Here is a 144,179-nt window from a genome sequence, read left to right as displayed (position 1 = left end):
AGGGCTCACATTAGAGCTGGAGATCATTTAATATTCTCCTCCTCTGGTAGCTCAGTTGGTAAAGAATCTGCCTGCAGTGCAGGAGACCCAGGTTCGACCCCTGGGTAGGGAAGATTCCCTGGAGAAGGAAATGGCAACCCTTTCCAGTATTTTTGCCTGGAAAATTGCATGGACAGAGGAGCCTGGCGGGCTACAGTCCATGGGCTGGCAAGAGTCAGACATGGCTTAGTGACTAAACCACCACCACCATTTAATGTTACTACCATAAAACTTTGCCAGTCAACTGAACTCTTGTATGTATGTATATCATTAAAAAAATCTCTTTGATCAGATCTTTTTCTTGATAGTTGTACTTCAAGAGTGGAGGGCAAGAAAGATAAAGCTAGTACTACATTTCACTTGTTTAGATGATAGATAAAAGTTCTCTATACTGGACACAGATCTAATACTTTTTAACTTTTTAAGACTCTTCAACTAAAATATGCCAAAGGGATTGTCCTTCCGATAGTACTTTTCTTTGTAATCTTTAATTTTAATATAATTTCAAAATTATAGAAAAGTTTTAAGGATGGTGCTAAGAATTGTTGTATACCTATAGCCAGATTTATAAATTGTTTAAATTTTGCCTCATTTTCTCCATAACCATTTGAAATTGAGAGGTAAAGCATCTCTTCGTCCCTAAATATTTCAGTGTGGATTTCCTAAAAACAAGAACACATGAGTCTTATGGGAAAGTGAAAGTGTTAGTCGCTCAGTTGTGTGTGACTCTTTGTGACTGTAGCCCACCAGGCTCCTCTGTCCACGGGATTTCCCGGACAAGAGTACTGGAGTGGGTTGCCATTCCCTTCTTCAGGGGATCTTCCCTACCCAGAAATTGAACCCGGGTCTCCCACATTGCAGACAGATTATTTACCAGCTGAGTCACCAGAAAAATCCCTCTGATGTGTAGTCCATATTAAAATTTTTCAATTTCCCCAGTAGTCTTCTTTATAAGTAATTTTTTCTTCATTGGAAAGTCCTTTTCCCCTCTCCCTTCTATACACAGATGTACATGGGAACATAATTTGCAATAGTCAAAACTGGAAACAAAGTGTCCTGCAATAGGCAAATAGTTAATAAACTTTGGTACATTTATACTGTAAAATGCTACTTAGCAATAAAAAGAAATGGATTATTGATCCATGTAACAACTTTATTCTCAAGTGTATTATGCCGAGTGAAAAAAATCCAATCAAATAGTATATAATTTGATTTACACAACATTCTCAAAATGACAAAATTATAAATAGGGATAATAGATTAGTGGTTTCCAGGGGTTAGGGAAGGCTTTTTGTGTTTTTTCTTTCTTTTTTTTTGTGGGAGTCACTATAAAGGGTAGCCTGAAGGAGATCTTTTGTAACTATGGAATGTTTTGATGTGGTTGCACAAATTTATAGGTGACAAACGGGACTAGTATTAAACACACACATTTTACCAATGTCAGTTTTCAGGTTTTGATATGGTTGTACAGTTACATCAGATGTAATCATTGGAGGAAATTGGGTAAAGGATGCATGTGATGATTCTGCATTGTTTTTGCAACTTCCTGTGAATCTGTAATTATTTCAAAATGGAAATTTTAAAGAAGTTAGAAGCATTTTGTGACAGGTATATGACTTATGTAAAAAAGGTGTTTAATACAAATTAATTCTTCAGAGGACTAAAGATTATGTATACCATAGGGTTACGCCCCCAGTTTGAACACACTTCTCACCTCACTGAGGCTTTGACACCAAGTTCTGGGACCCTCTATGTAAACGTCCTCCTCACGCAGCTTGAGCTCTGACACCTGGGCTCAGGTGCCCTCCCCAGCACACCTGCCTCTTCCCTCTGGGCTCTGGCATCTGTGCCAGGCCACTGCTGCCTCCCCTCCATGCATGGAGGCCTTGTCAAGCCTCCTAGGCTCCACCTCAGTACCCTCATCACAGACACCTCTGGCTCCAGCACCCTGTGCCAGGCCACCCTTCTTCCTCCTGGGTGCTGTTCTCACCCATCTTGGGCTCTAATATACAACTCTGGACCACCATGGCTCAGACTGTAAAGAATCTGCCTGCAATGCAGGAGACTGGTGTTCGATCCCTGGGTTGGGAAGATCCCCTGGAGAAGGGCATGGCAACCCACTCCAGTATTCTTGCCTGGAGAATCCCACGGACGGGAGTCTGGCGGGCTACAGTCCATGGGGTCACAAAGAGTCAGACATGACTGAGTGATTATCCCTTTCCCTGGACCACCGTGACCTGCCCTCTTCTTCTCCCTAGTGACCTATGTTGTTTGGCTCTGGCTAATGGCTTTTGAACTAAATTGCTCTGGAAAGGAAAGAAGGGAGGGAGGGGAGGCAGAGGAGAGACTGGAGAGGGGTTTTGACAGAGTTTATTCAGATCAAGCTATAAACCCAGGGACATCATTCCTATTTTCCTTTTGTTTTTAGGGATATTATTCTTTGAACAATTTTAACATTTAGCCAACATTTCAACATTCCATGCCTTCCTCAGGGTACTGGAGAGGCTTATTCTCTGCAAACAGCTGTTCAGCATGATACCACCAGGGTCCTCCAGTATATTTATAGCTTTGGAATTCACAACTACCTATAATTTATACATGCATAGTTCTTCAAAAAAATGTAAAAATTAAATCCTTCTAACTTATAGGGAGTATGGAATCCAATCAGTTTTAGCAAGCTTGCCTTATATTAATTATCATTTATCTGAATGCTGTTTAAAAAACTCATAAATCTGTAAAAACTTACATTTTGTAACCTTGATTGAACATGATTCCTAAGCTCCTCTTGCAATTTGGGAATTTTGCAAGTCCTGGAACAAAGAACAAAATGTCATCATGAAACTCATTTTTATGATGAAATGGTGGTTATAACATAATTATTATAATGAATGCTAAAATCTAGCTATAATTCAACATATTTGACCATAACACTTCTACAGTGACTCTAGTTGTGACAGATTTACTCCCAAATAATGTGATCAGCTGCGGCTGGATGTTCTCCTTCATGTAGGTGGTGTCACGGTTTATTATAACAATTACAGGGCTATGGGGGTGAGGCTTTCAGACCATTGTGTTTCCTCCTAGGAAAGAATCTGAAAAGAAGACACTGCTTTGTATATCAACTTTGTAGTGAAAAGTGAGGACCAACTGCAAATAAGACCTATTCTTCTATAGAACAAACTGCCAAAAGCTAGAAAGTGATGACTGATGCTCTGCTTATCGTGATAGGTTGAAGAACAATTTTGCATGTTCACCAGGCAGGAAATGTAGCTGTGATCCCCATTACTGACAAAAGACAGCGCAGGCAGGATTCCATGGCTGTCTTGCTTCAGTCTGTGACATTAAGGTTCAACCTCTGCACAAGACACATAAATATTCTTTGGATTTTCTTCAGTAAGCACACGCTAGAGGTTAATAATGTGGGGATGTTGGATTCCCTGCTGTTTTAAATAATTTCATGGAAAATCTAATGCAGTAGGACACTAGTTTAGAAAGGTTATTACCCTCATCAAACGATAGCACTTCTTTCCTATTACTCTGTAGCAATTTCTTGCCCTTACAGCTCCTCTCTCTTCATTTACCACAAATGATTCTTCAAAACGATGCTCTGTGGTTGGGTGAAGATGGGATTGGAGAAAACTTAATCCCTAATCAGGGCCCTGTCAGTGCTCATAGGACTCTGCATCTTTCTTCTGCTTGTTGGAGCTTAGATACAAAATGGAGATGCACACTCATTGGAAGGGTGTCATTGGAACCCAGTCCCTATCACCTTGCTGGGGCCATGTGACACAGGACCCTGAGATCCAGAGCCCACGGGGAGCCTCCAGGCAGTTATAGTTTTAGTAACTCACCTGAACTTTTCTCAACTAATTGGCTCTCTGATTTGATAAGTTCCTGAGTCTCTATCACCTATGTTGTTGCAGGTACTTATAACTGACCCTACTGATGCTCTTAGGCTCAGAGGAGAGTATTGGGGGTAAGGAAGACTATGGGGTTGCATGGACTGTGCCATTCCAGGCTTTCTAAGTGTGAGAGAGATTGCCTTTTCTTCTTTTCTTGCCAAGATACAAAGTTTTGGTAGGAGGCCATGTGCATTTCCCGGCCTTCCTTGCAAATGGGTACCATGTGACTAAATTCTAGCCAATGAGGTTTGAGCAGAAGTTGTTTGGGTAGGACCTCACTTAAAACAGTGAGAGAGAGCCAGCCAATCATAGGCTTCTATTTGGGGCAAACAACTGTTCTGGTTTGCCTACAATTGTGGAAGTTTCAGAGAGATGAGACTTGTAGTCTTAAAACCCAAACAGTCCCAGGTAAACTGGATAAATTTATCACTCTGCCTTCCTTTCTTTCAGCAGATTATAGGTGTGATGGTTGGAGTTGTAGCAGCTATCTCATGGTCATAAGATGACAAGCAATATCTAAGAGTGACTGGGTTAGAGGATAAGAGGAACTTGGTTCCATTGCAACTGCTCTTGACTTCTTGGTACATGAGGAAAAACAACTCCCCAATTAGTGAAACAATCTTTTAATTTTTTTGAGTGTAGTGGTCCTCTTTTCTAACAGTCACAAATTCCATTAGTGTTAACTTGATTAAAGAGCTCTATTTTGCCCATGTCAGGGGAAGACATTCCCTTTTGACTGAAGCAAGTTCAATTCCCTAGAGAAAGATGGCTTCAACATTGTGGGAATGGTTCAAATCCTTTCAGATGCTAACCACTTCCTCCCTGAACCTCATTCTGAATTTCATTATCCCCAGGCCTCATCCCTTGAAAACTTACTCTCAAAAGAACCCTGAGACAGATTTGACACGCTCATGGAGAAGTTTGGTGTTTGGAGGGAAGGACCCTCGTAGGTGATGTGGCCTCTCAGTGTCTTAATTTACTGATGAGGAAACAGAAGAGGCGGGGTGTGGGGGCCTGGACCCCAGTGGATTCACTGTCTTTGGTATGGGTCCTGCCTCTCCTTGGGATACCCTGAGCCCACCGTTTCTCAGCCCCTCCTTTGATTGTGAACTTGAATTTCAGTCCAAATTGTATGGACTGAACAAAGTTGAATGCTCTCCTGTTGTCGCCAAAGATGGTAATCTATGAGATGATCCAGAGTGCATATCAACGTGTGTTTGTAGATAGCCTTCTGCCGGTAAATTAGATGGAAGGAGACTTTACACTTTGTAGATGTGAAAAGAGAAAGGCTGAAGGGCTCAGGGCCCATTTGTGGTGGGGTTGTGGCCCTGTACTCGGATGGCATAGGAGCTGCTGTTCTTCATGAGGGCTACTAGGAAAGAACCCCTCCAGAAAGTGAAATGATCTGAATTTTACATGAAGTTCTGGTTGACAAGGTAGAAGAGAATTGCATGCGTGTCAAGTTGCTTCAGTTGTGTCTGACTTTTTGCCACCCTATGGACTGTAGCCCACCAGGCTCCTCTGTCCATGGGTTTCTCCAGGCAAGAATACTGGAGTTGGTTGCCATGCCCTCCTCCAGGGGATCTTCCTGACTCAGGGATCAAACCTGCATGTCTTATGTCTTCTGCATTGGCAGGCGGGCTTTTTACCACTAGTGCCACCTGGGAAGCCCAAGAAGAGAGTTGGGCCAAACTAAACAGTCATTCCCAGGAGATGTTAAAACTGGGAAGAGAGTGAGCATCTTTTCCCACCTTTTCCCACGGGCAGCTTACATTGGATCACAGAGTGGGGAGTGTTTGGTAAGTGGACTTTGCCCCTGGGAGCCCCCTACACAAAAGTGAAATTCCCTCAGCCCGCCAGTGAAGGTTTTTATTTGCGTGGAGAGACAGTGCCCTACCTATGAACCACATTTTAAAATGCATTTTGAGATTTGAGCTAATAATGTGAATGACATTCAGTGAGATTGCCAAATGCTGGTAATTTACTCTCATTTTCACATTAATGTGGGCCCACCTGTGATGAATTGGAAACTAAATAAGCACATCAGTTTTAATTAGATATTTCAGAGACTGGATCTAGTTAAACAGCAGTATTCATTCTTATCTATTAAATTGTGAAAGTTTAGCACAGTTTTCAGAAGTTTACACCTCTCCCCTCCCCCCACCATTTGCCCTTCTCTTTTGTTTTGCAAATAAATACTCTTTTCTTTTGGAAACTTTTGAGTTAAAAAGTGCCTGGTTTGCTGCAAGGAGAAAGAAAATGATTGCATTTAAGTCTTAAAAAGCTAAACAGACCATCAAGTTCATTCCTTATTTGTTTTATATTAAGAAACATAATTTTGGGAACCTTTAAAAAGACAAATGTAAGATTATGATTACCTGGAAGATACTGACTCTGACACTAAGAATTCTGTGTTCCTCAAACACTGATGTACATATCAGGATCTAAGAACACCACTAGTGTAGGGCTAATAGAGTATGGCTGAGTGACCTTCTATAGGAGAAAGGAGCCAATTTTCAAAATCCAAGATGAGATATTACAGTCCTAACAAAGGCAAAATGTTCTCTGATGCAAAGGGTCTAAGATCTAATGAAACAGTGGGGGTAGATGTGGGGGTAACTTTGATTAATATTTGTGAAGGATGAGGAACTAGTATAGAAAATGAGCCTTAAAAATCAGCAGCCCTTAAAAAAAAAAAAACTCAGTAATCCTGAAAGAATTATTTATAGGTGTAATTTTTGTGTTGGTTCTAATATTCTCCAGTGTTATTCTCTGTGTTTCTACCTGGTTAGATTGTGAACTCAGGGAGGGTAAGCTGTGTCTTGCTGTGGTTACCTTCTCAGCACTCAGCATAGTGGTTGTTCCATGGTAGGTGTTTAATAAACGTTTGTATATCTTTATGTGCTTCCCTGGTGGCTCAGACAGTAAAGAATCCACCTGCAGTGCAGGACAGTAAGATTCAATCCCTGGGTCGGGAAGATCCCCTGGAGAAGGAAATGGCAACCCACTCCAGTATTCTTGCCTGGAGAATTCCATGGACAAAGAAACCTGGCGGGCTACAGTCCATGGGGTCACAAAGAGTCTATGTATTGCTAATCCCTGGCTCTAAAATATTCTCTCCCTGCAGATTTGAGTCATTGGCTGTGTCCTGTCTGTTCTTTCACCAAAAAGAATCATGGCTAACTTTAAAAAAAAATTCTGGATACACAAGAAAAAAATTACAAAAGGAGTCCATTTATTCTCAGAAAATAAAAAAAATGCTTAAAATATTTTTATTATAGTATTAATTATAGTATCAAAAAACAAAAATAAAAAATCAATACTACAAGATTAATAAATTATGGTTAAGAAAATCATAGTACTTTCATACAGTAGACTTCTATGCAGTCATTGAAACAATGTTTTAGAATAATATTTAAGGACAAAATAATTCTCCTAATATATTGTTTCAAAGAAAGGTAACAAAAAAACTTTAGAGTATAATCACATTCTTAGAAGGCTTCTTACTAGAAAGAAGACAATTAAAGAATAGAAAAAAATTAAAGATTTGTAATACATTAAAACTTCTTTATACTTTTGCAAAGTTTTTGAGTATGAAATGTATTACTTTTAGATTCAGAAAACATGTTAAGGAAGTATAGGATTTCTTTAAATAAAACTGTCTTTTGCCGGATTTAAAGTGTGACATGATTTCCCAGGAGTCTAGCAATGGAGGAAGTTGAGTGGGCTTATGGGAGGGAAGGCTGTGGTTCGAATAAAGCAAAGATGTTTGTGTGGGAGATCTTGTGCTCTGGGATAATGGACTAGTTTGAGACCTGCTGCTCCAGTTTCCAGATCTTCCTGGACCATTGCCACAGCACATTATGAAGAAAAAGAAGTGTCTTAATACTGTCCCTATACAATTTCCAGGAAGAATTCACAAATTGAGACGGAAGGAGGAAGTAACGTTTAACAGTTCTTCCTACCAGTGTCTACGGCTTAATTTTATACACAGAGCTTTCTTTCACCCTGGAGTGAATAGCTTGGAAATTATTTTCAAGTTTGCTATTTTAGTTCTTCCCTATCTGCTTCTTGAATGATCTTTTAAAAAACAAAATCTGATTACATCTCTGCTTAAAATCCTTTAATGGATTTTCCCATTGCCTTTGAGGTCTCATTCAGACTCTTTATTATGATGCACACACGTACCATTGGTGATCATCTCCTGCTTTCCTCTTCTGCTCATCTCCCATTACTTTCCCAAGTGTGTCCTAGACTTCATCACACCTGACGACTCACAGCCTCTGAGTGTATCATCCCTGTTATTCACACTTCACTTTCTTCTAGAAGCCTCTTTAGAATGCCCTTCTCCACTTGACTTCTTCTTCCCTGCCTTCATACTTACCTTCACTACACACTTAGCACATGGCATTGAGGTTGGCTAACGTTCTTTCCATCACCTTCCTGTCATCTTCTGCAGTTCAGGGATCAGCACTTGCCCATCTTCTATTTTAGTGTTTGCCATAAGACTTTTGGTCCACAACAGGTTTTCAGTAAACCTTTGTGCAGTTATGTGAGTGAATGCCTGAGACATTTTGATGGTGTGTACACACAGACACTTTTTACATTCACTCCTAGCCTTGTCGGAAGCTTTGTTTCCTAGTATCTCTCCAGTAGGCAGAGAACAGGGTCCCTTTGGATGTACACTGTGGCCTGTGTCTAGTGAAGGTAGGTGTGATTTGCAGAATAATGGTCCCCAAAGGTATGCATCCCCTAATGCCTGTGTATATGTTATCATATGTGCCAAAGGAACTTTGAGATGGAATCAAGTTTACAGACCTTAAAATAAAAAGATTATTCTGGTATAGCTGGGTGGACCCAGTATAACTATACGGGTTCTTAATTGTGGATGTAGGAGGCAGAGGTTGACAGATGTGATGGGAAGAACCGGGGGAGAGATTTGAAGTGTGAGAGGGGTTTGACCCACCACTGCTGGCTGTGAAAATAGGGCAAGGGGACCATGAATCAAGAAATGTAAGCAGCTTCTAGAACCTGAGAGCAGACCTCCCTTGATATCCAGCAGGAAAATAGTGACCTTAGTACTCCACCTTCAAGGAACTGAATTCTTCCAACAACATGAGTTAGCAGAACATAGATTCTCCCTGGAGCCTCCAGAAAGGGACACATTGCCTGACACCTTGATTTTAGCCCATGGAGACCCCTGTTGGCTTTTTGATGTAGAGAACTGCAAGATAATATGTTGTCCTAAGCAATTACGTTTGTGGTAATTTGTTACAGAAGTAATAGAAAACAAATACAGAACTTAGAACTATATAGTCTGTGATCCTCTTACTCCTTGGCTTTCCACTGGCTTCACCTGTTCTCTGCAGAGCAACCCAAGTAAAAGGAAACAAGAATAGACTGTCAACACCAACAAGAATAGAGGACCCTTCATAGTTGATCTAAAAAATGGGAGAATTAGGTGCCCTATGTGAATATGCATATGTTGAATAAGTTCTGCTATTAATTTCATTTTAAAAGCTTAATTTGGCTGTACATCTAACCTCCTTACCTCTGTCCTTCCACCTTCTCCCCACCATCTATACACATTCCCTCTATCTCTGTGTGTTTTTCTCTCTCCATTATCCCAGTCATGCTCATTCTCAACTACAGGTGGGCCATTTACCCAGAAAACCCTTAAGAAGTACAATCGGTGTAAGCCACATTAAGAATTCTGAACAGCAGATGAAATTTGTACTTGCCTCATGATGGTGACTACCTAGAACTGTGTGCCATCTTTTCACAAAGCCTAACAGGCATACGTTGGTATTTCTAAATATGAAATTTTTGCTTTTGTTCTTTTCCTGATCACATTTTTGGATTTACATCGCTTGATTTCACCAGGTGTACAAATGATACACAATCTCTAAAGGAGCCTCTGATAAACCGCATGAATTTTTAAGTGGCACTAGTCTGTTTCTCTTGCAATCTGTGTTGCTTTAGAAGGTGGTATTCTCTTTCTCATGGCTGTTGCTCCAGATGTCCCAAGATTGCTCTCTGCTGAAGCCTGCTGCAGGATGTAGAAGAAAGAGCGTTGACCCGGATGGGAGTCGAAAAGTCAATTTCAGCTCTGACAAAGCCATTGGACTCCAGAAAGACATCCATTCATTTTATTTCATTGTATATTCACTGAACTCCAGCTATTCACCAATACTATACTGGGCGTGGGGGTTACAAAGACAAATTAGATGTAGTTTCCCTTTCTTCAAGGTGCTCATAGTTTAGCGATGGGGAGGAACAAGTAAAGAAACATTTACAACACTGTGTGGGGCTTTTGAGGTGGTGATTGTTTTACTTTGCTCAGGGCTGGAAGATGAGTTGAAGTCACACACACACACGCACACACACGGTGTCGCAGACCCGTAGCCCTGCGTACCCAATTACTAGCCACCTGGGAAAAGCAAGCTGATGGTCTATATTTTCTCTGTATATGGCCTGTATGCTGTTTTTTGTGCTGCTGCTGCTGCTGCTAAGTCACTTCAGTCATGTCCGACTCTGTGCGACCCCATAGACAGCATCCCACCAGGCTCCCCCGTCCCTGGGATTCTCCAGGCAAGAACACTGGAGTGGGTTGCCATTTCCTTCTCCAATGCATGAAAGTGAAAAGTGAAAGTGAAGTCGCTCAGTCGTGTCCAACCCTCAGCGACCCTATGGACTGCAGCCTTCCAGGTTCCTCCATCCATGGGATTTTCTAGGCAAGAGTACTGGAGTGGGGTGCCATTGCTAGACAGAGATTTGAAGAAACAGAGAGCTTGAGACTGGAAAAATATCCAGAAGGATGAAACCAGGGACAATGACTTTTAAAGGACTGGCTTTTCTTTAGTTATGAAATGTTATTTGCATGGGTCTTTCTACAGGTGACATTATTTTCTATTGTGAATTATACTTTATAATTGCATGATACTGAAAAAATTCTCATGAATAATCATGTGATATAGATTCCATAAGTTGCTATTGAACTGAGATCTGTAGGTTTCCTCTGTGGCTCAGCCGCAAAGAATTCACGTGCAATGCAGGAGATGCAGAGATGTGATGCCAGTTTGATCCCTGAGTCTGGAAAATTTCCTTGAGGAGGAAATGGCAATCCACTTCAGTAATCTTGCCCAGAAAATCCCATGGACAGAGGAGCCTGGCGGGCTACAGTCCATAGGGTTGCAAAGTGTTGGACACGACTGAGCAACTAAACAATAACAACAACAATGTGAGATATACAGAAACGAAGACACAAAGACATCACATGTTTAAGGTGCCCTTTAAAAGTCATCATGAGAGGAATGTGGCGGAAAGTCTTGCTTTTAGTTCCATTGTAAAGAAACTTGTGGAGCAAAGGCCCTGTATTTTTTGACTACAAACTTCTTGCTTTCATCTTTCACATCATGCTGCTTTGAAGCACATATCCTGTGAATGGGGAAAGAATGGAATAATAATGTCAAATTAAAAGGATAGTACATTTTCTTTCAGTGATAATTATCCAAATATATAGTCGCAGAGCTGGAAGAAAAATTGCCTTAAGAGATTACCTTATCTGTGTCTTCATAATATCCTACTGTCTTATGACAATAAGACAAATATTATGACAATAAGAAGTCGAATATTACCTCCTTAATTAGTGACCCTGTATCTGGACTTTACAAGATAGGGGAAAAGCCTTCATCATCTTCATTTATCTGTTTATCTAAAACCATGGGGTAGGTTACTAAATGGATTTTAGTTAGTATTTTCTGTTGATTAATATTAGAAATGGCCAGTTACTATTTGATAGTGACACAATATTTAAAATTTGGAGACACAGTTTGTACTGAGTTCTTAAGAAAACTAAGCCAAAGTTATTTGAAACCTAGAATTCCAAAGAGGTGGTGATATAGTTGTGTCAGTCAGTCAGTCAGTTCAGTCGCTCAGTCGTGTCCAACTCTTTGCGACCCCATGAATCACAGCACGCCAGGCCTCCCTGTCCATCACCAACTGCCGGAGTTCACTCAGACTCAGGTCCATCGAGTCAGTGATGCCATCCAGCCATCTCAGCCTCTGTCGTCCCCTTCTCCTCCTGCCCCCAATCCCTCCCAGCATCAGAGTCTTTTCCAATGAGTCAACTCTTGGCATGAGGTGGCCAAAGGACTGGAGTTTCAGCCTCAGTATCAGTCCTTCCAGTTGTGTAATTAATTGTTTTTCAAAATGCATGCTGAGCAGTTCATTCTACCTTTAATTTTCATTAAGTTTTTATAACTTGAATGGACAAAACTTTGTACCTATGCTTTGTTTTCTAACTTCTATCCTGGTTTTTGGTCTAAAGCAACAAAATTAGGACTTAGCTACTTCTCGGGGAATAGTTCCTTAGTTCTCTTTATAATTCCATTTAATTATCTGCATGTAATTGAATTCGTCTTTACAATCATTCTTATTTTGATAATAATTTACTAAAAATAATATTTTACCTTAATCAACTTAATGTATATACAGGAGATAATGTACATAATGTGAAAGTGAAAGTGCTAGTTGTTCAGTTGTGTCTGACCCTTTGTGACCCCTATGGACCAATAGCTTGCCAGGCTTCTCTGTCTATGGAATTCTCCAGGCTCTGTCTATGGAATTCTCCAGGCAAGAATACTAGAGTGGTATCCATTCCTTTCTGCAGGGGATCTTTCCAACTCAAGGATTGAATCCTGATCTTTTCCATTGCAGGCAGATTCTTTACCATCTGAGCCGTTAGGTACATAATGTATTTTCTTGCTTTATAGTGTAGCACACAACAGTTAAAAAAAACCACAAACCTTCATTTTATAGGCTATGCGGATTTTGTTAGTAGTAAAAAATTAACCTTGACAGTAATAATGATCCACAAACTTTAACCTATTTTGCTATAATGGCCTCGATCCTGGCTAACTATTTGACAAATGGGGATTTTGGTCCCCAGCAACAAGAAATGAGAGCATTTCAGTGGCCATGTGTGACCTCATTACCACGGCTGGAGAGATCATCCGAGGAGAAAACTCTGTCACCGGATGTAACAACAGCATCATCTGTGGACATAAGATACACATTTGCTGCACCGTAATAACTTCCACTGGGCATATATGTAATTGGTGAATGGATTATCTTTATAATTCATTTGAGGCTCAGAAAATTAAGGCTGTTATTTCAGCAGGATTATTTACTGTGAGCTGCTTAACTCATTGTGGCGTGTGGCTGTGGCTAGCTACATGTGTACAGAAGAGAATACCGCTGTTTACTTGGTCTGAGAATGTTCTGTCTGTTTTGTGATCTTAAAGACATCCCTGTAAGAACTTTTAAAAACCCAGTGATTTGAACCCCATATTTAGATCTCTTCTGAAAACAAAATATTTGTTGTTGTTCAGTTGCTAAGTCTGACTCTTTGCGACCCCATGGACTGCAGCACGCCAGGCTCCTCTGTCCTCCACTGTTTCTCGAAGTGTGTTCAAATTCATGTTCACTGAGTGGGTGATAGCTGTGAAAAAAAGATTACAAATAGCTGTGAAAAGAAGAGAAGCGAAAAGCAAAGGAGAAAAGGAAATATATACCCATTTGAATGCAGAGTTCCAAAGAATAGCAAGGAGAGATAAGAAAGCCTTCTTCAGTGATCAATGCAAAGAAATAGAGGAAAACAATAGAATGGGAAAGACTAGAGATCTCTTCAAGAAAATTAGAGATACCAAGGGACCATTTCATGCAAAGATGGGCTCAATAAAGGACAGAAGTGGTATGGACATAACAGAAGCAGAAGATATCAAGAAGAGATGGCAAGTATACACAGAAGAACTGTACAAAAAAGATCTTCACGACCCAGATGATCATGATGGTGTGATCACTCACCTACAGCCAGACATCCTGGAATGTGAAGTCAAGTGGGCCTTAGAAAGCATCACTATGAACAAAGCTCGTGGAGGTGATGGAATTGCAGTTGAGCTATTTCAAATCCTAAAAGATGATCCTGTGAAAGTGCTGCACTCAATATGCCAGCAAATTTGGAAAACTCAGCAGTGGCCACAGGACTGGAAAAGGTCAGTTTTCATTCCAATTCCAAAGAAAGGCAATGCCAAAGAATGCTCAAACTACCACACAATTACACTCATCTCACACGCTAGTAAAGTAATGTTCAAAATTCTCCAAGCCAGGCTTCAGCAATACATGAACTGTGAATTTCCAGATGTTCAAGCTGGTTTTAGAAAAAGCTGACTCTTTGCATGGGGTCTCAAAGAGTCAGACTTAGCAACTGAACAAATTGCCAACATCCGCTGGATCATGGAAAAAGCAAGAGAGTTCCAGTGAAACATCTATTTCTGCTTTATTGACTATGCCAAAGCCTTTGACTATGTGGATCACAATAAACTGTGGAAAATTCTTCAAGAGATGGGAATTCCAGACCACCTGACCTGCTTCTTAAGAAATCTGTATGCAGGCCAGGAAGCAACAGTTAGAAGCAGACACAGAACAACAGACTGGTTCCAAATAGGAAAAGGAGTACATCAAGGCTGTATATTGTCACCCTGCTTATTTAACTTATATGCAGAGTACATCGTGAGAAGCACTGGGCTGGATGAAGCACAAGCTGGAATCAAGATTGCTGGGAGAAATATCAATAACCTCAGATATGCAGATGACACTACCCTTATGGCAGAAAGTGAAGAAGAACTAAAGAACCTCTTGATGAAAGTGAAAGAGTAAAGTGAGAAAGTTGGCTTAAAACTCAACATTCAGAAAACTAAGATTATGGCATCCAGTCCCATCACTTCATGGGAAATAGATGGGGAAACAGTGGATACATTGGCTGACTTTATTTTTCTGGGCTCCAAAATCACTGCAGATGGTGACTGCAGCCATGAAATTAAAAGACGCTTACTCCTTGGAAGGAAAGTTATGACCAACCTAGACAGCATATTAAAAAGCAGAGACATTGCCAACAAAGGTCCATCTGGTCAAGGCTATGGTTTTTCAAGTAGTCATATATGGATGTGAGAATTGGACTATAAAGAAAACTGAGTGCTGAAGAATTGATGCTTTTGAACTGTGGTGCTGGAGAAGACTCTTGAGAGTCCCTTGGACTGCAAGGAGATCCAACCAGTCCACCCTAAAGGAGATCAGTCCTAGTGTTCATTGGAAGGACTGATGTTGAAGCTGAAACTCCAATACTTTGGCCACCTGATGCAAAAATCTGATTCATTGGAAAAGACCCTGATGCTGGGAAAGATTGAGGGCAGGAGGATAAGGGGATGACAGAGGATGAGATGATTGGATGGCATCACCAACTCAATGGACATGAGTTTGGGTAAACTCTGGGGGTTGGTGATGGACAGGGAGGCGTGGCGTGCTACAGTCCATTGCTCTTTGCATCAAGTGACTAAAGTGTTGGAGTGGCAAAACATGAGAAACCCTGGTGATGGGGCAGAAAAGGAGACGTTAGACTCTTACATTTCACACTTGGACAGAGCACCCAGTGTTCATTTTCTATTTTCTAAGCTGGATCAGTTTCTATCCAGCCCATGAAAGCAACTCTCTGTGGAGTATTTCTGAATATTCAATGCCAGGTTCTTGTTTTGGCAAATCCTAGGGGAAGGAGGAAAGATTATTCACTCATTTCTCCCTCCCTTTCCTTCAGCTTTCTTGGGGCCCTGCCAGGAGCAGGGTTAGATTGCCAGTCCAGGAGGCCCACTTCACACTCCGAGAGGTGCTACTAGACCACTTATTATCCTCCTCTATGACTCCAGACTAAATCCACAGCTGAACAGTATGATGCTCCTTGCTAGTGTTGATCATTCTGGCAAAGCAGATTGTCAGTTCTGCAAGTTAATATAAGGAGTAAGCTTTGCTTGCAGTGGAAATACCTAAATTAAACTGATAGTTTCATGGTACACAGTGGTTTCTACTGCTGTCCTTTTCTACTTTTCCCTTTGGTTTTTGTGCTGCTTCTTTTTACCAACCCAAAGACTCATTTCTTTCTTTTTTTTTTTAACTATTTATTTTGCTTTTTTTTGAATGGACTCTAGGAACGGAACTTGTTCATATGTAGGGGACTTGCTTTATATAATAACAATCCCATGGACAAAGGAGCCTAGGGGGCTACAGTCCATAGGGTTGCAAAGAGTTGGGCACAACTGAAGCAATTAGCACACACAAAGCATGCACGCACATAGAGAGAGAGTGAGAGAGAGAATCAGTTTGCTGTACACCAGAAACGAACACAACATTGTAAATCAACTGTACTTCAATTTAAAAAATACACTATCCAGAAAATAAATTTATTTTGAAGGAAGAAATTAATTGATCTGTAAATCAGATAGTTGTGAAATAATAAATCAAAACAGATCGAATAAATAAATAAATATATATGTAATTTGCCAGAGGAAATAAACTTTTAATTTTGTACTGGAGTATAGCCGATTAACAATGTTGTGATAGTTTTAGGTGAACAACTCAGGGACTCAGCCATACATACACATGTTTCCATTCTCCCCCAAACTCCCCTCCCATCCAGGCTGCCACATAACATTGAGCAGAGTTCCATGTGCTACACAGTAGGTCCTTGTTGGTTATCCATTTTAAATCAGCAGTGTGTACATATCCAGCCCAAACTTCCTGACTATCTGTTCCCCCATCCTTCTTCCCCACGGCAACCATAAGTTCTTTCTCTAAGTCTGTGAATCTGTTTGTTTTGTAAGTAAGTTCATTTGTATCATTTCTTTTCAGATTCCACATATAAGGGATGTCATATGATATTTCTCCTCTGCCAACCACTCATTTCTTTATACTGAAATGAGAACATAGCTGAATGTATTCTTATCAGAAAAACAAGCTGCAGTGGTTAACTTAGATGCAATTTTGATGTGTCTAGATGATTAGTCTGTTATTTGTTTTCAAATTTCCTGCAAAAGAAAATTAACTGACTATCCATTGTCTAACATTGGCTAACTCTAAATGAAATCATGATCATTTCTACAGCAGATTTACCTTCCTAATTATGCTTGGCTAATGTTTACACTGACTGATGGAAAAGGATGGTGCCTGGGAGAATGCCAAATGGCAGAAGGAAGTCTGACCTGAGACTAAAAATGTCCAAGGGTAAATTATCAAGTGGACAGTCTGCAGAGAGACAAAAAAAAAAAAAAAAAAAGCTGATGATCTGAATATCATTATTCTTTCAACTCTGTGTCCACTTCCCTCTTGATCTTGAAACAAATTTCTTGGCTGAGATACAGACAGCGCATTTTAACCTTGGTGATATCTGAGAGGAATAAAGATATTTCTGCTGTCTCCAGAGCTTCAGCACGAGATTTTGAAAAGGAGAAATGTTTGCAAATGCTACTGATGTCAAAACCTGTTGGGGAATTGCCTTGATTCTCACGTTCTATAGCTTTCATCTCTCTACATCTAAGTCGCATGACCCCTAAATGCAGTCTCCATGATCTCTGAAGCCCAGGCCCAGGGTGTAATCCTGACTATGGACAGAAAGAATTATAGGGACTTAAAGTCTAGTCTCTTGGGCCTCAGTGTGCTGGTATGTATCATACCTGGGCCACAGCAGGGAGGGGAAAATGGGGAGGAGTCTGGTAATCTGAAACTACACCCTTACGAGTATGAGCCAGGCAGTGGGAGACAGATTCAGCTGAAGGTAATTCGGCACTGAAGTTTACTACAAGAAAGGAAGGGATACCAGCCACTCTTTCTGAACACACTTTGCAAAGTGCTTTTAAAGACTATGATTATCTTAAAAAAAAAAAAGGTGGGGGGGACTTTCCTGGTGGTACAGTGCTTAAGAGTTCAGGCTCATGCAGGGGTGCGTGTTCAGTCCCTGGTTGGGGAGCTAAGATCTCACATGTCTCGAGGCCAAAACCCCCAGAGCATGAGAAACAGAAGTGATCGTGTAACAGATTCAATCAAGACTTTAAAAATGGTCCACATGAAAAAGATCTTAAAAAAAATAAAGACTATGATTAAAATGTCGGCGGAGGCAGTGTGAATCAAGTGATTGAAAAATCAGTGATTAGACCATGAGATGTAGAAAAAATAGTGTGATGTTGCTCCCATGCCAACCAAAGGCACAGGCTTGACTCCCAGACTTGCTTCCCCCGGTAGAACCTCCTATGTCTTCAGATGACATCTAGTCTGAAAGACAGGCAGGTGATCTGGAGACCATGGCTGCGGACAACACTCCAGATTAGGTGCGACTGTTGGATGGGATAGGCAGAAAGAAGTGGATACAACATGAGATAACCAGAGTGTCTTCCGTACCTTGATTTTAACAGGTTCCAAATAGCTCAGTCCTTTCGCTCAAGCTTGAACTTTCTTTGTAGTCATCATGCTTTTAATTGTTAATTACATACATACGTGGTGGTGTTGGTAGTTTAGTCTTTAAGTTTTGCCTGACTCTTGTGACCCAATTGACTGTAATTTGCCAGGATGCTCTCTGTCCATGGGGTTTCCCAGGCAAGATTACTGGGGTGGGTTGCCATTTCCTTCTCCAGGGGATCTTCCCGACCCAGGAATCTAACCAGGGTCTTATGTATTGCAGGGAGATTCTTTACCGAATGAGCTACAGGGGAAGCCCACTTACATACATACATTCAGTAAATTTCTGACCAAATCCAGGTATTCTTATTCCAGAGTGGCCCCTGTCGTTGCCTTGATATCACTTCTCATTGTTTGTCATCTGGACTGTGGGGACAGCATGCTTCCTGACTTTTCTCCTCACCCCTAGAAATCTTCTAGCAGGTGCACTAGAATGAACTTGCTTAAGATACATTTGTGGGCTTCCCTGGTGGCTCAGAGGATAAAGCGTCTGCCTGCAATGCAGGAGACCTGGGTTTGATCCCTGGGTCAGGAAGATCCCCTGTAGAAGGCAATGGCACCCCACTCCAGTACTCTTGCCTGGAAAATCCCATGGACAGAGGAGCCTGTTAGACTACAGTCCATGGGATTGCAAAGAGTCGGACATGACTGAGTGACTTCACTTTAAGATACATTTGATTATGTCATCCCCTCCTGAGTGATCTCCAGCATTTCCTCTTTGTCCTGAGGACCCTTTAAATAGTGTGACAAACAAGAGGCTCCATTTAGCTCCTGTCTACCCCTCCAGCCTCATTTCTTGCCACACTCCTATCTTCATACTCTGTACCATGGCTGCATTGACCTTCTGCCCTTTTCCAAACTGGCCATGCCCGATTCTCACTCTACTATTCCTATGGTCCCTCCCTCAGCTCTCCTTATCTACAAATTAAAGTGGTGCAACATGACTTTTATTTATAGTAAAAGGATTATTTAGGATGAAAATGACTACATTGCTGTATTTACTAATGCAGAATGAATTATGGTAAATCTCAAGATAAATCCCAGGTTGTGTTGAGATGTTGATTTGCCTCAATTAGAATCATTAGACTAAAGAGTGAAAAGAAGTTTAATTCACTGGTCTTAGGAGTTCTATCTTTAGTTTGTTAGGTTTTTAAGGGTTTGACAATCCAGTGTCCACATACTAAATATAAAACTACTGGGAAACTAATTCTTAGGCAATATGCTATTAAAAATTCACATTGTCTGGTGCTCGCTTTGGCAGCACATATACTAAAATTGGAACAATACAGAGAAGATTAGCATGGTCCCTGTGCAAAGATGACATGCAAATTCATGAAGTGTTTCATGTATTTATGAGTTTGAGAGATTGGGACGCTACTGATACTACATATAACATAGATAACTAATGAGAACTATACATTAGCTGTACTAATGTATAGCTCAAGGAACCCTACTCAGTGCTCTGGGGTGACCCAAATGAGAGGAAAATCCAGAAAAGAGGGGATATATGTATACATATAGTTGATTCACTTTGCTATCCAGTAGAAACTACCACAATATTGTAAAGCAATTGTACTCTAATAAAAATTAAATATTAAAAATTCAGATTGCCTGAATAAACCAATTGGGTGGCTTCTTGTATTTAGAATCTTTATCTGAAAAAGAATGCTTAGTCTCGAGAGCTTAACAAGAATAAAATTTAGATGAATAATATAATATGTAAAAATAATATATGTATTTCTTGAAATGTATTCACTTTTCACATTTTGTTTCCCCATTTCTGATAAAGGATCCTAATCACAGCACTGAAAAATCAACACCCTAGCAGTCTGTCTTAGGAATAAATGAAAGAGAAAGGACTGGAATGCTCCCGGATGCAATGTTCAAGGCAAAAGTCGTGCTTCTGATCCCAGTAGGGTTATGATATGCTCTCTGCAAAGCCCATTGCTCCTGGTTTTTCAATTACAACTTTGACTCATATTCCTTGATTAGTAACAAGCAATCAATCATAATTAATTAGTTAAAATGTTCAACCGTTAAAATCATTACCATTAATTAAAATAATTATCTCTATTTTGGCTGCACTTCATTACCATTCTGGGAAATGCGTTGCTTTACTGCCATTCCTAGTACACATTCTTGGTGAAAGCAAAGCATATAATAGATCATCGATGAACTGCTTTAAAAGTGACAACCACAATAAGGTTTGGGCTTCTGTTGTTGTTGTGGTTGCATTTGGATAAAACATTTTTCTATAGTATCCTGAGCTTTATGAATAAAGCTCTTTGAAATGAGCGTTAGCTTTTCACAGGATGCTAGGAAATGAGAATTTTGGAAAGAACTTGTGCTTTAGAAGGAAATGTTTGTTTTATAGGTTAAACAATAGACTAGATACACAAAAGGAGAGAGAACCAGTGAAGTAGAGTAGATAACAGTGTTGGAAACATGACCTGAGACATAGGAATTGGAGAAAAAGAAGATAAGGGGCATGGAAGGTAAGATACAATGCGAAGTGACAGTTTTTTCTATTAGAGATCTAGAATGATAAAATAAAAAGAATAGAAGGGAGAAGCCTTTGAAGAGGTAATGGTAAAGAGTTTTCTAGAATGGGAAAAATGTATGTGCCCTAAGCACGGTGTTTGTGCTTACATGCTCAGTCACTCTCTTTCCGACTTCATGAACTGTAGCCCACCAGACTCCTCTGTCCACGCAAGACATACTGGCAAGAATACTGGAGTGGGTTGCCATTTCCTCCTCCAGGGGATCTTCCCATCCAGGGATCGTATGCACATTTCCTGCATTGGCAGGTGGATTCTTTATCACTGAGCCACCTGGGAAGCCCCTAAGCAGAGTAAATAGGAACAAACCCATATCTAGACACATAAGAGTTAAACTGCAAAAGTTTAAGAAAGAAGAGGGAAAACAGTTAAAGACAAATGTTAGAAAAAACAAACTTAGAAACAAATGACAGAAGCATAGGAATTAAATGCCAGGAACAGTAGATGCTGGAAAACACTGGAATCCTGTTACCTAAGCACTGAGGGGAAAGAACTTGAACCTAAAAGTATCCGAAGAGTGATGAACATTTCTGGCTATACATAGATGAAGCACATGCCTATTTTCAGACTCTCATTGAAAGAAAGGCTCATACAGACACTTTAGCAATAAGCAAAATGAGCTCAAATGCAAGAAGAAATTGCGACCAAAGAAATCAGCCAAATATGTTGGTCTGCCCAAATACCTTGTGACTAATCAGTGGCACTACTCACTAATTTGGGGAGAAAAGTGGTTAAAATGATGGTTAAGATATTAGATGTTGCTTACATGAAATGGGAGCATGGGATGCTACTTGGAGAGAAGTTAACACATTTTAAGATTCTTGCCTTGTTTGGGAGAAGGATGAAGATATTGTTAATACTTGTTAGAAAAACATAAGGTTATGGATGCATGTTATTAATATAAAGGATAACTTCTGAAAGAAACATACATTTCATGACGGTGTGCCTCTGGGGCTGGGGTGGGGAGTCTGGGTTTGAGAAAGTATGCGGTGGGATTTCATTGTTATCAGAGGCAACTGCATTGTGGACAACAAGGTCATGGCTTTCTGGGAATGAATACCAGCTCAGCTTCTGTTCTTTGCTGGATTGGGTCCCATACTTCATCTGACTGTATTTGGAGATAAGACCTTTAAAATGGTAATTAAATTAAAAATGAGGTCGTTAGTGTGGGCCCTAATCCAGTATGCTGGTGTCCTTTTATAAGAAAAGGAAATTAGGGCATAGACACACAGAGAGAAGACAGCTGTCTACAAGCCAAGGAGAGAGGCCTCAGTGGAAACCAATTGTTTAGACACTTTATACATATATTTGGCTGCATTGTGTCTAAGTCGGGTCACGCGGGATCTTGCGTTGCGGTACACAGACTCTCTAGTTGTGGCACAGCCTCAGCTGCTCCCTGGAACACGTGGGGTCCTGTCTCAGTTCTCTGTCCAGTGATTGAACTCGTGTCCGCAGCATTGCAAGGCGAACTCGTAACCACTGGACCACCAGGGAAGTCCCTCTGTATATACTTTTGTTTCAGATTTCTAGCCTCCAGAATTATGAGATAATAAATTTCTGTGGTTTAAGCCACCTAGTGTTTGGAACTGTGTTATCGTAGCCCTAGCAAAGTAACACAGCCTTTTAAGTATCTTGACTTGGCATGGCTTAAAATTCTGTACCTCAGTTTCTTCTCTGTAAAACTAAGATAATAACAACCCTATCTCATAGGGTTTTTGTAAGATTTAATCAAATTAATGCATGTAAAGTACTTGGAATACTACATATATATATGTATATATATATATATATATATGGTTAACCCTCAATAGATGTTAGCTATTATTTTATTAAAAAATTTAAATGTGACAAACTATTAACATTGATTCATTGGGAGTGATGGGGAAATGGATATTTGTTGTATTCTGTATTTTTAGGAAAATTTAAAAATTATTCTGACTAAAAAGGTAAATCTGTTTTCTATTATCTGGCTTCCCTTGTGGCTCAGTGTAAAGAAACCCCTGCCAATGCAGGAAACTCGGGTTCAATCCCTGGGTCAGGAAGATCCCCTGGAGAAGGGAATGGCAACACATTCCAGTATTCTTGCCTGGGGAATCCCATGGACAGAGGAGCCTGGTGGGCTATAGTCCATGGGGTCAATAAAGAGTCAGACATGACTTTAATGACTAAACAACAACATTTTCTGTTATCAGCATTATGTAGGAACTTGATAGATTGAAGAATATTGCAACTGATGTCTTGGTAGAGGGTTTATTAACATATAATTTACTTATTTGGGAAATATTTTTAGTGCCAAGCTGACTCTTTGAGTATTATGTCTTAGCCAATTGTCTTTCTTTTCTTTTTTTCTTTATTTTTGGCTGCACTGAGTCTTTGTTGCACAAGCAGGGGCTACTCTTGTTGTGGTGTCTTCTTTTGTCTGGGCTCAAGGGCTTTAGAGTGGGCGCTCAGTAAATGTGGTGCACAGGCTCAGTTGCCTTGTGGCATGAGGACTCTGCCCCAAACAGCATTGAACCCATGTCCTCTGTGTTGGGGACCAATGGCAGGCAGATTCTTAACCACTGCACGACCAGGGAAGTCCCTGTCTTTCTTTTCTGAGAGTGTTTACTACCAATACAGTGGTTTTCAGAAGTTGTGATCTGTTCCCTGTCTGCCCAAAGCGCATGGGCATTTGACTAGAGAAGTTTATTACAGACAGACGGCCCACATGCTCTATCGCTTTGCCTAGAGAATTTGATGCACCGTCATAATAATGATTTTAAAAAGCTACCTGAGAAGAATGAACGATTCTGCTAATCAGCCTGTTGGAGGTCTCAGGTCTCCAGAAACAAAGGCAAGCAGAGTAGGTGACAATGAGACCAGAAATGTCTTGGGATGTTAGGATTAATGATGTACACACCCGGGTCCTTTGTAGTTGAGCCTTGTCCAGATGCACCCAGCTATAAAAGAAGACTACGAGAACTCATTAATCAGTAATTCTGTACAACTTCAAAAACAGATCTCCACCACAAAGAGTGAGTTTTCTGACAACCTCCTAATGCCTCAGAGTTGTGAGGGAAGGCTTTTGTCAAACCTGTGACTCACCATGATAGCTCAAAGAAACACCCAGTAGGGCCTGGGCAAAGCTCATCTCATTGAAAAATGTGTCTATCATTAAAACCCTTTGCTGAGTTTTGCTAAAGTCACCCTCCAGTCCTGACTTCATTCAGCTGCTGCCTCACAGTTGACTCCAGCAACATGTATTCTACTTTTAATCAGAGTCACATGAAGACCCAGTCACCACTGTAAGGTACTGACTGCCTGTGAAGGTGGCGGGTATTGACACCAGGCTTTCCAGTCTCCACCTCACCCTGTCGGCTACTCACTAGGACAGAAAGTTTAGTGACTAATGTGAGTTGATGCTATTAAATTATGATCATGTGAGAGTGTTAGTCACTCAGTCGTGTCCAACTCTTTGCAACCCCATGGACTGTAGCCCGCCAGGCTCCTCTGTTGGTGGAATTTCCCAGGCAAGAATACTGGAGTGGGTTGCTATTTCCTTCTCCAGGGGATCTTCCCTGATCAGGGGTCAAACCTGTGTCTCCTGCGTTGGCAGGCAGATTATTTACCGTTGAGCCATCAGGGAAGCCCTTATTTCTTTCCTGCTGCTGCTAAGTCATGTCAGTCGTGTCTGACTCTGTGTGACCCCATAGACGGCAGCCCACCAGGCTCCCCCGTCCCTGGGATTCTCCAGGCAAGAGTACTGGAGTGAGTTGCCATTGCCTTCTCCGTATTTCTTTCCTACCTCCTGGTAAATTATTTTCTGGGATTTCAGAGATACCTTCTATAAAAAAAAGAAAGAAAGAAACCTTTATTCTTTGTTTTGGATTTGAAAATCTCAATTGTGTGACATGACTATGAGTTTCCCCAATTTCTTGTTACCATGTCTGTGGGGCATGGTACCCACACAGGTAGGATTCCTGGTCATCTGACTTGGTTTCCTGGAGTTCCTAATTTGGTTTGCCCAGGCCTGACCAACTAGGGTTGTAGTCACCTGAATTAGGCTTGAAAATATTTGTTGGTTTTAAAAAATAAGACCTCCCTTTTAGCTGGAATATACCAGGATTTGGAATGTATTTTTATGAGTGAACATATAGCCTCCAGAAAGATTCAAGAATAAGCAAATAAGGTGCATGAGGAGAGAAACAAGTGTCTGTGTTGTTGAGATACAATATCCTAAACAGTGCTGTGTCTGTCATGGAGACAGTATTAATTAAACATTAGCATGCATGCATCGCTTCAGTCATGTCTGACTTTTTGCAACCCCATGGACGGTAGCCCACCAGGCTCCTCTCTCCATGGGATTCTCCAGGGAAGAATACTGGAGCGGGTTGCCATTTCCTACTCCAGGGGATCTTCCTGACCCAGGGACTGAACCCACGTCTCTTGCATCTTTTGCACTGGGAGGCGGGCTCTTTACTGCTAGTGCCACTTTGGAAGCCTGAACATTAATATGGGTAGTGTGAAATCGTCACAGTTCATTCCAAGAAAATATATTGCATCCTTAATAAGAGGTATTATTCTGTTGGTCCCTCTGTCATTGGTCAGAGAAGTTAACGGTTGCCCATGGATGTCCCTTCTTGTTTCCTGGTCTTTTTATAAGCCAAGTGCAATGTTGGTGATGAAGGGGAAAGTATTAAAATAATCTTCAGGCACTCATCTGGAGGGAGAGAAGAAAGTTCCTAAGAAGTCATCATTATCTACAAAACCATGGTGCCGAATGGCATGAGGTCCAGAGGCAGCATTTCCATGGACGGGTAGAAAAGTGCACTACGTACTGTTGCTAGGCAACAGCCCATGCCAGCTTCTCTTGAGTGAAGGCCAAGACAGTCAACAGAAACCAATGGGCTTATGAGGGAAAGAGTTTTCACACCAAATTTCAACTTCTGTGTTCGTTTTGCCATTACAGATCATGTTTTGACCAGTATTTGGTGGGGAGGGACTTCTGTATGTGGCAACAATTTAGCAAACTGTCCCTAAAATAATTTCAGGAAGTTTTCCTTATGGCCTAGTATTAATTATGTGTTTTGTGTATAAAATGTAAATTCAGAGAGAAAGAACACATTTCTCTACATGATGTTCCATTTATACCAATATGTAGCCACCCAACTATTTTTCCCTATTTGAATATTCCATTCCATTCCTTTCTCACTTTGGCTACATGTTTCATGCAGAGTAGATCTGCTCTAGACAGCATGTTCAAATCACATTTGTAACTAGAATATTCTTTCTTTCAGCAGGTGTTCAGGGTGCTGTGGTTTGCCATGGGTAACTTAACAAATCCATTACTTTTGTTGCCTGGAAACACTCCAGTGGAAGAAACTGTGGCTATTACTATGTCGTAGATTGCACCTAAAACTTAGAATCACAGAACAATGTCTCTTGCTTAAACTCTATTTTATCGAAGATTCAAAATGAATGAGGCACCAATTCACTTAAGGTGTATTTGCATACCTACTATGTGCCAGGTATGGAACTTTCACACATACAAATTGTGTGTATAATCAAATCGTACTAGTAAACACTTTTTACAAATTATGTTTAAAATATACCCAAGGTTTGTTTCCCAGCTTCCTTTGTCTTATGGTCAAGCCTACACAATGAGTTATTTTTATTTTGAATTCTATTCAATTATATTCTGTATGGTCAAAGCTATGGTTTTTCCAGTAGTCATGTACAGATGTGTGAGTTGGACCATAAAGAAGGCTGAACACCGAAGAATTGATGCTTTTTAACTGGTACTAAAGAAGACTCTTGAGAGTCCCCTGGACAGCAAGGAGATCAAACCAGTCAATCCTAAAGGAAATCAACCCTGAATATTCACTGGAAGGACTGATGCTGAAGCTGAAGGTCCAGTACTTTGACCACCTGATGTGAAGAGCTGACTCTTTGGAAAAGATCCTGATGCTGGGAAAAACTGAAGGCCGGAGGAGAAGTGGGTGACAGAGGACGAGATGATTGGATGCCTTCACTGACTCAGTGCACGAGTTTGAACAAATTCTGGGAGATAGGACATGGAAGCCTGGCGTGGCGTGCTGCAGTCCATGGGGTCATAAAGAATCAAACGCGACTTAGCGACTGGACAGCAGTATTCAATGGGATTGGCACTGGGTGTTTCTTTGTCACTGGTCATAGAGTTAGGGACTTCGTGAGCTGCTTCCAGGGCTGCAGTCGTAGGAGAGAGAGGAAGAACCAGAAACACAAATCTTGGAACCTCCTCCCCAGTGCTAACCAAAACTCCCTTGTTTTGATCCTTTTTACAAACTGTTTCTTTTTTATAACTTTTATTTGAGAAAGAAAGTTCATTAACCTTTGATATTTGTTGTTGTTTAGTCGCTAAGTCATGCCTGACTCTTTGTGACCCCATGGACTGTAGCCCGCCAGGCTCCTCTGTCCATGGAATTCTCCAGGCAAGAATACTGGAGTGGGTTGCCATTTCCTCTTCCAGGAGATCTTCCCCACCCAGGGATCTTCCAGACCCAGGGATCTAACCTGGGTCTCCTGCATTGGCTGGAGGTTTCTCTACCACTGAGCCACGAAGGAAGCCCTAAACCTTTGGTATAAACCTTGATAACTCAGAAAGAATAGTCCAGTATTTCTCATAGGGTGGTCCACCATCTTGCATGCACATAAAGTCAATGTAAAGAAGCAATGATCTTAGGTGAAGGAAAGGAGAAAGATGCAATTTCAGAGAAATACACGAAGTCTTCAGATTGTTTTGAGATGATTTATTTCTTAACAATAACTTTCTTGCAATTCTTCTATAATGCATATACATGTATGCATTATATACATACACATATACATACATGCATTATATACACACACATATACATGTATGCTATATATATATATATATTCAAAAAGCATGCTATCTTGGAATTGGGTTTATGCAGAAATAAATTGGAGGAATTAGATTGCCACTAAATGTGTGTGTGTTTTCAGCTTAATATCAGTGAATTTGCTTGAATGAGGTGCATGGTGCTTGAGTGAGCGAGAGTTTTCAGATCTGGAAGAACGGGCTGATATGATCTTACATTGTATATGAAGGCTAGCCATACATACTAAATCACAGACGGGATGAAAAATCCCTCTTTATACCAAGCAGGGGAAAAGCTACAATTTATGAAGCTCTAAATGAGTCATCAAGGTTTCTCTTTATGGAGGAAGATAATATTAACAGCTGTCCTGTTGGATTCCATTTGCTCAATTTAAGAGGACTAGTCTAAATGGTTTATTTATTTAATGTTTTACATCATGTAAGTATCTTGGTCTGATTGTAACATGCATTTGTTTTTCACATTTCAGGTTTATACTTTTGCAACGAGGTATTTTTCATGTGCTTCTTTATCCAAGGAAATTGTTGAAACACAGTGAAGCTGTATTTAAGAATAAAGGGTTGATGGGATGATCATCATATGAAGATCAAAATCCTCGTGACTTTTTTATTTAAAGTAGTGACAGATCCCTCATTGCTTCTTTAACTTCTGTGATCAGGCGACCCCCTTTTCTTTGCCGTCTTCTCATTTCTCTCACTGCTCCTTCTTTGTTTCTATCACTGGCTTCTCTAGCTGGTCAAGGTAGACTGGATTAGGATAGACTGGACAAAAGATAAAAGATTCTTTCAGCAAAAATACACATTATGAGATTTAAGAAAAGTGTGTGTGTGTGTGTGCACGCACGCATGTGCGCTCAGTTCCTCAGTCAGCTCCAACTCTTTCCGACCACATGAACTGTAGTCCTCCGGGCTCCTCTGTCCATGGAATTCTCCAGGCAAGAGTACTGGAGTGGGTTGCCATTTCCTCCTCCAGGGGACCTTCCTGACCCAGGGATTGAACTCACGTGTCCTAGATTGCATCTCCTACATTGTTGGTTAGATTCTTTACCACTAGCTCCTCCTGGGAAGCCCTTTAGGAAAACTATGAAGGGTTAAGTACAGGATCTGATTTTCAGCCCAGGTCCTCTTGTAAACCCCACTTTTCCTGTCTGCAAAGTTTTTGTTTATCAGGCTTCCTGATATGCATACTACTCTACTCACTGGCAAATTTATGGTGTTTTTTTTTCCCCCACTCTTGAGGTAAAGATATGTAATAGTTTAATTACATCTCCCTCTATTTACTCTATCCTGGCACTCCGTCACCATACATTTTCCTTTTTTCTGCTGTCTGTCGGATGATAGAAGTGACAGAAAGGAGAGATACTGCTTGGGCTGTGCAAATGCCTGGATATAAATTAATCTTGAATTAATCTGGAAAACATTAAATTAAACCAATATTTAATGAAGTTTAACTTTGGGGAAGTAAATTGTGATTTCAGTGTGAGGGCTGTGGTGGTGTAGGGCCTGGGCAATCAGATGTCACATTGCAGCTTAACTGGGCTCGAATGGCAGAGGTTGGGGTTTCTTTGCTTTCTTTGTTTTTTTTTTTGATGTGGACCATTTTTAAAGTTTTCATTGAGTTTGTTACAATATTACTTCTGTTGTTTATGTTCTGGTTTTTTGGCCACAGGCATGTGAGACCTTAGTTTCCCCACCAGGACTCAAACCCACACCCCCTGCATTGGAAGGTGACAGTCCAAATCACTGGATCACCGGGGAAATCCCAGAGGTTGGGGTTTTTACTGAGTATTTCTTGTTTTCTAAGCTACATAAGAAACCTCTTTTTTTCTTTTTCCTGCCATACATTAATCTCTGCCCTGCTTTTATGCAAATCGCTTCTCTACCTGAATTTCATTTTTTCAGTTATTCATTCATCAAACTTTTGCTCAGTGCCCAGCCTGCACTATGCTCTGGGAATGCCAGGCTACCCGAGTTTACAGTCTATCGGACTGGTAAACACTCCTGGGACAAGGGATTCCTGGGTGTATTAGGTGTGCACGAAGAAGGGCCTCCAGTTAGGTCTGGGAGTTCATGTTTATAACCACAAGGTGTCCATTTGCCTGACTTCAAGGGGTCCCCACATAGACAGCCCACACTGGTTGCCATAGTTACTGGGTGTTTGTGGTGTGCTGAGTAGCTTCAGTCATGTCTGACTCTTTGTGACCCCATGGACTGCAGCCCGCCAGGCTCCTCTGTCCATAGGATTTCCCAGGCAAGAATACTGGAGTCAGTTGCCATTTCCTTCTCCAGGGGGTCTTCCTGACCCAGGAATCGAACCCACATCTCCAACTTTGGCAGGCGGATTCTTTACCACTGAGCCACCAGGGAAGGGGACGGGAGGGGTGTAAACACTTTCAGTATTCAGAGGTCAAACGTGGAGTAAAATTTCTCCTCCAGTCACCAGTCCACCTCCCCAAATGAAACAGAACTCTTCTGTCCCTTGAATTCCAAACCAAGTCACTTACAGAGGGCCCACATATGACAGTGAATCATGGCCTTCACCTCGACCCAATTTTAATAACATGCGGGGGTAAATTTCCCTCAGGGAGAACACGTTTGTGAGGGACTTAAGTAACATGGTTCCATGAGGTCAGAGCATAGAACTGAAGGAGGTCTGGTGTGTACCGTTCTGAGAATTGTTTTCTTTGCTTGTTTCTATGGCTTTTTAACAGCAGGAGTTTTGATAGGAGCTGGGGAGCAGATAACTTGAAAGTGACTCACTGACAATGCTTGGAGTATTTTTTTGTTGTTGATTGAAAATAAGTTCTTCCATTATTAATTACAAAACAGTCAGTGACGTTTATAACATGCTGTCAAGATTGGGGGACTCAACTAGAGCTACTTGGTCTTATTTAAAACAAATTATTGCAAGTTTCCCTTGCTTCCTTCCTCCCTCCCCCTCTTCCTCCCTTTTTTCTTTCCTTCCTGTAGGTCGTAGCGGGCAAAGAGGTGAAGGCATGGGAATATACATTGAAAAATAAATTTGTACACATACAGTAGTATCTGCATTTGACATTATGCTTTAAAAAAATTTCTGCCACCTTATGTATAATGATGACAACCTAGATTTAGATCGTTTTACTTCATCTATTCCTAGAAAACCTTCCTCTGGGCAGTTTTCTCTTGTCTTTTGTCAATGCTCTGGACATGTACCTACTTTGGAGACAAGCCTTCTGCAGTCTGGGCCCAGCTGGTACACAGCATGTTGTCTGCTCAGGAGAAAATGATGTGCAGATCAGGGAAGAATAAAGAATGGAAATATTTGGGGAAAACACTGGACATCTTTGAAAAGGTAGACACATTCTCTTCCAAACTGCCTAGTGAACCCTGAAAAATTAGGGGGGTATTTGTATTGTGAAAAATGGAAACAAAAATCACAGACTTGAAAGCAGTGGATCCTATTGCCAAAGATTTCATTATTGTTCACCTTTGCTTAGTGACATGGCATTTAGAGGGGCTTGTGTGGAGGCCTCATTGCTCTCCTTAGGCCTCCTTAGTCCCCTCAGATCAGATCAGATCAGATCAGTCGCTCAGTCGTGTCCGACTCTTTGCGACCCCATGAATTGCAGCACGCCAGGCCTCCCTGTCCATCACCAACTCCCGGAGTTCACCCAAACCCACGTCCATCGAGTCAGTGATGCCATCCAGCCATCTCATCCTCTGTCGTCCCCTTCTCCTCCTGCCCCCAATCCCTCCCAGCATCAGAGTCTTTTCCAATGGGTCAACTCTTCGCATGAGGTGGCCAAAGTATTGGAGTTTCAGCTTTAGCATCATTCCTTCCAAAGAAATCCCAGGGCTGATCTCCTTCAGAATGGACTGGTTGGATCTCCTTGCAGTCCAAGGGACTCTCAAGAGTCTTCTCCAACACCACAGTTCAAAAGCATCAATTCTTCGGCACTCAGCTTTCTTCACAGTCCAACTCTCACATCCACACATGACCACTGGAAAAACCATAGCCTTGACTAGATGAACCTTTGTTGACAAAGTAATGTCTCTGCTTTTGAATATGCTATCTAGGTTGGTCATAACTTTCCTTGCAAGGAGTAAGCGTCTTTTAATTTCATGGCTGCAGTCACCATCTGCAGTGATATTGGAGCCCAGAAAAATAAAGCCTGACACTGTTTCCACTGTTTCCCCATCTATTTCCCATGAAGTGATGGGACCGGATGCCATGATCTTCATTTTCTGAATGTTGAGCTTTAAGCCAACTTCTTCACTCTCCACTTTCACTTTCATCAAGAGGCTTTTGAGTTCCTCTTCACTTTCTGCCATAAGGGTGGTGTCATCTGCATATCTGAGGTTATTGATATTTCTCCCGGCAATCTTGATTCCAGCTTGTGTTTCTTCCAGTCCAGCGTTTCTCATGATGTACTCTGCATATAAGTTAAATAAACAGGGTGACAATATACAGCCTTGATGTACTCCTTTTCCTATTTGGAACCACTCTGTTGTTCCATATCCAGTTCTAACTGTTGCTTCCTGACCTGCATACAGATTTCTCAAGAGGCAGATCAGATGGTCTGGTATTCCCATCTCTTTCAGAATTTTCCACAGTTAGTCCCCTAAGGTTGCCCTAACAAATTGCCACAGGCTGGGTGACTTACAAACAGTATAGATGTGTTGCTCACCAGTCCTGGGGTTGGGGAGTCCGAGATCAAGGCCAGATTGACCATATTCTGGTTCATAGACAGCAGCTTCTGGCTGTGTTTCTACAGAGTGAAAAGGACAAGGGATGTCTCTGGAAACCGTTTTTTTTTTTTTTTTTTTTAATTTTAATTGGAGGCTAATTACTTTACAATATTGTGGTGGTTTTTGCCATACATTGACATGAATCACTGGACTTGGAACAACAGACGGGTTCCAAATAGGAAAAGGAGTATGTCAAGGCTGTATATTGTCACCGTGCTTATTTGACTTATATGCAGAGTACATCATGAGAAACGCTGGGCTGGAAGAAGCACAAGCTGGAATCAAGATTGCCGGGAGAAATATCAATAACCTCAGATATGCAAATGACATCACCCTTATGTCAGAAAGTGAAGAAGAACTAAAGAGCCTCTGATGAAAGTGAAAGAGGAGAGTGAAAAAGTTGGCTTAAAGCTCAACATTCAGAAAATGAAGATCATGGCATCCGGTCCCATCACTTCATGGGAAATAGATGGGGAAACAGTGGAAACAGTGTCAGACTTTATTTTTTGGGGCTCCAAAATCACTGCAGATGGCGATTGAAATTAAAAAATGCTTACTCCTTGGAAGGAAAGTTATGACTAAACTAGACAGCACATTAAAAAGCAGAGACATTCCTTTGCCAACAAAGGTCCGTCTAGTCAAGGCTATGGTTTTTCCAGTGGTCATGTATGGATGTGAGAGTTGGACTGTGAAGAAAGCTGAGAGCTGAAGAATTGATGCTTTTGAACTGTGGTGTTGGAGAAGACTCTTGAGAGTCCCTTGGACTGCAAGGAGATCCAACCAGTCCATCCTAAAGGAGGTCAGTCCTGGTTGTTCATTGGGAGGACTGATGTTGAGGCTGAAACTCCAATACTTTGGCCACCTGATGCGAAGAGCTGACTCGTTGGAAAAGACCCTGATGCTGGGAAAGATTGAGGGCAGGAGGAGAAGGGGACAACAGAGGATGAGATGGTTGGATGGCATCACGGACTCAATGGACATGGGTTTGGGTGGACTCTGGGGGTTGGTGATGGACAGGGAGGCATGGCGTGCTGCATTCATGGGGTCACAAAGAGTCAGACACAACTGAGCAACTGAACTGAACCGACATGAATCAGCCATGGATGTACATGTGTCCCCCATCCTGAACCCCCTACCCACCTCCCTCCCCATCCCGTCCCTCTGGGTTGTCCCAGTACACCAGCTTTGAGTGCCCTGTTTCATGCTTCAGACTTGGACGGGTCATCTATTTCACATATGGTAATATACACATTTCTATGCTATTCTCTCAAATCATCCCAGCCTTGCCTTCTCCCACATAGTCCAAAAGTTTGTTCTTTACATCTTTGTCTCTTGCTGTCTTGTGTGTAGGCTTGTCGTTACTGTCTTCCTAAATTCCATATATATGCATTAATATACTGTATTGGTGTTTCTCTTTCTGACTTACTTTACTCTGTATAATAGGCTCCAGTTTCATTCACCTCATTAGAACTGGCTCAAATGCATTCTTTTTTATAGCTGGGTAATATTCCATTGGTCGTATATGGATGTGAAAGTTGGACTGTGAAGAAAGCTGAGGGCCAAAGAATTGATGCTTTTGAACTGTGGTGTTGGAGAAGACTCTTGAGAGCCCATTGGACTGCAAGGAGATCCAACCAGTCCATTCGAAAGGAGATTAGTCCTGGGATTTCTTTGGAAGGACTGATGCTAAAGCTGAAACTCCAATACTTTGGCCACCTCATGCGAAGAGTTGACTCACTGGAAAAGACTCTGATGCTGGGAGAGATTGGGGGCAGGAGGAGAAGCAGACGACAGAGGACGAGATGGCTGGATGGCATCACTGACTCGATGGACGTGAGTTTGGGTGAACTCCGGGAGTTGGTGATGGACAGGGAGGCCTGGCGTGCTGCAATTCATGGGGTCGCAAAGAGTCGGACACGACTGAGCAACTGAACTGAACTGAATATTCCATTGTATATATGTACCACAACTTCTTTATCCATTCATCTGCTGATGGACGTCTTAGTTTCTTCCATGTCCTAGATATTGTAAACAGCGCTGCAATGAACATTGGGGTACATGTGTCTCTTTGGGATACATGTGTCTCTTTCGATTCTGGTTTCCTTGGTGTGTATGCCCAGCAGTAGGATTGCTAGGTCATATGGCGGTTCTATATCCAGTTCTTTAGCGAATCTCCACACTGTTCTCCATAGTGGCTGTACTAGTTTGCATTCCAACCAACAGTGTAAGAGGGTTCCCTTTTCTCCACACTTTCTCCAGCATTTATTGTTTGTAGACTTTTTGATGGCAGCCATTCTGACCAACGTGAGATGGTACCTCATTGTGGTTTTGATTTGGATTTCTCTGATGAGTGATGTTGAGCATCTTTTCATGTGTTTGTTAGCCATCTTTATGTCTTCTTTGGAGAAATGTCTGTTTTGTTCTTTGGCCCACTTTTTGATTGGGTCGTTTGTTTTTCTGTTATTGAGCTGCATGAGCTGCTTGTATATTTTGGAGATTAATTCTTTGTCAGTTGCTTCGTTTGCTGTTATTTTCTCCCATTCTGAAGGTTGCCGTTTCACCTTGCTTATAGTTCCTTTTGTTGTGCAAAAGCTTTTAAGTTTAACTAGGTCCCACTTGTTTATTTTTATTACCATTACTCTGGGAGGTGGGTCATAGAGGATCTTACTGTGATTTATGTCAGAGAGTGTCCTGCCTGTGTTTACCTCTTAAGAGTTTTTGGTCTTACATTTAGATCTTTAATCCATTTTGAGTTTATTTTTGTGTATGGTGTTAGAAAGTGTTCTAGTTTCTTTCTTTTATAGGTGGTTGACCAGTTTTCCCAGCACCACTTGTTAAAGAGATTGTCTTTTCTCTATTGTATATTTTTGCCTCCTTTGTCAAAGATAAGGTGTCCATAGGTGCATGGATTTATCTCTGGGCTTTTTATTTTGTTCCATTGATCTAGATTTCTGTCTTTGTGCCAGTACCATACTGTCTTGGAGCCTGTTTCATAAGGCACTAATTCTGTTCATGAGGGCTCTACCCTCACAGACTGAGCATGTCCCCAAGGCCCTACCTCCTAGTACCATTGCATCAAGCATTAGGATTCAACATATGAATCTTGGGGACACAAATGTTCAGTCTGTGGCACCTGGGTTTAACGTTTGCTTGTTCATGAACTTGTGGTTGTCAGGAGGGGAAGTGGGGGAAGGGTTAGTTAGGGAGTTTGGGATGGACATGTACACACTGCTGTATTTAAAATGGATAACCAACAAGGTCCTACTATAGAGCATGGGGAAATCTGCTCAATGTTTGTGGCAGCCTGGATGGGAGGGGAGTTTGGGGGAGAATAGATACATGTATAAATATGGCTGGATCCCTTTGCTGTCCACCTGAAACTGTCACAACATTGTTAATCAGCCACACTCCAATATAAAATAAAAAGTAAAAAAAAAAGAAACCCAAAATCCACAAAACAAAAGTTTGCTAGTTCAGAGCCTATTACAATGCACGTAGAAGCCAGCCAGAGAGCCTCGAAAGGGTGGGGTAAGCATAGTAGTCCTATTTCGAGTATGACAAGGAAGTTCAGCCTGGTAGGAATTTTCCAATTTCTTTGCAGTAGCAACAGCTTTGCATCTCACTTTGCGTGGGGCCAGATCTCTGCTGCGGCATTTGAAGATGGGCATTGAGGTGTGTTTCCTCCCTTGAGCCTGATATCCTCATGGCAGAGACAAAGCTGTGTTGTTTCTCTCTTCCACCAGATCTTTAGCACAATCTGGGCCCATTCCTGGAAGAATTACACTCTCTCCATAAACATAATCTCTTCGTTAGAATGAGTAGGATGTTATCCTTGTGTGTGTGAATAAGCCAGACATGAATTGCCTGTCTCTTTGTGAGCTTCACTGCCTTGAAAATGTTGTGATTCAGGGGAGTCTGGGCCCTAAAAAGATGGAAATAAGCTTCCCAAGTTTAATTTCACGATATTCATAATTTTAAAACCAACTTACCATATGTTAGAGACTCTGCTCAGTGTTATAAAACATGCAAGGAAGAACGAGGCATGGATCCTGCCCTAAAGGGGTTGACAGCACAGTTGAAATAATATGAATGTGTGTGTGAGAGAGAGAGAGAGAGAGAGAGAGAGAGAGAGAGAGAGAGAGGGGTAACAGCACAGGCAAGTTATGAGAGTTCTATGGAGATGCTCAGTGAGGGGGTATTGAGAACCTTCCAGTCTGGTTCCAATAGGTGGGGGCAAGAGTGGTAGATAGGCAAAGAATATTAGTAACAGAGAGGAAAGGAGATGTCAAAAAACAGACAAGCTGTCTGAGCCCTTAAAACTCATCAGACTCTCTCTAGGCCATGAGAGGCAAATTGGAAGGGTTTTTTAGGTCAAGGAGAAAAGCATGTGACCTAAAGCCACCAGACAGTATAATAAATCTGGAGTCCTATGAAATGCCTTGATTAGGATCTGTAATAATTAGAACTGAGAGGTAGAAGTGTGCTCAACCTTGGCGTGCATTCAGAATCGTGTAATAACGAGGTGGATGATTTTGTTGCATAACATTAAAGTACTGACTTGGGATCAACACACCTAAACCACATGAGGGTAGGAAAGAAAAAGAGTGAGGGGTGAAATAGAGCCAGAGAGCCTTCCTATATGCTGGATTCCCAGAGAGTTACCTGAGGAGTTCTGAGGCTTGGCCGGGCACTGTGTTCTTTGACTGCCTGTTAGCAGATGACTCTACCCTGAACACTATCACCTGGACCTCATGCTTCTCTGAACTACTGTTGAACTGGGGAAGCTGTAAGGATCCATCAGCTCTGTCCTTCCACTCTCCTTGACCCCACACTCTGGGTCAGCCAAGAGGAGTCTAAGGCTTTGTATGAAAACATCACAAGAAAATGGATTGTCCTTGCTTCTGTGAGCCTGTCAGTTAATAACTCAATTATTACATAACTACTTTCAGCTCCTCAGAGTAAAGTATTTCAGGGATATTTCAGGGCCTATTGTGAATTGAATCATGTCCTTCAAAAAGACACCCTGAAGTCCTAACCCCGAGACTGTGACCTTGTTTGGAAATAGGATCTTTGCAGGTGTACTCAACTTAAGATGCAGTCATACTGAGTAGAATGGACCCTACATCCAAAGACTGGTGTCCCTGTAAAGATAAAGAAACGTGGAGAGACCCAGAGACTCACAGGGAGAAAGGCCATGTGATGACAGAGGCAGTGTTCAGAAGGATGCAGGTATAAGCCAAGGGATGCTAAAGATTGCTGGAATCTTCCAGAAGCTGGAAGAGTTCTTCCTTAGAGCCTCCAGAGGAACCAGTTTCTGCTGACACCTTGGTTTTGGATTCCTGGCCCCCAGAACTGTGAGAGAACACATTTCTGTTGTCTTTAGCTTCGCGTTTTGTGGTCACTCATTATGGCAGCCCCAGGTCATGAGAATAGAGCCCTCACACTGTACAGTGTAGCACACACGCCCGTTGACTCCCACATCCTTGATGCTACACCCATTTTTGCCCATGACCACCTGGGATGCAGAACTCCACTTGTTTCCATAAGAAATCTCATCATTCTAAGCATGTGTGACCTAGGGTGTGATTTCATGAGTATCTGAGAGGTCATTAGAAGCATGTCACATTATATTTGGTACCGTATTCTATCATTTATTTTGCCCTTCTCACCCTCTTTTTTCCCCTCTTCATATTCTCTTAGAGTTAGTCGCTCAGTCGTGTGCAACTCTTTGAGACTCCACGGACTGTAGCCCACCAGGATCCTCTTAGTCATGGAATTCTTCCGGCAAGAATACTGGAGTGGGTAGCCATGCCCTTCTCCAGGGGATCTCCTCAAACAAGGGATCAAACCCAGGTCTCCTGCATTGTAGGCAGATTCTTTACCACCTGAGCCACCAGGGAAGCCCACCATCCTACTCCATCTCAAAAACAAAAAACACCTTTCATTCTTTATGTTTTACATCATTACTGGAGTACCTTTAGTACTCAAGTCTGCTTTGGTTTATCAGGGTCTTTCAGAAAAATACCAGTTCATTTCATGAAAGATTCCAGTGAATAAATTTTTTTGTTACTACAACTGCACCTCTTCCTCATTTAGGAGAAAATAAAATAAGCTCAGAGAGGTGAGTTGAGCTGTCTGCTACAGTTCCCTCATGCACTGAGGCTTCTCTGTCCTCTCTCTTCGACCACAGGAGGATCATTCCTCCTCCATTTTCTTTCATCCTGAAGTGCCTCAAAGACCATCCTCAAGCTTCATCTCACCTACCAGCCCTTTCTTCACATCTCCAGTAAGCTTTCACCTCCCTAAATTTCCAGGGATCTTATCGTAGCTCTTGACCCTACCCTGTCATGTCTCTGAGTAGCTTCGTGTATTTCAGTTCTGGTGGATGGGGTTAGTTTCTCTGTGGCATGTGGGATCTTAGTTCCCTGACCAGGGATTGAACCCTTATCCTCTGCATTGCAAGGTAGACTCTTAACCACTGACAACCATGGCAATCCCTTGATTATCTTATTTGTAATAATCAAAGGTGTAGAAGGGATGAATTCCAAGCTGCTGTCTAGCTCAGAAAGTTTGTGATTTGGACTGGTTGTTGTGCTTGTAATGCACACAGGTACTTACAGTGCTTGGGGGCTTTCCAACTCAGCATTCATTATAAGAGATTTCTGTCGTTGCTTTTCAGACCCACCTACTGTTTAGATGGCTGTGAACGTGAGCCATATCCATTCTTGTTTCTTGGTCTTAGCTTCATTCCATTCTAAACTTGATGTCATTTTTTGCATAAAAGTTATCTGCAAATGTTGTTTACTCTGGCTTTTGGGGGAGTCTTTACATGTATCAATTATTCTCCATCCTGCCTGCCACAAAGAGTATCCAAGCTACACTTCCATTTCTGATAACTCTTATCAATGTAATTGCTTCCAAATCTTACCGGCCCACCTTGTAGGCCAGGAGACCAGCTCTAGGAAGGCTTTGCAAGGCTGGGGGAACAGCAGCTGGTTTGTCTCTTGCCTTGGTTGTGCTGTTCTGAACAGTGCCAGTGCTCTGTGTGGGGCAGCTAAGGAAAGGGCTAGACACTCACATGTGGGAGGTGTAAGGAGTTAATTCCTGTGAGGCCATCTCTGACCAGCTGGGAGCAGCAGCAGGTGGATAAGAGCCTCCTTCTTCCTGCCCCCTGAAGACAGTTCTGAGCCACCTTTCAGAGACTCCAAAGTGTGCATCTCCAGCAGCATTGCTGGAGACAGAGGCATCTGGTATTGCTTTCTGTCCTTCCCTGCCTTCCTCTTCCTGACCCACACAGAAGCCCTTGTCCTCATCTCTGCTTGCGATAGGAATCAAGGCCAGTGTTCCCTCAGGGGCAGTTTTGAGAGAGGGACCTAAAGAAGGGAGCAAGTTAAGGATGTAGTGTATTTGTGCTCAATCATATGTGACTCTTTGCCACCCCATGGACTGTAGCCCACCAGATTCCTCTGTTCATGGGATTCTCCAGGCAAGAATACTGAGTGGGTTGCCATGCCCTCCTCCAGGGGGTCTTCCCCACCCAGGGATCAAGCCCTCATCTCCTGGATCTCCTGCATTGGCAGGCGGATTCTTTACCACTAGCGCCCCCTGGGATGGATGTAGTCAGGTCAGATCAGATCAGTCGCTCAGTCATGTCCGACTCTTTGCGACCCCATGAATCGCAGCACGCCAGGCCTCCCTGTCCACCACCAACTCCCGGAGTTCACTCAGACTCACGTCCGTTGAGTCAGTGATGCCATCCAGCCATCTCATCTTCTGTTGTCCTCTTCTCCTCCTGCCCCCAATCCCTCCCAGCATCAGAGTCTTTTCCAATGAGTCAACTCTTCACATGAGGTGGCCAAAGTACTGGAGTTTCAGCCTGTCCTCCAAAGGATATACAAAAGCCATTTTTTATTCCTGTTTTCTAAAGATTGCTTTGTTGTTGTTGTTCAGTCACCCATTCGTGTCCGACTCTTTGGGACCCCATGAATCGCAGCACGCCAGGCCTCCCTGTCCATCACCAACTCCTGGAGTTCACTCAGACTCACATCCATTGAGTCAGTGATGCCATCCAGCCATCTCATCCTCTGTCATCCCCTTCTCCTCCTGCCCCCAATCCCTCCCAGCATCAGAATCTTTTCCAATGGGTCAACTCTTCGCATGAGGTGGCCAAAGTACTGGAGTTTCAGCTTTAGCATCATTCCTTCCAAAGAAATCCGAGGGCTGATCTCCTTCAGAATGGACTGGTTGGATCTCCTTGCAGTCCAAGGGACTCTCAAGAGTCTTCTCCAACACCACAGTTCAAAATATCAATTCTTCGGCGCTCAGCCTTCTTCACAGTCCAACTCTCACACCCAGACATGGATGTAGTACGTTTCCCTAAAGTTTTTGTGCTGTCTGGACCCCAGGGCTTGATCCACATTCCAGTGGACCAGCCCGTCCATTGGAGCCCCCTTAAACACCTCCTCACCTTTGACAAACCCAGTGAAAAGAGGAACTCGCCCCTTGCATTCCTTTTGCAAAAACCAAATGAAAGATGACAAGACTGTCCTCCATATGTGAAGACTCCCATTAGGGATGTCTGTAGGTCAAGTGTGAAAGAGTTTATCATGATTCCACTTACAGCCCACTCTCCCAGGTGACCAGAGACTGGTGCTCACAAAGTAAAGTCTTTTTACCTTCATAGTGTGGATGCCTGGGAGGCTTTACAGCATCCAGCCTGGGAGAACTTGCTTAGATGCCCCTGACTTGCTCATGTAGCTAAGTCAAGCCCTGTCTTTCTCTGAAATTCTCTATGTGGCATGTTGGAGCAAATGGCTTTCTGAGGCCCAGCCTAAAAGTTTTCCAAGCTGCTTTGTTGTCTTCCTGACAGACTAAAGAACTTATCGGGGCTCTAATGAAAGGCAGGCTGTGATCGCTGTCATGTCAAGAGCACTGCAGTCGGGAAAGTCGACATGATTTCATGGCTAATGATTCACTCGCTAATATCGGTGTGGGTTGCAGCGAGGATAACCAAGTTGAGCTGTCTTAGATCAAATGATTCAATTAGGCCAGCTGTCCCTATTTGTCATGGCTCAACTCGCTTTCAAATTACCTTTCCAAAGTGCATACGTGCCTTAGCACAGAAGTTAACAGCTCAACTGTTTTACAAAAAAGGGATACTTAGGCATGATCAGAAAAAAGTCACCTTTTTTTACCCCGTCCACACAGGCTTCTCCCCTTCCCCCAGCCATTTCCCGTAGGAGACACAGTGTGTATTTACTCATCAGCAACCTCCTCATCAGCTATTGTCAGTGTGGTTTTACCTCTGAAACCTTTCGGAATATCTGTCGGCAAGAAATTGTTCGTTCTAAATGGGAAGGTTTGGTCCAGAGATCTCTTACATTACTGTGGGAAGTTGTACCAAGGTTAAGATGTTTTTCTGACTCACTTCCCATCCCTCCCTTGGCAGCTGAGCAAATTTAGGGTCAGAGAAAAGTTTATGTTATATATCTGAAATTTTTCCAGAGCTGATAGAAAGGCTCAGGGGTGAAGTAAACCAGTAGCCTCCATGTGGCTTCAGATGAACAAGAGTCGATAGTACAGACAGTGATGTAACTATTTAATTACATCAGTTAGAAGGTCAGAGAGGCCCAGCATCTTGGTGAGGCATGTGAAGAATCTCATTTGCCCTGGGGGAGCAGAGGTCTTCTGGCCACAAATAATCTGAATAATGGTTATTTGATTTTTTCCTTCTGTGTGAGGGGCACTGCACAGACATAGTGGGGAAGTGGAACAAAAACCAGGGACCTGTTTTCTACCCCAGAGGGGCTTTCACTTAGTGACTTGAAGTCTTACAGTGTACCTGAGGATCGTGGCTGTCAGAAAGACGAAGGCAAAATTGAAGTGAGTCTCGGGACTTCCCTGATGGTCCAGTGATTAAGAATCAGCCTCCTAATGCAGGGGATGCAGGCTCAATTCCTGGTTGGGGAACTAAGATCCCACATACCAAGGGGCCACTAAGCCTGTACACCACAACTACTGAGCCAGCACACAACCAAATAAATATTTTAAAAATTGAAGTGAGTCTAGAGAATAACAGATGTGGGCAAAGGAACAGAGGGCTTAATCTAAAAAGGAAAAAGTTAAAGAAGTATAAAAATATCATTCCTTCACATGTAATGGCAAAGGATGGAATCTAACTGCTTATACTCCTAGAGGTACTACCCTGAGAAAGGCAGATCGGTAACTAATTATCATATAATGGGGTAAATTACAAGCAAGGAGATAAATTATGTGGGGCTCTTGACATTTCTCCATTTTGAAATGTTCTCAAAAGGACAGTGAGGAGTACCATTGAGGGGGGAGGACATTCATGGACATTCATGAATAAATCTCTGTTCTTTCTTCCTTCTGTGTATTTGAAATTGGTTTTGTCCTAGATGCAACTCAGGTTGGATATAGAAAGAGTGCAGTCCAGTGCTATGTGATGATGGCAGACTGCTTCTCCAGGCTCTTGTTTCCAAAACTTATTCTCCTGTTTTTTCAGGGAGCAGGGTGGTTTCAACTCTGTTTCAACTTCTCATGACTTTCATGGTCTCAGAGAAAGTAGAGTGCATATGCTTGTGTTTTTTCTTGGTCACGGGTCATGTGCATTTTGTATATGAGAAAAGAGAGTGATCTATAACAGGGTTCTTTGGATGTTATGGGTATTTCAGGTGTTGGTTACACTGATTTGTTGATTGGATTTTTAAAATTAATTTATTTAATTGGAGGCTAATTACTTTACAATATTGTGGTGGTTTTTGCCATACATTGACATGAATCAGCCACTGGTGTACATGTGTCCACCATCTTGAACCCCCCTCCCATCTCCCTCCCCATCCCATCCCTCTGGGTTGTCCCAGTGCACTGGCTTTGAGTGCCCTGTTTTTCATGCATCAAACTTGGACTGATCATCTATGTCATGTATGGTAATACACACGTTTCAATGGTATTCTCTCAAATCATCCCACCCTTGCCTTCTCCCACAGAGTCCAAAAGTCTGTTCTTTATATCTGTGTCTCTTTTGCTGTCTGGCACATACAGTCATCATTACAATCTTTTTAAATTCCATATATATGCATTAATATATTGTATTGGTGTTTCTCTTTCTGACTTACTTCACTCTGTATAATAGGCTCCAGTTTCATCCACCTCATTAGAACTGATTCAGATGCATCTTTTAATAGCTGAGTAATTGGAGAAGACTCTTGAGAGTCCCTTGGACTGCAAGGAGATTAAGCTAGTCCATCCTAAAGGAGATCAGTCCTGAGTGTTCATTGGAAGGACTGATGTTGAAGCTGAAACTCGAATACTTTGGCCACCTGATGCAAAGAGCTGACTCATTGGAAAAGACCCTGATGCTGGGAAAGATTGAAGGCAGGAGGAGAAGGGGACGACAGAGGATGAGATGGTTGGATGGCATCACCGACTCAATGGAGATGAGTTTGGGTAAACTCCGGGGGTGGTGATGGACAGGGAGGCCTGGCATGCTGCAGTCCATGGGATTGCAAAGAGTCGGACATGACTGAGCAACTGAACTGAACTGAATAGATATGTACCACAACTTTCTTATCCATTTGTCTGCCTATGGACATCTAAGTTGCTTCCATGTCCTAGATATGTAAACAGTGCAGCGATGAACATTGGGGTACATGTCTCTTTCAGTTCTGGTTTCCTTGGTGTGTATGCCCAGCAGTAGGATTGCTGGGTCATATGGCAGTTCTATTTCCAGTTTTTTAAGGAATCTCCACACTGTTCTCCATAGTGGCTGTACTAGTTTGCATTCCAACCAACAGTGTAAGAAGGATCCCTTTTCTCCACACCCTCTCCAGCATTTATTGTTTGTAGACTTTTTGATGGCAGCCATTCTGACCAGCGTGAGATGGTACCTCATTGTGGTTTTGATTTGGATTTCTCTGATGAGTGATGTTGAGCATCTTTTCATGTGTCTGTTAGCCATCTGTATGTCTTCTTTGGAGAAATGTCTGTTTTGTTCTTTGGCCCACTTTTTGATTGGGTCGTTTGTTTTTCTGTTATTGAGCTGCATGAGCTGCTTGTATATTTTGGAGATTAATTCTTTGTCAGTTGCTTCGTTTGCTATTATTTTCTCCCATTCTGAAGGCTTTTCATCTTGCTTATAGTTTCCTTCGTTGTTAAAAAGCTTTTAAGTCTAATTAAGTCCCATTTGTTTATTTTTGTATTTATTTCCATTACTCTGGGAGGTGGGTTATAGAGTATCTTGCTGTGATTTATGTCAGAGAGTGTTTTGCCTATGTTTTCCTCTAGGAGTTTTATAGTTTCTGGTCTTACATTTAGATCTTTAATCCATTTTGAGTTTATTTTTGTGTATGGTGTGAGAAAGTGTTCTAGTTTCATTCTTTTACAGGTGGTTGACCAGTTTTTCCATCACCACTTGTTAAAGAGATTGTCTTTTCTCTATTGTATATTTTTGCCTCCTTTGTCAAAGATAAGGTGTCCATAGGTGCATGGGTTTGTCTCTGGGCTTTCTATTTTTGTTCTGTTGATCTATATTTCTGTCTTTGTGCCAGTATCATACTCTCTTGATGACTGTAGCTTTGTAGTATAGTCTGAAGTCAGGCAACTTGCTTCCACCAGTTACATTCTTCTTTCTCAAGATTGCTTTGGCTATTCAAGGGTTTTTGTATTTCCATACAAATTGTGAAATTATTTGATCTAGTTCTGTGAGAAATACCATTGGTAGCTTGATGGGGATTGCATTGAGTCTGTAGATTGCTTTGGATAGTATACTCATTTTCACTATATTGATTCTTCTGATCCATGAACATGGGATATTTCTCCATCTATTTGTGTCTTCTTTGATTTCTTTCATTAGTGTTTTACAGTTTTCTATATATAGGTCTTTTGTTTCTTTAGGTAGATTTGTTCCTAAGTATTTTATTCTTTACATCACAATGGTGAATGGGATTGTTTCCTTAATTTCTCTTTCTGTTTTCTCATTGTTAGTGTGTAGGAATGCAAGACCCACTCCAGTGTTCTTGCCTGGAGAATCCCAGGGATGGCAAAGCCTGGTGGGCTGCCATCTATGGGGTCGTTCAGAGTCATATGTGACTGATGCGACTTAGCAGCAGCAGCAGCAGGAATGCAAGGGATTTTTGTGTATTAATTTTATATCCTGCAACTTCACTATATTCATTGATTAGCTCTAGTAATTTTCTGGTGGTGTCTTTATGGTTTTCTATGTGGAGGATCATGTCATCTGCAAACAGTGAGAGTTTTACTTCTTCTTTTCCAATGTGGATTCCTTTTATTTCTTTTTCTTCTCTGACTCCTGTGGCTAAAACTTCCAAAACTATGTTGAATAGTAGTGGTGAGAGTGGGCACCCTTGTCTTGTTCCTGACTTTAGGGGAAATGCTTTCAGTTTTCACCATTGAGAATAATGTTTGCTGGGGGTTTATCATATATGGCTTTTATTATGTTGAGGTATGTTCCTTCTATGCCTGCTTTCTGGAGTGTTTTTATCATAAATGGGTGTTTAATTTTCTCAAAGGCTTTCTCTGCATCTATTGAGAGAATCATATGGTTTTCGTCTTTCAATTGGTTAATGTGGTGTATCACATTGATTGATTTGCAAATATTGAAGAATCCTTGCATCCCTGGGATAAAGCCCACTTGGTCATGATGTATGATCTTTTTAATATGTTATTGGATTCTGTTTGCTAGAATTTTGTTGAGGATTTTTGGATCAAGGTTCATTCATGATACTGGCTATAGTTCCTTGTTTTTATTTTGTGACGTCTGTCTGGTTTTGGTATTAGGGTGATGGTAGCTTCATAGAATGAGTTTGGGAGTTTATCTTCCTCTGCAATTTTCTCGAAGAGTTTGAGTAGGATAGGTGTTAAGTCTTCTCAAAATTTTTGGTAGAATTCATCTGTGAAGCCATCTGGTCCTGGGCTTTTGTTTGTTGGAAGATTTTTGATTACAGTTTTGATTTCCATGCTTGTGATGGGTCTGTTAGGATTTTCTATTTCTTCCTGGTTCAGTTTTGGAAGGTTATAGTTTCCTAAGAATTTGTGCACTTCTTCCAAGTTGTCCATTTTTGGGGCATATAGTAGTCTCTTATGATCCTTGTATTTCTATGATGTCTGTTGTGATTTCTCCATTTTCATTTCTAATTTCGTTGATTTGACTCTTCTCCCTTTTTTTACTTGATGAGTCTGGCTAATGGTTTGTCTATTTTATTTATCTTCTCAAATAACCAGCTTTTATTTTTGTTGATTTTTGCTATAGTCTCCTTTGTTTCTTTTTCATTTATTTCTGCTCTAATTTTTATGATTTCTTTCCTTCTACTAACCTGGGGGTTCTTCATTTCTTCTGTTTGTAGTTGCTTTAGGTGTAAAGTTAGGTTATTTATTTGATTTTTCTCTTATTTCTTGAGGTAAGCTTATATTGCTATGAACCTTCCCCTAAGCACTGCTTTTACTGAATCCCATAGGTTTTGGATTGTCGTGTTTTCATTTGTTTCTATGCATATTTTCATTTCCTTTTTGATTTCTTCTATGATTTGTTGGTTATTCAGAAGCATGTTGTTAGCCTCCACATGTTTGTATTTTTAATAGTTTTTTCCCCCCTGTAGTTGACATCTAATCTTACTGCATTGTGATCAGAAAAGAGGCTTGAAATTATTTGGGTTTTTTTTGAATTTACCAAGGCTAGATTTATGACTCAGGATGTGATCTGTCCTGGAGAATGTTCTATGTGCACTTGAGACAAAGGTAAAATTCATTGTTTTGGGGTGAAATGTCCTATACATGACTAGGTATAACTGGTCCATTGTATCATTTAAATTTTGTGCTTCCTTGCTAATTTTCTGTTTGGTTGATCTATCCATAGGTGTGAGTTGGGGTATTACAGTCTCTCACTATTATTGTTACTGTTAATTTCCCCTTTCATACTTGTTAGCATTTGCCTTATGTATTGATATGCTCCTATGTTGGGTGCATATGTATTTTATAATTGTTATATCTTCTTGGATTGATCCTTTGATCATTATGTAGTGTGCTTCTTTGTCTCTTTTCACAGCCTTTGTTTTAAAGTCTATTTTATCTGATATGAGTATTGCTACTCCTGCTTTCTTTTGGTCTCTACTTGCATATCTTTTTCCAGCCCTTCACTTTCAGTCTGTATGTGTCCCTTGGTTTGAGGTGGGTGTCTTGTAGACAGCATATATAGGGGTCTTGTTTTTGCATCCATTCAGCCAGTCTTTGTCTTTTGGTTGGGGCATTCAACCCATTTACATTTAAGATAATTACTGATAAGTATGATCCTGTTGCCATTTACTTTGTTGTTTTGGGTTTGAGTTTATAAACCTTTTCTGTGTTTCCTGTCTAGAGAAGATCCTTTAGCATTTGTTGAAGAGCTGGTTTGGTGGTATTGAATTCTTTCAACTTTTGCTTGTCTGTAAAGCTTTTGATTTCTCTTTCATATTTGAATGAGATCCTTGCTGGGTATAATAGTCTGGGTTGTAGGTTTTTCTCTTTCATTACTTTAAGTATGTCCTGCCATTCCCTTCTGGCCTGAAGAATTTCTATTGAAAAATCAGCTGTTATCCTTATGGGGATGCCCTTGTGTGTTATTTGTTGCTTTTCCCTTGCTGCTTTTAATATTTGCTCTTTGTGTTTGATCTTCATTAGTTTGATGAATATGTGTCTTGGGATGTTTTGCCTTGGGTTTATCCTGTTTGGGACTCTCTGGGTTTCTTGGACTTGGGTGGCTATCTCCTTCCCCATTTTAGGGAAGTTTTCAACTATTATCTCCTCAAGTATTTTCTCATGCCCTTTCTTTTTGTCTTCTTCTTCTGGGACTCCTATGATTTGAATGTTGGGGCATTTGACATTGTCCCAGAGGTCTCTGAGGTTGTCCTCATTTCTTTTACTTCTTTTTTCTTTTTTCCTCTCAGCTTCATTTATTTCCACCTTTCTATCTTTCACCTCACTTATCCTATCTTCTGCCTCAGTTATTGTACTGTTGGTTCCTTCCAGAGTGCTGTTGATCTCATTTATTGTATTATTCATTATTGATTGATTCTTTTTTATTTCTTCTAGGTACTTGTTAAACATTTCTTGCATCTTCTCAATCCTTGTCTCTAGTCTATTTATCTGTAACTCCATTTTGTTTTCAAGATTTTGTATCATCTGTACTATCATTGTTCTGGATTCTTTTTCAGGTAGACTCCCTGTCTCCTCTTTTGTTTGGTTTGGTGGGCATTTATCATGTTACTTTACCTGCTGAATATTTCTCTGCCTTTCCATTTTGTTTAGATTGTTGTGTTTGGAGTGCTCTTTCTGTAGGTTGGAAGTTCATGGTTCCTCTTTATTGTGGAGCCTGCTCCCTGTGAGTGGGATTGGACTAGTGGCTTGTCAAGGTTTCCTGGTTAGAGGAGCTTGTGTCTGTGTTCGGGTGGGTGGAGCTGGATCTCTTCTCTCTCCTTTTGAAGAGAATGGGCTGCCTTTCTGTGTGCCTGCTGTCCTCCACCAGTGTTCAGAAGTTGTTTTGTGGAAGTTGCTCAGCATTCAAATGATCTTTTGATGAATTTGTAGGGGAGTAGGTGGTGTCCCCGTTCTATTCCTCCACCATCTTTGGACCGCACCCCGCTCCCTGCCCCCGCCAACTAGATTTTTTAAGAAAATAGTTTATTAATTTATTTTGTCTGTACTGGGTGTTCATTGCTACTCGGGCTTTTCTCTAGTTGTGGCAAGCAGGGGCTACTCTCTAGCTGTGGTTCTAGGGCTTCTCATTGTGGTGGCTTCTCTTGTTGCAGAGCACTGGCTGTAGCATGTGGGCTTCAGTAGTTGCAGCTCCCAGGCTCTAGGGCATAGGCTAAATAGTTGTGGCACACTAGCTTAGTTGCTATGATGCATGTGGGAACTCTGCAGATCTGGGATCAAACCCGTGTCTCTGGCATTGGCGGGTGGATCCTCTACTACTGAGCCACCAGGAAAGCCCTGGTGATTGGGTTTTAATATCAAGCTATTCCTAGAAATAAGGAAAACCATGCACCACCATCTTCAAAACCCAGGCACAGTGTGGGGGCCTTCAAAGCCTAAGTAGTGTGGTGGTTGAACGTTCATCTAGAGTCCAACCCGGCCCTGGAGTCCAGGTGTTTCCTTCTCCTCCTCCTCAGCATGGCTGTGGTCCTCTCTGGAGCAGACCCTGCTCTCCTAGCCTGATCCTTTGTTGTTGTTCAACTAAAGTCCTGCTCAGTGTTTCCTCCAGATCTTGAGTTCAGACCACCCCTGAAGAACCTAAGGCAGTCCACCCATTGTCCCTCCAGAGCAGAACTATCACAACAAACACTTTCTGGCTGCTGAACTGCAGGGTGACAAAGCCAGGAGCTCACTGGCTTCTTCCCATCAGCTTTCATCAGAGGGCAGGGTCATGTGGCTCCAGCAAAGCAGGTCATGGAGCAGAAACTTCTGAGAAAAATCTCTTGGGGGGGCATTATGGGCAGAATTCTATGTCCTCAAATTCATATGTTGAAACCCAAACTCCCGACACCTCAGAATGGGACTGTCTTTGGAGACAGAGCCTTAAAAAAGATAAAGTTAAAATGAGGTGATTAGGGTGGGTCCTAACTCAGTATGATGGGTGTCCTTATAAGAAGAGGAAATGTGGACACAAATGTTCCCCCAGAAGAAAGACCATGTGAAGACACAGGGAGAAGGTAGCTGTTGACACACCAAGAAGAGAGGCCTCAGAAAATGTCCACCCTGCTGACACCTTAATCTCAGACTTCCTCCCTCCTGAATTTTGAGAAAATAAATATCTAAGTGGCACTTGTTAAGGCAGCCTTAGTAAGCTAATGTGGGGCTTCCAAGGTGGCTCAGTGGTAAAGAATCTGCCTACATGCAGGAGACTTGGATTCAGTCTCTGGGTCGGGAAGATCCCCTGGAAAAGGAAATGGCAACCTACTCCAGTGTTCTTGCCTGGAGAATCCCATGGACAGAGGAGCCTGGTGGATTATAGTCTGCAGCTGCTGCTGCTAAGTCGCTTCAGTCGTGTCCGACTCTGTGCGACCCCATAGACGGCAGCCCACCAGGCTCCCCTGTCCCTGGAATTCTCCAGGCAAGAACACTGGAGTGGGTTGCCATTTCCTTCTCCAATGCATGAAAGTGAAAAGTGAAAGTGAAATCGCTCAGTTGTGTCCGACTCCTAGTGACCCCATGGACTGCAGTCCACCAGGCCCCTCCATCCATGGTATTTTCCAGGAAAGAGTACTGGAGTGGGGTGCCATTGGGCCCCAAAAGAGTCAGACTCGACTGAGCGACTAGACAACAACAGTGAGTTAATGCAGGGTGGCAAGCGATTTGGGGCAGAATGATGCTGTGAAAAGAGCTTTGCGTGGAAAGCTTGGGAATGAAGTGTTTATGGTGATTCTTCCACTAGGCGGGACCTTAGGCAAGTCTCCTCATGTCTTGAAGCCTCAGTTTCCTCAACCATAACATAATTAGATGAGTTGAGCCTGTGACTTGCAAGCCTCCTAAATGACCCCATTGGAGGTCTCCTCTGTCCTGCTTCTTGAATTTAATCTTGAGCTGTGAAGGCAAGGGGTCTGGGGAAGACAGGCCCCAGGGGACTTCATTCACTGCTCACTCATCATCCTGTCACAGTGTACAGTTTCCTTTTCACAGCTACTTTCCTGTTTGTGCCTACATTCCCCTGAAACTAGGGGAATACCTGCCTGGAGACATAATTAGCCTAATTCCCCCAATGGCAGGAGGGTGACTGCAGGCGGGTGATGCTATGCAGGTGTAACTGACCGAATTTGAAAATGACATTCGGTCGTGAGTTCCAGCCTCTCAAACATGGCAGGACCAGGTGCCTCCTGCTCTTCTTCCTCCTTCTCTGTCCTCCTTCTCTGTCCTCATGAAGCCCAGAGGCTCTGCTTCCAGTATCTGGCCTTGTGCCTTCTGACCTGATGATAGGAAAAGGCCAGCTTTGCTTGGTTCAGGAGGGCCACCTGACCTCATTGCTGAATTCAGGGGCACCCTGAAAAACTGCTCACCTCCTGGGGTGGGGTGCCTCACTCCATCTTTTGTGAGCCAGTGACTAACTAGGATGGTGAAATAGCAGCATGGAGGAAAGCACTGCCTAGGGATTTGGGTCTGAAAGGGAGAGTTTTATTGTTGTTTTAAAAATTATTTTTTTTAACCATAGGTCCTTGTTGTTTATTTTATTTTATATTTACTGGGATATAGTTACTTTGTAGTGTTGTGTTAGTTTCTGCTATACAATGAAGTAAACCAGCCGTGTGTATACATATATCCCCTCCCTCTTGAGCCTCCTCTCCCCAACCATATCCCACCCATCTAGGTCATCACAGAGCACTAAGCTGAGTTCCCTGTGCTGTGTAGCAGCTTCCACCAGCTACCTACTTTACACACGATAGTGTATTTATGTCAGATCTAATCTCCAGATTCATCCCACCCTCCCCTTGCCTTCACTGTGTCCACACATCCATTCTCTATGTCTGCATTTTTATTCCTGCCTTGCAAATAAGTTCGTCAGTACCATTTTTCTAGATTCCATATCTGTGCATTAATGTATGATATTTGCTTTTCTCTTTCTTTCTTCACTCTGTATGGTAGACTTTAGGTTTGTCCACATCTCTACAAATGACTCAGTTTTGTTTCTTTTTATGACTGAATGATATTCCATTGTGTATATGTACCAGGTCTTCTTTATCTATTCCCCTGTTGATGAACATGTAGGTTGCTTCCATGTCTTGGCTATTGTGAATAATGCTGCAATGAACATTGCTGTACATGTGGTTTTTTGAATTATGGTTTTATCAGGGTATATGCCCAGTAGTGGGATTGTTGGAGAAGGAAATGGCATCCTACTCCAGTACTCTTGCCTGGAAAATCCCATGGATGGAGGAGCATGGAAGGCTGCAGTCCATGGGGTTGCTAAGAGTCTGACACGACTGAGTGACTTCACTTCACTTATGCCCAGTAGTGGGATTGTTGGGTCATATGGTAGTTTTATTTTTAGTTTTTTAAGGACAGTTTTTTTTTACTGTTCTCCATAGTACTGTATCAATTTACATTCTCACCTACAGTGCAAGAGGGTTCCCTTTTCTCTCCAAATCCTCTCTAGCATTTATTGTCTGTTGATTTTTTGTTGTTGTTGATGGCCATTCTGACCATGGTTATCTGTTTTGTATTTAGAATGTACATGTCAACTCCAAACCCCCAATCAAAGAGAGTTTTATTCTTATGCTGGGCTTTTCCTATTGTTGCTTGTCCCTGCCACCCTGGTGCCCTGAGGTCCTGGCTCCAGTGGCTGGACCCTTGTCCCTTCCACTGATGGGGGTCACTAGATGGTCATTGCTGCCACTGCTGCTTTGTGGGGAGAAGCAGGAAGAATGTTCCCCTACTCTACCTTATTTGAGAATGTCATGGGTTGAACTGTGACCCCATCCCACTCACATGTTGAAGTTTTCACCCTTCAGGATCTCAGATTATGACCTTATCTGGAAATAGGTCATTGAAGGTGTGATTAGTTAAGATGAGGTCATACTGGAGTAAGATGGGCCTGTAATCTAATATAACTAATGTCCTTATAAAAAGAATACGTATGAAGAGAAAAAGACACATATGGAAAGAAAATGATGGGGAGAAATAAGAAGAACGCCATCTGCAAGAATGTCAGGGATGGCTAATGACTTCCCTGGTGGTCAGTGGCTAAAACTCTGCTTTCCCAGTGCCCCAGGTTTGATCCCTGAGGTTGGGGCACTAGATCCCACATGCTGCAACTAAGACCTGGCACAGCCAAGAAAATAAATAAATAAATAAATAAAAGATGGCTAGCAAACCACCAGTCTGGGGGAGAGGCGTGGAACACGGTCTACCTCACAGCCTTCAGGAGGACCAAACCTGCCGCCATCTCGATTTTACAATTCCAGCCTCCAGAACCGAGAGACAATACATCTGTTGTTACAGCCTCCAAGCATGTGGTACTTGGTATGGCAGTCCCAGCAAATGAATACAGAGGGAGTCCTTGGGACATGCATTCTCCTCAGGACTCGTGATACTTTTCATTATATACTTTTATGGTATGGTCTGTATGCACAAGTACCGAAGGTCGACTGGCTGAAAGTGACTGGCTGTGACCCAGTCCCAGCTGCTCCACAGCAGTCTCCAGTCCCACCCTGAGTCATCTGTGTGTTTCCAGCTCTCCTCCAAGTCTCCACCACCCTCTGGAGGTGCAGGGTGTCCTACTCACATACATACCCTGAGCACACAGATGCTGTTGCAAGTTACATCTTATTGTTCAATTTCTCATCTTTGAGAGTTTAGCAGGGGCTTCAACTTCTCTGGAAAGCCTTCTCTGACTCCCCGTCCCCATAGATCTGGGCTCTCCAAGAACCTCAACTATTCCTCTCACAGCACTTACCACACTACCCCTTAATTGCCGGTAAGGTAATTCTTATCTACCTCTCCCTCTAGGTTCTGAGTCCGAAAACTGTGTCTTCATCCCTTTTGTGTCTCCAGAGCTGAGTAGACTAACCGACAGTGTGTCCACCCTCTGTGAGTATTTGTGGCATGAAGGAACCCATGAATGACTAAATTAACGTTCAGCCCTGGGCCTGAAAGCTGCACCACTGCTGGGAGAGGATGTAGCTCATCAAGTAACGCTGCTTTCTGGTGCCTGAAGAACTCAAAACAGCTTTGATTCAAAATGTTGGCAAAATAGACTGCCTCCACTATTTTGACTTTTTTGGAAATGAATTGATGAGGTAATACATTTTGAAGCCATGCCACAGAAATATACCATGCTGTGCTTTTGAAAGTGAGCACGGCAGCGAGGTGGTGTTTCTGGCTTATGTCCTTGTCAGAGTTAAAAGGAATTTTATTTACTCTTCTCAGCCTGTAACTGCAGACCCAGAACTGGCCTTCCTCTTGGGAGACTGGTGTCTCTTCTCTCATAGGTGGCACAGGAAAAGAAAGTTGGCACATTAAAATATGTAACCTGCTAAAAGGCAGCAGTCAGCCAGGCTATCCCGGGCTATACCAATGTGTGTGTGTGTGTGCTCAGTCACTCAGTCATGTTTGACTTTTTGCAACCCTGTGGACTGTAGACTGCCAGGCACCTCTGTCCATGGGATTCTCCAGGCAAGAACACGAGTGGGTTGCCATGCCCTCCTCCAGGGGACCTTCCTGACCCAGGGATCAAACCTACATCACTGTGTCTCCTGCATTGGCAGGCAGATTCTTTACCACTAGCACCACCTGGGAAGCCTGGCTATTGTAATACTCCTCCAGTATTTATGAATACTTCCTAAAATGATCTGCATGCTTGATTGTGGAGTGTAGAGTCTTCCAGGTTCTGGAGCACTAAGCTACAACTGTACTTGTGAAGAGGCCCGGCTGAAAACAATGACCTGAATTCTCTGGGTGCGGGTATTAATGTATGCAGCTCCTCAAAGCTAGCTTCAATCACCCAGTGAACATGTGACGTGATATATTCCAGGCCAGGCTGGCTTTTTGCTCTGTAGTCTTGCATTGTTAATGTGTTTTTTACTCTTGCATATTTAATTGCATTTATAAATATACTTTAAAAAATCTCTCCCTAGGAGATAAGGCAGTGAGGACAGTGTGTGAAGCTTATACCCCATGTCACTCTCCTCCATCTGTGGAGGCTTCACTGATTGATAAGAGCATCCTTTGTGCCATGTCTAAGTGCCATCTCAGAGTTTCCCAAATAGAACTTTCAGCAATCACTGTCCTTTGTCAGAGATCAAAGCTTCCAGCCCTGAGCTCAGGTATTGTTCAACCTCAGTAAGTAAAATAAATAAAGTTAAGGAAAATAGTTTTGTTTGCAACTCAACATTTAAAATAGGTTACTATGGGACTTACCTGGTGGTCCAGTGGTTAAGACTCTGCCTTCTAATGCAGGGGGTGCAGGTTTGATCCCTGGCTGGGGAGCTGAGATCCCACATGCCTCGAGGCGAAAAAACCAAAACATAAAACAGGAACAATACTGCAACAAATTCAATAAAGACTTTAAAATTGGTCCATATTAAAAAAAAAAATTAGGACACTAAATTTTCTCTAGAAGACCGGTTTGTAGTGTTTTAAGCTTTAGAGGCCATGTATAGTCTCTCTTGCAGAGTCTTATTTGTTTCTGTTTATTTTTTTCATTTGTTTTTTGAATTTTTGAAAACTACAATTAACTCTTGCACAACGTGGGTTTGAATGTGCGAGTCCACTCATAACACAGATGTTTTTCAGTAGCAAATACTACAATCCTGCACAATCTGTGGTTGGTTGAATCCATAGTTGGTTGAATCCTTAGATGTGAGACCAGGGATCAGGAGGGCCAACTATTAAGTTAAAAGGGACTTTCCAACTGTATGGGGGTTCAGTGCGCCTAACCCTTGTGTTGTTCAAGGGTCAACTGTATTTTCTTGTTGTTTGTTGTTGTTGTTCAGTCGCTAAGTCACGTCTGACTCTTCTCGACCTCATGGGCTGCAGCACACCAGGCTTCCCTGTCCTCCACTATCTCCTGGAGTTTGCTCTAATTCATGTCCACTGAGTCGATGATACTATCTAACCATCTCATCCTCTGCTGCCCGCTTCTCCTTTTGCCTTCAATCTTTCCCAGTATCAGGGTCTTTTTCAATGAGTCGACTCTTGTATTTAAACTATAAAAACCAGTCTGAGCTCCTGAGCCATATAGAAATGGACTTAGGGCTATATTGGGCCCACTCTTCATCGTTGGCTGACTGCTGATATAAAACATTGTATTTTTAAAGTGTGTAAGGATGATTGTAGCATTTACCATTGAAACCTTTGGTAGATATAATTCTTTTTTTAAAAATTAATTTGTTTTAATTAATTTTTATTGTAGTAGAGTTGCTTTACAATGTTGTGTTAGTTTCTGCTGTACAGCAAACTGAATCAGCCATGTGTATACATATATCCCCTCTTTTTTGGGTTTCCTTCCTATTTAGGTCATCACAGAGTGTTGATCAGAGTTCCATGAGCTATACAGTGAGTTCTCATTAGTTATTGGTAGATATAATTCTAAGGAGGCCTGGGATACCTGTTTCATGTGCAGGCTTATATAAAATTATAAAATTCTATCCTGTGAAATTCATGTTACTGAAATACTAAAAATCTGATGCTTGTGTAAACAGGGCATGAATCATATGTTCTTACTGAGTTTTTCAAGTTTGCAGTTGAGGAAGTGCATAATTATCCCCAGATCTGACTGCTTGGATATAACTTTTCAATCTCGTTTTGTCTAAACTTGTTGAGTAGATGGAATGTGGAAGTCCAGGCTTGGGTGTAGACATCCATGAATATTTGTTACATCAAAAATTATCTTATAGTGGGCGCAAGTTGAAGTTGTTGTGAAGTGACTGATGTTCTAGAAAAATCTGTCTGCCCTGAATAGGAGATTTGACTTTGAGCTGAGAGGCTTCAGAAATTTGCCTTTGATTCAGGAATAATGTCCTCGGTGTTCCCTTCATACAGCTACTCTTTTATCTCCTGGTTGCCGTGAAACTTGAGAAAGTCACTGTACATGACTGTGTGTCTCTCTCATCTGATATCACTTTCCTTTGTTTTCTGAAGGGAACTTTGGCTCTGCTTTTTAAACTGTAGAACCCGGTGATTTCCAAACTCAGTGCTGTGTTTCCATGCATGTGTGCCTTTTTTCCCCCTCAGGTCACTCTTGTAGATAGCCTGCAGCCAATGTGAAGATAAGAGATGAATAAAAACATTGGTGAAAAAGAGTGCAAACACAGTTGCACTGATCTGAATGGCTCTAGAAACAAGAATAAACCTACAACTCTCTTTGTAGAGCATAACACCATTCAACTAGGGCCGTTACTCAGAATAACTTTCAGGAACGTAAAATTGGCAACTTGCCCCACGTTGTCAACTTGTGAATCTTACAAACATATTGGATTATTATTGTCAGTCTTCACTGAAGCATATGCCTTGTTAGGTGTGGATAGTCCAAGAAGGTGTGTGAAACCTGTCTGGGCTCATGTATGCGGTATTATGGCCTCGTGGAACAAAATGCACTGAGCTTCTGATAGATCCAATTTATCCCTTACTTGTATTGCTTTTCTTTTTTGTTTCCTACTACTCTGTGGGAATATACAAAAGTGGAAAGTTTTATATGGATATAGATACCTATCTACAAATATCTATCTATAGATGTCCTTCTGTCTTTATCTATAGATATTTATCTATGTCTAGAATTGATGGTTTCAAATTATGGTGTTGGAGAAGACTCTTGAGAGTCCCTGGGACTGCAAGGAGATCAAACCAGTTAATCCCAAAGGAAATCAACCCTGAATATTCATTGCAAGGACTGATGCTGAAGTTCCAATTCTTTGGTCACCACTGATGTGAAGAGCTGACTTATTGGAAAAGACCTGATACTGGGAAAGATTGAAGGCAAAAGGAGAAGTGGGCAGCAGGGGATGAGACAGTTAGATAGCATCACCAACTCAATGGACATGAATTTGAGCAAACTCCAGGAGATAGTGGAGGACAGAGGAGCCTGGTGTGCTATAGTCCTTTGCACACTCCTTGGTGCAAAGAGTTGGACACAACTTAGTGACTGAACAACAGTGATGTATCTATACTATTTCTAGATATTTAGATGTATAGATATATGAAATCCAGGTGTGTAATGCAATATAAGCCATTTATGTTTACCTGTCCTCTCTCTGATTGTCTATATAGAGGACAGACACTAATTACCATACAAGGATATAGTTTCATTGGCAGAGTAAGTTCTTGGCACATAGTAAGCCCTAATATCATTATATTATACTCCATGAGAAGACCAGGGTTCAACTCCTGGCTCCACTCTTCACTAGTAGTGTGGTGTAAACTTTTTCTTGAGACAAATTTTTTATCTGTAAAATAAAGCAAATGATAACCATAACTAATTTATAGGGAGGTTGCTCTGATTAAATGAGAAGCTATATTTGAGAGAAGTTCCTCATACCACGTAGAGAGTTATAGAAATGTTAATTAATTTAATTTAAACATACATTGGCAGTATTTCTCCCCTCTGGCGTCTTGCCCGGCCACTGTTCCAGGCCCCAGAGATCCGTGCTGGCTGTTTCTACAAGACAGCATCGCAGAGGAAGCCTGTGCTGGTGGCTGAGTCCCCCACTTCCATCTGGATGCCTTTGGCATCGTGCAGACATTGTTTCAGCGCTGAAGTCACTGTGTAAGCTGATCTTTTGTAAAAGCTCCCACACTAGGTGAGGGGCTTCCCAGGTGGCTCAGTGGTAAAGAATCCACCTGCAGTGCAGGAAACACAGGTGACGCAGGGTTTGATCCCTAGGTCGACAAGATCCCCTGGAGGAGGGCATGGCAACCCACTCCACTGTTCTTGCCTGGAGAATCCCCACGGACAGAGGAGCCTTGTGGGCTACAGTCCATGGGGTCACAAAGAGTCAGACGTGACTGAGTGCCTGAGCACACACATATACATACACACACACACACACACACGTACACATGCTAGGACTGAGCTGCGTGTAGTCTGTGCTCATTGTTCAAGTTCTTTTTTTTTTTTCATTGTTCAAATTCTTGTCCTCTAGAAGCTTACCTTCTGAGACTTCCTGACCGACCCACCCATCACAGATAATGCTATGGGGAGCCTGCTCTCTCTAATCTTCAGGAATACACCATTGTTCTTCTCCATGGGATTTGTATCCTCAAACATCCTGACCGAAATGCATTGGGAAAATTCAGCTATCAAATAATTATGCTTCAGAAATTAAAAAAAACTATGATGCTTTTGAACTATGGTGTTGGAGAAGACTCTTGAGAGTCCCTTGGACTGCAAGGAGATCCAACCAGTCCATTCTGAAGGAGATCAGCCCTAGGATTTCTTTGGAAGGAATGAGGCTAAAGCTGAAACTCCAGTACTTTGGCCACCTCATGCGAAGAGTTGACTCATTGGAAAAGACTCTGATGCTGGGAGGGATTGGGGGCAGGAGGAGAAGGGGACGACAGAGGATGAGATGGCTGGATGGCATTACTGACTCGATGGACGTGAGTCTGAGTGAACTCCAGGAGTTGGTGACGGACAGGGAGGCCTGGCATGCTGTGATTCATGGGGTTGCAAAGAGTCGGACACGACTGAGCGACTGAACTGAACTGAACTGATGGAATACTCTATAATCAAGAAGTTCCTATTTGGATGTCATAAGTACTTCATGGTGATGGGGTGAGTGATACTATTGGAGGAAGGGGTTTGAGTCATTAAGACCAGGCTACCTAAGAATGCCAGAATCATAGGAGTGAAACAGGGTGGCAGGCAGAATTCAGGGTCAGGCATCTAACTTCATTCAAAACATGCAGCTCTCACTCTTGAGAGAAATAAACTCTAATGCTGGGAAAGAGCAAAGTTCAGGTACGCAGTACTAGTGCAGGGGTTTATGTGTGTGTGTGGTATGCTCAGTTGTGTCTGGCTCTTTGTGACCGCATGGACTATAGCCCCAAAGGCTCCTCTGTCCATGGGATTCTCCAGGCAAGAATACTGGAGTGGGTTGCCATTTCCTCTTCTAGGGAATATTCCCTACCCAGAAATGAAACCCAGGTCTCCTGCATTGGCAGGCCGATTCTTTACCACTAGCACCACCTGGGAAACCCTACAGGGTCTTGTGTAGTCAGGACTAATTGTTGATTTTAAATAGAAGATTGGAAGTTGCCTGATTGCCCCAAGTCAGGAACATCAGACCCTAGACTCAGGTGGTCCTGGCTCTCCACCCAGATTTCCCTCCCCCTGTTTCTCAGGTCATCTGCTCTGTTCATTGCACAGAAGAACCAATCCTCTTCCCAGACCATAGCCAGCCAACCCGTGTAGATGTGATTGTGGAGCTGGGAGACCTGGGTCTTTGCTCTGCATTGGGACCAACTAGGAGTGTGGTTCTGAGCCTCTGGGCTCTGGTTTCCTCATCTGTATGAAGGGATTGAACTGGTTGTCTCCTGGAGTTTCTTCTTGATTACATTTCTCTACCATGGCTATGTTGACTAGGTAGGATGGCTAAGTTCAATTTTCAGTCTTATTGCTCAGAAAAGCTTATAATGCAGGCAAATAAGTATGAACTTTTCTGTGTATTCAGGCCCCATCTTCCATCCTTAGATGTATAAGTAAAGCTGGTAGGTTTTTTTTTTTCCATTTACCTGCAAAGTGTGCAAGTGTCCACAAGATAATACCAATATAGGGGGCAAATCTTGATGAAGGTGAATGAGTAGAGTGGAAAAACCTGCCTTAAAACTCAACATTCAGAAACTAAGATCATGGCATCCAGTCCTATCACTTTATGTCAAATAGATGGTGAAAAAATGGAAACAGTGACAGACTTTATTTTCTTGGGCTCCAAAATCACTGCGGAGTGTGACTGCAGCCATGAGATTAAAAGATGCTTGTTCCTTTGAAGAAAATTTATGACAAACCTAGACAGCATATTAAAGAGCAGAGACATCACTTTGCTGACAAAGGTCTGTCTAATCAGAGCTATGGTTTTTCCAGTAGTCAGGTATGGATGTGAGAATTGGACCATAAAGAAGGCTGAGCGCCAAAGAGTTGATGCTTTTGAACTGTGGTTTTGGAGAAGACTCTTAAGAGTCCCTTGGACTGCAAGGAGACCAAACCAGTCAATCCTAAAGGAAATCAACCCAGAATATTCATTAGAAGGACTGATACTGAAGCTGAAGCTCTATATTTTGGCCACCTGATGTGAAGCTGACTCATGGGAAAAGACCCTGATGCTGGGAAAGATTGAGGGCAGGAGGAGAAGGGGCTGACAAAGCATGAGATGGTTGGATGGCATCACTGACTTAATGGGCATGAATTTGAACAAACTCCAGGAGACGGTGAAGGACAGGGGAGCCTGGAGTTCTGTAGTCCATGGGGTCACAAAGAGTTGGACACAACTAACAATAACAACAAACAACAAGTGTACATCACTGTGATAATTGTCAGTTGAACAAAATAATCTGGTTCCTATCTTCATGGAAGTAAGAGTTAAGTGGGACAGCAAAGAATGAATGTGGAAACAAAGAAAGTACATATAACTTAAAATTGTGGAAATTACTGTAAAGGAAAAGAACAGAGTACAATAATGAAGAAAACCTCATTTAGATAGGATTATAGAAATGACCTCTCCTTGGAGGTAACATTTAAACTGTGGGAGGAGGACATTTTGGTTGAGAACTAAAAGATGAAATGGAGAGAGCCAAGATAATCCAGGAGTAAGCACATTGTTACATTTGGAGAAGAACTTGGTGATTGAAGGAAATTAGGGCTCATTGGTGAGCTGTAGCATGATGAGTAAGCAAGGCAGAGGAGAAGATGAGAGGCATGTAAGATGTAACAGGAGACAAATTACCCAGTGTAGGGGCCATGGAAGGCATCTACATGTTATCTAAAATATAACTGAAAGCCACTATGGTTTTAACCAGGGGTGTAATGTAATTTGGGACTTCCCAGGTGGCGCTAGAAGCCGCCTACCAATTCAGGAGAGATGCAGGTTCAAACTCTGCATTGGGAAGATCGCCGGGAGAAGGCCATGGCCACCCCCTCCAGTATTCTTGCCTGGAGAATCCCGTGGACAAAGGATCCTGGCAGACTACAGTCCATAGCATTGCAAAATGTCAGACATGACTCATGTCACTTTACTTCAAACTTTTAGTGAGTACTGTAACTGTTGTGTAGAGAATGAATTAGATTGGGGAAATAGTGAAACAGAAGACAAAATAAAAGGCTATTGCAGGACTTAAGAGAAGTTTGAACTGTAGTGGTTGTGCTGGAGAAACTGTGATTAAGAATTGACAAAGAGCTGATGATATATTTGATGTGGAGAGGGAGAATTTGGAATCAAGGATGATTCTCTATGTGTCTTTGATATTAATGTGGAGTGAAGAGCATTTGCTAAAGAGAAAAAGACTAGATAAGGAATGAATTTGGTTGGTGTAAGGATCAAGATTTTAATTTTGGACATGTTTGAGATGCATGTAAGATATCTGAGTTTACTCTTCAAGGAAGTCTTTAGATATACGTGCATGGAGTTCAAAGAAGAGGTTTGAACTAGAGGTTTATATCTGGGCATCATTGGCATATATGTGCTTGAAGTCTTGAGACACATATGTGGTTGAAGCAATGGGAATTACCGAGGGAGAATATATATAAAGCTGAAAGTACCTAGGCCTGAAACATGCAGCAGAAAAGAAGATGACACATGGAGGCAAAAAATAACTAATGAAAATTAGAAAGATGGAAGGTTCATTGTCACAGGAGCCAAGACTAGAGAACTGTTCAAAGGAGGGTGTGGTTAAGTTTATTAAGTAATGCTGAAAACTGAGTAAGGGGACAGAAAACAGTCCACCATATTTGGCAACATGCATGTTATTAATGACCCTAATGAGTAATTTCAGAGCATGATATGGACAAGAATCAAACTGGAGTGAGTAAAAGAATGAGAGGGAATTCTTCTAGTAAGACAGTGGACCAAAGTCATCATAAAAGTTTGCTGCTGAAAACATTTATATACACTGAATAGACTACAACAATACTAATTTATACATATGACTGAACTTTCAGTAAATGGAAATTCCCCAAGTGCTGGAAATTCATATGAGAAATAGAGTAAAGAAATGAGCATGTGAGCTAATTTGGGGCTATTCTGGGAGAAGTTGTCCAGCTTCATCATCTAGGGGTTTGGGTTTTAATAGTCCAAAAGCAACGAAAGATGAGACTTTCAGATTACTTGAGGTGAGGAGTCGGAACCTAAGGTATTTGCATAAAGCTCAGATTGCACCGTCAGTGAAATCATCATCATCATCATCATCATCATAAGAGTTTAAAACCCTGAAACTAAACTTTACGAAGAGTTGGGGTTTACAGTTATACTGTTAGATACAATATACCGTTAGATAGTATTAGAAACTTTTAAGCTAAGAATTCAGCTTGAAATTTGGTTTCAGGATGAAACAAGCATTAAACTCTGGAGGGACATTTCCTTAACCCATATCACAGAATTTCCATGGATAAAGACTTAGTATGGATGCGCTCATAGCCTGAAATTACATAGTTCAGTTCAGTCACTCAGTCGTGTCTGACTCTTTGTGACCCCATGGACTGCAGCACGCCAGACTTCCCTGTCCATCACCAACTCCTGGAGCTTGCTCAAACCCATGTCCATCGAGCTGGTGGTGCCATCCAACCATCTCATCTTCTGTCGGCCCCTTCTCCTCCTGTCTTCAATCTTTCACAGGATCAGGGTCTTGTCCTATGAGTTGGCTCTTCGCATCAGGCAGCCAAAGTGTTGGAACATCAACTTCAGTATCAGTCCTTCCACTGAATATTAAGGACTGACTTCCTTTAGGATTGACTGGTTTGATCTCCTTGCAGTCCAAGGAACTCTCAAGAGTCTTCTTCAACACAATTTAAAAGCATCAATTTTTTGGCGCTCAGCCTTCTTTATGGTCCAACTCTCACATCCATACATGGCTACTGGAAAAACCGTAATTTTGACTAGATGGACCTTTGTCTGCAAAGTAATGTCTCTGATTTTTAATATGCTGTCTAGGTTGGTCATAGGTTTTCTTCAAAGGAGCAAGCATCTTTTAATTTCATGGCTGCAGTCACCATCTGCAGTGATTTTGGAGCCCTCCAAAATAAAGTCTTTCACTGTTTGCATTGTTTCCCCATCTGTTTGCTATGAAGTGATGGGACTGGATGCCATGATCTTAGTTTTCTGAATGTTGAGTTTTAAGCCAGCTTTTTTCACTCTCCTCTTTCACTTTTATCAAGTGGCTCTTTAGTTCTTCTTCACTTTCTGCCATAAGGGTGGTGTCATCTGCATATCTAAGGTTATTGATATTTCTTCTGACAATCTTGATTCCAGCTTGTGCTTCTTCCAGCCCAGCATTTCATGTGATGTACTCTGCATATAAGTTAAATAAACAGGGTGACAATATACAGCCTTGACGTACTTCTTTACCTATTTGGAAACAGTCCGTTGTACCATGTCTGGTTCTAACTGTTGCTTCTTGACCTGCATTCAGATTTCTCAGGAGGCAGGTAGGGTGGTCTGGTATTCCCATCTCTTTCAGAGTTTTCCACAGTTTGTTGTGATCCACACAGTCAAAGGCTTTCGAATAGTCAATAAAGCAGAAATAGATGTTTTTCTGGAACTCTCTTGCTTTTGTGATGATCCAATGGATGTTGGCAATTTGATCTCTGGTTCCTCTGCCTTTTCTAAATCCAGCTTGACCATCTGGAAATTCTTGGTTCATGTACTGTTGAAGCCTTGCTTGGAGAATTTTGAGCATTACTTTACTAGTGTGTAAGATGAATGCAATTGTGCGGTAGTTTGAGCATTCTTTGGCATTGCCTTTCTTTGGGATTGGAATGAAAACTGACCTTTTCCAGTCCTGTGACCACTGCTGAGTTTTCCAAATTTGCTGGCCTATTGAGTACAGCACTTTCACAGCATCATCTTTCAGGATTTGAAATAGTTCAACTGGAATTCCATCACCTCCACTAGCTTTGTTCATAGTGATGCTTCCCAAGGCCCATTTGACTTTGCATTCCATGATGTCTGGCTTTAACGTGAGTGATCACACCATCATGGTTATCTGGGTCATTAAGATCTTTTTCATATAGTTCCTCTGTGTATTCTTGCCACCTCCTCTTAATATCTGTTTCTGTCCTATTTTGTGCCCATCTTTGCATGAAATGTTCCCTTGGTATCTCTAATTTTCTTGAAGAGATCTCTAGTCTTTCCTATGCTATTATTTAGATAACACATATGGAAATAATCCCTCATTATCAAAAGTCCACCAACATACGTGCACACACTCATTATATAAACAGGAAGGTTAGAGTCTTAAGAGAGTAGAACAATCTGATGAAGACTGTATATTTATTATAATTAAAGCTATAAAAGAAGGAATAAAAACCTTAAGAATATAACAATGTGAGAAATAAAGAAGAAAATCAAACAGAATTTCTGAAAGGCAAATTAGTCTGTTAAAGACTCAATTGTTGGCTTTCTGGTTGGTTTGCATCTGCAAATGGGAAGCTCTATGTTGTAGGTAGACATAATTGAGATACTGTACTTGTTCTCATGGAGCTTATCGTCTTGTGAGGGATGACTGGCATGACTGAAATCACCAGAGAAACAAAGCAAGTAGTTAATACATTGAAAAGTTATTAGAATAACTAAATATAATCAAAGAAAAAGCTAGCAAGCTAAAAGAAATATCTGAACTAAAAAGTGAAGAAATAATTCAGTCACCCAAAGACTGAAGACATAAATAGATACAAATATGAAAAGAAGTTTTAAAAGTATTGAGGATAAAATTAGAAAGATCAACATATACTTGAAAGGAGTTCCAGAAAAGGAAGCTAGAAGAGAAGTGGCAGTATTCAAAAAGACAATGGCTGAGAATTTTCTAAAACTAATGATATACGGACATGAAGCTACCAATTCAAGAAGCAACATCTTCCAAGCAAGACAAATAAAAATACATCCACAGAAATAGATCAGAGTGACTCTGCAGAACACTAAAGACAATGAGAAAATTGTAAAAGTAGCCAGAGAGAACAGACAGCTTTACTAAAAATGAGGAAAAGTTACACCGACAGCAAATTTCTAATTAGTATAATGCAGAAGACAATGGAATATCACCTTCAAAATACTGTTAGTGAAAGTGAAAGGTGCTCAGTTGTGTCTGACTCTTTGTGACCTCATGGACTATGCAGTCCATGGAATTCCCCAGGCTAAAATACTGGAGTGGGTAGCCATTCCCTTCTCCAGGGGATCTTCCCAACCCAGGGATCAAACCCAAGTCTCCCACCTTGCAGGCAGATTCTTTACCAGCTAAGCCACCAGGGAAGCCCAAAATACTATTAAAAAAGTATCAGCTTAGAATTTGACACATACCTATAATATAAATAAAGATTGAGGGTAAGATAAAGGTGTCTATTAAGACTAAGATCTAAAACCTAAGAAAAAACTTCTCAAATGTCTAATTGACTCTAAGATATGCATATAAATGAGATACTCCTCAAGTGCCCAGAAGTAAAGCACACATAGATAATAGAGGTCCATCCTTGAACAGAAAGCTTGCTTGAATGAAAAGCATCCTTGGAAGAAAAGCTATGACCAACCTAGACAGCATAGTAAAAAGCAGAGACATTACTTTGTTGACAAAAGTCCATCTAGTCAAAGCTATATTTTTTTTCCAGTAGTCATGTATGGATGTGAGAGTTGGACTATAAAGAAAGCTGAGCACCGAAGAATTGATGCTTTTGAACTCTGGTGTTGGAGAAGACTCTTGAGAGTCCCTTGGACTGCAAAATCAAACCAGTCAATCCTAAAGGAAATCAGTCCTGAATATTCACTGGAAGGACTGATGCTGAAACTGAAACTCCAATACTTTTGCCACCTGATGCAAAGAACTGACTCATTGGAAAAGACCCCAGTGCTGTGAAAGATTGAAGGCAGGAGGAGAAGGGCCAACAGAGAATGAGATGGATGTCATCACCAACTCAATGGACGTGAGTTTGAGCAAGCTCTGGGAATTGGTGATGGACAGGGAAGCCTGGCATGCTGCAGTCCATAGGGTTGCAAAGAATCGGACACAACTGAGCAACTGAAATTAACTTATCCTTGAATGACAAGATGCTCACAGTCAGGGTGGGACTTTGCTTAGAGTTTGACAGATGAGTTCCTTACCCAGCACAAGGCCGATGCTGCATATGTGCTGTGTCTGATTCTTTGCAGCCCCATGGACTGTACTCCCAAACTCCTCTGTCCATGGGATTCTCCGGGCATGAATACTGGAGCAAGTTCTCATTTTCTTCTCCAGGGGATCTTCCTGACCCAGAGATTGAACCTGCATCTCCTACATATATTTCATCCCAAATCCTTGACCAATCACTAAATTCCTCAGGAAGAGGGGAGATTCCTAGGGGGCCAGGCTAAAAATCAGAAGCTGAAAGGGAAAAACCTAAGCAGAGACATCAGTGATTGTACACTACAGGTGGAACAGATTCTTCATTTAGAGTCCAGGAATTAATTGTCAGTTGTCAGTAGAACAAAACAAAATCCATAGTCTTCCCACAATATATTATGTACAATTTTGAGTTTGACCAAATTTCTTAGACATTCAAAGAAGTAGGAACTTGTGAACCTTACTCAAGGGGAAAAAGTATAGTTAATACACTTAGTCTCAGTGCATCCAGATATTGGATTTAGCAGATGAAACCTTTGAAGCAAATCTTATATTTAAAGAAATACATTAAAATATTTTCAAAGAATTAAAGCAAAACCTAATAAAATAAGAGAATCAATGGGAAATCACAATGGCAAAATGAAAATTGTGAAAAGAACCAACTGGAAATTTTCGAGCTGAAATCTATGTTAACTGAAATGAAAAATCCACCAAATGGGCTGAAAAATGTATTTGAATTACTGTAGAAAAGGATCAATAAACTTGAAGATAGTTTAATAGAAATTACCCAATCCAAAAATCAAAGAGAAAAAAATGTAAAGAAAAATGAACAACCTCAAGAACTAAGAGGCAATATTAATAATTCCAACATATATGCTGTTGGAAACCCAGAAGGAGAAAAAAGAATTATTTAGAGAATTATTTGATGAAATAAAGGCTGAACATTTCCCCAGTTTTGTCAAAAACATTACAGTTCCCAGAAACTCAATAAACTTCATGGTAGATAAAGTTCGAGAAAACTGCAATTCAAACAACTCATAGTTAAATTGCAGGAAGACAAAGATTTGGGGAATTATGGAATGTTTTGATTGCCATGTTAGTCACATGATTATATACATCTCCCTAGACTCTTCAAACTGTACGGTTAAAATAAGTGAATTTTATTTTTTTCATAAACTATACTGAAACAAAACTATGGAAAAATATACATGTGTAATACATAACTCACATATGGGTATATGCTTATCACATTTATCTCTTTTATAGTTAATCTGGATTTATCTCAAAAAAACAAGGATAGTTTAAACAAATCCCTTATTTTAAATCAGTAAATTAAAAGATTAAAGGAGAAAACTGTATGATCATTTCAATAGATACAGAAAAAATATCTGATAAAAATCAATAATAATTCCTGATAATCTTGTTTATTAAGTTATAAATAGAAGGACTTTTTCTTGTCCTGAGAAAATATATTGTCCAAAAAACTACATCAAATATTTTAAATCATGAAATTTGAGAAGCATTCGAATTCACTGATACCATTGATCTCAACCTTAATCCAGCTTTTTATTGGAGGTCCTAGCTAGTGAAATGAGACAAGAAAGTAAAAGAAATGCATAATAGTTAAAATGGAGGTTACGTAGCTTTTCTTATGGAAAAATGATCTCAAGTGCATAATATTCATAAAAGGATATTATCCATTATGCTGCTGCTGCTGCTGCTAAGTCGCTTCAGTCGTGTCCAACTCTGTGCAACCCCATAGACAGCAGCCCACCAGGCTCTGCCATCCCTGGGGTTCTAGATGGGTAAAAAACTTAAAAGTAAAGTGCCACACTACAAACCTCATAAGTCAGCAACATTGTGTGGTGTGTGTGTTTGTGCTTGGTTGTGTCCAACTCTTTGTGACCCCATGCACTATAGCCCATCAGGCTCCTCTTGCCTGGAATTTTCCAGGCAAGAAGATACTGACGTGGGTTGCCATTTCTTTATTCCAGGGGATGTTCCTGACCCAGGGATCAAACCTGCATCTCTTGCATCTCCTGCATTGACAGGAAGATTTTTTACCACTGAGCCACCTGGGAAGTCCAAGTCAGCAATATATGTGTTCCTAAAACCACCACCCCCCCACCCCCGCACACAAAATCTCACAAAAGCACAAGGTTTAGGGGAGAGGTTGGATTGGGGGTGGAGCAACACTCAAAACCTTTATCACTGACACACACAAAAATAAAGGGAGAAAAAACTGGAAGCATGTGTTTTTCAGATGCTAAGTAGTTGCAAAATACACACTACAATGAACATGGCACCTTAGCTTGAAAAAATTGGAAAGGTTGCTTATGGAACAGAGATGAGAAGAGTTTCATCTGGTGAGTTATTGTGAAGCAGTGGAAAGAGGTTATCTGAGATCTCATGGAAAATTGTAACACCAGGTATGGACGGGCTTGGCGTGTAACATACCTGTGACCTGTACTGGTGGGTGTTTTGAGGCACATGCATGCATGTGCTGTGTGTATTCCTACACAGTTCAGTTAGGCTGTGTGACATTCTCTGCCTTCACCTGGTGTTTCTGGCTGATGAAATTGTATATAAGCAAATTGGATATTTGTATTATGCTCATATTTTTTCTTGTATCAATTGTATTGGAACAAATTTACACTTTCAAAACAAACACTGTAGCTGAACTGACTGTATAAGAAAGTTTAAGTGTGTATATTTTTTTAGCATTGTTGTATGAGAAAAATTGTTATCCTAAGACATAAGAATTAAAAGCCATAAGACATGGGTAAATTTGACTATACTCAATAATAATAGTAATTATGATGCTGATGATAAAATTTTACATATAGCAAAAATGATACAAAAGACAAAAAAATAAGCTATTGACTGACTTAGAGAAGATGGTGATGATATTTACATTTGGAACTTCTGCAAATCAATAAGAAAAAAGCAAGCAACCTAAAAGAAAAATGGGCAAAAGCAATTTACAAAGCAGATAAATGTCTAATAAGCATAAGAAGAGCTACCCTACCCCTATAATAATTAGGGAAATGAAAAGTAATTCACCAGTAAGCTACCGCCTACATACCAGTTTGGCAATTAGTAAGTTTGATTGCACGAAATGTTGGCAAGAATGTGGGAAACACGAACTTTCATAATTGATGATGAAAATGAGAACTGATGCAATCATTTTGGAAAACAATTTTTCAGTCTAGTAAAACTGAAGGTGCTGATAGTTTAGGACTGGTCCCCACCCTGGAGAATATATGTAACACATATGCATGATTGAGGGAGCTCAAAGCAGATTACAAGAACACAGATTACCCCATGTTTTTGTGATAAATATGGGAAAATCTGTCTGTTATTAAGAGAATGTAAAAAGCTTTGTTTATTGAAATGATAGGAAAATATAGAGCATTGAAATTATGCCCTAGATCTGAGGATATCAACTTGAATAAATTGCACAAAGAAACAACATTTAATTGCATGTGTGTGTGCTCAGTCATGTCCAACTTTTTGCGACCCCATGGACGGTAACCTGCCGGACTCCTCTGTACATGGGATTTCCCAGACAAGAATACTGGGATTGAACCTGGGTTTCCTGCATTACAGGCAAATTCTGTACTGTCTGAGCCACTAGGGAAGTCCAAATATTATGTACAGCATGGAAAGTTTTAAAGATACAAACTGCTAGTGTCTACATATTTTGTGGATATATGTGTGTGTTAGAACACTTGGAAGGCAAAATTGTACACTGCCTTCAGAGTTGTGGCTAACCTGCCAGAGGAGGAATATGGTGTGGGGTCAAGTGTTCCTGAAGCATGGGATATCTTATTTTTTTAAAAAGAGAGAGTCATTGGATACAAATATGGCAAAATGATATATCATCTGCTTAATCTCAGTGGTGAAGCCATAGGTATAGATTGTGTTATTTTCTGCACTTTGTGTGTGCTTGATATGTACTCAACAAGTATATATTGACTGCCTTATTTTATGGTAGGCAATTTTTGTAAGTGAAAAACAAAATATAAAGGAGTAAGGAGTAGATGGAAAGAGAAATCTTACATTGACACTTATATAGAAGCAGCGAGTCGGAAGTGTGTTTGGGCTGGTGGGGGCCCCTGAGGGTTCCAGAAGCCTAAGAGGGCTACGTGTGAGCATTGCCTCTGTCAACAAAGATATCTAATCCTGGGATGGGACTCCCCTGGTGGTCCAGTGGTTAAGACTCTGTGCTTCCAATGAGGGGCATGGGTTTGATTCCTGTTTGGGAAACTAAGATATCATCTGCCATGTGGCCAAAAAAGAAAAAAAAAAAATTAAACCTGAACCCCGTGCTTATGTGTGGGGAGCAGGTGGAGCATGAACAAGCTGCTTTTTCCATTGAAAGCACGTGTGCAGGCTGTCTTCCTTCAGGACTGGGGCCAGCAGTGTGCTTGGGGAGTGGACAGCAGGCCTGCCGTAGCAGGATGTTAGGACAGCTGGGCCTGAAAAGACCTCTCGTTTTGGGAAACTGAAAGGCTCTGGGGTGCAGGGCAACAAAATGGTTTATAGTGGAGCCAGGAAGCTATGGGTTTTCTAACATAAAGTCAATTCTGCCTGGAAATGCTGAGAGTCATCCTTTTCTGATGGACACAGGGAAGGGTCAGAAGGCCTCTGACCACCAACACTCCCTGTTGGCCTCACCCCTCTCACAGCTGGACGAGAGGATTCTGGGAAATAGCACATCCCAGACAAGGGATGCTGGGGTGCCAAGGGGTTAACAGGCACTTCGTGTGAAGTTTTAATATTCCACAAATGAAATGTGCATGTGAAATGGGAAAAAAAAGAGGAAAAGATTATATTTGTCAGCTGGGCTGCCATATGTTGTTCTGGCCGGAGCACAGCAAAAATGGTGACAATTCTTTCCTGAATGAGAATCTCTGTCAACTCCTGATTTCATGCCTTTCTTTGGACAAGCAGGAGGTTTCTTCATGACCAGGCAGTCTAAGATTTTTGTTTTTGTGGGGGCAATCTCTGTCTACCCCTAAAAGGTAGAATGTTGTCATTGCTTGGCTTGAATTTTCAGGCAGCAGAAAAAGCAGGAAAATTATAAAATTCATCAGCATGGTTTCTTCTGCTTCTTTTTTTTTTAAATGCAATTGGCCCTTAGGGTAAAAACAGTCCTCTTAAAGAACAAATAGCTCGCTGAATGACACATGGAGAGGAGGTTATGTTGGCAGATCCATTAGTTCCCACCAAAGTCAGCATCACACAATTTTACAGAATTGACTTTGTCACACAAAAGACTTTTCTTATTCATATTTGTTGAGTTATGATGTATGTTAGTAAAAAATAAATCCTTGAGTCTTTCTTTGTAAGGAAAACAAATAAGATGCAGCTTTGATGTAAGAAAGTCTTTTCTAATTATATATTTCTGTCTTGTTTTGCATTTGAAAATGCTACACTGGACACAGTTACTTTTTTCTTTAAATAATGTTTTATGGATTCCATTTACTGATTGTCTAAGTAATATAATCTAAAAAATTTGAACTTTATAGAAATTTAGAAAAGAAGACAAACATCTCCCATAATCATACAATCTAGAGATAATACTAAAATATTTTGATATATTTTCTGTATTATAAATAAGTAAATGCATAAATGATTTTTACATAGTTGAGATGATCTTATTAAAGGTTGGGCTGTCAGTATAATTCTTAATAGTTTCATATATCCTATTGAGAGGATGTTCCATTCATTGTTAACTATTCCCCATTATTAGGCATCTAGTTTCTAAGTTTGTCTTCCTCTCACTGACAAGTAAGACACATCATCCTTTTTCTTGCATGACTGTTCTTTGCAGAAGATGGCACTGTTTGCCTGAAAAGCAAGTGAAGTTGCTGCCCTTGACCAGTTAAGGTAGAATTGAGAATCTTGCAGGGAGAGTGCTCACTGAGCTGAGATTCTCTGGGAAGATGAAGAATTAAGAGATGAGACCATGGAAGGGTCTGGAAAAATGAGAGTGAAAAATGGTGGCAGACTCAGACGGTGGTGAAGATCCCCAGGCTCCCACTAGGGAGATAACCTGAAGTAAAAGGGCATCCCTGCAGGAATGAGATCCTTTTTCTTCCCTGGTTAAATAGAGTGAGGGGCTTCTCAGGTGGTGCAGTGGTAAAGAAGCCACCTGCCAGTGCAGGAAAACTCAGGATACTTGGGATTGATCCCAGAGTCCAGAAGATCTCCTGAAGGAGGAAATGGCAACCCACTCCAGTATTCTTGCTTGGAGAATCCCATGGACAGAGGAGCCTGGCGGGCAGGCTCTAGTCTGTAAGATCACAAAGGGTCGGACAAGACTGAGTATGCATGCACTAAATAGAGTGAACTCCGGGGACTGCAGCTCATTTCCTGAAATCTAGGAAGGGAGAGCAGAGATCCAGCACCCCGGCCAGGACAGGAGGGCCCTCTGCTCAGCTATCCTCCACTTCTCATGCCCTTCCCGGGCTGTGGACCATACACAGAACACTAAACACTCGGCATGAAAATAACGGTGTGTGAGGAAATGGGACAGAACACAGAGATGATAGAGAAGACAGGTCAAAGGGAAGTCAGTCATGCCACGTCAGAGTGAATCCAAAACAGAGATGAGCAGCTGAGCCTGAGTGAAGCGAGAGGTGAGAGCGAGGCAAGTAGGCGAGGGTACCAGGAAGAAGGCAAGGGAGGAGGAGTGAGGAGAGGAAATGACCACTGAATGCAGCCTGGCGAGGAACTAAAAATAATTCCCTGTGAACCTTTCCCATGTTAGACCAACCTGAGTCACTAACACACTATTATAAATCAATTACACCTCAAGAAAACAAGAGAAAACAAGAAAATGAATAGCTTAAAAATATAAGGAAATAATAGAATGAGAAGGAAAGGGAGACAGCAGAATTGGAAAAAAAAAAAACAAAAAACTTCTGGGATCGAACCAATATCATGAATGGGCTGATGAAGTGAATAATAATAGTAGCTAACATTTATTGAGCATTTGGTATGCTCCGTACCCTGCTCTAAATTCTGTGTAAGGATTACTTCTTTTAATACCTGCAAAAATATTATGAGTAAGTAGTGTATTCATTATTAGATGAGGACACTGAGATACAGTGTGGATAAGACCTATTTACTCCCTGGAAAGTGGCAGAGGCAAGATTTCAATCTCAGACAAGTTCTCTGACACTGTGCGTGTATGGTTTGATCCCGATTATTAAAAACCATTGTTTGCATCCATCCATTCGTCCATCCTTCCATCTTACATATGCAGAGTTGAAATTCAGCTAATACTAATGATACCTATTTTTGGATGATTTCTTCTCTTTATAAGTTTCTGTACTGATTGAATTAAAAATAATATTTTTATCAACTTCAAAAAACAGCTGAGTATTGTAATACAGCAATAATATAATGATTGTGGTAAGCTCTTACACTTGTATTCCTATATCATGCATTTAATTTCCTTATTTATCTTCCAATGATTCCAATAATTCGTTTCCTCATTTATCTTCCAATGATTTATCTTCTAATGATTTTATGTCAGTCACTTCCTAAACAAAGTTGGCCATTGTGATACACTTTCTCTTTAGCGTTTGCCATTTGGAGATGTCTCCAAACATCAGTCAATCAGACTTTATTTTTCTTTTTAAACATTATTTATTTATTTACTTTGTTTGTGCTGGGTATTTGTCACTGTGTAGGCCAGCCTCTAGTTGCGGTGTACAGGCTTCTCTCATTGTGGTGGATTCTCTTGTCATGGACCAGCTGTAGGGCATGCAGGCTTCAGTAGCTGCGGCATATGGGCTCACTACTTGTGGCTCTTGGGCTCAGTAGTTGTGGCACACGGGCTTAGTTGCTCCGGAGCAGGTAGAGTCCTCCTGGGTCAGGTATTGAGACCGCGTCTCCTGAGTTGGCAGGTGGACTCTCCACCACTGAGCCACCAGGGAGGCCCCCGTTTTAGACATTCTTCACATTTGAACTGAAACTTCTGAACCTGAGTTGACCTAAACTCCAACATTTCCGGTTTTCCTTCCCTATATGTATGGTGGAATTGGCTTTTTAAGTTATTATTGTTTTTCTTCCCCACTAGAATGTAAGTTCTATGAAAGTGAAAGTGTTAGTCGTTCAGTTGTGTCCAACTCTTTGTGACCTCATGTCTTTCCATGGAATTCTCCAGGCAAGAACACTGGAGTGGGTTGCCAAATACCCAAATACCCACTCCAGTGTTCTTGCCTGGAGAATCCCAGGGACAGGGGAGCCTGGTGGGCTTCCGTCTATGGGGTCCCACAGAGTCCGACACGACTGAATCGACTTAGCAGCAGCAGCAGCAGCCATTTCCTTCTCCAGGGGATCTTCCCCGACCCAGGGATCCAACTGGGTCTCCCGCATTGCAGGCAGACTCTTTACCAACTGAGCCACCAGTGAAGCTCACAAGTTCTATGAAAGTAGGCAAATTTGTCAGTCTTATTATATTTCCATCTCCTAGAATAGAGCCTAATACATAGGTATACCATACATCTTTGTTGACTGAGTGAACAGAAATGGACTTTGTTAACAGAGTGGAGAAAGATTCATGGAACTGTTGAATTCTTGAAGTGAACGTCACTTTTGAGTATGATTCAACTTGATTTTGATTGTTAATATGGCAATTTCCCACACTTAATTCATACAGTACGCCAAAAATACACAATAAATACTTATTTCACATGGGGAAAATATTTCAAAGCCTGTGTATCACACCCACACGTATCCACAAACACTCCTCTTAAAAGGCTTCCTTTTTGAAAGGATCAGAGAGGTAAGGCAAAAGCAATGATCCTGGCTATGGGAGGAAAAGCCCTGTATTTTTTTTTTTTTTTTTCTGCAGCCATGTACCAGTCAGAGATTTTGTTGCAGAAGTCCCAGACTGGCAGCCCTGAAGACTAGGTTTGATTTGCTGAGCTTTCCAATTGATTTCATTGCCAACATTAAACAAAAATGATTTTCTTTTAAAATTATGGTTTTCTAGTTTCTTTTGAAAGTTGGCAGAACTGGAGACCCTGGATGCACAGTTTCACAGAGCTGGCTGTTGCTCAGTAGCTGCCACTTTTAGCTAAAGCACGACTCTGCAGTTTGTCACAGTCCACACCCTTCCGTTACGTGTTCCCAACCGTCTTGTGCCTGAGTCACTTTGCTCATTCGTATCAGTTGCCTGTTCCTATAGTCAGTGAGCTTGCCATCCATGTTCTTTTTTGTTTATGCGGCTCCTTGCCCTGATGATTGTTGCTTCCCTGGAGCCCTGTCTTTCTGCTTTTTCTGTTTTTGGTGGAATGTGTGTCAGTTGCTCAGTCATGTCTGACTCTTTGCGACCCCATGGACTGTAGCCTGCCAGACTTCTCTGTCCATGGCATTTTCCAGGCACAAATACTGGAGCAGGCTGCCATTTCCTCTTCCAGGGGACCTTCCCGACCCAGGGATTGAACTTGCTTCTCTTGAGTCTTTACCAGGCGGAATCTTTACCATTGCATTACCTCAGGTGAAGTCAATTTTTGATAGAATATTTTCCTTCTTTAAATTTCATTCCCCTGCCCCTGCCAAAAAATTTCATCTCATATAATTTTTTAAATCTCCTAAAGTGTTTCCTAAGGAACCAGTCTTTGTTTCTCTTTTCAATTTGACTTATGCATATATGTTTTTTAAAACTTTTTATTTTATATTGAAGTACAGTTGACTAACAGTGTTGTGATATTAATAGTTTCAGGTGCCCAGCAGAGTGACTCAGCCATACATAACATGTATCCATTCTCCCCTCCCATCCAGGCTGCCACATAACATTGAGCAGAGTTCGCTGTGCTTTGCAGTACGTCCTTGTTGGTTTTAATGACTTAGGCATGTATGTTCCGCCATTTAAATGTAGATTTGAGATGGGACACAAAGACACTGGGCTACTTCCTGTCCCACAGACTTTAACCGCACCCTATAACCTTGATTGTCTGGCTTCCTTCCTTCCTCTCTCAATAATCTCCTGTGTTGTACTCTGAGAAGAAACAAAAAGAGAAGTAGAAAGAAGACAGGAAGTAGGAAGAGACATTCGGGAGGAATTTATCATGACTCATGAGTGGGACAACTGAATTAAATGCATTTGCAGGAGAATCATTTCACCACTCCTTTTTCTCCTTATCTTACATATAGGTATTTAAATGCTTTAAAGACATTTGTTTGTAAAAATATTTTGAATAATTTAAAAATACTTTAACATAAAATTTAAATATTTAATGATAATTTAAAAATATTTAAAAATTGTATGAGTGTATGTAAAATTTCCCAATGTTGTTCAAAAAGGGACAGGGGTTTACTTGTTCACATCTTTGTATCCCCAGCACCTGGGACCGTACCCAGTCTAATAAGTGTTCATGAAATGATTTCCCATCTAGTCTTTATTTTGTATCAAACTGATGGATCTGAGGGACACAGTCTCTTTTTATTGCTGGCTAGTCTCTTGTGAGTAACCACCCAATAAGAAATAAAATAGTTTATGAAGTCAGGTAGCAAAAGAAAGCAGAAAAAGGGTACCGATGTTGTCTTGGTAATATTGAAATGAGGTAATCAATACAGTGACCATATGTCCTTATTTTGGGGGACAATCCTGGTTTATTCCTACTGGCTTGGCACAATTATTAATAGCATTGCTTTTCACTCTCAAAGTGTCCTTGTTTGGATGATAAATTATATAGACACTCTATTAATCAGGCCCTAGATAATCAAAAAGCTATTTGTAATCTAATTGCAGGGACTTAAGCTTTTGTATTGTTTTGGAAGAAAATTGGAGATAATAAGATGCATTCACACTTTTTTAGAGATTTTATACACACACACACACACTCATATATAAGGCATTTTATAATACTGCTTTTTATTCTATTTATTTGTACAATTATTTCCATTGGCTTTTTAGGAACATTCGTCCACACTTGGGAATATGCACATTTTTATTTTCTCTCAATGCCTTGCAAACGGTTTTGCACTTTGTAGACATATACAGTAAATATTTCTTCAGTGGGATTGAAGAAAACAAAATCAAATTATTAAGTTGTCCCATCAGCGATAATTTGTGTTGGTTTATCTTCAGATCCACAAACTGGGAGGAGTCAGTGTTCTACAATAAATTTTACATATTTGGCACACTAAATCAATTTTTTGTGCTTCTCATCTTTGCTATTTCCTTAAAGGCTATAGTTGTGTGTTATTACAGAGATGGCTCTTTCTTTCTTGAGATGGTTTGGTTTAAAGAAGTTATATTCATTGAGGCACAATGTCCACAGTGGCTTTGATTTCTTTGGGTGTGTTGGACAGAAATGGTATTGGGTTTTTTTGGTCAAGATTTCCATCATAAGGACAACAGGGGACTACCAATAGGATATTGGCCATAACTTGCAAGTTTCATTAGTCAAAAATTCAATGAATAAATTTTTGGCCCTGTAAAGATTTCAGAGACTCAAATAAGACCAACAGAGAGGACCAACCTTTGAGAATCTGTGTATTTTGTGTTTGAGAACTAAACTCCTGGCCAACTGGCAAGGCACTAAGCTCTTCTAACAAGTTATAGGGTGGAAATTATTTCTCTTCTCACCCATCTGCTCTAGGAGCCATAGCTCAGATTTAGCAGTAGAACTCGTTACAGGGAGGGGAAAAAAAGACCATCAATGGAAGTCAAAAAAGAAGAAGAAGAGGCCATCATCGAAGTAACAGCAAATACAACAGCAAAAAGGTAGAGAAATCACTGTGTAATATTCATGCAGAAGTCCAAATTTTGTATTATCACCATCTGCCATAATCAGTCTATAGAGGTTCCTGCACTACCTTTTGAAAAAATGAAGGTGCTTACTTTTAATGACATGTGAGAGTATTTCTCTGTGAAGGAAAAGCAATAGCCCTTCACTAAGTGCTTTACCAGAGGCAGAGCAGTGAGGGTTGAGCTACAGAAGGAGAGTTGCCATAAACAGAGGTAAATATCCAAAGGAGGAAAGAGAACAGGGAGTTGGGTAAAAGGATAACTAATGAAAACATTTCTCTCTATAATTTTCTTTTATCAGCTTTGAGCAGCTAAAGGAATCAATCACACATTTTTTTTAGCTTATATAGAATGTTTCTTAGCAATATTCCTTTAAAAGGTAAAACCCTCTGAAACTGGCAGAGAAATGACCTTTTAACCCCCTTCTGCCACTGCATTTGCAGAGGATAAAACTCTTCAGTGGTTCAGCCTAGTTCAACCCGGCAAGTAAACCTAAGCTAAGAGACTTGCAATATAGCAACTGCAGAGACGCTATTATTCAAAAGGATGGACACATATTATGGGAAGGCAGCCTTTCTTTTTAAATATAAGCAAGACCAGTGTAAATAAGTAAGAGAATCTAAAAAGGAGTGGATACATGTATATGTATAACTGATTGGGCTTCCCAGGTGGCTCAGTGGTAGAGAATCTGCCTGCCAATGCAGGAGATGTAGATTCAGTTCCTGGGTGGGAAAGATCCCCTGGAGAAGAAATGGCAAACCACTCCAGTATTCTTGCCTGGGAAATCCCATGGACAGAGGAGCCTGGTAGACTATAGTCCATGGGGTTGCAAAGAGTCAGACACAACTGAGTGACTGAGCACTCACAGCACATAATTGATTCACTTTGCTATATGGCAGAAACTAACACAACATTGTAAATCAACTACATGCCAATGCAATTAATTTGAAGTATTTTTGTTTTTGTTTTTGTTTTTTCCCATGGGAGCAAGCGAATGGAATTTATTAAAGAGAAGGAAAATACAAAGCTCTCAGCATAGACACTGAGAGTGGGTAAAGAGTCCCCGAAAAATATGTTTTTAAAAAAGGAAAAAAAGTCATTTTCAGGAGTGATCTTGTATTAAAAATCATATGGAAATACCTCTTACGTAAGTATTATCTTAAAATACTAACATTTTGGGAAACCAGTTGTACTCAATGGTGTAATGAGTGATATGACTTGTAGATATATATGTTTTCACTTAAAACTGTCTTTAGCTAATTATTGAATCCTTCATCCCTTCATACACAGGATATATTGATTTTATCTATGGGAAAAGGGTATTATTAAACCTCTGGCCTAGAAGATGAGAAAAAACAAGATCCAGGTAAGATATCTTGTTTTAAAGAGATTCTTCACATAGTTTTTATTTCTTGGAATTGTCTCATACATTTGTCTTCTGCTCTAGTGCCATTTGATATGCAAAGAATGTTTCTTTGTTTGTTTTTACTAATTGAGGACATCTCTCTGGGTCGTGACATTCTAAAATATTCTCTCCTTTTCACATGTGAGTGGTTATTTAAGACCCAGGCAACATGTTACCTACTCTGACGACTCACCCGACTCTTTTAAAAAATTATCCATCCATTTTTGGCTGAGCTGGGTCTTCAGTGCTGTTGCGACGCGTAGGGGCTGCTTTCTAGTTGCGGTGCGTGGGCTTCTCACTGTGGTAGCTTTTCTTTGCCATGGAGCACAGGCTCTAGGGTTTGGGCTCAGTAGCTGTGGCACACTGGCTTAGTTGCCCACATCATGTGGGACCTTTGTGGACGAGGGATTGAACCTGTGTCTCTTGCATTGGCAGGCAGATTCTTATCCTGTACCACCAGGGAAGTCCTCCCCTGACTCTTCCATGGACTCCATTGCCCTCTCTCCTGACTCCAAGCTGCACTTTATCTGTAGGCTATAGTCGAGTTATTAGGAAAGTGTGGGCAAGCTGGGATGTGGGCCAGTTTTGCCTGCGGGCATCAAGAAAGGCTTCAGAAAGGTGACATGGGAGTCTGATCTAGGAAGAAGGGGGTTTGCCAGGTGCAAAAAGCATACACTTAGAGTTCAGGACTGATAAACCTCTCCTTGATGCATAGAAAAGAGTCCCACAAGAATATCTTCAGCAATTATCTGTCATGTTTAAGTACTCGGTATTTGTTGATGGAGACTTGATTGAATGAGTGCTAAGCTGAGACGGGCATATTCCTTTATCGTCCAGTCCCTCAAATGGGCTCATTTCCTTCTCTTCCATTTCTTCATATATCACAAAGCCTTTACGGATCTGGAAGTACCAAGTGGTTTTAAATATATTCAGTATCTCTGTTTATCTCTCTGCTCCATCCCAGGGTTTTCAGTGAAAGATTTTATCTCCGTTCATTCTGAACAGTGTTGCTCATGGAGCCTTGTTATTCGATGTATGGTTCAAATAACCTGGCATTGTTTGTTCGTTATTAAATGCAACTGTCAACATTTTAAAAAACATCATCTTAAAAAATAGTGTGTGGGACCTTGTACTGTGAGATTTTTATATTTGGTTTTGGCTTGGTGAGCTTCAGATTTTAAAAACCAGCAGGACAAATTTCTTTCGATTTCATCACCATATAAACGAAAGGGGGATGATTTTAGTACTTCTCAGTATGACTGGATATCAGGGGATAGCCACATGGGCGTGCTCATATGCCATGACTGTTCTGTAGGAGACATTGAAATGTGTCATCTGATGGGCCTTGACCCTAATAATTCATGCTCTCTTCAACTGGGGACATAACCAGAAATGGTTAAGATATACATTTTGGGTGGGTTTTGTGTTGTCTTTTGCAACGCACCGTTCACAGATTTTCATGAGTGCTTGATACAAGCATTAAAATATTTTTTTCCATATCCTCTTGATCTTTTATCTATTGCCAAAGAAACCCTCTTTTCTGAGACATGCACACAAGTAGGGAAAGTGAGAAATCTTCCTAAGGTAACCTCGGAACAGAGGAACTTTGTTCATTATGCAGCCGAGGCCATGCCAAAATGCAATTTGGAGGGTGTCCAGCCCTTCATTGGAAAGTAATGGTTTTCACTGAACTGAGTTATGACCAGCTGTTTACAGACAGTCTGTGACATACTGATAGAGCAGAACACCGTATGTTGCTTTCCAAATCAAATGATACAAGAAGTGTGACAGAGTGGAGAAACATCTGTCATTAGCAATTTTCAGCACGCTTCACTAATTCTGGACAAAATACGAGTAATGAACTTACCGCAGGAAACTTCAAATACTACCACTGCTGAAACAAGGATATAAACAGCGAGTCCTCCTAATGGCTGCTAATTTAATTCATTTGCAGTAAGAAACAAACAAAGTGGGTTATTTGTTTTTGATCATAGGGTAGTAAATACTAATGCTGATCACAGACGCTTGTTTTAATCCAAGAATATGGATGGTGGGTACAACTTTCTTCAAGTTCAGACAGGAAGCCTTGTGCCTTCTTTCATGGTTGAACAGGGTGGGTATTTGGTGGGTTTTGTTTTGGTAAGTAGGGTTGAAGACTGCCTCCTAACAAGGAGGAAATCTTTCCCGGTTGCTGTGTGAGTGTGACAGTCTGAGTCCAGGGTGGCTAGGGTTCTGACAGATTTTGTTCAACCTGTGGTGATATTTACATAATAGTCAATGCTCCTAGTCTTTCTCCTAAGAAGCTTGTATTGAAGAATGTGTTAGGTCTGTCTCAAGCTGCTTTCCCTCAACCACGACATGTCTTGCTGTTTTTTTTTTTTCCTGGCTGGTAATTTTCATTTTGGAGTCCCACAAATTTTCACAGTTCTGTAACGAGCGCATGGTTCTCATACAGCATCCGCATGGTTCTCTACCGGTCGACGTCACACTGTTGATGAGATCTCAGAGCCAAACCATGTGAAGGCTGCAATCTGTGAACATTTTTCTTTTGTATCTTTGCAATCAATTGCGCTATTAAGTCGTTAACATTCAAGGTCTACTCAGCTCAGTTGATGTGCGGTTAGCGCCAATACGGCAAAATTCCTAAATGGATGGAATTGAGTTGGACTTGGAAAGAAAAAAAAGAAAGAAGGGATGTTATTCTTTATCGGAAGTTTCAACTAATGTTCAAAAAATGGCTGTGGAAAATGCAGACATGAGACCTTGCCAATCCATTGGTGTTTTACCGATGGGACCTACGTTGGATCGTGTCCCAGAACAAAAAGACTGAACGCCATTCGGAACTGATGACTGTAAAATGAGTGTAGGAGGTCTTTGAGGAGCTCCTTAATTACAAAATTATTCATGATAAAAATTGCACTGATCTCAAATTCCCAGCTTCTTGTAAGTTTTAGTATGGTACCGCATAAAAATGGTTGATAGCTTTTTAACATCTTAGGTAAACCAGATCCAGCCTCGGGATGTTGTGAAGGAAATCACCTCCAAATAACTTTAAATCTTTCACTCTTCTTCTTCTTCTTCTTTTTCTTTTCTTTTTTTGTAAGGGAATGACACATACTGAATTATCTATCTTTTTAAAAGTGATCCCTAAATTATGTTATGGTTGAGAAGAAATCCTCTAAGATATGTAAATGCTAAATTCTTCTGGTTTTATAGACATCTGCATTGAAAAACAAAACAAAGCAAAAATATAGATGCCATTGAAACCCATCATTACGTTTGTGATCTAGATAATAAAGTAAGCAGACCCGAGCAATTCGCTAACACTAACGCTATTCTTTACATAAACAGTAAATGTTTAGATTTTCCTGTTCACTGACTAACAGCACACATATCATAAACACTAAGCTGTTATAGTACGTTTCGTGTGTTGATTCACTTTAACAGTTGTTAGTGTGAAGACAGGAAAAGAAAAGTGGGTGTAATGAGACCATGTGCAGTATGCTGTGAAAACAGAGGCCCTTATTTGGCATAATGGGTTGCACCATAAGGGCCATAAAATTGTGCATGTGTTAGTATCATTTTAATTATTACGGGTGCCACATGTTAAGCAGAATAGCGGAACTACTAAAACAGCTTCAAAATCCTTACTGCTGATCGCTGCATTTAATTACAAATAGGAACATTTGGAGATAGGTCACCATAAAACCCTTCTGTTGTCAAATGAGCTCAAATCTGATTTTTGTAATTATGTTTTTATACCACAGATCCTGTTGAATAACTATAGGGAATAAAATTTTAATAAGTGCTGATTAAATGTAGGTATATCTTGCTTCCTAAGAATATTTATGAATGCTCATCACACTTAAATCAAGGTGCCATCACTATTTTCCTGTGGACAGTGCTTTGATCATCCACCCTTCATGCAAATAAGCTGAATAAGTTTATGTGCCATGAAATATTGTTTTTTTTTTTCATTGAAGCATAAAAGCCCTGGATTTCAATTATTCATTCTGTTTGTGAGCACTGTGTACTGTACTGTAATTCTCTAGAACCAAAGTGTTTTCATTACCCCATTCCATGTCAGACTCAGTGGGATCTTGTAATTCACTTTTCTAAGGCAGGATTTTATCAAGGAAGATGACAACTTACATTGATCTTTTGTTCCCTCCTAGAATAAATATAGTTAGAGACAGTAAGTTCATTTTTTTTTTAATCTTTCTTTTCTTTGGAATTGTTTTGTTTGTTTATGGGTTACTTGCGTTCTAAAATCACAAATGCGTTGTTTACCAAGACAAATGGTGCTTTGGGGTGCTTCATATGTGTCATAGTCCCATCTTGTCAAAGACGACTTTGAAATTTTGCATAGTGGTTAGGCCTTCTAGCTCTTTTGAACGTGAAATTATCACTGTGTTTCCAATAGAGATGAGAAGTGTGAGGTGAACCGAAGAAGGAATTGCTAACGGGTTATGGCGTGTGAAAGTCTTGAGTTACTACAAGGAAATAAGCCAGACACAGAGCTGGCATATCTTACAAGTGATATCTGTTAATGTTGGTATGTGATCTCACAAGATATTAAAGCAGGTACACTTAAGAGCTATCCATATGGATTCATATATTTCTGGCCTTTGTTAAGTCCAGAACATATAAAGCAATTCTTACTCTATGGAACAGAGAAGTTGAGCCTTTTGATTAATAATATTTCTTTGGAAAAGTCATATCCTTCTGTATATTCCAGAAGACCACATCACTGAAGAAGTTGCTCATTGAATTTGGAGAAAGGAATCTAGTTTTCCAGCAAAAATATTTCTCAAGATCATGACATAGTTCTCTTTATAAAACTTTCACAGGTTATCTGTTGTTGTTAAGGACTTAACACACATTTTAGACAGCTGTTTTAATCTCCAAATAGTTCTGCAATGTAAACATTCAAAGAGTAGTACATGTTCTCCATAGTCTCTGTTGCAGATAAATGTCAAGGCAGCACTTCGATAAAGACCTGGAAGACTTGTACGTCACTATGAGACAGATGCTATCCTTTTGGCAGCTGGGTATCGCTCCCTGAATACATCATTCTGATCCAGTACCCAGAGACACAGAGGAACAAACAGTGCTTCTCTTTGAAGTAAAAACACAATATTATGAGTGATCTTTGGAATGCTGGGTGGCCCTCACTTGAGATTCACGTCTTCCCCAGTGCCGAATGTGGAGTCTCATAGATATCGTCATCTCTAAGGAATGGGGAGGGGGAACTCAGCCAGTGCCAAAGGTAGAGGTTCCAAAGTTCTGCCTCTGTCGTCTGAAAGCATCCTTTGACAGTCTTCAAAGGATGAAGATCAACTTCTTCATTGATTCAAAGACAGAAGATCAACTTCTGTCTTCAGATCAGTTCTGAGAAGTCAACTAAATGTCTCCAAAACTCAGGTGACACCATTTTGAACCCTAGGATTGATATACTGTAGGAGATAATAAGAGTGAGTTAGAATTTATGAGCAAATTAATTAATTATTGTGGAAAACCTGAGAATCACTGAAATCGCTCATGGGAATGGATAAGGAGAAAACTCCTACAGATACAGGATTCATTTACCAGGAGCAATGTTTAGCACAGTAGTTTTATTACTATATAATAACAAATAAATTATATAATAATATATGTAACATAGGAGCAGATTTTTAAATCAGTAGGAATAAAAAGATGGGTAAGCAAAGATGAATAGCAGGGACTTTCCTGACAATCCAGTGTTTTAAGACTCCATGCTTCCCGTGTAGGGAGTGCAGATTCAATCCCTGGTTGGGGAACTAAGATCCCACATGCCTCTTATCTATTTTTGGCTGGGCTGGGTGTTCATTTCTGTGAAGGCAGAGATGGAGAACTATTCTTCAGTTGAGGTGTGCAGACTCCTCATTGTGGTGACTCCTCTTATTGTTGAGCACAGTCTCTAAGGCTCACAGGCTTCAATAGTTGTGGCCCATGGGCTCAGTAGCTGTGGACCGTGGTTTCTAGAACTCAGACTCCATAGTTTGGCACACTGGCCTAGTTGCTCTGTGGTATGTGGGATCTTCTGAGACCAGGGAGTGAACCCATATCTCCTGCACTGGCAGGTAGATTCTTTACTACTGAGCCACCTGGGAAGCCCACCTTCTTTTTCTAATATTTAGCTTTAAACAAAGATTGATCACAAATTTTGTTTTAAATAGTTTTATAAAAAGATGCAGACATTTTTGGCTAGTAGATATTGAGAGAGTCCCTTGGACTGCAAGGAGATCAAACCAGTCAATCCTAAAGGAAATCAGTCTTGAATATTCATTGGAAGGACTGATGCTGAAGCTGAAATTCCAATACTTTGGCCATCTGATGCAAAGAACTGAATCATTGGAAAAGACCCTGATTCTGGGAAAGTTTGAAGGCAGGAAGAGAAGGGGACGACAGAGGAGGAGATGGTTGGATGGCATCACCGAGTTGATGGACATGAGTTTGAGCAAGCTCTGGGAGTTGGTGAAGGACAGGGAAGCCTGGCGTGTTGCAGTCCTTGGGGTCGCAAAGAGTTGGACATGACTGAGCGACTGAAATGAACTCAACTGAGATATTCTCACTATTGGTTCGTGTCCTCTGGGACTGCAGGACACTCAGCTACCAATAGGCATCCACAGAGTTAGCATTTAGAATTTCCGTGCTTGAAGAAGAAGAGTTTGGATGAACATCTTGACCCCTTTCCAGTTCTATAACCCTTCGATTCCTTTGAAACCTGGAATGCACCTGATGCTGGAGATACAGATGATGAGCTTGCAATCAGGGAGTGGAAGAGATAGAAAGACCAGAAAACATATATCAATCCAAGAAAGTATCTGTTAGAGCAAAAAGATGTGACCATTGTTATAAAATTTAAAATGTGGTCATGCTCATTTCCTACTCTGTTGGACAAGCTTCATCACAACCATCAATTGTAGATCAGAAGCCAAAACTACCAACACCATCATCTCTATGTCTTCATGAGCCCCTCTGAATCCTCACGAAGTTTTCACTGGAAATCTTTATGTCTCCTTTGAGAAAAATGGATGATTCACTCCTACCACAGAAGGACCAGTAGGGAACATTGATAATTTTAAGGGGAGTTACCTCATAATTATTTTCTTCATGTCTCTGGGGTCAAGAGACCTAAGTGCCAAAGGAAAATCTGTTTTGTGGAGTCATCTCCTGTTATTTCTAATGGGAAAGTTTCTGTTCTATTTTTCCTTTTTTTTTTTTTTTATTAAGAGGATGTAACTACTGGTGAATTTGGTCAGAGAGTTTATTAGCCAGTTGACAGGGATGTCTTAGACACCTGGCTGTGCTTGAGATGAGCCATGCTAGGGGAGAAGCAACAGGTAAACAGCATCGTGATTTCTGGCTCACTTTCTATCCTGGTGTTTTTTCAAGATGGTAACTAGGTCATGACCATTTCATACAATCTCTCAAAGTTTTTACTGTCATGAAATTTAATTGTTTTCCTTTTCAATGGGAAATTTGATTTCCATTATCCTACATGCCTTTCTTTTTTTGAAAAAAATTATTTTTAAATTTATTTTATTTTTGGTTGTTCTGGGTCTTCATTGCTGCACAGGAGTGTCCTCTAGTTTTGGCAAGCGGGGACTACTGTTCGTTGCAGTGCACAGGCTTCTCACTGAGGTGGCTGCTCTTGTTGCAGAACACAGGCTGTAGGCGTGTGGGTTTCAGTAATTGCCTTACGCGGGCTTAATTGCTCTGCAGCATGTGGAATCTTCCTGGACCAGGGATCAAATCCATGTCCCCTCCTTTGGCAGGTGGATTCTTATCCTCTGGACCACCAAGGAAGTCCCTACATGGCTTTTTTAAACTCCAAAGTAATGGTAACTACAGTTTCATTTTCCTAAGACATATGTTTATTCATGTATCATAAAGTACTTCAGAGTATTTTCCCAAGCTAAGTTGGAGGGAAAAAAAAAATCTGATACTCCTTCTGAGAAATTTAAAAGAAAAATTTTCTAGAAGCAGTCTTGTTGCAGTTATGCCATGAGGCATATTACATTCATTGGTTGACCGCAATTGTCCCAAGGCTCCTGTTTCCATATGTCATTTCTGGAACTTACTGTAAAAATTCTAAATTAGCAGTGAAACTATTCTCGTTAATATTTGGCATTTATAATTATTAAAATGTTGACAGCAAACATAAGCAAATATATAATCAAGGATATTAATAATATCCATGTATGTATATATGATAAATATTTATGTATCCTTAATATAAACATATATACTTATATTTTAGACTTACATATAAATGTATATCAGCTCCCACGGTGGCTCAGCAGTAAAGAATCTACCTGCTAATGCAGGAGATGCGGGGGACATGGGTTTGATCCCTGAGTCGAGAAGATCCCCAGGAGAAGGAAATGGCCACTCCAGTGTTCTTGCTTGAAAAATCCCATGGACAGAGGAACCTGGGGCTATAGTCGATGGGGTCACAAAGAGTCAGACATGACTGAGCACACAGGAATAAATGTATACATTGTATGTTTTTATGTACACACAGTTCTTTTATTAGTTTCAGGTCCAAACTTGATTTACATCAAAAACATTTTGTAAATTCAGGGAGTAAAGATGCATAGTCATGACAACTCAACTGCACAGAATAGACCTTCTCAGAAGATTTAATTTACCAGATTTTCTATCTACTGACCTTTTAGGAGAGGAACAAATCAAAAGGCAACAAGCTGTTACTGGAGATTTTAAGAACAAGGTGTATCAGCCTTGTTGTTTAGGGTCAACAAAGTTCTGGAAAGTGTCCTGGGTTAGGACCTGTTCAGACCTTTGCAATTTACATCCCTTATGGAAAGAAATCTGCTTGACTCTCCTTTGCTCTGTCCCTTTCTCAGACCTCTGAGATCAGTTCTCATGTCTTGCATATTCTTCTGCTGTTTCTCTTCTTACTCTAAATTACAGGTCCTGTGAACTAGCCCATTTTTCTGTCCTGGCAGGTGGATGGGCACTTACCCCCTCTTCTCCCTGCCAAGCTGGTGGCTTCTCACCCTGGCATCCCCAGTGCCTAGCACGGTGCAGAGTCTACGGGAACCATTTGGTGCTTCCGTCGGGTTGAACCAAGTTCCAGATGTTGAGCTAGTTGGTGTTAACTGAAAGAATTAAGCACTAAGAGTGGGCTGGTTTCCACTTAATTGAATTTTCTAGTTAACTAAAAATAAATGAGTTTGGTGTGTGTGTGTTTCAGCCCTTGCTGAGACATGTTCTTGCTGAATTAGGAAAAGTCTAATTAATATGTCAGCTCTACTGAGCACCAGTGAGTTTCTCCCCTGGTAGCTCAGATGGTAAAGAATCCGCCTGCAATGCAGGAGACCCAGGTTCAATCCCTGAGTCGGGAAGATGCCCTGGAGAAGGGAATAGCAATCCACTCCAGTATTCTTGCCTGGAGAATCCCAAGGACAGAGGAACCTGGCAGGGTACAGTCCATGGGGTCACAAAGAGTTGGGCACGAATGAGGGATTAACACTTTCACTTTCCACATCTGACTCACCTTTAAATCTAGAGCAGATCACATTTTGGCACATCAAAGGGGCTTAACAATTCTTTGTGGAATGAAAGAGTTGTTTATCTTATTTATTCCTATAACAGATTTTTAAATTTTTTTAATAAAAAATATATTTTAAAAATTTATTTATTTATTTATTTTTGGCTGTGCTGGGTCTTCGTTGCTGCTCGGGCTTTTCTGCAGTTGAGGTGAGTGGGGACTCCTCTCTGGTTGTGGTGCGCAGGCGTCTCACTGTGGTGGCTTCTTCTGCTGCAGAGCACAGGCTCTAGAACACAGGTCGATAGTTACGGCGTTTGGGCTTAGTGGCTCTGCAGCACGTGGGATCTTTCTGGAACAGGGATCATACCGTGTCTCCTGCATTGGCAGATGGATTCTTCAACACTGAGCCACCAAGAAAGCCCCTTAATTGCCTATATTTTGCTGGATTTTCAACAAACAGGATTGGTGAAATTATAATAGTTCTTAAAGAGGAAATTTAGTGTGTTGAAATCACAGCCACACCAAAATTTCAGTTGCCTCAGTATTATAATATTTGAGGCTTAAAGATTAAGATTTTGGTGAGAAATACGTTAAGGAAGACATGAGTAGAAACTGCCTTGAGGACAAGGATTTCGAATGCTGGTTTTTATACTAATCTTTGATAGTAAGAATGTCGGTGAGAGTCAGAAATGTTAAATATGCTTCAAAGACACAAAACAAAAAATTTAAGTTGAAACCAAATACCAATATACTTACATGTGTGGTGGATGTTTTTTTAATTATTGACAATGACACTGAACTAGAAAGATGTTGAGGCTCCAATTTAATTTTGCCCTCCCTCACGTTTCCTCCAACCTTCATATTGTTTGACAGTATGTTGCATGACTGTTGCCTGTAAGTGTGAAAAGTCAAGATGAGAGTTCACAGCAGGTTGATGGCCTAGAGATGAGGACACTTCAAAGTTGTAAAGGTATTATTCTCACATGGAGTTATTTCTCAGTGGGTGTGAACAACAGCTACTCATCAAGCTGCTCTAGTGTGAAATAGAATTTCCTGAAAAATGATGTGCAGACATATGCAGAAAGCCACATGCTTAGTACATGCACAGACTGCCTGCCTAACTTCCAAGTGTGGGAATAATTGCCATGAGATGAGCTAGAAATGCAAAAGTCCCCATCATAAGTAGCCAGAGAGAGATGTGGCTTGGAATCACCACCTATACTTTGGGTTCTGGGCATGCATGTTGTTGGAGGAGAAAAAGTGAACAGTGAAGCTGCACTGGAGAAATAGGAAGTATCTGGTTTTATACAGGAGTCCCCAACCTCATAGATCTAATGCCTGAAGATCTGAGGTGGAGCTGATGCAATAGCAATAAAAATAAGGTGCACAGCAAATAATGAACTTGAGTCATCCCTTCTTCCCTGGTCTGTGGAAAAAATGTCTTCCACGAAGCCAGTCCCTGGTACCAGAAAAGTTGGTCACTGCTGGATAAGACACTGGAAGCCTTTCTATTAAAGCCTGAAGCCCTACCAGTGTTGGGAAAGCAATTTTGTTCATCCTGCCACGTGTCACAACCTGGTGGTCCTGATTGGGTTTCATGAGTTTCCACTGCTGAATGAAGAGATTCATGTGCAGAGGGAGACCTATACCCACTGTGCTGTGTGTCTGCTGAGCAACTCTCTGCCCCAGACCACACATGCTCCCAGGGTCCAGGTATTTGTACTAGATTTGTTTGCACCTTTTCTCCAAATAACTCTGGTGCTGCACACAGACCTCTACATTAATATTTTTCTCAACTTCATGGTTCTCCTTTGATTCTGATAAGTGTGCAGTCAGGAGGCAGGCAGTTCCAGAAGTGACTAGAATGATACGCAATTTTTTTTAAAGATTTTTTTAACATGTGGACCATTTTTAAAGTCTTTATTGAATTTTTTTGGCTTCCATGGTGGCTCAGTGGTAAAGAGATGCAGGAGATGTGGGTTAGATCCCTGGATCGAGAAGATATCCTAGAGAAGGAAATGGTAACCCACTCTAGTATTCTTGCCTGGAGAATCCCATGGACAGAGGAGCCTGGTGGGCTACAGTCCATGGGGTCACAAGAGAGTCAGACATGACTGAGCAACTCAACAACAACAACAAATTGTATCTGTTACAATATTCTTTCTGTTCTATGTTCCAGGGTTTTTTGTTTGTTTGTTTGTTTTTTAGTTGCAAGTCATGTGGGATCTTAGCTACCCAACCAGGGATATCGAACCTGCACCCCTCTGCATGGAAAAGGTGAAGTCTTAACCACTGGACCGCCAGGGAAGTCCCATGATGCATGATTTTGAATAAGACATAAATAAAGCAGATCTTCTTGGAGTGGGGTGGGGTGGAGAAAAAACATCCAAGTGTTTATGTATGTATTTATATTACCCCACATGTTTAAAACAGGATTCAAGTGGCTTACCAAAAAAATAAAATAAAATGGTATGTATGCCATAAGGCCTATGAAAATACTAACAGAAAATATAAATTTTGAGGAGGAAGACTCAAATGTGCTAACCAGGAGGGTTAATGAGAATAAGGATGACTCATCCTCACTACACAGATGGAAGTTTACTTCTGTGGTTTGGTTGCCAGGTGTGCCAACTCCGTGGTGTTAATCTCCAGGTTCATTGTGTGGGAGGCCCTAGTGAATTCTTGCCTTCATTTAGAAAAGACCCAGATAAAGAGATGCAACTCACTAGGAATCCTTAAACCGGGCAGGCTAGGGGTCAGCTGTTGCTTCAGATTCTAGAGCTGTTGCTTGCTGTTCTGTGAGGCTCGATTGTTGGGAGACAAGAGACAGCTGACCAAAAAAATATATACTGGGGCAGATTGTTTCTCATTCTCATTGGCATTCATTTGTTTTTTAAAAAATAGCTTTTAAATTATTGGAGTAACACATGTTCCTTGCATACTCCCAAACACAAGTATGAGGATGAAAATAAAGATCTCCAAGCCTATTACTCAGCAACAACCCTGAGGATGGGAGGATGCATTCTCCTGTGCTTGGGTCTCCTTGTGCACACAAACACGCCAGCTTAATAAAAGCCTGGGGTCTTCTTTGACTCTTCACTTTCTCTTACACTCAATAACCAATCTATCCCACTTTCTTGACCTTCAGTATTCATAGACTTGGAGCTCTTCTTCCTACCCCCTGATGCTGCTAACTGCTCTGAGCCATCATCATCCTTCCCTTGGCACATCCTTATCACTGTCTCCCACAATCCTGCCATAGCCTCTCCTCAACACTGTGTCAGAGTGATCCTTTGAAGATGCAAGTGAAATCCTGTCTCTCCTATGCTCAAAGACTTCCAGTGACTTTCTAACTCACACAGAGAAGAAGCCCAAATCCTGCACTGTCCTAGCGTGCCTAGTCCTACACTGTCTGGTCTACACCTCGCATCCTCAGCTGGCATTCCACTGTGTTTTAATTTCTGGTGACATAGTATTCCAGCTAACAACTGTGCCATAGTTTTGCAGTAGTTTAGTTAACCAACTAAACTATGAATACCGTCTCTTCTCATCTTTTTCCTGCTATACACAAGGCTGAAAGAAACATGTTGGCACACACCTGACTACACAGTTCTGCAGTTTTTGCCTTCATCAGAAACAGGGCGCCAGACTTCTTTTGCAGAAACATTATATCAATTTGCACGGCTACCAACCTTTTTCTTTCAGAAGCCGCCTCTGGTTAGAGTTCAGCTTTTCTGGTGGCCAGGGAAGACTAAGCAAGTCTTGGAATTTTACATCTGAATTCCTATTTTGATGGTGGTGAGATTTTGAACTACTGTTGGCATCAGATTCAGTGCCAGTCTTCTTGCTTTGCCTTGTCAAATTGGACAGGGAGACGGCTGTCTTGCAAAAGTGGAATTGTCACTAATTGGCCACAGAGGAAAGATTGAAAATCTTGCCAAAAGTCTCCTGCCTTCTAAGGGAATAAAAATCCTCCATAAAATTTTCCCTCTCATTAAAAAGAAACCAACCCAATATGAAAAGCACCTTTATAAACTAGGAGGCACCGTAGAAATTTTGAAGCATTGATATTCTCGTTGAGGCACTGCTGGTACCGCCTCTGTGTGAGCAGTATTAGTGGGGCTCATGAATGCACAGATCAGGAGGCTTGTCTGCCCAGCCTTCCCGTTTCTTTCTTTTTTTTTTTTGAACCAGCTTGTTATGTCCTGTTAAGAAATGTCAAAGCAGAAGCAACAGCAAATAACTTTTGACTTCACTTTGGCGTTTTCATTTAGATTAAAGCCGAGCACTTCAGGTACAGTCTACATACAAAATGCGTGCTCTAGAAAATGTTTTGTCACTTGTAATGTTTGGAATTCCAGTGGGTTTTCTTTATCATGACAAAATGAATTTAACGAGAGGTAAGCATCACTTCACACTGAGAATGACAATGACGTACTTGTGTCCACTGAGTGAATACGGTGGAAAACTTCATGTTCCATAAGAAACCGAGTTAAATCATTAATTCTGGTTTCCAAATAGCATGTATTCCATAGTATTCTATTAAAAATATTATATGCACTTTATAAAAATCAAGCCAGATGACACTCTCCTGAATATTTCAGAGAACCGGATTTTAACAAATCTATTTCTGTTTAAATTTAAAAGAATGCGAATATGTTTACAAGTCTAGAAATATGTATGTTGGAGTTTAAAATGTGATTGAATAAATTTTCAGGAGTTAAACCACTTATTTTTAGAATTTAAAGTAGGCTTTAATTTTAGATTTTCCTAAAATGAAACAAAAAAAGACAAATGCTGCCTTCTATAAGATGTCAGAGTTTGGGGGAATAGTTAATCTTTGAATTTTTCACTGAGATAAATAATTTATATTAATATATAAATGCCTTGACTTTGTTTTATTAAAAACTTTTTTATGGCAACTCTGTCTTTACCCTTCGTTATCACTTGGCTACACCTGGCAGGGTATCCAACTTACCCAAGTCCACTCTTCTCAGCTTCCCAGCATCAAGACTGGAAAAGGAAGGGATGAGAAAAATAAATGAAACATACTAGGAGAATAAATGATGGCATTTGTTTGGATTAACGTATTCCTAGTCCAATATTTGTGATTTAAATAGCATCCAAGATTGCTAAAGATCTCTCTCCCCATTGTTTCATTGTCAAGTTTTTGTATCCAACCACAAAAAATTTTCTTCGGAGCATTCTAAAAAGTGAATTAAAAAATTAGTTTGAAATTTTAGATTCAAATAAAACAAATCTTTTGTTTTATTTCATGAAACTTTAGAAGTGAGAAGAATCTTAAAATAACAGGTTCTGACTTTCTGCTAAGCTTGCCTACACCCTGATTGAACTTAGCCTTCCATCCATCCCGGCCTGTACCAGGGGAGCCGAAAGTTGATGGAGGAAATTACCCCATCAGCAGAGCTGTAACCACCTTAACTTTTGGGCCGTGAATATCAACTAGGCACTTGGCACTGTCAGAAATTACACTTCCCACAATAATAACTACGAAACAATGACCTACCTCTTGCCAAAGACAGCATTTGATACTCACGTATTTGTTCAACAGCAGGCGTTGGCGCTCTCTTCTTGGAACATCTTCTATCAAAAGCTAGGGGACAACACATGCCTTTTCTCTTCTTCTCTACCTGACTCTCTCTCTACTTCTTCTGTGTCTTTTGTGGCTGCTTTTCCTAGATCTGCCCATTGCAAGCTTTAGGGCTTTTCTCTTCAGCTCTTTAATTTTCTCTACATTCACCCTTTTTTCCTAAGCAAATTCATTTAATTTCATGACTTTTTCTATCAACATTCTGATAGTTCACAAGAGGAGACAGACTCAAAAAGTGATTCCCAGACTCTCCACTCCCGTGAGCTCTAGATTCAATGAATCCACCGCCCGCTTCACGTCTCCATTCAGGTGTCCAATGATACCTCAGTCTTGAGGCTGAAACAAATCCACTCCCTTGCCCAAGCTTTCCCCACCTCGTCATCCAGTTGCTTAGGCTCAATGCTCAATGCTTAGCAACCATTCCTTTTTTTTTTTTTTTTTAATTGGAGTGTAATTGCTTTATAATGTGTTAGTTTCTACTGTACAAAAATGTGAATCAGCTATGTGTATACATATATTCTCTCCCTCTTGGACCCCCCCACCCCTCTCCCCATCCCCTCCCTGTAGGTCATCACAGAGCACCGAGCTGAGCTCCCTGTATTATACAGCAGTTTCTCACTAGCTGTCTATTTTACACATGGTGGTGTATTTATGTTAAACCTAATCTCCCAATTTATCCCCTCTTCCCCATGTCACACGTCTATTCTCTGCATCTGCGTCTCTATTCTTACCCTGGAACAAGCAATCATTCTTGATGAATTTCTTTTCTTGGCTCCCTACACCTAATGCACTTCGTTCATTCTAAGTTGCTTCAGTATGTCTGACTCTGTGCGACACCATGGACTGTAGCTCACCAGGCTCCTCTGTCTGTGGGGATTCTCCAGGAAAGAATACTGGAGTGGGTTCCAGTATTCTTGGGATCCCCTCCAGGGGATCTTCCTGACCTAGGGATCAAACCTGTGTGTCTTATGTCTCCTGCACTGGCAGACAGGCTCTTTACCACTAAAATGCACTGGTGATTCATTCTGGCTCTACCTCCAAGATATACCTGACTTTCTTCATTTCACTGCCATGGCACCACCAAAAACATTACATGGCTCACCTGTCCTGTAGAAATATCTTCCTAAATGGCTTTTCAGCTTCTATATTCCACTTAACAAAATCTCTCCTCCACATGGCAACCAGATTGAGCCCTCCAAAGTATATGGCAAATTATGTCAACTGGTTAAAACGCTCTGATGTTTTTCCATCGCATACAGAATAAAATTTAAACTCCTGCAAGGCCCCACGTGATCTGCTACCTGCTCATGTCTCAGCCCTTATCTCTCCTGGCCCTGCCTTATTTACTCAATCTCAATCCCTGCTGTCTCCTTCATCCTTGTGAACACACCTGGAGGATTCCCACTGGAGCATCTTTGATGTTTCTGCCGCTTGGAATGTAGACACAAAGCTTGACTGTGTGTCCAGTTCTGTTCTCAGCTGATGTTGTCTTTCCTTAGAGAGGTTTCCCCTTCTGTGCTAAGTCGCTCTAGTAGTGTCCGACTCTTTGTAACTCTATGGATTGTAACCTGCCAGACTCCTCTGTCCTTGGGATTCTCCAGATAAGAATACTGGAGTGGGTTACCATTTCCTTCTCCAGGGGACCTTCCTGACCCAGGGATCAAACCCACATCTTTTAATGTCTGTTGCATTGGCAGGTGGTTCTTTACCACTAGCACCACCTGGGAAGCCCGACTTACCTGGGCTAAGATATCCTCCGTCCCTCATCACTGACTATAGAGTCATCTTATTTTATTTTCTTCATTGCACTGGTGGGCTATAGTCCATGGGGTCACAAAGAGTGGGACATGACTGAAGTGACTTAGCATGCATTAAGCTGTGTGGATCTTGGAATAACGCCAAGTACTCTCATGCTCTTTACTTAAGAGTGACATGATCAGACCTGGATTCCAGATAGATGAGTTTGGGGTCTAAGCGCTTTTTGAGATGTCAAAGAAGACAGGCACTTGTGAGCTTTACTTTTCTGTGTGATGGACAGGAAGTTTTAGAGCCATCAGGGAAAGTACTGGTCACCTTGCTGCTTTGTTGAAGACCCATATACCTAGTGCCTTGTTAGCTGGGTAGGATGAGGAAGGAGGGCTCTCTCTTCCTAAAGGGGACACTCTTCCAGTTGCTGTGAAGACCCATCTTCATTCAGGAATCTCTTTGGATAGCAACAAAGAGCAGCCCTCAACTTTGACTGAGTTCTGTGTTCAAAGGCAGGGCTGCCAGATGGTAGAGGCCAGGCAGTCCTGCCAGGTTTATACCCTGGGCAGTTCTGGTCAGGGTCAGCCACTGCCATGACCAGGTTGAACTCTTGCCCATTCCTGACCTGTCTTCTAGGTAGCAATTGTCTTCCAGGCCAACCTACTGAATGTGTATTTCTCCCTTTCTGTTTAATGTAGTGCTTATCTGAAGTCAGAAAGGGATTCATAAAGAGAGGTCCTCAGGAGTGCTGAGGGATTGGCTTGACTGCTTTGATTGAAGTAAAAAGATTTACTTTTCCTCTTTGATTCAGGACAATGCATTGTCTTTTATCATCTGAAAAGGGGGCTGCATTGAGAACCTCTGCCAGTTCCTTCTTTCCAAAAACCTGTCATCACTTAACCTCCCTTAATGACAGTCTGTGTGTAAATTTCCCAAATTTTCACTTTTATAAATTCCAACTACAATGCAAATCATGTATTATATGTATCATACACAGTCATGTCTTGATATCATTATCCCATATTATTTTTACTTAAGATAATTTGTCATATATTTTTTGTTATCATAATCGTCAAGCGTTTTAAAAAATCTTCTGTGAAAATCCAACACAAAATATTCTTCTGTCCTAAACATATTTAGTTTATTCAAGAACCTGGGGTCTGTGTCATCAAGAAAGACTTAACTATCCCACAAATTTATACTCTGATTTTGAATACATTTTGGCACAAAAGGAGCATGTAAGATTGAAAGTAATTTTGGCTTCCACACTTGGTTTATATTTGTTTGTGAACTATGGTTCCATTGGCTGAAGCGCTTTAAAAACTGACAGTAATGAGATTTAAGTTCCTGTGAAATCTGATTCTCAGATGCCATCATGTTCTAGAGTGTGATTTTTCTCTCGATTTTTCAGTTTTTATTTTGAAGGTCATTATTATCTTAATCTATTTCCAACAATCCAAAATCCGCAACTTGCTTTAATTCCGTAATTCTTTATAAGACAGCAAAGAAGCAAGCAGGCACGTGTGTGTGTACGTGTGCGCACCGAGTGCGCTAAGTCTCTTCAGTTGTGTCCGACTCTTTGTGACCCATGGGGTGTAGCCCGTCAGGCTCCTCTTGTCCACGGGACTCTCCAGGCAAGAATACTGGAATGGGTTGCCATGCCCTGCTCCAGGGGATCTTCCTGACCCAGGGATGGAATCCACGTCTCTTATGTCTCCTGCATTGGCAGGCGGGTGCTTTATCGCTAGTGCCACCTGGGAAACCCATGTGTGTGCTTAATGACTATTGCAGAGATACAGAGCAAAGATCAATACAGGACTTTTCCAAGTGAAGTATGGTATATACATATCTGGGAAGCAGTATTAATAGGTGATCATTCTCATAAGCATTGTTCCCTCTCATGTTTAGCATAAGAAATGACCAGGTAGTTGTACCATATTTGTGTGTCTATGCTTGCCCAACTCTCAATGCACAAACATTTAAGAGAGTGGTCAATTCTATGAATTATCTTTTGAAGCTACAATAAAAATAATAAATGAACATCTTGTCTAATTAACAGGACAAATTTTGATATGCTGAGTTTTTGTTTATTCAAGAAATATTTATAAAACATTTATTATATGTTTGCCCTGTTCCAGCCCATGGGAGTAGAGTAGTAAACTAAACAATTGTCTTTTACCACCCAGAGTTTGTGTGTTTATATCTAACCTGATCTTTACCCCCCAGCCCCTCCTTCCCCTCCACAATTATTTGTTTGTTCAGCTACATTTCACGCTGAGGAAGTAAAATCAAATAAACATGAAGTAAAAGTTGTCTTGTTTTGTGAGTTCTCACTCTCATTCTCTATTTCCCTTTTCCAGCTTATACCTTCCAAGTTACATGTGAGTTAAACTGCACTTTTAAAATGATATCTTCTGAAGCTAATTTAGACTATCAAATACTCTTTCTTATTCATTTCCTTTTTTATTAACTTTTTAGTTTGCACTGGAGTGTAGCCGGTTAACAATGATGTGACAGTTTCAGGAAAACAGCAAAGGGACTCAGCTGTACATATACATGTATCCATTCTCCTCCAACTCCCCTCCCATCCAGGCTGCCACATACCATTGAACAGAGTTCCCTGTGCTCTATAGTAGGTCCTTGTTGGTTATCCATTTTAAATATAGCAGTGTGTACATGTCCATCCCAAACTCCCTAACTATCTCTTTCCCCCCAGCCTTCCCCCCACCGCCCCAAGCAACAATAAGTTCCTTCTCTTATCCTTTTTCAAGATGGCTTCTTTAAAACAGATATAAAGAAATCCCTAATCTAGAACTTAATGACTGTATACACCTTTTATTTATACGTTTACTTAAAATATAAAGTTCTGGGCCGCACTTGAGGCAGCCCTGATGTCACCTACCCTTAAATTCAGATCTGTGTGTTGGGGCTTTCATTTCATTGCCTATCTTGTTTGGCTTGAGGTGTTTTGGGCAATAGGATACTTGACTGCTGGGATCTCAAAATTGACCACCATCTTCATGGACCAAGAAAGCTTCATAAGCTTTCTTCACCAGCTTATAAGTAAGCCAGATAGATAAGGAAATAAAAGGCAAACATATAAACCCAAGGAAACAATTAGCTTCCCATTACAACCTTTTATCATCCAGTCCTGTGTAGGTCTGTGTCAATACAGATTGACAAAGTCATAGAATTTTATTAGACAATGTGAAAACTCATTTGCAGATTTTATGGCCATCCATCATTGCTCGCATTCACAGTCCAGAGGCTCTCCATTGTTGGAAATAACAATTGGGAGCAGTGGTTGGACACGGCCAACCATAGAGGTTGCGATTTCTCAACGACAGGTGTTCTATCCTAATTACCTCCATTAGTTCCTCTTTACTGCAAGATTCTGTGTCCTGATTCGTATTCTCCTTACCAAACACCAGACCAGAACTAACAGCTCCAATGTGCAGGAAGACAATCACCTCCCCACCCTCCATGGACTGTTTCAGTTCAGGGGCTGTTGTCAATAGGACTGTCCTGTGTGTACGGTCTGATGCCTAGCTTTCTAACCTGGGCAGGACTTCAGGCTGCAGGAAAAAACATAGCCAGTGAAGAGTCAGACCTAGACATCTGTAATCTGTGAAAGGTGCTAATGAAAAAAGACACTTTCTTTGGAGGCGGTAGGTTTGAGCTGAATGGCCTAGAAAGCCAGGCCTCCGCTGTCACTCAACAAGAGCGAAGAGCAGCGATCCAGGGGTGCAGATTCTGCAGTTCATCTCAAAGGGATGCTTTTGCTACGTATTTGAGCAGGCATGGCTCGTTTCTTGAATATTTTTTCAAAATGTAGGGGACTTTAACAGTATTTAAAGTACCATTTTTACAAATCATGTATGTGTGTGCTTAGTAACTCAGTTGTATCAGACTCTTTGAGACCCCATGGATTCCAGGGGATCTTCCTAAGGGATCAAACCTGGGTCTCTGACCTTGTAGGTGGATTCTTTACCATCTGAGCCACCAGTCCTGCAATGCTGTGCTTAAATAAATTTTGCATTGTATATATTGCTTTTAAATAAATGATATAGCTCTCATTATCACCCTGCTGCTGCTGCTGCTAAGTCACTTCAGTCGTGTCCGACTCTGTGCGACCCCATAGACGGCAGCCCACCAGGCTCCTCCGTCCCTAGGATTCTCCAGGCAAGAACACCGGAGTGGGTTGCCATTTCCTTCTCCAGTGCATGAAAGTGAAAAGTGAAAGTGAGGTCGCTCAGTCGTGTCCAACTCTTCGCGACCCCATGGACTGCAGCCCACCAGGCTGCTCCGCCCATGGGATTTCCAGGCAAGAGTACTGGAGTGGGGTGCCATTGCCTTCTCCTCATTATCACCCTAGGAGATAGGTATTCTGAGTTTGTGTCTACTTTTCTTCTCCCTTCCTTTCTTGTCTTGTTTTTTCCTCTTCTTTCTTCCTTCTTCTTCTTTAGCAGTGGAGGGTCCTATAGGTCAATTCATTTGACTGAGGCTACATAACTTTTATTTTTATTTCTTTTAATTGGAGGCTAATTACTTTACAATATTGTAGTGGTTTTTGCCATACATTGACATGAATCAAGCCATGGGTGTGCATGTGTTCCCTATCCTGAACCCCCCTCCCACCTACATAACCTTTAAGTAGATGAGCTGGGAGTAAAATGCAGCCCTCTAGATCCAAAGACTATACATTTCCTATGTCCCATAGGTTCCTATTCCATTTGATGTTCCTCAGTGAAATGATGACAGCAGACAGGCAGCCTGTTACCTTTATGAATCTAAATTCTTGAGTATCTGTTATTGCACGAGTGAAGCACGGAAGTGACTGACTGCATTTCATTTATTTATTTTGGTTGCACTGCGTCTTCCTTGTTGCATGAAGGCTTTGTCTAGTTGTGGTGAGCGGGGGGCTATTCTTTGTTGTGGTGCTCGGGCTTCTCATTGTGGTGGCTTCTCTTGTTGCAGAGCTGGGGCTCTAAGACAAACTAGCTTCGGTAATTGTGGTTGTGGTGCCTGGGCTCAGTAGCTGTGGTGCCTGAGCTTACTTGCTCTGTGGCATATGGGATCTTCCTGGACCAGGGATCGAAATGGTGAAAAAAAAAAAAAAGAAATGGTGTCCCTTGCATTGCGAGGTGGATTCTTAACCACTGGACCAACACAGGGGAGCCCTGACTACATTTTTTATTTTCCTGTGTACAGGGTCTGAATATGATCAGTCCTAAAAGCTCTAAGGGCTGTACTCTTGTTAAAGTTCTACATCTTTTTCTCTTCTTCTCCAAGGGTACCCTTTCTTCAGCCATGGCCCTGTTCTTTTAGGAAATAAGTCAATGAGACAATGAGATGAAACCCAAAAGACTGAAAAAATGAAAATTAGATATCAACAAGGGATCAGACATCACAATATATCAGGGTCAGAAATTTAAAGTGCCAGGGTATGGAGGTGTTTTGATTTTAATGTTATAAAAGGAAATGCCATAATTCAGAGCAATTGGAAGGGGCAGAGGTATAAAAGTGACATGGATGACTGGCAGTGGTTTCTCAAGGTCATGTCAAAGACACTGCTCATTCTTGGACCATGAGTTTTTAAGACTTTGGAATATAAATCTCACATTAAGTTACCATACTGCTAAATTTTGTTGTTTTTATTCTTTAGGTATTAAAAAATGTTTGGTGCTGTATGCTTACCTGAGCTGCCACAGAACAGTTCATTATCTCTAAATCAGCAATGTAACTTAAGATGGGATGTGGGAGTGAGGCCAGCAGGAAAAGGATTATAGTAGGGAGGGGCAGGATGTGAGTGTGTGAATGTCTATTTTTCTACCTTTGTCTTCTGGGTAGTAAGACCAAAAGAAGCCTTTGCTGTTCCCACAGTGATGTCTTTGCAGTTCTAGTACCATTCCTTACATCTGTTATAATTCTTTTTTGCTTACGTGGAGAAAGTTAAGTGGACATAAATATTGCCCTTAGCAGAGTGGGTTGCCTGCATCATGTCCTCTCTTCAAGTGGGCTTCTTTCCCCTTTCTCCTGCTTCTTTTCATGATGCTACTATCCGCCTGACATTATCCTAGCTCCTCCAGTGGTGCTCCGGACTATGATCAGGCTACATCAGAGAATGGTTCCCACAGTGAAGTCCTCTAGTTAGTTTAATCACCTGCAGAAAACCTCTACTGTTTTATCTACTGGTAAGCTTGTTATGTTCTGGTTTATAACTTCAAAAATATTTAGGATTGTTTAAAGGAGGCTTAGCCCCTTTAAAAAGCAGCTTCAGCTGAGGAGGATGACACAGGCAGTGATGAAAACCAAAGCTGTTGAGAGCTACAGCTGTCTGGTCCTTTCGTATGCAGATTTATGGAACAAGGAGGGGATTTGAGAAGGAGATGTGGGAAGACTCGAGAGAGTTGGTAAACACACAGTGAAGAACAGGGGCTCAGGCTTCAGTCTCCCAGGAAATCCAGGCTGACTCAAGGAATCAATAACATTTACCATTGGACAGTACTTTTCATAATCCCAATAATGTGTTCTAGTCCAGTGTCCATATTTTACAGAAAAGGCAAATGCTTTGCTAAAGGTCACACAGCTAGCAGACTCAGCTTCAGGAAGCTTCTGAGGCCAAGTGTCAAGGTCTTTTCACTCACTCTTGCCCTGTGCTGGATAAATAATAGGTTGTCATTATATGTGTGTCCAGTGAGTGAATGACTGGATAAAAGCATTTATGATAACCAATGGATATCTTAAACATCTAGCATCGTCCTGTACAGTTTTAAACAAGCTAGGCACTGAGCTGAGAGAAGGCAGACAAGTAAGTCTTGTGGCATTGGCAATTTTATCTGGATGAAGTCACATTTATTTGATAGCTTAGTTAATGTGTGTGCCCACAAATGCCTGCACAGCTTTTAATAGGCACTGACTGTACCATGAGCCATATAAATGATTATGAATAAAGATAGGCAAGCAACTCCAGGTTAAAGTAAAAAGGTTTTTATAAATATTATGCTTCTGAAAAGCCATACAGTTCTTTTGATTTTTAGATACTTTTAAGATGGCATCTCATTTTCTGCAGTTTTCTTGATGGAATAAAATATTTTACTTACAGTAATCCTTTCCTACTTAATTCTCAACTTGATCACTGCAATGCAATTCTGATGCCAACTATCCAGAGTTAGGGTAGATGTCCCTTCACTTCAGACACCAGCTGTAAAAGGTTCCCAGACCACTCGTACTTCAGACCAACTGGTTATAGATTTGGGTGTTTTCAGGTTTGTTAATTCACTAGAATGACTCACAGACTTAAGAATTTCAGATTACAGTTTTTTATAAAGGATATAAATGAAGAGTGGTCAAAAGAAGAGACTCATAAGGTGAAATCTGGTAGCACCCCAAATATGAAGCTTCTACGTCCTCAGGCTTCAAATTTCCCAGCACGTCAATGTGTGTCACTCACCACGAAGCTCACCTGAGCTTCAGTGTCCAGAGTTTTTGTTGGCTGTCTCACTATGATGACATTCATGACTGAATCATAGGCCATGAGGTTGGACTCAATCTCCATCTCCCTTCCCCTCCTGGAGCTTGGACTGCTCTTATATGTGGTTCAAAGCCACACCCCTCCAATCACAGAATAGATCTTTCTGACATGGCCAGCCCTCATCCTCATTAACATAAGCTATCTGGGCCCATCATGAATAACTAAGAGACCCTATCACTGGGGAAAGTCTAGAGACTTTGAACAAATTCTGTATTATACAGTAATCATGGGAGATAATCTGTATTATCTCCCAGGAACAAATTCTGTATTATACAGTAATCATGTTACTCTATCACTATGCTGTTAAAAAATATCTGCGTCGGTAATGGTCCTGACCAGCCAACTTTTGAATAAGAAAACTGACCTACTTGTGCTGCCCGTCAAGGAAGTTCTACTCTCTGGTCCCAGTCATTGGGATTTATCATCACCAGATCCCTTGATTATTAGTAAAAAACTGAGGTCCGTGCCTTGCTGACTCACCACCACCACATAGGACAAAATATCATGGTACCACGTGGAGGACTTGGTACTGCTGCTACTCCCCAGAAGAAGAGGGAGTTTTATACCTCCAACCACAATGCTCTTTTACTTCTCTGGCGTTCTCTTCCTACTGTTGTTGTTGCTCAGTTGCTAAGTCATATTGCTAGGTGTGTCCAACTCTTTGTGACCCCTTGGACTGCAGCATGCTAGGCTTCCCTGTCCTTCACTATCTCTCACTGTTTGTGCAAACTCATGTCCACTGAGTCAGTGATGCCATCCAACCATCTTATCCTCTGCATCCTCTTCTCCTCTTACCCTCAATTTTTCCCAGCATCAGGTTCTTTTCCAGTGAGTTGGCTCTTAGCATCTGGTGGCCAAAGTATTGGACTTTCAGCTTCAGCATCAGTCCCTCCAATGAACATTCAGTGTTGATTTTCTTTAGGATGGACTGGTTTGATCTCTTTGCTGTCCAAGGGAGTCTCAAGAGTCTTTTCCAGCATCATAGTTCGAAAGCATCAATTCTTAGTCACTCAGCCTTCTTTATGGTCCAATTCTCACATCTGTACATGACTATTGGAAAAACCATAGCTCTTACTATATGAACCTCTGTTGGCAAAGTGATGTCTCTGCTTCTTATTGTGCTGTTTGGGTTTGTCATAGATTTTCTTCCAAGGTGCAAGCATCTTATAATTTCATGGCTACAGTCACCATCTGCAGTGATTTTGGAGTGCTTCTCTTCCTATTCTAGGTTAACTGTTACACAACCCTTTCCATCAGTATTGTAAAATAAACAACAGTTATTAAATATAAGTAGCTAAGGTTTATTATTCACTTACTATGTACAAGATAATGTGTTAAGTTCAGCATATACATTAGCACATCTAATTCTCAAAACATCCTTATGAGATGGGGACAGTTGAAGAGTGAAAGCATTATAAGGACTTAGACAGGCCTTGTGTCTTAGTTTAGGGGAGTTCTGAAGTAGACCCTGAGACAAGTAATTTATTTGCAAGAGAATCCCAGGAAACTTTTGGGGGTGGGGGTGAGGGCACAGTTTTGGATAGTCAAGTTAGCCAATGAAGGGTATGCTATCAAGTAAGTTACCACTATAGGAAACAACTTTGAACCTATTAGGAGAACCTGGGAGCCAGTGCTGTTCTTCCGAGGAGTGAGAGAGCTAGGGTATTTGTACACCAGTTTCTGTTCATTGTTGGTTGAGAGCTGATCCAGAAGGGAGTTACTTCCTAGGCAATTCTGCTGTGTTTCAAGAGCCGGCCAGGCAGGCAACAGAGGGAGGAGAAATCATCAGGAAAAGAAATGCAGCTGTGGGTTGGAAGTCAGTGTTGTTAAGAGGCTGTCAACAAGGCACCTTTATTGCAAATAAGTTTGAATCCTGGTTCTGCCACTTATGACTTTGGACAAGTTACTTAATACCTCTGTGTCCCAGTTTCTCATTTGTAAAATGGGGGTATCAACACCTGCTTTATGGTAGTGTTAGGATTAAATGGGATCCTGAATGTAGATTACCAGACATACATACGGTACATATACATACGGTAATAAGATTACCGTCTTATTAAATCGGTGTTTGATATGTATGAGTATTTCATTAATTGCCTGAGTAGTTCAGTTATCAATTACCTGCATTTCCAGGGCTCTCACTGAGCAAGCAGCAATCATAAATGTCCCAGCAGTTTTAGGCTTTGGGTGTCAAGTTCTGGAGCCCTGGACTCTGTGCTGTTTAGTTCAGCATTCACCATCCGCCGATGGTGGCAGCATCCGCCCATACTTGGGGGCATGTAGTGGGAGTCACCTGTGGTGAAGTTTGGGATCTTTCAGTTGTAGTCTTGTGTACAAATAGGTTTTTCCAAATTTTCAGACTAACATCCCTTATTGGTCACTTTTTTTCCCCCACTGATTGCTATGCCTACATTATTAAGATTCTGCCACCTCAAGGGGCATCTCAATTTAAAAGAAGAATTATTTCGGCTTTCCTCATTTCTTGGGCAAAAAGAATGCCAAGAAAGAGCAATTTCCCTGGAGTCCCCATGGAGAAAAATTTCTCTATGGCCAAGTTATAATTATATACAGAATTTCGGAACATAATCTCACGTGGCTTATTGAAGATGGGAGGGTCAAGGATGACCTTGAAATGCTTAACTGTGGGAACTGTGTCTTGACTTCTTGTGACTACTATAATCTAATTGACTATAGCTTTATAAACATGGTACGCTAAATATTAAAAATAGTAAGAACAATTAACCACATGGCAAATTGTCTTTGCTGGTCATCCCAATTAGCAAGGTCCTGAAAGTAATTAGTCTAGGCTGAACAGAAATCAGGCAATAAGGGAGTAAAAAATTTAATCAAACTTGGAATTCTGACCTATTAAACTAAAACAGGTTTAAAACCTCCAGTTGTGCTACTCATCGCTTTGGAGCCTGTTTACTTAGCAGACCTGGTAAATTTTCTTTCTTTTTCAGTTTTTTAAATTATGAAAGCATGATAACACATTTACAGGAGACTTGGAAAATACAGAACAAAGTTGCATGTAGTTCCACCATGTATTACAATTTTTTTAAAGTAGATAAATTAAGGTTTCTAGTTGGAGTTTTAATATCAAACTCTCAAAAATTAATAGAATGACTAGACAGAAAAGTAGAAGGCCATAGTAGACCTGAAAAGCCCTAATTATCAGCATAATTAGGATTTATACAATTTTCACACCACAGCAGGGTACAAATTCAAGTTCCCATAGACTATAAACCAGGAGACACTGGAACGTATCCAGGAACATAAAACAAGGTGCGAAAATTTCATGGTCTAAAGGTATTGAAATCATACAGGGTCTGTTCTCTTATCACTGTGGAATTATGTTAGCAATCAATATCAAAACATACTTGAGAATAACCTGCATATTTTCAAGTGCAATGTGACATTTATCAAGAGATCGTTGACATAGCCATTGAAAGCTTCAGTAAAGTTGAAAGACTGAGAAAACGCAAAAGGTGTTTGAAGAGAAGAAAGCGTTTAAATGAGAAATTAATATCAAAACGAGCAATTAATATCAAAGATACTTAGTTCCATATATTTAGAAATTAAATCAGACCTGGTAAATTTTGCAGTGAATAGACAAACTTTAAAAGGCAGAGTTTTCCATTTCATGTGATTGGTTTCCAGCCCATTCTATATCATATAGTCTGTCACATAGATGCAGATTGCAAAATCTTGACACAGTTTGGAGCTTTAAATGAAACAACTCTTTCCCAGCAATTCCTATGGCCTGTGTTTAGGCACCCCTGATAACTTTTAATTTCTTTCTTCTGAGTTTTCTTTTCAATTTGTTTTCCTCTCCTTAACCAAGGGATCTCATTGTTGCTGGACTATATAACCTCTTAGTAATTGTGTTTGTCAGTTCAGTTCAGTTCAGTCACTCAGTCGTGTCCGACTCTTCGCGGCCTCATGAGTCGCAGCATGCCAGGCCTCCCTGAGTTCCAGAACTCCTGGAGTTCACTCAGACTCAAGTCCATCGAGTCAGTGATGCCATCCAGCCATCTCATCCTCTGTCATCCCCTTCTCCTCCTGCCCCCAATCCCTCCCAGCATCAGAGTCTTTTCCAATGAGTCAGCTCTTTGCATGATGTGGCCAAAGTACTGGAGTTTCAGCTTTAGCATCATTCCTTCCAAAGAAATCCCAGGGCTGATCTCCTTTAGGATGGGCTGGTTGGATCTCCTTGCAGTCCAAGGGACTCTCAAGAGTCTTCTCCAACACCACAGTTCAAAAGCATCAATTCTTTGGCACTCAGCTTTCTTCACAGTCCAACTCTCATGTCCATACATGACCACAGGAAAAACCATAGCCTTGACCAGACGGACCTTTGTTGGCAAAGTAATGTCTCTGCTTTTGAATATGCTATCTAGGTTGGTCATAACTTTCCTTCCAAGGAGTAAGTGTCTTTTAATTTCATGGCTGCAGTCACCATCTGCAGTGATATTGGAGCCCCCAAAAATAAAGTCTGACACTGTTTCCACTGTTTCCCCATCTATTTGCCATGAAGTGATGGGACCGGATGCCATGATCTTCATTTTCTGAATGTTGAGCTTTAAGCCAACCTTTTCACTCTCCTCTTTCACTTTCATCAGAGGCTTTTTAGTTCCTCTTCACTTTCTGCCATAAGGGTGGTGTCATCTGCATATCTGGGGTTATTGATATTTCTCCCGGCAATCTTGATTCCAGCCTGTGCTTCTTCCAGCCCAGCATTTCTCATGATGTACTCTGCATATAGGTTAAATAAGCAGGGTGTTTGTAGAAATAGGGATATTTCTGAAAAGTGAAGCAATAGAAATGGAGTTATAGTAAATGAATGAAAAGTCCTTGTTAATATTAGTGATATTTATTTAGTTATGTTTCTTTTTAAAAAACTTTTATAATTTTCATGGGGGAATTTTGAAGTCTATGCAAAATTAGACAGCCATTTCATTTTACCCAACATGAAATTTCAACAAAATAGATTTTATTTTATTTTTTAAAATTGTATTTTTTAAAACTGAAATAGAGCTGATTTACAATGTTGTGCCAGTCTCTGCTGTACAGCAAAGTGACTCATTTATACACATACAGACATTCTTTTTTTTATGTATTCTTTTTCATTATGGTTTATCACAAGATATTGAATATAGTTCCCTGTGCTACACAGTAGGACCTTGTTGTTTATCCACAACAAGATATATTTGAAATGTGAAAAGAGCCTCTGTAAATTTTCATGTCCATTTCCCCAAAGTAAAACCCTGAGTTACACTTTTCAACCCTATAAGAAATGTCTTAAGTCTTGAGCTGCTAAATTTTTAATTTGTCAGTTATCTGTGGATATGTTAGAATCTTGTTTCTTTCTTTTTTTTTTTTATCCTGGGTCAAATATTGTCTTTGATTCTGTGTCTTCCTCTCTTTCTCTTCTTGTTGGCTGGTTCAGTCTTATACACCTGGGGCTTTTCATGGATTAGAAATGGCCCAGAATATATTACCTTCTCCTGACCCATGGAATGCTCCAAATCCCCCTTGACATGAAGACAGCAGCTGGTCGAGATGAGATGACCAGACTGGCCAACAACCTGGGACGGATTTACAAGGTCACCGAGGAGAGAACTGTAGCTCTTCAAACTTTGCTTAACTTTAGGGGGAAAAGGTTTCCAGACCAGTGGAGAGTTTCCATTAGAGATTGGAGATGACGCTTCATTTCTTTGGGGATAGTTTTTAGCCATGTGCCCATCAGAATATGCACTTATTGTGAGTCATGAATGAGAGAGAATGAGTTGGGGACGCCAGAATATTATTCTTGTATTTCACTGGAACTATTTCTGCTGAGCTGCTCTCGCTTACTACCTCCTGTGCTACCACCTGCCAGAAGCAGCCCGCCTCATCGGAGTGCCGTCTGGCATTGCTGGAGCATGAGGGCCTTGGCCTCCCTGTGAAGGTGCTGTATGTTGGCACCGCGGGCCAGCAACCCTTCATGCTTGAACGTAGTTGGCATCCACAGGATGAGCAGGAGTCATTTATTTTCTGGTCCAAGGATTCTAACTAAACCATATCCACTTACTATGAAATCACCAAGTGATAGACAAAATATGCAGTCTTTTCCGAAATGCACGTTTTTCTCTATTTAGAGAGCAATGTGTAATGTATTGGTGAGCTAACATAGGACTATAATGTGTGTGTGTGATAACGTCAGCTTTATTTTGACTTCTAGCAAAATGTTTTTAATTGTATTTTGGATACAGAGTGAAAGGGACATTGAAAAGCATCTTTCCAGTCTTTTGATGCAAATTAATAGAGGTGAAGAGAAGAACTATAAGTAAAAAGAGAAGTAAAATAGATTTGTTGGTAAATTTTGACAACTACCCTGGTTAGGTCTAGACAAAGCTTCAGCTTCAACAGTGAGCCTGTGGCAGTTGGAAAAGTTAAATGTATTCAATTGTTCCCCAGCTTTGGGTTCCTGACTACAGAAAGAAAAAAAAAAAAACCTTCTATAAGTGATAATTCACTTTTGCTATCACTTACTTGACCATCTAAATGAGAATGAAACCTATGATTTTGTAATATCTGTTGTGTTTTAATAAAAGCAGTCATCTACTGACTACAGATAGTGGTGGTTTATGATCCAAATGGGAGGAGACATATTTTTCCAACATTCAGTTGTATCACTTAGCATCCTAAAGTTTCCTCTGTACAAAGAGCTAAGACATTGATTAGTGTGGATAAGCTTACTGTTATAATAAATAGATCAAAGATAACTAATGGCATATGCAAATAGACGTTTACTTTTCATTTCTGTAGAGTCTAAGACAGATCCAGGTACCTAGGGGACCTATTTTATGACCTCCTTTGCGCGTGGGCTCTGCCCACTTTCGATGACTTTGTGGGTGTCGCATCCAACAAGGAGGATCTGTTACCAGAGGATTTTATGACCAAGCTTGGAATAGGCACATTTCTAGTGAGTCACTTTCTGCATACCAGTGGCTGAAAGTTAGTCATGTGGTCATATCTGCAAGGCAGGGTGGGATGTATAGTCTAGCTGTGCGTCTTAGCAGAAGAATAAATCTTCTTTGCCACATTGTCCCTCCTCAGTTAGTAGTATAGGAAGAATGGACTTCCCTGGTGGCTCAGATGGAAAGAATCTGCCTGCAATGCAGGAAGCACAGTTTTGATCCCTGGGTCAGGAAGATCCTCAAGAGAAAGAAATGGCAACCCACTCCAGTATTCTTGCCTGGAGAAATCATGGACAGAGGAGCCTGGTGGGCTACAGTCCAAGGGTTTGCAAAGAGTCGGACACGACTGAGCAACTTCCGCTTTTCCTTTACCTTTTTAGCATAGGAAGAATATGAAGACACAACTGACTATAATATGAGGTGGAGGTTGACATTCTACACAGTAAATATTTGGTAAGCATGTACATTCAAGGCTGGGTGCTCACACCAGACAGAATATAGAAGATGAAAAGATGTGAAAGTTTGCAATTTTGGAGGAAGGATACCGTAGTCATAGTGGCAGGGCTGGAATGTAAACAATATGAGGGCAGGGCTCTTGCTTGAACTGTTTATAGCAAAGTCCCTGATTTCCAGCACACTGCATGACATATACTAGAAATCAGTAAATATATGATAAATTAGTGAATAATTATTATAATTGTTTATTAATAATTTATTAGTTATTAGAATAAGTATTAGAATTATTCACTAAATAATTAATTCAGGAATTATTTGGTGAATAAATTCTAAGTCAAGGTAGATCATCTCTCAAAGTCAAAGAAAAGGATAGACTAGACCTGGATTGTATTGCATTAGCTTTTGAAGCTGACATCACAACCACACAAAAGAAGGCAGCTAAAATCACTTCCTAATCATGGCATCTGGTTCCATCACTTCATGGGAAATAGATGGGGAAACAGTGGAAACAGTGTCAGACTTTATTTTTTTGGACTCCAAAATCACTACAGATGGTGACTGCAGCCATGAAATTAAAAGATGCTTACTTCTTGGACGAAAAGTTATGACCAACCTAGACAGCATATTCAAAAGCAGAGACATTACTTTGCCAACAAAGATCCGTCTGGTCAAGGCTATGGTTTTCCCAGTGGTCATGTATGGATGTGAGAGTTGGACTGTGAAGAAGGCTGAGCGCCAAAGAATTGATGCTTTTGAACTGTGGTGTTGGAGAAGACTCTTGAGAATCCCTTGGACTGCAAGGAGATCCAACCAGTCCATTCTGAAGGAGATCAGTCCTGGATGTTCATTGGAAGGAATGATGCTAACGCTGAAACTCCAGTACTTTGGCCACTTCATGCGAAGAGTTGACTCATTGGAAAAGACTCTGATGCTGGGAGGGACTGGGGGGCAAGAGGAAAAGGGGATGACAGAGGATGAGATGGCTGGATGGCATCACCGACTCGATGGACGTGAGTTTGAGTGAACTCTGGGAGGTGGTGATGGACAGGGAGGCCTGGTGTGCTGCGATTCATTGGGTCGCAAAGAGTCGGACACAACTGCACGACTGAACTGAACTGAATGCCAAATATTAAAAAACATTATCAAGGACATGATTTTTTCTCTTCATGAAAGCAGACTTTTCTGGACCTTGACTCTACATTTCATGCACCTCCAGCAGAGGTGCTATAAAGAAGGTAAGTTACTCAGTGTTTTCAAGCAGCAGCAGCCTTCTTTTATCACTCACCTTATCAATAATATTTAAAGGACCCTCTAAAGACACACTTATTAGTAGACAAATGAGGTAATAAGAATTTCTTTTACTTAAGCATGGCTACCTACTGGATTTATCTCCCCAGTATGGGTCATTACCAATGTCGTAAGTGATTCCAGAAAAGACTTCTGCCATCATTACCAAGTTTTTATTAGCAATTGAAGAGTGGGGAATGTGACAACAGATTTTCTGCTCAAGTCTGCATATTTCTCATCATCCCATATCCTCACTGACTGCAGAACCAAGACCATTTTTGTGTTTTTTAGATTCTGAAAGCTGTTCACTCTACTTCCTGAGCAAATATCTTTAGGTTTGTGGTGTGTGCATGTGTGCTCAGTCACTTCAGTTGCGCCTGACTCTTTGCGATCCTATGGACGGTAGCCCTTCAAGCTCCCTTGTCCATGGGATTCTCCAGACAAGAATACTGGAGTGGGTTGCCATGCCCTCCTCTAGGGGAATTTTCCCAACCCGGAGATCGAACCCTCATTTCTTACATCTCGTCTCCCGCATTGGCAGGCAGATTCTTTACCACTGGCACCAGCTGGGAAGCCCCAGGTCTGCGGAGCCAAAATCCAATGCACTCAGTAAACACATGGTTTGAAATTATGGGTGTCACTGGAATGAAGGAATACGGATTAGGATTTTGGAACTTTAAACATTACTGATTTGTCTCTAGAATATACTCCAGATGGGATTTGTATGATTCTATTCATCGTTCCAAACCAGGATGAATCTCAGAGTCATTTCACTGAGCGAAAGGAGTAAAGTAAAAAAAAGAACATACTGTGTGATTCCACTCACATAAAATTCTAGAAAACGCAAACTGTAATGACAGAAAGAAGGTAAATGATTGCATGGGGTGGGGTGGAGTTAGGGATGAGTTACAGAGGGAAACTTTGGGGGATGGATATGTGTGTAGTTCTGACTGGAGTCTGGTTTCATGGGTGTATATGTGTGTCAGGGGTGGTCAAATTACCCAGCCTATAGAGGAGAGGTTTATTTTACTTTGATCATATCTTAATAAATTGGGAAGTGTTCCTCAATACCAAGTGTGTACTAATAAACTGATCTTTTATTCCTTTTTGGGTGGCAAGGCATTTGGTGGTGGTGGTGGTACTTCGTCGCTCAGTCCTGTCTGACTCTTTGTGACTTCATGGACTGTAGCACGCCAGTCTCCTCTGTCCTTCACTGTCTCCCAGAGTTTGCTCAAATTCATGTCCATTGCATCGGTGATGTCTAACCATCTCATCCTGTCACCCCTTCTCTTTTACCTTCAATCTTTCCCAGCATCAGAGTATTTTCTAGTGAGTTGGTTCTTCATATCAGGTGGCCAAAGTATTGGACCTTCAGCTTCATCATCAGTCCTTTCAGTGAATATTCAGGGTTGATTTCCTTTAGGATTGACTCATTTGATCTCCTTGCAGTGCAAGGAACTCTCCAGCACCACAATTTGGAAGCATCAATTCTTAGTCACTCAGCCTTCTTTATGGTCCACTTCTCACATCTGTACATGACTACTGGAAAAACCATAGCTTTTATTATACAGACCTTTGTTGGCAAAGTGATGTCTCTGCTTTTTAATACACTAATACACTTGGACCCTCCAAGGATCAAGTGTCTTTTAATTTCATGGCTGCAGTCACTGTTTTTCCCTTTTCTTCTTCCCCTGAAATGTCCTTCCCCTCCCAATTTTCATCACTCTATAACTTAAAAAACTCCATGCATTTGATTAATCCACACATTTGATAGAACTCCATACATTTGATAGAAAGTTTTAGAAACTTTCTATTCTGCTTCTCCTGCTCGGATATCATTGTTTTTCTGATAGTATTTGTAATACTTCTCATTCCACTAATGGTGAGTGTACACTTGGTCCCTTCTTTAAAAAAATTGTTTATTATTTATCTATTTGGTTGAGTTAGGTCTTCATTGCAACACACAGAGTATCTAGTTGTGGTGGGTGGGCTTAGTTGTTCCGAGGCATGTAGGATCTTATTGCCTGACCAGGGATTGAACCTGTGTCCCTTGCATTGCAAGGTGGATTCTTAAACACTGGACCACGAGGGAAGTATTTATAGCTTGTTCTATTAAATCATAGCTTTCTTAATTATGACTTCCTCCAGTCATATCTCAATGATGTGAAAGATACGGGGAATACTTTTTACAGAAAAGGTGGCATTCTTTCCAACCACTGACAAATCTGAGAATACCTCTCTTTTTTTTTTTTTATATATATGAGTGACAGGTTGGAAAGGAGGAGGGAAAGAAAATACATTTGAATATCTGCTATATTCTAAGCACTTGAAAAAGCCATTGTCTCCTATATTTCTTCTATCAACTCTGTGAAATATGATCTCTATTATACAAGTGTAAATTATTAATGCTTGAAAAGATGAAGTATTTTGTTTATATACCTAGTAAGTCAAAGAACAAGGGATGTGATTCCAGCCCTGGCTGTTGAGCTCCGAACCCCTGCACTTTCCTCTACATCACACTTCATCATGATTTGTTTTCACATGTAGAGGCATCAGTTGGCCAGCCCTTGCCTTCCTTAGGCCCTCTCAGCATCAGACATGGATGTCCTCACCCTGCTGATTCAGAACCTCTCTCGGATCCTCACCAGGAAATCTGTTAGCAGCCTCTCTACTAGAAGAAGCTGGAGTAATACCATCAATCACTAGCATCGAAAGTGCTGGGCATGGTGCCAAATGTTTTACTATTTAAGTACATAATTTATATTTTCCAGACAAAAAAACCTGAGGCAGCCTATTATCATCTAGATGGTGGAGGCAGGATTAGCCTGTGTCTCTCTGACTCCAAAGCCCATGCCTCAACCGACATGTTATTTTTACCTTCATAGAGTCAGTATTTGGTGTCCTTGGGCATACATATGCCTGCCTAATCAAAATTTTCCATTATTTTCCATTGTGTTATCTTATAAAGACTGATTGAATTTCTACCTTGGCACTCGGATGAGCTCTCAATTCCTCCTGTTGAGTTTGGAACTTAACCCTGAATTTCAGCTCATTTTGTTGAATGTCATGCCTGACCTTTCCATTATTTCAGTGTCATGCTTTCTTCTTTCCATTATTTTTCACCGTGCTCTACATGTTCAGCCCTTGACTGGGAGTGCTGGATCTGGTAGACCCTCCTTATCTTCTAGTATCTCCACTGGCTAGAATTTTTCTTTTCTTGTTATAACTCCCAGATTGGACTAGTTTGGATATCTTGTTGAGTCTCCATTTGAGGCATCATCTTCACAGCCAAGTTTTAGTCTCCTTGCCTTTGTTCTCCATGTAGTTGGTGTACATGAGTGAAATCCTTTCCTGGTAATTTGAAGACAAGATGGCCTTAGAGCATGACTGGTAATAATGCACCCCAAAGCTATTCAAAGCAGGAATACACATAGACTCTACTTGTCAGTGGGTTCATGAGGATGGCTGGTCCTAGAGATACACAATTGTTTGTAAAATGAAACAACTTCACTTAAATTATGCATTGAGAATGAAAGAGAAAAGAGTAATCTACAAGGTGTATAGAAAAGGAAAGTCAAACAAACAAGAATTTGTCATTGTTTACCCAGCATTTAACAAAAGGAGAAAGACAAAAATATGTGATCATTGCACTGAGGGCTAGAGATAGTGGTTTACCCGGTCTTGATGAAATTACCCCTGTTGACTATGACACTTCTTTTTCTTCAGTTCTAGTTACAGAAAGAATCTGATGGTTAGGAGATTAGACTCTCAAATGTCTTTTTAAAGAGAGGTACTCTAGAGAAGGCCAATACTACAGGCAGTAGAAGAAAGTTTCTCTTATTTTGATAAATTTGTTTTCTCTCGTATATAGAAGGATATGGATCATCTTGGGAAAATGTTATATTTAAGGTATTGTAACAAAATTGCATCTGAAAACCAACAATGCAGATGATTAGACCCTGAGACACGGGTTACCATTTCAAGGCATTGCCACCTCATGGACTGTCTTCTGAATGTGTGCTCAGTCACTCAGTTGTGTCCAACTCTTTGTGACCTCATGGACTGTAGCCTGCCAGGCTCCTCTGTCCACAGGATTCTCCAGACAAGAACACTGGAGTGGATTGTCATTTCCTCCTCCAGGGGATCTTCTCGACCCAGGGATCAAGCTTGTGTCTCCGGCATCTCCTGCATTGGCAGGCAGGTTTTTTACCACTGCGCCACCTGCGAAGTCCCCATACAACACTTGATCTTAGTCAAGAGGTCTTCTGTTTACTACTGCTTACTGTTTACTACTCTCTAGTTCTCTTAGCAATGAAAATACAATCCAGTGGAACTCACTTTCCTTTCTCCACTGCGCTTTGCCACTGGGGCTCTGAATGCTTTGCATTTCAATCCAGGAAAAAAGTTATACACAGAAACATGAAGATGCAGTCTGTGGATTGAAGACAAAGTCTGAATTTAACTTTATTAATAACTAGATTCTAGCTTGAAACTGAATGGTAACTTATTCTGCCGTGTAGCTGCAGCACTAATTCTCAGATCTCACAGGGCTCTCTTGACCTGGGACTCTATAACCTCTATGTGCCCAACTCTTTGAGACCACATGGACTGTAGCCTGCCAGGCTCCTCTCCTCCATGGAATTTTTCAGGCAGGAATACTGGAGTGCGTTGCCATTTTCCTCCTCCAGGGAATCTTCCCGACCCAGGGATATTTTTGTACTTGACTCTTAGTTATAATGGCAATTTAATTTTGTTTCTAGAGATACATGACAGTGAGAATTATTCATCTTTAATTTTGACATTATTTCCTCCTTGGAGCAGAAGTTAATCCTATGAAAATTTAACACCAATATCAAAAAATCAACATCAAAAAAGAAAAATAAATATTGAGGTAGGGAAATGTAGACACTGATGGGGTCCTTGGGTCCTGCCTTTAACATAGGTGAGGACTCAGCTAGAGGTGTCACTGTGCTCAGTCCTACCCTTCTTCAAAAGTGAAGTCACACAGTCGTGTCTGACTCTTTGCGACCCCATGGACTGTAGACTACCTGGCTCTTCCCTCCATGGGATTCTCCAGGCAAGAATACTGGAGTGGGTTGCCACTTCCTTCTCCAGGGGATCTTCCCGACCCAGGGATTGAACCCTGGTCTCCTGCATTCCAGGCAGATGCTTTAACCTCTGAGCCACCAGGGAAGAATATAACCTTCTTCAGGCTGGGTCCAAAGTCCAGTGCCATAGCCACCTGGCTCAGCTTACTCCTGTCACCCACTGATTGGCTGAAAATAAGAATCCCGGATGATAAATAACACAGTGCCCCAAGAAGTATCTCAAGCATTACTGAAATATCACTTTGACTAAACTACTTGACTCAATGCTATTGGCTTTCTAAGAGGAGAATTGAGTTTAAAGTTTCATACTGCAGTAAACGGATCATTATTCTTCAACCTCATTATTCCTCCTCACCTCAGCACCCTCAGACACTCCCTTCAGACTGACACAGTGTCACCTAGGAAGATCCAAGAATGAGAAGGAGGGATGCAACAGAACTGGAGAGTTTCCATTACTATCTTTCTCTTGTTAATTTTGAGCCATTTCCACTTGCTCAGTCATTTCCATGAATAGGAGGAAAAATAGGCTTTGTTGTATGAATAAAGCCCATTCATTGAGAGTATAAATTCTGACAGCATGTCATGGTATTAAATATTTGAAAATCTGAGTATAATATTAATATAAACATGCCATTTTTCTCGGTTTTACTTCTCTTCTCACAATATACAGCTCTACATAGCATTCGTGATGTTGAAATTTACTGATATTTTGGTCTAGTTTCCAAGAATGTGAATTCCTTAAAAGAGTTAAGACTGTTTAGGTCACTGCTTTAACCCCAAAGACTCACTTAAGAAATCTTTACTGAGAGAGTCACTCTAAAAAGGATATTTGTACAAGGCAAATAATTATAAATATTTAACCAATACCTTATTGCTCGCTTGTAAAGTAACTTCTCAACAGATTTAGTAAATGAGACAAGACTATTGAATAAATTATAGTGTTCAACCTTAATTTTCCTGTCCCTAGTTTTCTGTCTTCTTTTTAGAACTGTGTACACTGATTTGGTATGCTTTCCCACCAACTTCCGCGTTTTGTTAATTTTTGTAAGAAACAATTTTGGAGCATGGTTCAAATTTAAATCATGGCGTATACTTTAAGAAATCTAGCCCATGAATAATGATTTTCCTATAATATATTTGGGTCAGTTCTCATGTTTCGAAATTTAATAAAATTATTTATTTGCTCTTTGTATTAATTTGCTGTTGACACCATAATGCACGGCCACACAAATTTATTCTTTTGTAGTTGTGGAGGTCAGAAGTCAGAAATCAGTTCCACTGGGCTGAAGCCAAGGTGTCATAAGGCTGGTTACTTCTGGTGTTTCCAGGAAAGAACCCATCCCTTGCTTCCTCTAGCTTCTTAAGGCTGCCTACAATCTTTGGTTTCTCCCTCCTTCCTCCATCTTTAAAACCAGTACTGCAGCATCTTTCTTCTGTTATCATATCACTTTCTTCTTCTGAAGTCAAATCCTCCTCAACCTTCTCTTCTATGAAAACTTATGATTACATTTACTACCCACTCCGGTAATCCAGGAAAAGCTCCCTATCCCAAGATCTTTCATTTAATCACATCTGCAAAGCACCTTTTCCCACATAATGTAACATCCACAGCTTCCAGGAATTAGGACCTAGATATTTGGCCGGATGGGGAAGGGGGAGAGGGTGTCCGTTATCCAGCCTGGCTTACCATTTTCTATTAATTTAACTTTGGTACTGAATCTGTGATGCTCTTCTAATAAAAAAGTTTTAAAATATGTACTAAGACATTTATTTCTACTGATCCTGTTCACTACTTGGTGTTTTAATGAATTAAATAATTTTAATAAAACATGCTAAAGTGTATTTTCATGGGAGATGCAAATTTTTATTAAGGTGTCATCTCAAGTGCATCCTGACTCAGTTCTTAGTGGTGGGATTGAGAAGGTCAAGAGCTGGAGAGCAGGTTAGTTAGTCAGTATATTCCTCACACCTCAGATAACAGCAACAAAGACCGATGTGATTTATTTCCTTCTTCTGATAGCTCTCCCCTTCTGTTAGCTTTTTCATTCATGGAAGATGAAAATGATAAAACAGAAAACATATGTTTACTCAATTTTACATCCCCCCGTGGACTGATGCATTGTTCTGAATATGTCATACTCTGTACACTATCCTTCTCTCTCTTTCCCAGGCTGGCTCTGAGCCTCTGAAAAGCTCTATCCAGTCTCTCCTTCGTTGATAGTACTTTCTTAGCCTTCAGAACATAGCCAGAGAATCCCTGTCTAGGGAAGTGTCTTTAAACCCCTCCCACGTGAGCAAGACACACCCAGCCCTGTCGCTCTCCTGTCACTCATCGTGCTGAATCACAGGTATCTATTCACTCACCTGCCTTTTCTTCTAGGTTGTGTGCACCGTGAGTGCTGGAGAAGGAAATGACAACCTACTCCAGCATCCTTGCTCAGAAAATCCTATGGACAGCCAATGGGGTCGCAGAAGAGTTGGACACGACTTGGCAACTAAATAACAATAAACCTTCAGGCTGTAATAACTAACATTCTACCTGGCACAGAGTGGGTGTTCACTAAATATGCATGAATAAGCAAAGGCTCGTTCAGTAATTGTGTGCTGACTAAATGAAGGGAAGTTTCATTTACTGATGAGTTTCCTAACTTTTCTAACATTGTAACTGTTGACACATGAATGTTCCGTAGACTGTGAAGTACAGTAGGAAAATCAGAAAAATTTATCATCTATCAATCTTGATATTATGAAAACATAGGTTTATAAAATATTTTATATATCTTGGAGGTGGGATCATATGGATTGCATCTTACATTGACACATGAATTTGTGGTTCTGTCCAAATGGGGTAGTCAAGATGGAATGAATATGTGTCAATATCCCTCTGAAAAGAGTCTCAGCACATTATATAGGTTCCATCTAAGAACTCTGACCAAGGAAGTATTTTTGCATAGGGATACTAGAATTATATCTGTTAACCACACACAACTAAATAAAATTTTACTTCTAATGAAAGCACTTGTTGCTTAATACTTAGCTAAATGGATAAATATACTTCAAAGCAATCCTTGTAGACTATCAGAATACTGGACTATGAGGGACTGTAAAAATCACTGATTTTATTATGTGTGTTATTTTTAAGATGAAGACCCTGTGGTGATAGGATATGGACTTGCTCCCAATCAGAATCACACCTGGAACTAGAATTCAGTCCTCCTGCTGGTTAGTCTATTGCCATCTCTACTAAACCAGAGTAAAGTCATTTCAACCCAGTTTTCAAACATCACGCTGCTGCTGCTAAGTCACATCAGTCGTGTCCGACTCTGTGCGACCCCATAGATGGTGGCCCACCAGGCTCCTGTCCCTGGGATTCTCCAGGCAAGAACACTGGAGTGGGTTGCCATTTCCTTCTCCAGTGCATGAAAGTGAAAAGTGAAAGTGAAGTTGCTCAGTCGTGTCCGACGCTTCGCGACCCCATGGACTGTAGCCTACCAGGCTCCTCCATCCATGGGATTTCCCAGGCAAGAGTACTGGAGTGGGTTGCCTTCTCCGTTAAATATCATGAGGTCTTCCCAAATTCTAAACCAGAATAGAATTTGCATTATTCTTCACCTTGTGGTAAGAATAGAACCATGAAGAGAGCACCAGGTTGGGATCGCACAACTTGGGATATATGAGTGGAGGTTTTGTGTGACAGCCCACAGAATTCACCCTAGCCCACTGAGGAGGAAGGGAAGTCCCCCAAACACTGAAGAGCAGCTGCTATAAGGTAGGTGCTGTCCTTGTCCTGAACAGGAAGCTGCTGAACTAGAAAACTGCTCGACAAAACAAGAAGTTGCCACCATGACTGCTGGCTCCAAAATCCTGCTGCTTTTGTCACAGTCTGATATGCTGCAATGGATACCCTGCAACCTGCCTCTCTCTCTTTCTGCAACTCAGATCTCATATTTATTCATCTGAATGGCAGTGCCTAAATCTTTCCCAGAACCCTCACTTCCACAAAGGAGTCTGGGAAATGATGTTTTCAGCACCAGAGAGAGGCCCACCAGAGTGACTGATGAGTCAGCCAATCCCTGGCACCCAACACACTGGTTTTCATTTTTCTTGGATATTCATGGGACACATTTAACCTCTCTAAGCCCCAAATAAGACAATGGATGTGAAAGCAGTTTGCTGCAAAAGATGCAAAATGCCAATCATTTAGTATTATACTCTGTGCCATTTGTACCCTCCTGGTTACTCCTCCCTCTGTTTAGATTATGTGGAGCTCTAGTAGGATGAAGTACAACTATCTTACTAGAATACCACCCTTTTATCCAATCCCAGAATATATCTGCCCATGAAAATAGTACCAAAGGGAATGGGGAATATGATATCTTTAGCTTGGACTTATTTCCATGGCTAAGTTTAGAAAAGTGTTTTAATGAGTGTTCTTGTTAGCAGGCTATAGCTTAATGCCATTTGGCTCTCCCTGAAGACTCTTCTAAAATTATTCCTGATCCTGAGACATTTTACTTTAAAGTAAGTTGGCATGATCTGAGTCTTCAGATGGTTCATTAATTGCCTGGTCCTCACCTTAGAAAACTTAACTGGTGTCCTTTAACACAATTTTGGCCTGTTAAGAATATTTTAAAACCACAATGAGAGTCTCTCTTGCTGATCTGGGGAAGCAGACCCTGCATTTGAACACTTCCCATTTTCTAGTGGTCTGGGCTGTTTTGTGTCCTCTCTAATGGTCCATGGACCTTAGGTTTCTTCCCTTTCTTCACAGTTACCTTCCACCCCTTCCAATAAAAATATCAAGTACATCCCTACATATGCTTTTTAAATTCTCTTGGATAATGAGCCATCGTTATTGTGGGTGAGAAGGATGATCACTGATTCATTTTGTGGGGAAAACATGACACAAATGAATTTTCAGCATTGGCAGGTATTTGTACTTATGCTTCTCTGTGCTTAAAATAATACTTCTTGCCATTTGAAAAGTGTATTCAACATTATGATTTGTAAATATTGCTTATAAGGATTATCAAACTTTCTGTAAAATGTAGGTTATCTCAACTGCGATTGCACAGCGATCCATCTGAACTCTTTCTGGTGGTGCTCTGCTTCTTGGGCAGTCTCGCTGGCCTTCTATTCACCTGTGCAAAAAACAAGAGGAGTTTCATCTCTACTGTTCTAACAGGCTATGAATCAACAATTGTTTAGCTACCCAGTTAAAAATATGATGACTCTTTCTGATGTTACCAATCCAAACCTAGATAAAGATATTAGGATAGAAGATTACAAAGACATGACTAAATTCTCTTCTCTCTTTCTCCTCCCTCTGCTCTCTACTCCTCCTTCCAGCTATATCTTCTCTCTCCACTAAAAGATTTTAAGATGAAAAAGATAGACCGTTAAGGGTGGTCTTTCTTTACATGATCAGAGCTGGCCATGGACAGGGCCATTAAGAGCTAAGAGTGGAATTATTTTTGAGTCTTCCTCTTCCTGAAAGGAAGTAACAGGACATCCCTCGCCAGAACAAGTCAACAGGGCAAGTTTGCACCCTCTTCCTTAGCCTGGTAGCTCATCTCAAGCAGTTACATATTCAAATAAATCTGTCAGGAACAAGAATCTGGTGCTTGAGTTCCTACTCGGCCTGATGACATTGATTTGTGAGCATAATGCTCGGCTGCGGGATGTGTGACAGATAAATTTTATCAAAATTAAGGCACAATTAAACATTTCATCTTCCTAATTACTGGCTGTAGATTCAGCCTGATGACCATGTGCTGTAAGGAATCAGCGACCATTACACATTTTAATGGAGCACAGCTGTCTTACAGCTTGGTAATATTTGCACAGTGCCACAGAACTGTAATTTATGATAAAAAGAAAAAATGTGTATTGGTGCTTTTTTGCCAAAATAGATTAGGGATTCATATACTTTAATGAGATTTGGACCTAGTCTTGGATTATCGTTATAAATGATTTATGTGCTTGTTGGTGGACTCCTGGAGTTCAGAGTTGATTTGTGTTTGGGTCTACCAATATGGAATTCAATATTTATTCTTGAGCCAGTATCTATCACTTTCCCCTCTTTTCCCTTTCTTGTGTGTCTCTGCATTTCTTTCGGCTTTCACAGAAGGACGGATGGGAAGGGAAACAAAGCAAAAATGCAAGGGCAGGAAAGGCCTTGTTGAAAATAACTGTAGCTTTTGTAAAACTCATGGGGATCCAGTTTAGGGGAGGGGGAGGTGCTGCTGATGGCAGGAGCAGCGGCAGCCCTGTGGGCCTCTCTGCATCAGCCCCAGCCTTAGGTGCAGCCACAAAAATCCACGCCCACTAGGGCAGAGCAGCAGATGGACCCACAAGGAGGAAGCCTGACTGCAAAACTGGCCTTGGCTCTTCTGAGAAGAGAGGTGACTGACAGTTAAACTCCCCTCCTCTGTTTCTTCATTTGTGACATGAAGGGAAAGTCTCATTTCACCTCATTAACTGGAATTCAGGATAGTACTACTAAGGATGATGGTCAGTTATTTGTAATTATAAAAGGCAGTGTGGCAGAGTAGCATCTCCTTATTACTGCTGTAAGCACTTTCAGGCTGTGAATTTCACACCACTTGCTGTTGGTGTAGGAGAAGGCAATGGCACCCCACTCCAGTACTCTTGCCTGGAGAATCCCATGGATGGAGGAGCCTGGTAGGCTGCAGTCCATGGGGTTGCACAGAGTCAGACACGACTGAAGTGACTTGGCAGCTTAGCAGCAGTTGGTGTGGGGCTTCCCAGGTGGCGCTTGTGGTAAAGAATATGCCTACCAATACAGGAGACATAAGAGACATGGGTTTAATCCCTGGGTCGGGAAGATCCCATGGAGGAGGAAATGGCAACCCACTCCAGTGTTCTTGCTTGGAGAATCCCATGGACAGAGGAGTCTCATAGAGTCAGACACAACTGAAGCAACTTAGCATGCACACGTGCCTGTACTGTTGGTATATGCCTCTTTATCACCATTCTTACCGAAGAGGGGAAAAACCACTTAAAAGTGCATGTATTTATGAATGAACTGCTCTCAATAGATCGGGTCACCAGTAGGGTCATGAGCAGTCCAAAAATGTAGCCGGAAACTGTATGTAAGCCGTCTGTATCTGGTGCCTACTTGTTAATAAATTGGGGAGTGGCTGTAACTTGTTATATCTGCTTAGTAATTATGATGATGATTCAGTTTGTCCAGGCACGTTGATGCCATCATCTCCAATCCTCCTGATATGAAAAAGATGCCTATCTCTTCAAAAATATGTCTTTTCAGAAAGCACGCTGTGGATGAGAGAAAAAGGCGAGATACCAGAATCTACACGAATCTGCTCAATTTAGGTGTTAACTTGCCTACTGAAAACAGAGAACATATCCTAATGAATTCAGAAGGCCTAAATATATATCTGTAACAGGGAAAGAAGATTCCATCTTTTTATCATCCCGATCTTCTCCAGGCTTGATTTATTTCAGCACTCAGATGCTGGAATGTTTCATGCTGTACCAGGTTGCATATGCTTGTACACTAATTCTCAATTGCCGTATGCAGTTTGTGACAACCATCTGCTTCGACCTCCCTTTCAGTTCTTTCTTCCACTCAGCCCAGCTGAAGGAAAAATATGGACAGAAACAACTTCTGCAGGGAGATGAAAAAGTTAATAGGAGAGTTAAAGTTACACTGTGTGTCTGCCTTTCGCACGGGTGTGCTCCTGCAACTTATGCTCCACTTATCAAATATTTGAAGTGCAAAGCCTGACACTTAGCAGAAAGCTGTAAAAAATGCCATGTTTTTTCCTCTGACAGTCTTGGCTGTGGAGGAAAGGTAATAATAAAATATGTACGTCTAGTGCACATGCCGACGCTGGAGCCCACTTGGGCTGCTCTAGCACCTAGACTTACAGTATGTGGCACCTTGTCACTTACCAGAGGGAGGCGGAGGGCAGGGGGCAGTGGAGGGGGTAGAAAGGGAGAGATAGGTGAGCAGATTTTGAATGCCTGAAAAAATCAATAGCACCTTTTGGAGTTTGATTTGAAAAGGAGAGTTGATATATAGTTCCTAAAAATTACGGCCTTGGAATATAGGAGAAAGAGTCCCCATAATTATGGAGCTCTGATCCTATATCTTTTTGTGTGGAGCATGATGAGAGAAAACAGGGAAAGGTGTCTGAGAATTTTAAAACAGACATTAAGTTTGTGTATTTGTGTTGTTTGAGAGAGAGGTTTTTGTTTTTTTTTTTTTTAAGTACTGGAGTTGCAAGAAAACCTACCACTGTCATAGAAATGGTTGTATTTGTTACAAGTCATCATATCAAAGGCACTGCCAGTTATTCCAGACCTGATCTGGTGAATGTAGAAATGTGGAATAAATAATCAGGTCTCAAAATCAGTGAAGAATCAGTGAAGAGTTATCCATATCTATATCTATCTGTCTATCTATCTATTAATATCATCTATATCTTTCTATATATTCAATACTATACCTAATCTGTATCTGTATTTCATTAAAGTGATCCAAGGATTAAAGTATGGTATTTAGACCGTTGGAGTTCCCAGATGGCAATGGTGACGGCGCAGTGGTGCAGCCAGTGCAGGAAGCACGAGAGACGTGGGTTCAATCTTGGGTCAGGAAGATCCCCTGGAGAAGGAAATGGTAACCTACTCCAGTATTCCACGGAGCAGGAACCTGCTCCCGGAAAATTCCTTGGACAGAGGAGCCTGGTGGGCTGTGGTCCACGGGGTTGCAAAGAGTTGGAAACGACTGAGCACACACACACACATACACATTTAGACCTTTCATACCATGACCATGCGTCCAACTATAAAAACAAAAGAAAAATGACCTTGGGACCATAAGAAGAATGGATGGTACAGGGCACTTATGGAAGAAGAACGAAAGAAGAAATAACTGGACGATGAGAAAGGAGGGAGGAAAAAACTGGATGTGTAGAGAAAAGCTAGAAAAGCATCTGGAGTAATACTGGTATAATCAGAAGACTGACATCAGAGCCTCTGCTTGCCAAATCGTTAATATCTCTACAGGAAAAGCACAGAGCAAGACCATGAAATCAAACAGGCAGATAAAGAGAGAAGAAATGTCCCGGATAGAGGGCTGATGAGTTTCAGATGGAATCAAGTATTAAAGCCTGGTGAATCATCACTAAATAGGCAAAATACAAGTTTAGTGTGCTCTTATGCTGTCTGAACCACCAGATTCTGTCTAATTATATAACTGATCAATTCTTAAAGCCACAAGCCATGCAAATGTCATTTGTTGCATATTACCTTTTCCTTTAAACTTAGTGTTTCATCGGAAGAATTTCGGTAAGACTATATTAGAATCAGATTGTAGGGCTAGTATATTCTTACAGTTACTGACAGCATTTTAGAATTCTTTAAAGAAATCCAAAGGTAATAGTTAATTATCAGTTATGTAATGGTGAAGAGCGTGGGCTTTTGAATGAGACTAAGATAAAAATTGAGGTCGAGTTCTGCCTCTGCTATTTTTTAGCTTCTGAGCTTAAGCCGGAGAAGGCAATGGCACCCTACTCCAGTACTCTTGCCTGGAAAATCCCATGGATGGAGGAGCCTGCTGGGCCACAGTCCATGGGGTCGCTAAGAGTTGGACAAGACTCAGCAACTTCACTTTCACTTTTCACTTTCCTGCATTGGAGAAGGCAATGGCAACCCACTCCAGTATTCTTGCCTGGAGAATCCCAGGGACGAGAGAGCCTCATGGGCTGCTGTCTATGGGGTCGCACAGAGTCGGACAGGACTGAAGCGACTTAGCAGCAGGAGCAGCAGCAGAGCTTAAGCCTCAGTTTCTCTATTTGTAAAATGACTAAACACAGCACCTATTTGATTGTTATTGGGACAAAGTGAGAAATGTAAATCACCTGGCACAGTGATAAGTACGTAATAAATGCTCGATGAATGACGGTTATCATTGTCAAAAGTCTGGAGGGAATGAATGAGAAAACAGCTTCATGGGATTTGGAAGGGAAATCCTGAGGAAAAGACCTAGGATTGTTTGTGATTGGATGGGACAAAGTTCTTTATCAGGCAGACAGGGATGTGACATGTTAAATTTCATTATTCAAGAAAGTGTGATCTTTTGTCATTATATGACAGTGAAACTTAAATATGAAGGTTATGCATACCTTTGGTTCTTCTGTGAATATTCTCTGAAACCATAGCATGTTGTTCCATCACTGGAATTAGAATTGCTTCTTTACTAAGCCAAACTGGTTTATCTTAAGCCTTTTGCTACCTTTTGTTCATTATGCTTGAGATCATCTAAAATGTATGTGTATATACATATCACATGAATGCATGCTCAGTCGCTTCAGTAGTGTCTGACTCTTTGTGACCCCTTGGACTATAGTCCACCAGGCTTCTCAGTCCATGGAATTCTCTTGGCAAGAATACTGGAGTGGGTTGCCATGCCCTTCTCCAGGGGATCTTCCCGACCCAGGGATCAAACCCTCGTCTCCTGCATTGCAGGTGGATTGTTTACCAACTGAGCCACCAGGGAAGCCTGTGTATACATATTACGAGCGTGACTGTATTGGAACATGTATTTGTTAATATTTTTAAGAATCTTTAGTAATTTGGATTTTCAAATTATTTTGAAATAATCTTAATTTTTAAATATTTTTTCTATTTTGTTTCTTAGCCTCTTCCAGAAATGGAAAAGCTTGCTCACCCTCATTTTTATTTTCTGCCAACTGGTTTCATCTATTTTGATTTGTGCTATACAGCAGAATTTTTAGGTGCCAGATGCCTAAAACACATAGGTTAAAAGCGGGTCAATTTCAACACAAGACTATCATTTTACAGTTTAGTGAATATATTTACAAATTCCATAGTAACAGTCCTGTTGACACAGGCACAGTGAAATTATTATCCTCAACAAATAATCGCATACAACATTGTTTCCTTCAGACCCTGTGCACCTATCACTCACTAATGAGGCCCTAGCACCTGACTATAGGGATTACAAAAGTTTGAAGTGGAGGAAGAGGAACTGTGGCTTAGGGCTCCTATAAATGACTGCAGAATCCTTACTCTGCAGCCAAGGCTGGCAAAGTCCACAAGAAACAGCAGGGCTTAAATAGCTCACTGCTAGTCCTAGCAGGGTCCTTGTCAGTCAGATACATTCACTGCCTACCTATTGTGTGCAGAACACATTCTTTCACTTGCCAATTCAGCACCAAGAGGTGGGTTTAGCTCTTTTTATCTTTATGACCTGCAGACTGGTAACAGCATTTCTAGCAGTGTGTTCAATTTAACCATAATTTATTCCAATAAAGCAAGGTGGATGTTCCCTAGATATGGCCACCATATGCCCTGAATTTTCTGAGATAATCTTGATTTTATGTAATTTTATTTTCATTCCAGTAAAGGCGCTTGGTGAAACACATAATAAAACATGATTTCAATTTCTTAAATATTATTCTGAGATTTTCTGTAATGAATTGGCATATCAGAAAAAAATTTTTTTTGCTAGATTATGTTTATGGATTTCTGGTTTGGAAAATGTGGGCAAGCCATGATATTCCTTAAGAAAGGGTTTTATTTTTTACTTTTTGCACACAAACTGTGGTATTTCAGGAAGGTGTGCTAGCATCTCTCTCCCTCTGGTGCTGCTGATGACTTCCTAATTCCTCTCTGTCTTCCTTCAGGGATCACTGAGGGATACATTTGATACAGCCACGGATCTTACATCTGTTAGGAGTCTTCAAGTTTCCAATAATAGAGACCCCAGCTCAAAATGACCTAAACTGCTGAGGAGATTTGTTGGGTCACATACTCGAAAAGGCAAGTGGGAGCTGGAACTGAGACTTAGGGTTAGTGTTGGAAACTTGTAACATGGCCCTTCCCTGGTGGCTCAGAGTTAAAGAACCTGCCTGTAACTCAGGAGACTTGGGTTTGATCCCTGGGTCAGAAAGATCCCCTGGAGAAGGAAATTATAACCTGCTCCAGTATTCTTGCCCAGGAAATCCCATGGACAGAGGAGCCTGACTGGCTATAGTTCATGAGGTGGCAAAGAATCAGACATGACTTAGAGACTAAGCAGCAACAACAGCAATGTCAGTCTGCTGCTGCTGCTGCTACGTGGCTTCTAGGACTGATTAATCTCAGTTTCTCTGACTTTTGTATTGATTTCATCCTCAGACTCTACCCGGAGCCTCTGATAGCCCTCAATTGTCTCAGAAGGACCCACACAGTTCAAGACCTCACATTTTCACACTCATTGGCTAGAAAAAGAAAGGTTTCTTTTGGTAGCCTCCAGGGAAGAGAGATGTTTTGCATTCCTGGAAGTTTCAGCAAACATTTCTTTTGCTTCACTAGTTCTACTGGGCTTCACTTGTAGCTCAGTCAGTAAAGAGTCTGCTTGCAATGTAGGAGGCCTGGGTTCAATTCCTGGGTCAGGAAGGTCCCCTAGAAAAGGAAATGCAACCCACTCCAGTATTCTTGCCTGGAGAATCCCGCAGACAGAGGATCCTGGCAGACTACAGTCTATGGGGTCTCAAGAGTCAGACACGACTAAGCACAGCACAGTTCTACTTAGGTTCTGTGCCCTGCACAGAACCAGTTACTTAGCCAGAGGAGGGAATTCACTCATAGGTTTAAGCCAATCAGACTCCACTTTAAAATTTGGGGGATGAGGTCAATTTTATCCATGCTGTGCCGTGTGATAAGAAATGGTTCCTCCAAAATTTGGGATCTGTTACTAGGAGAGGGGAGGGGGAGGCTGGGAAGAATAAAACAACAAATGTCTGCTCCAAGGCTCTGTGATTGTGCATACCATTAAAACACAGTTTCCTAAAATAAAAGATCATGCAATGCAAAAACAGTCAAATCCTGTCATCCAAGGATGTTGAGTGGTCAGCTAGACTCCCACACTAGCTGAAAGTTTTTATTTTCTCAAAGACCAGGCACAAAACTCCTAAGATTAAATTTCATGCCTAAGCCAAAGTGCTCTTCAGTTTCAACATTTCAAATGTTAAATCAGGAAATTCCAAGTGGGCAGAACAAAGAAGTGTCATCATATTAACATTTCTTTTAATAAACATAAGAATTGTGAATTCCAGAAGTCCTTTTGATCACTAAACAGAGAGGAACTTTCTAGAATTATGGATCTAAGGTGGTATGAACCTGTAATATGGTATTTCCCAAGTTTGCTCTGTTGGTTTTCCCTAGGGCAGCTGGTTTAAAATATCAGTGCTTGGGTTCCACCCCATACCCTCTGAATCAGCCATCTCCATAGGAAAGGTCTGATAATCTGTATTTTCAAAGACAGACAAATTGAGGAAACATGGACTTACTCTACACCTCCCACTTATCTACTGTAAAAGTCACATGAATTTATGAAGAACTGGGAGGGTGCCATTTGCAATTGCCTCCTTCATTCACTCATTTAAGAAATGAATATTTTACATTTATTCTGACACTATGCTTCTAGGCAATAAATATACAGTCAGATATAGCCTCTGCTTTCATAAGATTTATGGTGTTACAGGAACACAGTTAATGAACAAGAAATAACATAGGTATGTGATTATAACCGTGATACTTACTACAGAGAAGAAGTCTAAGATGCTAAAAGAATAATTAGAAGACCTCGCATCATTGGGATATCCTTAAATACTTATCCAAAGTCTGTCCAAGTGTGGGATACAACTGAATCTCCAGCAGTAAATGACCAACATTAGGAAGAGTTCAAGATAAACTGAAGTCTACTATAGCATGACTAGGAAGAAAACTTGCCCAGATTGTGTAAATTTAAGAACATCACAGAAAGAAGTCTTGGAGTAACAGCTTCATCACTGGTGTCTATGCATGTCCCTAATGTTTATTTAAACTGACAGCTGAAACTCTTGATTTCCAAGACCAAATTCCTAGAACCAAGCAAATGTTGATTTTACCATCTTTGGTATTTACAATCATAAAGGTCAAACTCCTGTGTAATAATAATAGCAACAATGATAATAATGTTGATGCTGTGTTTCTGAAACAGGTCTTGTAGATCATTGCAGTTTAGTCAAATAAACCAAACTTTCTTTTGTTATTTCTTCCACATAAAATTTGAATACCACAAAGGATCAAAGTAGGAGATGTTTGTCACTTGCGTTCATAGTAATAGTTGACTTTCTAATCTGTGTCTTTTCTGTTGTTACTGTCTTAGGGTGATGATTCAATATTAAGTGAAACAATACTTAGTTTTTAAATGAGAGTCATTGTTGGGATATATCACAAAGTTTCATTTTAAATATTAATACAAAACTTCTGAAGTTTATTGATTCAAATAATAGAGCAGAAATGAATATTATGACTTTCTGAATATGTTTGCAGCTTTCAAATTGGTATAGAAACTGTAATTCTATTAACTCTGCTAAGTGGAAACTAACATATTGTTCAGTAAAGATGCTATTTCTTTTTCCTTTTCTTCCAGTTGTTTTACATCATAAAGATATAGCTGTAGAAAATCCCCTATACTTAAGCAAGTGAACATGTTTGTCTTTCTTGTTGAATAGCTAAGATAAAAGTGACTGTAATCAGGGCCTGTGCTTAGTCTCTCAGTCGTGTCTGACTCTTTGCGACCCCATGGACTGTGGCCCACCAGGCTCCCCTGTTCATGGGTATTCTCCAGGCAAGAATACTGGGGTGGGTTGCCATGCCCTCCTCCAGGGGATCTTCTCAACCCAGGGATTGAACCCAGGTCTCTCACATTACAGGCGGATTCTTTACTGACTGAGCCACCTATGGATAATTATTTAACAGTCTTTTGTCTCAGTAATACCTAGCTTAGAAGCTACAGTATCAGCATAATAAGATGCAGTTGTTAGAGGGAAAATGTTGGGGGGGGGGAAGTGAAAAAAAAAACCCTAATTCTCTACTTACGAGTACTGTGTGTTTGGGGGTTTGGATGATGTGCTGCTTGTCAGGCAGGAGAGAATATGCAATTAACAAAAGAAAACAATTAGAAAATGAAGAGACAGAACCTCGATAACATCATTTGAATTCCTGTATCCAGCTATGCTATAATACAACTTCAAACTTTCCAAATTTATGAGCCCATAATCTTGTTTTTTAAGTTACTTTATGTTTGGTTTCTGTCCATTATAACCAAAGTCTCAACTAATATATCAGATGTTGAAAAATACCAATGATGCAAAGTTCTGTTTGTGGTTATGAGAGAATAAAAATACAATGCAGTGTTATGATACATTTATGATCATTCCTAGAAATATTCTAAAGTTTGATAAGATGTTATTTCCTTATGAATGAAAAGCTAGTGAGTTAGAAAATGGCTTAAAGGTGATGACAGTTTTATTGAAGGCAAAATAACAAACTAAGATAAAGTTTTTATGTCTTTAATTATTACTTTAATCATTACATGGTAGAAGATCCTCCACTAAAGCACTTTCTCAAACTCTTTTTGTAAGAAAAAGACAAATGAACAGAAATCACTTAAGATGCTCCATGATTGTTTACAGTGTTTGATAGAGTCAACTTAGTGTTCCAAACATCTGCCTTCATAACAAAGATGACCCTAAATTCAGTAAGTTCTGTGTACTAACACATAGAACTATGCACCATACATCTTGGGAAAGTTGTCGTTTTAAAAAGGAAATTAAAAACTCTGAGAACTTGAACTATCCATAAAGTTATTGATTCATCCCACATAACTGAGATCTTGCAGAAAGATGAAAAATTTTCATGACTCTTACACAAGAAAAATACAACCTGATATGTAGGAAGGATTGTAGAATCCTTGGGACTTTCTTCTTGTTTAGTATTTATGGCACATGTGGAGTGACTGTCGTTAACATTTTAGTCCAGTGTGTGTTTCCTCATACCTGTGTCATTGAATGAAAGTCTGCATTTGTACTTTATTTAAATGCTTACTGTAACACAGGTGCACTTACGGCTTTGTAACTTATTGAATAAATGCTCTTTATTTTCCACACCCACCTCTACTTCTAGACCATGATGCTCACAGGGGAACAAGCATCAGGTTCATCCCTACCATCAAAGATAGATAAAGGATGCTCAGGTGTTTCAGTTGTACTATGGAGCCACCTGTCAATCCCAGGTTCCCTCTTTGACAATTTCTTCTCATCTGATAAACATGCTTTCCCATGAGGGACTACATGTGCTCCCTAAACTTAGTCTACTTCCTCTGCTTTAAAAAAAAAAAAGATCTGGGGACTTCCCTGTGGCACCCCACTCCAGTACTCTTGCCTGGAAAATCCCATGGATGGAGGAGCCTGGTAGGCTGCAGTCCACGGGGTCGCTAAGAGTCAGACACGACTACGCGCCTTCACTTTCACTTTTCACTTTCATGCATTGGAGAAGGAAATGGCGGCCCACTCCAGTGTTCTTGCCTGGAGAATCCCAGGGACGGCGGGGCCTGGTGGGCTGCCGTCTATGGGGTCGCACAGAGTCGGACACGACTGAAGCGACTTAGCAGTAGCAGCAACTGGTAGTTGAGCAGCTAAGATTCCACGCTCCCAATACAGATGGCCTGGGTTCCATCCCTGGTTGGGGAGCTCACAGGCCACAACTAAGACCCCGCACAGCCCCCACCCCCAAAAAGAGTTTCTTTATATAAGTAAAATTTTAAAAATGTTCATATTCATGTTGAGGTTTGGCAGAAAACAACAAAATTCTGTAAAGCAATTATCCTTCAATTAAAAAATAAATTAATTAAAAAAAATCTTTTCTCTGCTTCTTGCATTTCCCTGTCATTGTTAGTTTCTTCTTTCTTACTGACAGTGTGGCTTCCTAGTCATAGCTAATAGTAAACTTTATCGATTTTTATTAACTAGATTTTTTAAAATTTTATTTTTATTTTTTTAACACCAAAAACATTCTGTATTGGGGTACTCCCCAATATAACCAATTTTTATTTTATTAATTTTTTTGCTTTTTGTTTCTTCTGGCACACACTAAAATTTTTTATGATTATGATTATTACGAAAGTACCTGGTTAAATTTGATTGTGTACTGGTTATTAAAAATTATAGGCGTTGATTTTTTTTATTTTATTTTATTTTTAAACTTTACATAATTGTATTAGTAAAAAAAAATAAATAAAAATTATTGGGAGAATTAATTCAAAGCATAGGATGAGGATGTCTTCCTCTGCAGAGAGCATTAGGGGTTGGAGCATGGATCTCAGAATCCTAGTCACCAGAACCATGAACAGCACATTTCTGTGGGTTGCAGCTCTTTGTCATGGCAGCTTCAGCAAACTAATACAGAGGGTATGCTTTGCTTGCAATTAGGCTGGGGATGAAGAAAGCCATAACTTTGGGCAGAAAAGCCGATCCCAGCTTAGAGGATGGTGCTCTTCAGGTCATTTAAAGTCTCTCTTGCCCTCCTTCAGCAACCTAGTAGATGGAGACCGTTCCTAAGTCAGCAGTCAAAGACGAAAGCCATTCAAAGGCAAAAGAACACAGTCCTGGGAAAGCCTTTAAGTCCTGCATTTATCACTGTTTTTCTGCTGCATATTACCATGTCTATGTTTACAACCTTAGGATATTAGTGAGTGTCTCTACCCTACACTACTCAGCTTGAATTAAAATATGCTTTCATGAGAAGGCCCAGATACATTTATAGTTTAATGAGCCAGATAGCTCAGTTTCCTAAAGATAGGTCATTTGAAAAACAGGTTCAATACACTTTTTCCAGCCAATTAAATATTTTTTAAAATAGCCCTTTAGTTAGACAGCTACACTAAATATTCAGAGACAGCAAAAGTAGATTAACAAAGGAAACAAGCCTATAACTATAATTACTTTATTAATTGAAATTAAACTTAAATAATCAACTAAGTTAATTCTAGATTTTTATCTTGGCTTGAGCAGAATGCATTTGCAAGATTTTCTCACTTTCCCTAGCCATCAGGCTGGTTTCCTGGCTGCTGTTTTTCTACCTATCATGCATCACCATTATCCAATCATAAATGTCTATGTGTATAATTCTTAGCACCAGACCTTACACAATGGAATATTACTCAGCCAGTAAAAGGAATGAAATTGGGTCATTTGTAGAGATGTGGATGGACCTTTAGACTGTCATACAGAGTGAAGTAAGTAAGAAAGAAAAAAATACCATATATCAATGCATATATGTGGAATCTAGAAAAATGGTGCAAATGAACCTACTTGCGGGGCAGGAATAGAGACACAGACGTAGAGAACAGACGTGTGGGCGTGGGAGGGGAAGGTGAGTGGGAGGCACTGGGGGACTGGGATTGACATATATACACTGCTGCTGCTGCTGCTGCTGAGTCGCTTCAGTCACGTCCGACTCTGTGCAACCCCATGGACAGCAGCCCACCAGGCTCCTCTGTCCACAGGATTCTCCAGGCAAGAATACTGGACTGGGTTGCCATTTCCTTCTCCAGAAATATATATACTACCATTTGTAAAATGTCTATGATTTTTATGTAAGATTCATGAAGGAAAGAAAACTCATCTCGTCAGCAGAGCCATGTTGTGGTTGGTAACATACTACCCCCAACCCAAAGATGTCCACCTCCTAATCTTCAGAACCTGCATATATGTTACCTCATGTGGCCCAAAGGGAGCTTGCAGATGTGATTAAGTTAAAGATTCCAAGATGGAGAGATCTGCCTGGTTTATTCAGTAGGACTCAGTGTGATCCCAAGGGTCTTTCTAAGGAAAGGAAAGAAGATTCGGTCAGAGAAGGAGGTAAAACAAGGGAGGCAAGACTGGAGAGGGGATTGCTGGCTTCGAAGATGGAAGAGAGGCAGGAGATAGATGGATTCCAGGTTAGGCATTTACAGGGAGCCTCCTGTTTGTACTTCAGAATAGAAATAACAGAAGCTGGGTAAATAGCCAGACTTTGTCTCCTGAGGACATTTGAAGATAACAGTCAAGGCAGGAACAGAGAGGAGCCAAACCCTGTTTGAGTAAAAGATCAAGAGATATATCTCCCATCCTTGGGGCAAGGGAGACATTGCATATGCTCCTTGGGGGAGCAAAAAAGAGAGGGTGCCATCCTATAATAGGTGATGTCAAGCCCCTCACCCCCACCTCCATGGGCCTCTGAGCTGGAATCCACCTTGGAATACAGTTGCACATGCATGTTGGGAATGGTCCTAGAACAGGTCGGGGGTGGAAAAAGAAACTGAGTATCTGGCCAAAGGTTAACAAAGACTGGGAAGAACTGCTCTGTGTAAGTGGCTTGACCCACACTTTACTGCACTCCTCAATGGGGAGGATGCCCACACCCTTTCTCTCCAGGAGTCTATCTCTGCCTTGTTCTGTCTTAAACAGTTTCTCTGTGTGCTCTCCCACTTCTTGTGCTGTGTGTCTCTAATAATAAACTTTGTACCTGTTTTTACCTCCTTGAGAAATGCAGTTTTTCAGTGGGGTCAAAAGCCAGGGGAACCTTGTTTCTAGCCTCTACCCCCGGTTGACAAGGGGCTGGGGGTCAGAGTTTTCTTTCAGGCTGCTGCTGCTGCTAAGTCACTTCAGTCGTGTCCGACTCTGTGTGACCCCATAGACGGCAGCCCACCAGGTTCCCCCGTCCCTGGGACTCTCCAGGCAAGAAAACTGGAGTGGGTTGCCATTTCCTTCTCCAATGGATCAAAGTGAAAAGTGAAAGTGAAGTCGCTCAGTCGTGTCCGACTCTCAGCGACCCCATGGACTGCAGCCTACCAGGCTCCTCAGTCCACGGGATTTTCCAGGCAAGAGTACTGGAGTGGGGTGCCATCACCTTCTCTGTCTTTCAGGCTACCCAGGTCCAATTTCTGGGCAGAGAACTAATATCTTGCTTTGAGCCACTGCCCAGCATTGTCCCTCTGATATCAGGAGGGGGCCACGAGCCAATGGCTATGATTTCCCTCGTAGCTCGGTAGGTAAAGAATCTGCCTGCAAAGCAGGAGACACAGGTTCAATTCCTGGGCTGGGAAGATCTCCTTGCAAAGGGAAATGGCAACCCACTCCAGTATTCTTGCCTGGAGAATTCTATGGACAGAGGAGCCTGGCAGGCTACAGCCCACGGGGTCACAAGAGTTGGACACGACTGAGCGACTAAAGCACCACTATATGAGCCAAGGAATGTGGGTGGCCCTGAGAAGCTGGAAAAGGCAAGAAACAGATTCTCCCCTGAAACCTCCAGAGGAGGCTGCCCTGCAGCCCTGCTGACACCTTGATTTTAGCCCAGTGAGATCCATTTTGGGTTTCTGACCTCCAGAATTATAAGATAATAATTTTGTGTAATTTTAAGCCTCTATGCTTGTGGTAATATTTTATAGCATCAGTAAGAAACTAATACACATACTGAAAGGAAAATTTGTCTATCCACATATGGAGAGGTCTTCTTTGGTGGCTCACACGGTAAAGAATCTGCCTGAAATGCAGGAGACTGGGGGTTAATTCCCTGGGTTGGGAAGATCCCCTGGAGAAGGGAATGGCCACCCACTCCAGGATTCTTGCCTGGAGAATTCCATGGACAGAGGAACCTGGCGGGCTACAGCCCATGGGGTCACAAAGTATCGGACACGACTGAGTGACTAATACACATACACATATGGAGAATAAGTGTATATTCATGTTTAAAATTAAAATTACTGCAGTATCATGCATCATTTTTAAATGATTTTTATTTACCCAATTTTTAATTAATTGACAAACTGCAGGCTCTAATTGTTGCAAATGAAAGGACAACTACTCTATATGGTATCTCATTTTATCCACAGGAATTATGTGGAGTCTGTTTCACAATTACATTCAAAGTTGTAGTTTCGTGTCTGTTTTGGTGTTGTGACTCAGGTACAGAGAGTTATTTCAGTTCTTTCTTATTTTCATTTATGAAAACTAGGGGTTTCTCTAACAGTGTATGATTTTAAAATTTTCATAAAATAATCTGAATTATCTTCTCTCACCTGTTTAATTTGGAACAGAAGCCCTTGGGTTTATCTGTGCTTTAGCTCTGATTTTACTCAAAATTAAAGTCCATGTGTTTCGCAGCTGCTGACTTGCCCTAACCAGGGAATTAGGACTGAATATTTGAAGGACACCAGAGTCAAGAGACCAGGATTTCAGAACTGATTGACACTAACTAACTGGGTGTCCTTTAACAAATCTTTTAATCTCTCAGGGACTTCGTTTTCTCATTTATGAATTATGAAGTTGGGGTCAATAATTTTTAAGGTCCTTTTTAGCTTTATGGGCTTCCCTAGTGGCTCAGACGGTAAAGAATCTGACTGCAATGCAGGAGACCTGGGTTCAATCCCTGGATCAGGCAGATCCTCTGGAGAAGGAAATGGCAACCCACTCCAGTATTCTTGCCTGGAGAATCCCATGGACAGAGGAGCCTGGCAGGCTATAGTCCATGGGGTAGCTCTACAGTTTTATGATTCCATAATTTTAGTTTCAGAAAAATTCAATTCTGAGGAATGTTAAATTTCTCTCCAAGGTGAGAAGAAAGATACTATGGCTTATAGGCTGCCCATGTTCCCGTATATTCCCATGAGTATCTCTTCTAAGAAATGGAAAGTCTTTTAAGTCTACAGTTTGCCTTATTTCCCCCTTATCATACAACCCTAAAAACTACATTGAGATACAAATTACTTTTTGTTGGGATGACTCTGTAGGAATCTAGTCCATTCCACAGGCAGAGCAAGTTCCCATCTATTATGGATGTGGAGCTGAGGACTGGGAAAGCTCCAGCATCTCAACCCTTAGGGGGAATCAGACTCCAAGACTGATTATAATAAAAGATTAAATATAAGATAAGACTGAATATAAGAGCGATTAAAATATCACCTGGAAGTGCTGAGACAAGGGGGGAACCCAGTGCAGAGTACAGGCAAGGGTGTAAGCGGTTAACCTCATCTGGAGAAGTGACAGTGGCTTTTGGACTTGTGAGAAGCATCATGAAGATTCTGAAAAAGCAAGTCTGGGGGTTGGGAGGAGCATTTCAGGCTGAGAAAATACCCTTTTCCCAGTGCGGAGGTGTGAAAGGCGTGGCCTATTTTGGAAAAGGTGAACATTTCATGTTTAAATAAAGAGCAGGTGGGATAAAGGACGGAAATATGTGGATGAGAAGACAGAAAAAGTGCCATTTAATGCCAAGCTAGAGGCGACAAGGAAATCTACAAAGTTACGTGGTGAAATGACAAAATCAGATGTTGTTTTTAGAGTTAACTCTGGCCGCTATTGGGACCGTGCAGATTGGTGGGTGAGGCTTTCTGGAGGGAACAGGGACATGAAACTTCAAGAGATAGTGAACTCTGAACTATAGCAGTGATGCTGGGCATCCATTTCAGGAGAAGAATGCATTGGTTTTATAAATAGGTATCCTTTTCCAGAGCACTGCCTTTTACCCCAGCAGGGCTGCCAGGTCACTACAGGAGTCTTGGTTTACTCTCCAGAGCCTGCAGACTCTTTGACAATACAGAGCTCCTGACCCTCATGATTGATGCACAGAAATGGCATGTTTTAAAAACACGTGTAAACAGAATTTACAAAGATTCAAAGGATTATAAAGTGGTTTCTTATCTCCTCTCAAGCCTATGAATACATTGTAAAATCTAGGGCAGTTAGATACTGTATTTAAATTCAGATGTGATATTTACATATGTTTCTTACTCTTTTTATAAAGATCTGCCTTAGTGCAATTTAATCAGCTTTTGCAAGTTTATAGACCATGTGGATTGGGAGGTTGGTTTAAACTAAGCTGATAGTTTTAACCTGGCTAAATTCTCCAGCCAACCTGACAGCAGACAAATGTATCCAAATCGGGTTTCACTACAAGTGACAGAAAATCCAAATAGTAGTGTCTGAAAAGATAGAAGTTTGTCTCATGGATAAATAAACATGTGATGCAGCACAGAGCCGGGAGTAGGTAGAGCAGTCATCAGGAGCCGAGGCTCCTTCTATCTTATTGCTCTGCCATCCTTAGCCTGTGATTTCCTCATTGCCCAAAATGGCTGCTAGAGCACTAAGCATCATTTCCTCCTTTGCCAGTAGGAAAGAGGAAAGAATGGAGACAGCTGTACCTCCTGAAGGACTTCTCAGAATTCATGCATGACACTCCTGTTTATATACAATCAGAATGTTTTTACATAGCTAGGTAGCTGAAAAATATAATCATTATCCCAGATGGCATTATTCTAATAACTGGATCATCTATAACTAAGGAAGATGAGCCAAATATGTATTTAAAGATAAATAAACCAGCAGTCTCTGCTGGAAGAAGACACTGGACAAAGAGTGGCAACAACTGTAGGGCCAACATTAACTGCTTCAGGAGTCTGACATTTAGTAACCAGTTCCACAATTGAAAAAAAAAATAGTAGTTTGGACACAGTTGCCTTAGAGGTTCATGACCTAGAATACTGGGAACCAAGTGGTTTAACTGCTCCAAGTTTCTTATCCTGTTGAGATATGTATATGGAAAACTATGAAGTCAATGTGTGTCTGTCCATCTTCTATTAGTATATGGCATATACTAAAAAAAAAAAATGACAATGAAAAAGGTTTGTATGGTAGTTTATCTCCAAGATGGCTGCCATCAATTCCTTCTCTCTGTGTAAGTATATGTACAGAAGGGAAACTCTTCAATTATTTGTATTCTTTGGGGAAAAGAGAGATGACAGGTAATATATATTCTTTTGGTTTTAGGCAGATAAATATTTTATATTATTACATCATCTACACATCCTTGCCAACACTCACTCACCATACTCTACCCTCCACATCAACCCCCTCCTTTCAGATTGATGAACATAAAACCCAGAAGCTCCCCTGCAGAAGCGCCCCACAGGTGTCCAGCATCACACCCAGCTCCATGCACTCCAAGGGGTAGGTGCTGTTCCCACACCATTTCCCACCACTCCATACTCTATTTAGCCCCCTGTGAAAACCAAAACTCGTATTAATGAATTGACCAATTTTGGATTAAGAAGTGCTCATGTTGAGTTGGCCACACCTCTCTTTCAGGACACATGTAAGCTTGTGCCTGGGCTTCTGCCCACCAGAAAGATGTTGGTGACTCAAATCAGAGACCTGGGAGGCTGGATAAAGGATAAAGTGTCAGGACCTCATAGTCGCTTTAAATAGCTTCCTGTGGGGTCAGGTGGGGCTCATTTATTCTTTAAAAAAAATTTTTTTTATTTTGTAGAGGGGTATAGCTAATTAACAATGTCATGATAGTTTCAGGTGGACAGTAAGAGGACTCAGCCATAAATATACATGTGTCTATTCCCCCCTGTTTTTCCCTCCCATCTAGCCTGCCACATAACATTGAGCAGAGTTCCATGTGCTATACAGTAGGTCCTTTTTGGTTATCCATTTAAAATATTGAAGTGTGTACATGTCCATTCCAAACTCCCTAGGGGCTCACTTTTTCTTGAACGTAGGCCTGGCACAAGTGTGAAACAAAGTGAAAGTGTTAGTCACTCAGTCGTGTCCTACTCTTTGCAACCCCATGGAATTTAGCCCACCAGGTTCCTCTGTCCATGGGATTCTCCAGGCAAGAATACTGGAATGGGTAGCCATTCCCTTCTCCAAGGATATTCCTGACCCAGGGATTGAACCTGTGTCCCCTGCACTGGCAGGCAGACTGCTCACCACTGAGTTACCAGGGAAGTCCATTTTAAAAACAAAACAAAACAAAACAAAACACTGATTTGGATCTTCATATTCAAAATTAGATTTGCTGGCAGAAGAGTCTTCCCATTTAGCAATGTAATGGGGAGAAGAATTGATTTTTTTAAAACACCAAGATCTATGTCAACAGTAAAGAATATTGTACCACCCTTAGGTATAATCTGCTGCTGCTGCTAAGTTGCTTCAGTCATGTCAGACTCTGTGCGACCCCATAGACAGCAGCCCACCAGGCTACCCCATCCCTGGGATTCTCCAGGCAAGAACACTGGGGTGGGTTGCCATTTTCTTCTCCAATGCATGAAAGTGAAAAGTGAAAGTGAAGTCGCTCAGTCATGTCTGACTCAGCAACCCCGTGGACAGCAGCCCCCCAGGCTCCCACGTCCCTGGGATTCTCCAGGCAAGAACACTGGAGTGGGCTGCCATTTTCTTCTCCAATGCATGAAAGTGAAAAGTGAAAGTGAAGTCGCTCAGTCATGTCTGACTCAGCAACCCCATGGACTGCAGCCCACCAGGCTCCTCCGTCCATGTGATTTTCCAGGCAAGAGTACTGGAGTGGGGTGCCATTGCCTTCTCCATAGGTATAATATACCTGGTAGTTTTAGCCAGTTTCTTGCAGTGACCTTATATTTCCTTCCCTCTCACTTGGCCTGTGTTGGTGCATGCTAAGTCTCTTCAGTCGTGTCCGACTCTTTGCTACCCTAGTACGGTAGACCACAGGCTCCTCTGTCCATGGGATTCTCCAGGCAAGAATACTGGAGTGGGTTGCCATGCCCTCCTCCAGGGAGTCTTCCTGACCCAGGGACGGAACCCAAGTCTTGTCTCCTATATTGGTAGGCAGGTTCTTTACCAC

At 41.0% G+C, this 144,179-nt stretch overlaps 1 non-coding gene across 1 annotated transcript; it reads left to right on the top strand.

The window, feature by feature from the left end:
- The first annotated feature begins 19,523 nt into the window (after positions 1-19,523).
- On the top strand, positions 19,524-19,630 carry LOC139187038 (U6 spliceosomal RNA). The gene has a single exon (XR_011570740.1). It is a non-coding gene; the product is annotated as a U6 spliceosomal RNA (small nuclear RNA).
- The last annotated feature ends 124,549 nt before the right edge of the window (positions 19,631-144,179 follow it).

Source organism: Bos indicus, chromosome 14, assembly GCF_029378745.1.
Source record: "Bos indicus isolate NIAB-ARS_2022 breed Sahiwal x Tharparkar chromosome 14, NIAB-ARS_B.indTharparkar_mat_pri_1.0, whole genome shotgun sequence".
Classification (NCBI taxonomy): Eukaryota; Metazoa; Chordata; class Mammalia; order Artiodactyla; family Bovidae; genus Bos; species Bos indicus.
The sequence above is the reverse complement of the archived record's forward strand: the minus strand, read 5'-3'. Positions and strand labels throughout refer to the sequence as shown.